Genomic DNA, 108549 nt, shown 5'->3' with positions numbered 1-108549 from the left:
GTCGTACTGCTCTAACTGTCAGGAAGTTTTTCCTGATATCCAGCCGGAATCTGGCTTCCTGTATCTTGAGCCCATTGTTCCGTGTCCTGCACTCTGGGATGATCGAGAAGAGATCCTGGCCCTCCTCTGTGACAACCTTTCAAGTATTTGAAGAGTGCTCTCATGTCTCCCCTCAATCTTCTCTTCTCCAGGCTAAACATGCCCAGTTCTTTCAGTCTCTCTTCATAGGGCTTTGTTTCCAGACCTCTTATCTTCTGAAGCGCTGTCCAGTCTAGATCCAGCTTAAAGATGAGGCACCGTCAGAAGGGAGAGAAAAGCAGGGGCCTTGTGGTTGACCATCAATACTTAAATTCTGGACCACAGACTAAGCTGGCACACAGGTCACAGTCTGCCCACTACAGGGAGATGTACTGCGTTTCTATTTGAACTATAGTACTTATTCCTAAATCTGCATCTCTACATGTAAATCAGCACGTGCATATGTTATTCTGACATATACACACCTCTTTTTTTGGTCCTCTTTTTTGGTGCTGCATTTCCTTTCCTTTGGCTGCTTTCTCCTGTCTCCTTCTCCTAGCTGCATCTCCTGTTGACCGCTTGTTCATTTGTTTGTTCACCTCTTCACCCCTGTTCTATTTTCTGCTTCCGCCTATTCTCCTCCCCTAAGCTCCCTTCACTCTAGCCCCAGTTATTAGTTCGCCCTGGTGCTCTTGACTGGCAGCAGCAGCATGAAGTGGCCGAGGGCAGCCATTTTAATTTCCTACAATGCCCTGGAGTGACATGACATCAAGGGCATTGTGGGAAATTAAAATGGCAGCAAGAGCCAGTGTGGTGTAGTGGCAAGAGTGTTGGACTGGGATTCGGAAGATCAGGGTTCTGTTCCTACTCGGCCATGGAAGCTGTCTGGGTGACTTCAGGCCAGTCACAGACTCTCAGCCCAACCTACCTCATAAGGTTGTTGTGAGGATAAAATGGAAAGGAGGAAGATTATGTACGCACTCTTGGGATCCTTGGAGGAAAACAGGTGGGATACAAATATAATAAATATATAAATAAAATCTCAGCCACCTGGCGCTGCTTAGAGCACCAGGCCAGCCAGGAGCTTTTTTTTTTTACGGGGTGGGGGCAGGACAATTATCAGCAGTAGGCCCTGCCAGAGTGCAGGGACCATGGCAGATGCCCAAAGAAGCCATGGGTTGATGTCAGCCCTGGATAGAAACCCTTCTGGCCAAAGCTCCTCTGGTGTTCTGCTCTCCAATTCACTTTTCTCCTTCTCTTCCCTTTCTTCTTTCTCTTTCTTCTTAAAAACAAGAGGATTGGAAGCAGAATAAATGTATGTAAAATGGGAAAATATTTCCTTATCCAACTGTTTGTGTTTCCTTGGTGCAAAATTAGGATTTTCAGTGCAGAATACTTTTTTGCTCAGGACCAAAACTTTAATATGTGTGAGTCTTACACTTGCTCTGTAACTGATGCTGTAAAACATGGACACCATGGATTGGGTTTGGACCACACACCTTCCCCCCTCCCTCCTCAGTGCTTTTTGAGTTTCAGAGAAACCTCTCCAGTCAGAAATCTCACAGACTATGTTGCCTAAAAAGATTAGAAACCAGAACCCTAGTTAGCTTTTGTTTAGCTGTTTTGCTGAGGGTGTTCTCCTGCAAGCATGCCAGCAATGAATGATCAGCGCTGAAAACCTTGACGACTCTTTAAAAGCCTTATTTTCATTTTTTTTAAATGTGACAGCAAGAATTAGTACTGGCTCTTCTGTTTCAATAATGGCAGAGATGTTGAAACGACAACAAACACCATTACATTCGCATGTACATTTCTGGAGACAAAAATTGTCATTACTAATTTGGGTGGAACATTTTATCATCTGCCCTCCAAACAAACAAAATCAGTATAAGCTGTTTTTAGCCGTCAGCTGCAAATCAACATGAGAAACTTATAGACAAACTTGCTGGCACTCATCAGAAAATATCCTGTTTCATTTTTTAAGCTGATTTTTTAAAAACACACACAACAACAACAACAACAACAACAGTATTTTAGTTTTTAACAATATAATGGAACTACTTGATTTTTGACAACACATAGATGTGGAAGCAAAATGAAAGCACTGTATTAAAAATATTTGTGTGAGAAACATACGTGTGAGAAATATACATGTGAACATATAAATGTGAGAAATATATATGTGAATATATAAATGTGAGAAATGTACGTGTGGAAATATACGTGTGAAAAATATATGTGTGAGAAATATATATGTGAACATATAAATGTGAGAAATGTACATGTGGAAATATACGTGTGGAAAATATATGTGTGAGAAATATACGTGTGGAAATATACGTGTGAGAAATATATGTGTGAGAAATATGTCACCACCTTACCTGGGCGCTGTCTATATGCAGGGAAACCCCACGGTAGTATCATGCAGCTTCCCAGCCACCATAGGGCTTTCTTGCAAAGCTGCACAGTTAAAAAGTCATGGACTTACCCAGACTTCTTCAATGGGAGTGACTTCAGGGCCAATCTGGGTCCAGTCCCTGGTGGAAGGTGACTGGCGATTGGTTGCCTTCCACCAGGAAGAAGGCAGGGCGGTGGCTCCTCTACCTGGATGGCTGCTGGAAACCCTGTGCTCCCTCCTTGGCCTTAGCTAGACCTACTGGTCTAGCGGGACGGAGGGGTGAAGAACTCGCGATATTTTTATCGCAAGATCTCCCCCTCTGTTCACATGTGGCGTGTGACGACCTCAGAGGGAGAGGCATCGCACCCGCCATTTTGGGTTTTTTTCTTAAAGAAGAAGATGCACGCGAGCACTCGGTAAGGGTTTTTTTTTTTAAAAAAAAAATAGTGACGCCCGCACACAAAAAGCAGGCCTAAAGTGTAGGGTGAGATCCCGGGGCAAGGGAGGGATCATCCCTCCCTGATCCCGGGATCCCCTGTGCGTCCCGGGATTTCCCTCCGGGATTTCGCCCCGTCTAGCTAAGGCCCTTGACGCTGGGATAACCTGATGCCGCCTCGGGAAAGGAAAACTGTGGGGTTTGGAGGAAGGCAGTGCCAACCTGGCACCGTGAAGACTTCCCCCCGGAGATGAAAAGGTCTGTACCTGCAACTTCTTTCATGCAAAGCATGTGCTCTATTACAACTGAGGTGCAAACCTTTCCGAGCTTCTTTATTTAAGATAGCAGGGTTGATTTGATTTAAATAAAATTGATTTTAAAATGATTTAAATCGCTTTTCTGAAGGACTAAATTTTAATGATTTAAATCACTAGTGAGGAAGATTCTTTTTAATCCTCGTTTTTAGTAGAAGCATATTATTGTTTAATGTAACCTTAATACATATTCAGAGATGTAGGTTCGTTAGAAGGTAAGTTACATACTAGGCAATTATTCTGAATTATTTTCAGATTAAATTTCATCAAAAAATGGGATGATAATTTGGTCATTTTTTTAGTACTAAAGCAGAATGAACTTCAGGAGATAAACCAGCTCCAACCGTTTAATTAATCATGATATTTTTGTCACTATGTGTCAGAATCACCACCACCAAACAGGCTTTTAAATTGTACTAATATTCTTCTGGTAACTTTTCTTCTTTAATGAACAACAACATTAACAACACACTAGGGTGACCACATGGAAAAGAGGACCGGGCTTCTATATATTTAACAGTTGTACAGAAAAGGGAATTTCAGCAGGTGTCATTTATATACATGCAGCACCTGGTGAAATTCCTTCTTCATCGCAACCGTTAAAGCTGCAGGAGGCCTGCCCTCTTTTGGATTTGGTCATGCTGGGCACATTGGCCGGAGGGGAAGTTTTCAATTACAAATAGAGTGACCATATGAAAAGGAAGACAGGGCTCCTGTACCTTTAACAGTTGCATAGAAAAGGGCATTTCAGCAGGTGTCATTTTTATGTATGCAGCACCTGGTGAAATTTCCTCTTCATTACAACAGTCAAAGCCGCAGAAGTCCTGCCCTCTTTTGTATTTGGTCAAGAGGGCAGAGTTCGTGTAGCTTTAACTGTTGGGATTAAGAGGGAATTTTACCAGATGCTGCATGCATATAAATTACACCTGCTGAAATTCCATTTTCTATGCAACTGTTAAATATACAGGAGCCCTGTCCTCCTTTTCATATGGTCACCCTACAAAACATGCACATGTATTTTTGAATGGTTTCAGGTTTTGGATAAATGTAAAGTTCTTTTTTTTAAAAAAATAAAAATTAGGCAATTAAAACCACAGCGAGTACAGAAACAAAGTATTCCCAAGTGGGGGTTTCTTTTACAGCTGTCTGCTGCTATGCTAGGTATTTCCCTTCTACAGTGGAGGATAGATACAGCAGAAGTTTCCTCAGGATTTAGGATTGTTCTTTTCACTTTTGGTTTCACTTTCTATTCCCCTCTGCAAAGGCAGCAACCTCATACAGAAGGCCTTGCCAAGCACACCCTTCTCAAGCCAAGTGCTACCTCTTGAAAAGCCTGAGGAAAAGGTAAAACCAACACAACCTCTCCCCTATATGTGAGGGAACAAGGTAAAGAGTTTTGGGAAATAGGTTCTACCACTGAGGTACTGAACTGCAGGTGTTTTGTTAGACGTTGTTACACTGCGTACTATAGCAGGTAATAAATCCGAGCTGACGCGTGGTTTGTGGTAACAGAACACAAAGTAAACTTTATTGAAATTTAACAAATCTTTAGTATTTCAATTTAGATCAAACCTGCATATTTTTGTATTCAGAACAACAATCCCAATTCCCTTAAAATTCTATCTCCTCACACCAAACACTCTCACGAAGCACAAGCCAGACTAAAAGTCCCAGACTAAAACCAAACCTCAAACTAACCTCACAATCCCCTCAGCCAACCTATTTATACTCCTCCCTCCCCCTCTCTCACTGCATCATCAGCCACACCCACTCAGTCAGACATTCTGCACTCACTAGACATACAAACTCAGACATACCTAAGGGACAGAAAGGTGGGTATCGCCACACCCTCCCTCTATTCCTTGCATTTATATCCAGACTCCACCTCCTTGTTCATATCTACTCCATCTCACCAAATTCTCTGATCCTTAAACTTTTCTATCTTTGCACTTAGAGAGAGAATGCACTTCTGTACACCACCTGAAGTGCAGAATAGAACTGATCAGGTTATCTCACATCTCCATAAACTGCTGTTAACCTATTCATATAATATAATTAGAAGTTGTATAATTAGTATGCATGATATCTTTGTTTTAAGAAAATATCAATATTCAATGTAATGATTTTTTTTAAAAAAATCATTTTTAAAAAAACAATTGCTTTAACAACAACGTATAGTAGTGGTTCTCTCATAGGTCCATACCAGTGTGTGCTAACACATAGTTTAGAAATTACTGAGCTGCCTGCACAATGGCATTTAAGTCAAAGATGTGAAAGAAAAGGTTTTGTCAACAAGTTTAACAAATTTAACAAGTGCACTGTTGTATCAGTAAGCTACTGTAAAGCCACTGTATGGAACAATGTCTCCAAGACTTAGGCCATAGCTAGACGTAAGGTTTATCCCAGGATCATCCTGGGTTCGTCCCTGTCTGAGCGCTGGATGCCCTGTGTGGCACTTAGATGAACAGGTTTGACCCCACGACAATCCTGGGATAAACCTTAGGTCTAGCTACGGCCATATACTTTACATTACATATGTAAGATGAAAACTGGTGTGTGCATGGGCAGGGTGGGGGGAGATTTAGGGATTGAATGTTTTTATCTATGTCCAGAGCAAAATGCACAAATATCTACTGTGCACTGAGTTATTGGCTCCTGTAACTTTGTTGTATTGAAAAGGGAATTTCAGCAGGACTCATTTCACAGCACCTGTGAAACTACCTCTTCATCACAACAGTTAAAGCTGCAGGAGCCTGCCCTCTTTTGCATCTGGCCACTCTAATCTAGTTCCTGCAGCTTTGACTATTGCGATGAAGAGGGAATTTCACCAGGTTCCCCATATATACAAATGACACCTGCTGAAATTTCTTTTTCTATGCAACTGTTAAAGATACAGGACCCCTGTCCTCTTTTTCATATGGTCACCCTATTTATCACATCTGATCAGTGTATAAGAATCCACTGAACAAGTCTACTCATCCTGACTTCAACTAGAACTGTAATGTAATAAAATTTTGCACTAAATTCAAATTGGACAGATAACTTTGAAAAACTTAAATCTCAGGTTTTCGGATTGTCATTGTTTTGCAACTTGTTTGCTGAAATTTCTGAACGTAGCAGTGATCTAATTTGAAATAGGTTGTGTGTGTGTGTTCAGGAAGGATTTTTTTCCAGTTCTCCCTGGAGACGCGGAGGATTGAACATGGGACCTTCTTTAAGCAAAGCATGTGTTCTACCAATGAGCACAGCTCCCTCATTTCGAAGAGACATGTTCCATCATTTCTTGTGCTGTTGGATGCCATTGCCAGTTTCAACCAGGTACTGCTGGATGTGTAACAAAAATCTACAGAACCAGTTTGGTCAGAGTCCATGGCAAGGCCAAAAGATTATGAGCTTGTGTCTTGCAGACATGTCCATCATGCCTTCAAGTCTCTGGAGACATAGTACCACAAGAAGACGGTGAGAGAAGCCAGCTTCGTATGATACCACTGGGGGTGGCTCATCACTTGGTATCGGATCATGGATCTCACATGCACCAGCTTCCTTTTGGGGTGGGGAGATGCCACTGTCCCACGTTCACTCTCCCCATCAAACAAACACAGAAATCTACAACGGTTCTCCCCATGCACTCCATTTTCTTCCAATCTGAGAGCCATTTGTGTGTATAATTGAAAATTAGCAGTGCAGCTGTTTGAAGAGAGTAATTTATCACGGTGCATTGTTCGCTGCTGACACTTTAGACCTGGCTCTAACAAGGCAGTGGTTGCCGGGGGTTGAGCTACAGAAAGTGATTCGGCTGTAATGCCGCGTTTCCCCTGCTTTGTTGCTAATTGTAGCCTCTTTTTCTCCATTGAATTGGGAGTTGAGTAAAAGAGCTTGTTTGCTCTGCGCAACGAGGCTTCCAGGACCGCTTGGGCTATTATCACAAGATACTCTTGATCTTTTGAAAAGCAGGAAATAGAATTTTTCTCCAACAGGGAAAGTAATTTGCGATGCGTCCATTAGTTCTTCATTAAAGCAAGATTAAATTGCACGGCAAATCACATCTGTGTTTGGATGATTAAAGGGTGGCATTTTAGAGGCCAAAACTAATTACTAGCCAAAATGAATGGGAGTGAAAAAACAGTCATGTTTTTACATTAGATAGTGTGGTTTGTAATTAGATTCAAGCTAATTCCACTATTTCTTCTCATTTAATGAGACGAGCCTGTCCTCATCTTTTTCTAGGCCATGCTAACAGCCCCAAATGTATAATTTTGATAATACCGAGAGTTTACTTTATTGAAATTTCTTTGCTACCTGCCACAAGTGATTCTTCGGTCTAGTAGTACTTCATTATGCAAAAAGACACCCAAGTGAACACATGAGCTGCCTCCATTTAAAAAAAAAAAGAAAGGGGGGGGGAGGGTAACAAAATATTCCATTTCCTATAGGAAAAGGGTACAAGCATTCATATCCATCTATGCACAAGTGACAAAGGGCAGGTCTTTACACACACACACACACACACAAACAACACTGGGGAAAATCTTTTTTCTAGACATGCGCAGAAGGGTGTTACAAAGAACTAAGGAGGGAAGGTTCAAAGACGGTTTCATGCACAGCTGCAATAAGTACAGCTGCTACTGGAGATTCAAGACTGATATTGTTTGCCTGATATTATGGCAGAATTTCCAAGAGGAAGCTCAAATTAGCTAATCAACTGAGCATCCTTTCAGAGCTTCAGAAAATCCTTCTGCTGGAGAGTTCATTCACAGATTTTTTTATTATTATTATTATTCCAGTTGAATTGATGAAGAATCAATATAATTCCTTGGTTTGTTTATTCAAAGGGTTGCATCCAACGTTAGTCCTACGTGGAGCAGACACATAGAAATGAATGGGACTTCAGTTAGACTAACATTGAATACAACCCATTGGATACGACCCACCCATCACTAACTGGCCCCGTTCAGACAATACGCTAAACCATGCTGCTTAACCACAAAACAGTTAACGGAATGTAGGGTGACCATATGAAAAGGAGGACAGGGCTCCTGTATCTTTAACAGTTGTATTAAAAAGGGAATTTCAGCAGGTGTCATTTGTATATATGGAGAACCCTCTTCATCACAACAGTTAAAGCTGCAGGTGCCCTGCCCACTTTTAAATCTGGTCACTCTAGTATAGCTCCTGCACTTTTAACTGTTGTGATGAAGAGGGAATTTCACCAGATTCTCCATATATATAAATGACACCTGCTGAAATTCCTTTTTCTATGCAACTGTTAAAGATACAGGAGCCCTGTCCTCCTTTTCATATGGTCACCCTACCGGGAATGCATTAACCTTAATGCATTCCATTTAACCATTTTGTGGTTAAGCAGGATGGTTTAGCGTGTTGTCTGAATGGGGCCAATATGGTTTACAGTCATGATGTGACACTGTTGTATTGCAAGAATCTTAAGACACTAGAAATAGTTTCTTAAATGCTACTTTATTCTCGGCCTACACTAAAACTGAAACTCCAACAAACACTAACTCCAATCTTCCTGACTCCACCCTTCACTTCCTCTTCTGCCCAGCTCCCCTCCATGCCTCTATTACAACTCCCAAGATGCAATTCACCTACCACAGTGGTTCCCAATTAGCTAGGTATTGCGGACCCCTTGTTTTTCAAATGCCAAGCCGTGGACCCCCTACTTTCGAAAAATTTGTTATCTCTATAGTAGTTACCTGTGCGAAGCAATTTTTTGGAGAAAATAAGGGGTAGCCCCTCATAAGCAAAGGATTTTAGGTATACTAAAAAACAGACCATAAAATTTGTGATTGTGATACTACCACGCAAAAATGACAATGATTTAGTTAGGAATATAAAGACAAATTTAATTTTACTAATGTCTAGTTTACAACTGAACAAATTATGACTTTTCTAGCAGCTACTTAACCTAAATGTGATGGGAGAAATCAATCCCTTCCACATTCAGTTCAATATTTCTTACTTTTAATCTCAAATCTGGATCAACATCAAGCCGATTTCTATGCTTGTTCTTCATATAACAAAATGTCGAAAATGTTTGTTCACAGAGATATGTGAACAAAAGGAAACTAGATGTTTCAAAGCTTTTTCACCTAACTTCTTATAATCAGGAAAAGCCTTCACCCAGAATTGGTCCAGTATATATTCTTTGAAAAATGATTGCAATGAACCATCACAAGTCACGTCAACAAGTGCATCTTGCTCTTCCGCAGATAGAGTTGTTAGTTGTACATCACCACATTCAAAAGGATTTCTTCTCCATGAGTTTTCAGGATTAGGTGCAGGGAAGAAATCTTTGAAACTAGTCGCTAAATCACGCAGGTGCTCAGGGATGTTATATTTTACTTCTGGTAGGAACTCATTGTTAGTGGACTCCAGAAATGAATGGTGAATATGTGAATGGTGCCACAGACGCCATGGGTGGGTTACCACCAATTGGGAACCACTGACCTACCACAATACCACAGACACTATCCTGCCCTTGTGCCCCCACACCAATTTCTAATAAGTAACAGCTTATTAGAATGTTCTGGAGGTAGAGGGCAATGAAGGAGAGGAGGCGGGCTTTCAGAAAAGCACCTGTGGCCAATTTATCTAATTATTTTGTCCAACTTGAGTGCAAAGTTAGGATAGATTTACAATCGTACACTACTTAAAGGAAGTTGTCACATTGTGAGTGTAAGCCACAGTTAGAGACTTTGAACATACAAGCCAGAGAATCATGGTGATTCTTGTTCAGTCATATAAATGGCACGGCTTCCTCCAAGGAGCCTGGGTAGTTGCAGCTTTGTGTAGTTGCTGAGATTTCTCTATTAGATTTCCACGGTTCCTTTCACTGAACTACAATTCCCAGAGTTCTTTAGGGGAAATGATAGCAATTAAATCATTTTAGATGTGCAGTCTGCCAACTACTCTGATGTCCTGGTTGATTAATTTGTGCAAGTCACTGCCATAAAGTGAATTAACAGATTCATGCAGAAATGGGACAGAACGGACTTATGAATAAATACATGTGTAAACTGATATGGACCAGAAATAGACAGACCCGTCTATTCTGGGGACAAACGACAAAGGAAGGCCATCACCTTCTTGCCAGTATTGGGCAAAAGGCGGGATACAAATAAAAATAATAATAATAATAATAATAATAATAATAATAATAATAATAATAATGAGATTCCCAGAGGTATCTCAAATCATCACTGCTGTGCTGGAAACACAGTGTTGGACAAGATGGACCATTAGTTTGAACTAGCAGGATTTTGTTCTTTTTTACCATTAACGCCTGAGATAATTTCTTGAATCATCATTTAGGAATTGATTCTGCCCTGATGACACCCTCTCATTTTGAAACATAATAAACCATTTATTGTAATAGCAGGTTAGTTGGGGAATATCAGGTGTTTTATGACATTTTTTTTTCTGTTTAAACATGCTGCTGCATCATCATCATCATCATCATCATCATTGTTATTGTTGTTGTTGTTGCATTTATATCCTGCCTTTTTTCCTTTTAAGGAACCCAAGGTGGCATACATAATCCTCCTCCTCTCCATTTTATCCTCACAACAACAACCCTGTGAAATAGGTTGGGCTGAGAGTCTGTGACTGGCCCAAAGTCTCCCAGTGGGTTTCCATGGCCATGGGGTCTAGAACCTGGACCTCCAGACTCCTGGTCCAACACTTTAGCCACTACACCACACTAAACATTCTCATAATACTTCTTTTTTTATATTTATTCTGTGGGACCAGTGGAACAAATATCTGGACTTTCTGAGGACATTAAATATATTACGAAATTATGCACAGGTTCAGCTTAAATCAGTATCACTTCTGGCTTCATCTTGTCTCTCTATAGATGCTAGGAAGGCCAAGACTACAATCAGGAAACATACTGAAAAAATTAAAGAGCTGCAATACACAATATTATGAATATTCATATACCACCTTATGTGCTAAGGTGTTGTCAAGGCAGTTTACAATCTTATTTGTAGGGTGACCATATGGAAAGGAGGACAGGGCTCCTACAGCTTTAACTGTTGCAATGAAGAGGGAATTTCACCAGGTGCTGCATGCATACAAACGACACCTGCTGAAATTCCCTTTTCTATGGAACTGTTGAAGATACAGGAGCCCTGTCTTCCTTTTCATATGGTCACCCTACACAATCCCATTCATGTCTTCTTAGAAGTAAGCCAAATTGAGTGTATATTGCAAAATTTGTCTAACCTCCATATCAGAGAGGTGCTTGGTTGTTTCTTAATGCTTTGCCTTCATTATACGAAGAAAAGGACAGCCTGTCCTATTTTGACCAGGGATGTTTGAGGATTTTGCTCAGCTCACATTTTAAAGGAAAACAACCTGATTTGCACTTCTTGGACTAATCAATGAATAGGAATGCATTTATCTTTCAATTTTATAACTTCCCCAAATTGTGTGATACATTTCTCAGTACATATTGTATAGGAAAATGTGTATTTTATTATCCGATGTATGCAAAATATAAATATATATATATATATATATATATATATATATATATATATATATATTGGGGTGGGGAGATGCATATTTTTGTACTTAAATGGTCATTTTCATGTAGTTTTTAAAAACAAATTCACAGATTGATGTGGAACTGGGACAGATATGATTTTTGACGGAACATGCAAAACTGACTTAAACTGAAAACAGGCTGAATTATCCATCCCTAATTTTGACTCTTTCACTGATAAAGTACAGAGGAGAAGGAGGAGGCCTCCTGAAAATGGCATTCTGAAGAATGTAAATAAAATTACATTCTGCTATAGATCTGCACAAATTGCATGACCGACCAAGCCAAACCCATCATGGCATTGTGATCACTTCTACACTGCCAAAGAAGAGGACATGCATCACCCAAAAAAGGACGAAAGAAGACACCAATTTGCATAACATTTACATATGATAATGTATATTACCGTATTTCTTCGATTCTAAGACGCCATCGATTGAAAGACGCACACAAATTTCAGTACCACCAACAGAAAAAAAAAGCTTTGATTCTAAGAAATAATAAACGCACCCGCGATTCTAAGACACACCCCGTTTTTAGAGATGTTTTTATGGGGGGGAAAGTGCGTCTTAGAATCGAAAAATACAGTATAAGTTAGGTGAATGTAGAAATAATTACTATAATTTAAAAAGAAATACATAACATCTCACCATAGTAGGAAAGACTGACGAGTAACCTGTGAGCCTGCGCAGATACCCTGCTTAGCATCGTCTAGGTGCTAAGTGCTGATGGCCAATTCCAAGGCCCCTGCCCTGCTTTCCCTCTTTATGAGTCTTTGACTTTAAACCAGACTTGGACTGAACAGACCATTAAATAGAAGACACCGTCAAATAGAGGACTGTCCTCTGACCATTCTTCAAATAGAGGACCGTCCTCTGTAAAGTAAGACAGCTGGCCACGCTATATTAGGGATTCTGTAAAACCCCTGCTTTTGCTACTTTCCCAAGACTGCAAAGGAGGGGTGTCAAGTATATGGTAGGACAAAATGCTGATGGACTGCTTTCAGCTTGGTGGGTCATGTTACGTAGGCCAGCCCTGCTTTTACTAGATCCACTCTGTATTTTTCAAGAAGGAAACTGCCATGCTTAGGGGTGGAGTCAAGGGGTAGGCATGATTGGGTACCTGCTGAGGTCCCACACCCCAATAGGGGCCCACTGACAAGAGCCCCCTGGATTGGCTCCTCCGCTTCACCATTGCTTGTTCACCTGCCTTTCACTCTGGCCCACACAACCATGGTGGTGAGAAGGAGAAGTGATAGAAGGCACTGCTTACTTGCTCACTGGCTTTCTCCCTGTCAAGCAAGCAGGTAGTAGCAATGATAAGGAAGAACAAGAGGAGCAAGAGGAGCTGGTTACAATGGTGGTGAGAAGGCAGACTTACTGAGGGAGCAGGCCTGTGGCTGGCATCTTGTCCAAGGGCCCTCACAAACCTGGAGCCAGCACTGACCATGTTGTCTTACAATAGTTAACACCAAGCTACAGCAGGTAAGATGTAGGGGCAGTTCCCTCTGTAGAAAACCAGTGGTAAACTGCTGGTATAAAACCATCTACAGAAATATGTACGGTGCCCTAGAGTGTTCTACCTCCCAGGTCACCAATGTGATACCAATTCTGTGTTCTTGGAGGAGAAGACTATCATTAGCTACTAGTCACAATGGCTATATATTACTTTTTATATCAGTGTGCCCACCTTCCCCAATCTGGTGCCCTCCAGATGGTTAGACTACCCCCCCATATCATCATTGGCTACACTGGCTGAGGCTGATGAGAGTTGTCCAAACATCTGGAGTGCACCAGGTTGGGGAAGGCTGCAGTATTCTTCTCAATACCAGTAGCTGGGGGACACAAGCAGGATGATTCTACTGCACTCATGTCCTGTTCCCAGAGACGTCTGGTTTGCCATTGCAGAACAGAATGCTGTACTAGATAAGCCGTCAGTTTGGCTCTTCTTACAGAACTGGGCATGTTTAGTCTGGAGAAGAGAAGATTGCAGGGAGACATGAGAGCACTCTTCAAATACTTGAAAGGTTGTCACACAGAGGAGGGCCAGGATCTCTTCTCAATCATCCCAGAGTGCAGGACACGGAATAATGGGCTCAAGTTAAAGGAAGCCAGATTCTGGCTGGACATCAGGAAAAACATCCTGACTGTTAGAGCAGTACGACAATGGAACCAATTACCTAAGGAGATTGTGGGCTCTCCCACACTAGAGGCATTCAAGAGGCAGCTGGACAGCCATCTGTCAGGGATGCTTCAAGGTGGATCCCTGCATTGAGCAGGGAGTTGGACTCGATGGCCTTGTAGGCCCCTTCCAACTCTACTATTCTATGATTTCCTTCAAATCCCTTCTCAAAACCCATCTTTTCCATGAAGTCTTTGGCAAAAGCCCTTAGTCCTTTACATTAATTAAACCTAAGTACAAGTAACTGAAACAAATGGCTATTTTCCCAATTACCCCTGCTTCCATTTCCTTCCTGTCTCTTTGTTGAATTTTAGATTGTAAGCCTCTTGGGGCAGGAACCTATCCTCATATACTTTGCAAAGTTGTGCTTCACCCTGACAGTGCTATATAAATATCATCATTACCGTCACTGCAATAGGCACCCCCTCCCATGGTGGCTGAGTGGTACCACAATTCCTCCTCACATGCCTTTTGGAAATACGATTACTCCAAAAGTAAGTCCCCCTGGGCTCACTCTCAAGTGCACAGGATTGCAGCCTTCAGGCAGGCGGCGTTATCTTCAGAACTGAGGGTATATACTGATTGCAACAACCAAAACGTTATGCCAGCATTTCTATCAGATTTTTTTTTAAGTTAAGGGGGGGCAAGAGTTTATTGAAGACATCTTCTCAAATCAGGCTGAAACAATATAATTAGTCAAACTGATGAGCTGTTCCTGTAGGAAACTCAAGACAGTCCTATGGGAAGAGAAATCCAGGTCAGATATCCCCTCTACTTTTGAAGTTTTAATGGCCACTCCAATTTTATGGCCGTCACTCACTGATGTTTGAAGCAAGCGAACGTTAAAGCCAGAATGATCTCCATTTGTCTCTGGCAACTTCAGAAGCTTCTGAGGACCCTGAGCTCATAAAACTGCGGGCTTCAAAGGAGCTCCAGGCATTTGATTCAGCCACTGCTGCCATTTTTCACTCCAGAACTGTTTTAAAATATCTCTGTAGGTCCTTTCTAATCCAATATTTGTACCTTTTAAAAACAGGCCCAATGATGAGCTAATGGAAGAGTTAAACTGGTCTCAATTTGGTGTGTGTGTGTGTTATATGATAGTTTCCACATTTCTGGAAACCACATGTTAGGAACCTGAGATCTCTGGGCAGCAACAGCAAACTTCAGCACCACCTGGCTTCAAGCAAATATCCCCATGGTGCCTGAAATTTTGGTCCTATCTTGCTCTTTGTCAAGGAGTATAGCCACCTCCTACTTGGGATATTGGCTCCCCTCCCTGCCACAAATCTCCCTAGGAATTGTATTATCGCAGGGGTGTTGAACCTTTCAGCCTGAGGGCTAAATTCAATTTTGGAGAAGCTCTCGGAAGGCACATTCCAGTGGTCAAAGGCCAAAGGGCTGGTGCCAATATACAAAAAAATACCAGCATATTTTAGCTTAAAGCAGTAACTGCCAGTAGCTAACCCTTAGGAGAGGCATTTCAACCTCTTTGACTTGTCCACATTTTGTGCTACAACCTGGAATTAAAAGGGAGTTAATTGGCGTGGTTACCATTTGATTTACACAAAATAGCTTATAATGTCAAAGTGGGGAAAGAATCAACATTTTGCAAAATGATTGACAAATACAAAACTGAGAGGTCTTGATTGTATAAGTATTCACCCCCCTGTGTTGTGACACCTCTAAATAAGCTCTAAATAGGCAAGGCACTGTACCTCTAGTATCAGAAGTGGTATGCCAGTTGCTGGGAACCCAAGTAGAAGGGTGTTGTTGGCCACTGTGTGAACAGAATGCTGGACTAGATGGACCTTTGGTCTGATCCAACATGGCTCTTCTTATGTTCTTATCCTTTTAGAAGGTGGAGGAAAATATGCAAAAGCTGGGAAATGATCAAATGATCAATGGTCTGGAAAAATGGGGTATGGCCATCTGAGGAACCCTGGAAGGCTGGATTGGGACCCCAGAAGGCCAGATTTCACAGGTGATCCTGATTCTTCATTCCGACACTATATGATGATGTAATGTCATACCAAGTGGGATTCTTGGGGCTAGCAGTAACTGCTAAATGTGCAAGCCCCTTCTCTGATTTTTCATTAGAAAGAAGCCTCTAGCACTTTTACATACACAAATCTAAGAGAAAATGAGCAAGTACTGTTTGAAGCAATTTCTTAAGACACCTTACTCAGTAATACACTCAAGGTCATGTCTGGATTGAGTTTCAGTTTTATTAATTCTCACCCAGTCTAGCACATCCGCAGCCTCGTGTAGTGCTGATGAAAAGGAGAAACAGGGTTGTGTGTCATCAGCATACTGATGACAACACACTCCCAAACTCTGGATGAACCCTCTCAACCTTTTCATGTATGTGTTAAATGGCATGGGGAACAAACTGCCCCTGCAAAACTCCATACTGGAGAATTCATGGGGCCAAGCCATATTCCCTTTCTGGAGCCATCCATCCGAATAGGAGCAAAAACATAGCAAACAGTTTCCAAGGGTCTTTTTTTGTGAACCGCCCAGAGAGCTTTGGCTATTGGGCAGTACAAAAATAATAATAATAAAAAATGCATACAGTGGAGGGTAGTGACTCTGATTTCCGTGGGGCTGTAAATCCATTCTAGTTTTCATTTAAAACCAGCCGGAACTCTAAAGGAGTTATCCAAGGTGCTGGACCCATTTGGGGGATGGAGTTCAACACCTTGAATAGCTCCTTTAGAGTTCTGACTGGTTCTGACTAAAACCCAGAATGGAAGCACAGCCCCCGCAAAATCGGAGCCACCAGCCTCCACTGGATGCATAACATGGGAGAACTTTGATTACAATGTCCTATAGTGTGTGTGTTGGTGTGTGTGTTTAATTCATAGCAGCTATAGGGAGATCTGACTCAGATCAGGGTTAAATTGAAGGGATGGGAGGCAGGGGCCATTGCTGGACTATGGGTGCGAGCCCCTGTGCGTCCAGATGACACACAGGGGATCCTGGGCTCAGGCAGGAGTAACTCTCCCTTGGCCCGGGATAACCAGCACTGCTTGTACAGGGCCGGTGCTACCATAAAGGCCACTCAGGCAGCCACCTAAAGCGCCAAGCTCAGAGGGGCGCCGGGCAGAGTGCAGCACTCATGCGCGTTGGCTGTGAGCCGGTCCGGCCCGAGGATTCAGCTGGGCCTGGGCGGGCGAGATGGCACCCCGCGCCCACCCAGTCGAAGCAAAGCCAGGGATGCTGGGGTGGGGGTGGGGCGGCTCCATGTTCGGACTTCTGGAATGCGCCTGGAAGAGAGAGAGAGAGAGAGAAAGAGAATGTATGGGTGAATGGGGTGCATCATGGGGTCTTTGAGTGAACGCATGTGTTCATGTGTGTGTTTGTTTGGCGTGAGTGATGCTGAGTTAAATTCCTATTAAATAATGCATTTTAGACCCATCGACATTCCTTTCCAATTTGTTTGCTATAATTGGTGTGGCGTATTTCTTGCACTTTAAAATAAATTTAGCAGTTTCAAGTTTTGTGCTTCTTATTTTTTCCAGGTAACATATGTTCTTAAAAATCAAAGTTGGAGTTTTGGGGGGTGGGGTGGGGGTGAAAGTAGCTCACATTGCCGGGCGCAAAATAGTCTGGCACCGGCCCTGCGCTTGTGGCCCGGTATTTCCCATGGTCTCTGGCTGAGCCCGAGACCATGGGCATGTAGACCGGTCTGCCGCTTTTCCTGGCTACCGCAATTACTCACAAGTAGCCAGGAAAAGCAGTGGACGGAGTGCAGCGCTCCACAGGAGCGCTGGGCCTATCGGGGCAGGGGGAGAGATCCAGGGGGGGGGAGATCGCTGGGGGGGGAATCGCGGCCAGGGAGGGCAATCAGATCCGGCGGGGAGAGCGGGGAACCCTTTTTTTAAAAAAGAAAAAAACACTTACCGGTCGATGATGCACTCCTGCGCACTCAGCCCTTTAAAAATAAAAAAAATGGTGGAGGCGACGGGTCCTTCCTGAAGCCCGTCATGTCTGACGTGTAGACTGGGGCAACAGCCCGCACTACTTGTAGCGTGGGCTGGCCCCCCCTCCCACACAGATTATCAAGTAGGTCTAGCAAGGCCCTGAGTCTCCCCCCTCCCCACGTTTTCCCAATTAAAATTATGTGTGCATTATTCTGATTGGTGCTTTCTCAACAGAATTATTGGTATAGTGTTTCTTTTTAATTGCTTTAGAACCCTGTTCTACAGGCCTTGCTTGGGGTTTGGAGAGCCACAAGCCCTTCAGGCCCCTGTCTTGATGGTGGTGCTTTGGTGCCGTGAGGTGTCTTGCTCCCACACTTGCGTTCCTTCCCAGCATCTGCATGGGAAGGAACGCAAGTGTGAACTTTCCAGCTCTTTAAAAGCACAAAAGAATAAAAATGGGGGGCGGGGAACGAGGCAGCCAGAGGAGGCCGTGAGGAGAGGGGGCAGAGACTCGGGGTGAACCACGTCTACTCCCTCTGACTGTGAGTTCCTCCCCCCCATTTCTTTTTCTTTTTATTATCTGTATCTGTGCAGCTGCAGAGATACAGGTAATAAAAATTTTAAAGGGGGGGAAGGAACGACCCCGTTCCTCTCCTCCCCTCCCCATTTTTATTTATTTTTTACTTTTACAGGCATGGGGCCGCCCGTGGCGACCAATCAGGGGGCGCCATGAACTCTGCTGCCAAAAAAGTCAGGGTAAGTGCCCGACTTTTTTGGAGTGGATTTTCCAAGGTTTGCCCCCGGAACGCTTCGCAATGGCAGCTGCATCATGTAGATGACGTGCCGCTACTGCAAAGCCACCCCGGGGCCAACCGTTCGTGTAGACTTGCCCCAGGTCTCAGTCACTCAACTTCTCCTCATACAAGTTTCCTGACCCTCTCCCTGATCAGAAGAAATCACAAAGCTCCTTCCTTCTCAGCCTTCTCTGTCTTGTGCTTTTTATACGTGGCTCTCCAGCTAGGCCCATTTCCCGTTTCCTTTGCCTCACACTCACAAATAGGCCTTTAATTATGAGCAAAGTGTAACACACAAGGAGGCCACACACACAAGGAGGCCACACACACAAGGAGGCCCCACTTTGAGTCATGGAAATAGTTTGGGACTATTTTTTGGCTACCCCTCTGTAAAGTAGGGCATATACCCACCTTCCCACTGGAGTTGGCTGGCCTTGGCAAGGTAGGGATGTCCCCTGAACCTCCACTTTTGGGAAGGGGAAGCAATAAGAACAAAGAAAGGAATGAGAAAATCTAAGCAATCCTGCTAAGCTATTACCCAGTGCTGACATTAACTCCTCCCTGCTAACAGAAAGCCTGATTCACAATCCAGTTGTGCGGAATAAGTAGACTTTTAATCAGTTCAGTTCTGTTGACATCAACTGGATTATGATGTTTTAAATTCAACAGTCAACTTACCTGGGTTGTTGAACCAGCAGCAAATTTTCTTGGAAACGTAACATACTGCTGAATATGCCCTAGATGGCAGCAGCAGAGCAAAATACTGGAGAGGAACAGGGTTGGGGGTGGGGTGGGGATCAAACTATCCCTTCTGATGAGGATTATGGTTTGTTCCTTGTTAATTTAAATGCCTATTAATAAAATCATTATCCCGACAACATTTTTATACCCTAGATGGCAGCAGTGGAACAAAATACCAAGAGAAAAATGATCTGCCAGCTATGATTATATTTGGTACATCTATGTTTATGAGGAAATATATATCCAGCCAAGATTAACTAGCTGTACATTTTTACAGCCCTTTTCCAAACTGGTGAGAATGCTTAATTCGGCAACCTTTACAACAATATTTTAAGGTAGGTTGCACGACAGTTGCTACCATTTATTATACCCATATTATGGAACGGCAAATGATTGAAGCTGGGAGATAGTGGCTTGCCTAAGGCCACCAATAAATTCATGTCTGAGGCAAAACTTAAACCAGGGACTTTCTAGCTTATGGTACACTAGCTCTCTAAGTGAATCATCTACAGCAGCCTTCTCCATTATGGTGCCCTGTAGATGGGTTGGATCCCAATCCCCATTATCCCCAGACAGCATGCCCAATGGTGAGGGATGATGGGAGTTGAATACATCTGGAGGACACCAGGTTGGGGAAGGCTGATCTACAGTACTGTGTCTGAGACAATAAGGATCATTAAACCAGGGATTTTTTTGAGTGGTTTAACCAATTAGGAGGTGTTACAGTGCCTGCCAGTCAGAGGAGTGGATGTTGAACACCCCTCTTGGGCCCTGCAAGGGCTGTCTTCAGATGTACTCTTCTTGGGAATAAGTCCCATTGAACCCACCACTTCCTAGAAGTCAACATGTATAGGAGGATTGGGCTGAGGCTCCAACCTCAGAAGATGAAGTTATCAGTTCAAGAGCATGATCATCCTTTGATACCAGATGAGTGTCATGTTTGGGAAAGTTTAGCCACTTCCTCTTCCAAGCCTTTCCTGTTCAGAGGAGTGTCTGGATAGAGAAGGCTGGCATGTCTGGATTTAAATCTTTGATTATCAGCTTTGCTTTCAGAAATTAACTTATGAGCAGCATCAGCTAGAGAAGATCAGAGGCTTGTAGGCAATGCATGCTGTCTATTAGAACCAGACGTATTACCTTGCTTGCTGCTGCTGGATTCCATAACGTAGAGCACAGTTTCAGAACCTCAGGCATGGGGCCAAATCCAGCCCTCTTGGGGATCCCAGTCTGGCCCTCCGGGGTGACTCATATGGCCATGCCCTTTCCCCTGACCACTGATCATTTCGTGATTTCCTGGCCTTTATGAAGTTTTTCACCCTTTCTAAAAGGTTGAAATGCTTCATCTAACACTTACTTACTGGCAGTAAGAGCTTTAAGACCAAATATGCTGGTATTTTTGGCTCTGCCTCTTTTGCCTTCAGCCCTCCCACCACTGGAATTTAGCCCCGAAATGGCTAAATTAGATCCTTTTAACCAGGGCCTCGTCTTGTCGACAGCATTGGCGCTCCTTCTGACCATCTACAGGGAAAGGAGAGCAGTGGCAGTCTTCCCAGTCGGCAGTGGCACTGTCGCGCGCACCCACCCGAGCACACATGCGGCCGTTCCGGGGTGCTTGGGAGCATCCATGCCCCCTCTTCCAGGTTAGGGAGGTTGTTGTTTTTAAGTTGGCCTAAATTTAGTTGTTTTTCTTTCTTTCTTTAAAGATGTAAATACAAAGGATCACATTTACAGCTGAATGGGGGGAACAAGGGCGGGAGGAACGGGGCGCTCCCTCCCTTGCAAAATATCCAACACCCCTCTTTAATTATTATTTTTTAACAAGGGTCCGCAGAGGCGCAGAGCCTCGCTCCAAGCTAAAAAAGTTGGGGGTAAGTGCCTGACTTTTTTAGAGTGGAGCTTAGGGGCTTTGCGCCTGGATCACTTCAGAGTGGCGGCTGCATCCTGTAGATCACCTGCCGCCACTCTGAAGCTACTCTGAAGCCCCAGGGCCTCATCTTCACAAACATAGGAAGGAGGAGCACACATTTCTGTTATTCTCAACAGTGTGCTGCAATCAGCTTCGCACCATCGTTGTTACACGGTGGAGCCAGCTGTCCCTAACACCCGAGTTTTTAGTTCCAGAATGAGGTGGTGGTGGAGTAGAACCAATGACATCTGGAGAGAGACTTGTTACTTGCTCTTCTCCAGGTTACCCCTGCCGCCACAGCTTAATGAATAGGAATCAGGAGTAACTAACCCATAATACTGGCTCCCCATGAGAGCACCTCACTGGCACAAATAAACCCCACTCCAAAAAAGTAGCACACCAGCAAATTATCACAGTCCCTTTGCAATTCAGAAGCTTCAGGAAGCATATGGGTACGCTAAGGAGTAAATGGGGCAAGGGCCAGCAGCCCACGTCAAAGCCAGGTCACAGGCATGCCCAGCATTTAATGCAGAGGCACATTGCAAATCAAGCACCTGGGAGCTGTTTTAACTAAAAAAGAACAGAATAAAAGGACTCTTGGGTACTGCAGCTTTTCCAGGCGGAAGCGGCTGGTTGGGATCAAACTGGCTACGATGTCATCATGTGCCACAAAGGATCTCACAACGCATGAGCCGAGCCGCAAGAATACCCCGTGAAGACAGCCCCCAGGGATGCTGGAGATTAAAGCCAGGCCCTTGTGTGTGCAAAATATGCACTCTGTGGCTAAACTCTGGGTCCTCTCCAAGGTATATAAGGAGAGATTTCTGCTGTGAAGTGAGATAGTGGAAGAAGAGTACGTGAGAGAAGCAAAGGCTGTGATGGGGTGTGGGGGAGGTTCCAGGGAAAGCAGCAGAGGCATTTTTGAGGTTTGTCCTCCACCTTCACAAGTGGGGGACTTGACTTGACTGAATGAATCAATGACAAATCTGCTTGTCAGCCCGTGGACTTAAACGTCCTACCATTTTTTTTGCAAGCCAGTTGAAATGGTTTTCATTCATTTTCTTGGACAGATGTCATTGGAAGCTTATGGTGATTTCTGATCCATAAATCAGAACTAGAGCCTAGTTCTCTCAATTAGCGGATAAGGTGATAAATCAGTGCTTGGACTGTACCGCTTCAACAATCATGTGATTGAATACTAACTGTCTTGTGGTAGGGGTCTGCTTATTCCCAAATAGCTCTTCTTGTTAGTTTGTACATAAACAAATATAATAAAAATACACTAAGGCCATAGATAGACAGGGCTTTATCCCAGGGCGATCCCCGGGATCGTCCCTATGCGTTCACATTACACACAGGGGATTCTGGGATCAGGGAGGGATGATCCCTCCCTTGCCCTGGGATCTGGCCCTACACTTTAGGCCTGCTTTTTGTGTGCGGGCGTCGCTGTTTGTCCCGATTCCTCGCGAAGAGCTGGGACCCACGCATGGGACACAGAGTGGGATGGGGGGAGCAGGGGAAATATATACACACACACATATATATACCTGACCGAGTGCTCGCGTGCATCTTCTTCTTTAAGAAAAAACCCAAAATAGCGGGTGTGATGCCTCTCCCTCTGAGGTCGTCACATGCCACATGTGAACAGAGGGGGAGATCTTGCGATAAAAATATCGCGAGTTCTTCACCCCTCCGTCCCGCTAGACCAGTAGGTCTAGCTAAGGCCAAGGAGGGAGCGCAGGGTTTCCAGCAGCCATCCAGGTAGAAGAGCCACCGCCCTGCCCTCTTCCTGGTGAAAGGCAACCAAGGGACTGGACCCAGATTGGCCCTGGAGCAATTTCAGATGGCGGAAGAGTCAGACTGAAGTCATTCCCATTGAAAAAGGGTAAGTCCATGACTTTTCAACTGCGCAGCTTTGCAAGAAAGCCCTACGGTGGCTGGGAAGCTGCATGATACCACCGTGGGGTTTCCCTGCATATAGACAGCCCCCAGGTAAGGTGGTGCATTAAAGGAGCTACATTTTCAAAAGTCTGCCCTGAATCTTTTATTTTAAAAGTGTAACCTTACTCCAAACTAATCCAATCCTAGAGAAACATGACAGAGGCCTTTATTATTATACTTCACTCTTCCTCTTAGATGCAACAGTTCTAAAGTGTCTGCATCCTTTATTGAAAATTTGAGCTGCTTATTCTATTCTGAGGAGATGTAGTTCTCCCTTTCCTGTTTACTTCCACTGTCTTTCATAGATCCTATTCTGCCTTCCTCAGTATTGTGACGTAGACGGAGAGGCACTCAGGGCTTTATACAAAGCTTAAAGACAGTAAAGCAAGAAAGAATGACAGGATTTTCATGCCACCGAAAGATTATCTTCTTTACATGTATAACTCTCATCGTGAGTAGATTGTTGGATTGTATGTTCCAGTTTTTTCAAGAGACATTGAGGACATCAAATGTTGCAACAAATTAATTTGCAGAAGAGAGACAATATTGAGGGATTCCATTTCAAGCCACTGACATGAAAGTTTCGGAAATCTTAAAAAAGGCAGTGTGAACTGGCAGTTATGACTTATGTATATGAGGGAATCTATTGAAGAAGGAGGAAAGATGCCAGGCCAATCCAACAGCAGTGGAAACTACATTTTTAAAATGCATAACTAAGAAAGCATGCTCAGATGCCACCCCTTTAAGAACATTCTACAAACGAAGGATCTTGGAATTGTTGTAGATCACAAGCTGAATATGAGCCAACAGTGTGATGTGGCTGCAAGAAAGGCCAATGCTATTTTGGGCTGCATTAATAGAAGTATAGCTTCCAAATCGCGTGAGGTACTGGCTCCTCTCTATTTGGCCCTGGCTAGGCCTCATCTTGAGTATTGTGTCCAGTTCTGGGCACCACACTTCAAGAAGGACGCAGATAAGCTGGAGCGTGTTCAGAGAAGGGCAACCAGGATGATCAGGGGTCTGGAAACAAAGCCCTATGAAGAGAGACTGAAGTAACTGGGCATGTTTAGCCTAGAGAAGAGAAGATTGAGGAGAAACATGATAGCACTCTTCAAATACTTAAAAGGTTGTCACACAGAGGAGGGCCAGGATCTCTTCTTGATCATCCCAGAGTGCAGGACACGGAATAATGGGCTCAAGTACAGGAAGCCAGATTCCGGCTAGACATCAGGAAAAAATTCCTGACTGTTAGAGCAGTACAACAATGGAACCAGTTACCTAAGGAGGTTGTGAGCTCTCCCACACTAGAGGCATTCAAGGGGCAGCTGGACAAGCATCTGTCAGGGATGCTTCAAGGTGGATTTCTGCATTGAGCAGGGGATTGGACTCAATGGTCTTATAGACCCCTCCCAATTCTACTATTCTATGATTCTAAGCAACAGCACACATTCTATAAACGTGCCACTGGACAAATAAAAGTTGGCAACTCAAAAACACTTGGGTTCTGAACAGTAACTTCTGGAAATATTTTTGCAGAGGAGTTGTGCAAAGTGCTTTTGATCTATTGTAGTTTTTTGAGCAAGGGCGTATTTAGCTTGCAATCCTATGCAAACGTATCTCTGAGTTAGAATTCCAACGTCAAAATATTAAAGGTAATCACCTCCCAATAGATGTAACATCCTGAGCTCAACATTTTGATCCTGGTGATCCACACTAACATCAGGGTGTGTGGCCCCACCCGTTGATGTCACTGGCATGGCTATGTCCCCTGATGTCATTTGCCCTGTGAATAGCTGGGTAGGGCAGCCATTCCCACTGTTTCAACAGGTTCCTGCTCAGGAATGGCTGGATTCTACATTCATTATTTCAGTAATGCTTATTAATCAGTGAATCAGTGATCAGAACCCCTAAAAAGACCAGTTTTATTATTTTGCCTTTAATGGACAAAGGGCTGAGGCCAAGAGAATAGTGGCTTTCCTATGATTTGAACCAGGGAATTCCTACATCAGCCTTCCCCAACCTGGGTTTTTCGGAGGTGTTGAAGACTATGCTGGCTAGGAATGATGGGAATAGAAGTCCAACACCCAGGCTGGGGAAGACTGTGCTAGCTGGGTCATTCCATGAAGCTGATTGGTGGGAGATTCAGAACACCAGTTGCTGGGAAACATGGGTGGGAGGGTGTTGTTGTACTCATGTCCTGCTTGTGGATTTCCTGTGGGCAGCTGGTTGGTCACTGTGAACAGGATGTTTGACTAGATGCACCCTTAGCTTGATCCAGCATCAGGGCTCTTCTTATTGGGTTAGATGCTGACCTGGTATGAGGCACCTTCTTATGATTTTTTTTGACTGAAAACCAGTCTCTGTAGGGAGATTGCACTCATGTCCTACTTGTGGGTATCCCACAGGCAGCTGGGTGGCCACGGTATGATCTGGCATGGCTCCTTTTATGTTCTTATGGGAAGGACAGTTTCAAACCCTTTCCCTACCAGCTGCTGCTGCTGCTCCTCCTCCTCCTCCTCCTCTTCTTCTTTTCTTTTCTTTTTCCTCAAAAGGGTAGTCATCGTCCTGGAATCCTGTAGAGTAGGGGAAAGAAGCAGTTTGGTGGGTGTTTTGATTTTGAAGGGGAAATGGCTGGCAGGGAAAGGATTAAGCACTCCTCCAACCCCACTCCTGTTCTCAGAATTTCAGCCTCCCAATGTTTCTTTTCATTTAAGGCGGGGGACGGGGGCGGGAAAAGCATTGGTGTGTATAACATATACTTTGCCCCCAAGTGTTAAGGCACACCTCTTTTGGAGAGTTAAAGAAATGCAGTTAGCAGATTCTTCTGCTCCAGTTACAAGTCGGGGAGGGGGGGGGGGAGAGCAGTGAAAGTCCACAAGACTTTATCCTAATTTTATCAGATTACTTCCTCCAAAACTCTTCTTTTGAAGTGCTCTTCAACAGAAGAACAAATGGGCAAAACTTCAATGCTTCATAAAGCTGAAAGCCTCTCCCCGGGGTAATTGAAATATTTCTTATCAAAGGATTGATAAGATCAGGTTGCAGCTGCAACAAAGAAGAAACAGATAAAGCCAAGTGGAAATTGGTAAGACAGCGTTGGTGGTACAGACGGATTGAAGATGGTCGAGCTAATTAGAATCTGTAGCTCAGGACATTCCATTACATGCTGGGCAAATGACCCTGTAAAGTTTCAAGTCTATCAGCTACATTTTTTTTTAAAAAAAGTTCAGATGTAAAAATAATAATGTGGCTGATGGATTCTGTATCCTTGAATGGGCATTACCAACCAGAGCTCTGGGTATCTGGCAAATTTCTTTTAAATCCAGGTCCTTTGAGTTCGATATATGCATCTATCTTCACCACTGTTTAAAACCCATCTTATAAAAATTTCACACAGAGCTTTCTGAGAAGCAATGTTCAAAAGATTGCGTGGAGGGGGGGGGAGCAATGGAACATAACAAAGTTTTACATTTTTTTTAAAAAAAATGCAGTTGGAGGAAAATTCCTATCGAAGAAATGAGGTAGTTTAAACTGGGGTTTCTTTATTGGCCAAAAAAATAGGAGTGAGTATTGATCAAATAAAAATTACGTGTTTTTTAAAAATAAAAGTAGAAAAGGACTCAGGAAAGGTTTAATTTTCAGCAGGGCACAGACCTTCCTACACCTGTAATTCAGATTGAGACATGTTTGGGGTTGCTGCTGCTCAATAGGGATATTTGTAGGTTACTAGAGACTTTTGCCAAGCCCAGATCTGGAAAGGAAGGGACCTTCCATGAGAGGGAAGCAAAGGTCCAATTTTGGGGATCCTCTGCCCACACCATATCTCACCCCATTCATTCAGCAGGGTCTCCTAATACTCTGGGTAACGTTTTCAGGGGTGCTGGTAGAGGGATTGTCATGGAGCTTGTAATCTTCCCAGAGAATGTTGGTTATTGGGAGGATTAAAAATATAACAAATAAATAAATGAGAAGGGGGGAGTCCACTTCTGCCAGGGCATTTTATCCAGTGTAAATCTGCATCCAACCCAAAATTATGTTTTCTGCTTTGCAGAGTAGTCCTTTATGCCCAATGTAAATAGCGTGGACAAGGACATCACATTATTGGAGGATGTAGGCCTAGGAGATTTGGATGCAAATCCCACCATTTTGCTAGACTTCCTTCCTGGGTGTCTTTGGCTAAGCCATTCACTCTCCCAGAATCAGCTCTCCAACAGCAAAATGTGAAGTAATAGTGACTCTTGGACTGTATCATTATTCACAGCCAGCTTGGCCAATGGGAGTTGTAGCCCAAAACATTTGGTGGGCACCAGGTTTTAAAGACTGATAAATAGGTACTTTTATAGAGGCTTCATCAGTTCAGGGAGCAGGAGAACTTTCATTATAGCATACTATGCTCCCAATAAAGTTCTTTTGCTCTCAACAAATGCAGGGATGGGAAAAAGCAAGGACCTAGATTAATGAGGGATTTCTCTCTCTCATGCAGTAAGGGCAGGTCACATCTTAAAATTCATGGTGAAATCATGGTCTACAAGGTTTGGTGAATTATAGTTATGGTTCTTTCTCTTCTAATGCCCCTAACATTTATTTTGCTTTTTGTTTCAAGCAGAGCCTAGTTCTTATTCATGCGATAAAGACAGTCCTATACTGTGCTACTTCAAACTGTAGGCAAAAGCTCACAGTACTGATGGCTCCTCAGTAGAAAAACCTCTTGGTACACAGAAGGCTAGCACATGAGGGAGAAGGCCAGTGTTCAAATTATTGGAATGTAGGGCATAGGGGATAGTGTGGCCCCTGTTACCCCTTTTATGAAGGACAGTCCTCTATTTGAAGGGCTGCCAGACAACTGTCTTCCATGTTGAAGACATCTTCTATTGGAAGGGCTGCCCAGTCCAAGACTGGTTTAAAGAACCACCAGAAGGAAGAGCTAAAGGGCCTTGAAGTTGCCCACCAACAGCACCTGGACAGCACACAAGTCACATGGCCATAGTCTTTACTCGCCAATGAAATGAACTGTATTACTATTTAAATTATTGTAGTAATGACTACATTGCACTATACATATAAGCATATGTAAATTGTATGCAAACCAGCACCTTCCTTTTTAGTGATGTGTTTCCTTTTTTTTTTTTTTTTTTGGTAATTCATAAGTGACCACCCATTTTATATTTATTTAAGAACATAAGAAGTGCCCTGATGCTGGATCAGACCAAGGGTCCATCTAGTCCAGCACTCTGTTCACAGAGTGGCCAACCAGCCATCAGCCAGGGATGGACATGGTGCAACAGCACCCTCTCACCCATGTTCTCCAGCAACTGGTGCACACAGGCTTACTGACTCAAATACTGGAGATAGCACACAACCATCAGGGCTAGTAGCCATGGATAGCCTTTGCTTCCAGGAATTTATCCACCCCCCCTTTAAAGCCATCCAAATTGGTGGTCATTACTACATCTTGTGGTAGTGGGTTCCATAACTTAATTATGCGCTGTGTGAAGAAGTACTTCCTTTTATTTGTCCTGGATCTCCCACCCATCAGCTTCATGGGATGACCCCGGGTTCTAGTATTTTGAGAGAGGGAGACAAATGTTATTTTAGGTATTTCTACCTTGCCTTTAAAAATCTTTTACACGTTAACAGGTAGGTGGGAATATCCTGATGCATGAGAATTGGTACTGAGCTGCTGTAAAACACATGGTGCAGACATGGCCTTAGAAAGTCTTGAACGGTCTTAAGTCCCTAAAATGTACTAAACTTGATATCTTTTGGTGCACACCATGTAGGGGCTGTGCTCTGCTCTTCCTCATCTCCAAAATACTTGATTTAGTCTTCTCCTCAAAAACATCAGTGTGACCCAGAGGTCAGAATACTTGATACAGGCCTAGGAAATTTAAGAAGCAAGTGACAGCATTGCTGTGATATTCCAGGATGTTTTTGGACAAGTCACTCACCTGCCTCAGCCCCCTAACTGCAAAATATTAAGTATAGTGGCTGACCTTACAGGGCTCTTGTGGAGATCAGCAATTCAAAGATTGCAAAGCACTTACTGCCTTAAATAGCATTATATATAATGATTCCTTTCTTTGCTTTTTCATTTTCTATCAGTTGAGCTCCTTTTCTTCCTTCAACTGGCCCATATTCCCTTTTGTCCTGCCTCTTCCCCATTGTCCATCTCATTTCTGCTTTCTCATGTGTCTCTTTTCTCCTATTCTCATTAGTCTCCTACCAGTCCAGCTTTATTGATAACGTTTTAATGTATTCAGCATGTAATGCTCGGCCATTTCTCTCCTACAGTCTTCACTAACATTTCCCAAGCTGGAAAGAGACTTTCGTTTGGAACTACCAATTCTTCACAGGCGGGGGAGTGGGTAATCCCAGTACTACAGATGGGCTGAAAACCCAATAAGCACGAACAATTATGGAATGTTGTATAAATTGCAGTGTAGAGCACACACAGGTTTTATTTATTTATTTATTACATTTCTATACCGCCCAATAGCCGGAGCTCTCTGGGCGGTTCACAAAAATTAAAAACGGCTCAGACATACCTTGTGGCAAATGAAAATCTTTTGGCAGATTACCTGGAACATTTGAAAGTGACACAAACTCTTATTAATTTCTAAAAAGAGTGGTACTAGCTTTGCCTGGAGCTACATCACCAGCCCTGGATGGTCCTTAATTCTGCTTGTGTGGGAGCAGGCTACGGGTGTTCAGGATGGACAGAAAGATAATCTGCACAAGCTCAGATTCAACTTTCTTTATTAGTGCTTCCTATTGCTGCCATTTATCAAATAAAAACAAAATAGATATACAAATATCTAATAGCGGCAAGTAAATATGATACCCATAGTTTAAGAATAGATTGGAATAGGGAATTGGAGTGTCCTATTTCGCCTAACCAATGGACGGTTGCTTTAGCATCTGTTTCTGAAGCTTCTATGGATCTTAGGCTATGTCTTATTCAGCAAAAAGTTTTGTTTTGGGTTTATTGGACTCCACAACGTCTTTTCAATAAAGGTTTGTCTAACTTGCATAATTGCTGGAGATGCAATACATCTAATGCTTCTTTAAGTCATATGCTTTGGTAATGCCCAGTAGTTGCCCCTCTTTTGGAGGAGGTTATAATAAGGATGAACTTTGTACTGAAACAATCTATAATATGGAAGAACGTGCAGGTCCTTCTAAATTATCTACTGGTTTCCTGGAAGTTGCATGGTCAATGCAGATGGATCTTCAGAGCGCTTATGACAGCCAAAAGACTTATATTATCACATTGGAAAGACAAATTTACACCTCCTATAATGCAATGGATCGAGGACCTAATAACATTATCAGCTTTTGAACGAGTGTTATGTAGACACAATTTGCAAGAGGATAAATATACAGATATTTGGTCTACTTTTCTTGAAACCTTTGTATAACTCTCTCCCCTTTTCCCCCCTCTTTCAGTTTATATGATGGAAATGATGATAACTCTATGTACACAATCTATGGTGTTTTTATTTCCCTGTTTTCCACAATGTGTTTCTGTTTTGTTTGTTGATATTCACAATATTTTTTTTTAAAAAAAATAAAAATAAAAACTAAAGATCAGAAATCAAGTGATACTCATGCATGTATGAACTAGGCGCAAGTATTTGGTGATGGGAAATCCAGAGATGAACACACATACATAGGCAAACAGATCCTTAATATTGGCCATTTTAAAAGAATGTAAACAAGAACATTAGTTAATACCATTATTAGGAACAATTTTTTTTAAAAAAAGCAAGAAGCTATCTTAATGTTAAAAAGCAGGGGAGGATGTATCGCTCATAGAGGGCATAATAAAGGCGCCATTTGCAATATGTCACAGTTTCCCCCCCCCCATATATTATCTCCCCATTTTATGTCTCAGCCTTGATGTGAATTGCTATTGATTGCTAACAATAATGCAGTCAAACCACCTTACTTGAATTTTAATCAACCTTATCACACCAAGTCCATTTTGTGGATTCCAGGTATAATCCAGATGCATGTTGCAATAATCTAGCAGAGTAATAGTCTATCTGAGCAATCTCTTAGGTTTAGGTCCTGCTGCCTATGGGCAGAACATGAGAGAAAGCTGGCACCCACTGAGAATCAGGCTGACAGTTGGCTTAAATCCTAATATTTTAGCTTAACAGCGTTATGCATCAGGCCATTTGAGTTATAGTTGTTTTACCCTAATGTAAATAGGATTTGGTATAATCAATATTACCAGGTTGGTTGTTTCTGTGCTGCTCTTTCCTTAGTCCACCCCCCTAAAAATGTGTGTGTGTGTGTGTAAATTTATATATTGCCAGCTGCAATAACTGGCCCCAATACCAGCCTGTGAATATACTTTGCCTTTTAAACACCACTGAGTGTATATTTCCAGCACAATTTTAATCAGGCAAATTCACATGCAGATTACAGCAGGCCAAGCCAAGCCTTGTTATCATTATTGACCAGAACTATGAATAATATTCCAAATATAGTCTTGCTGGTACTTCTCGTAGCTCTGCGTCAACTTCTTTGGAAATTAGCAGGATCTTAACAGAGTCAAATAACTTCTGGGTTTTATATTTTCAAAGGAAGAGCGGATATTACATTGGTATCATGAGTCTGCCTTGGTGCAACCTGTGATCTTTTGCACGGGGCACAATCTAACTTAACCAGCCTGCAAAGAACTTCCTGAATCACATGTTGTCAGTGGCACCTTTATTATGCCTTCTATGAGCAATATTCCCTCTTTTGCTTTTTAACATTAAATTAGCTTCTTGCTTTGTTTTTTTAATTGTTCCTAACAATGGTATTAACTAATGTTATTGTTTAGATTTGTTTAAAATGTTTAGTTTCATTTTTAAGACACTTCAAAAATATATTGTGTTCAATATTTAAAGGTTAGGCTTTTTAATATTCTGTGAAACCATTTAGTGCCATTTCTTGAAAAGAAAGAAAGAATCCCTTCTGAAACAATTAACTGTTCTCTTGGAATTAGAATATTTGAAAATGTTTTATTAACATGATTAAATAATGCAATAGATCTATAGTAAGTTGGAACATCAGGATACAAATATTTGGTGTTATAAAAATTAGTGCAAGTGTTCAGTTTCTTAAAAAAATATCTATTTTTCATAATTTTTCTGTAACATGTCATGGATGATTTTTGCCATTTTTGCATACTGTCAGTTTCTCGGCTAACCCGACTCCCGAAAGATCTCTTCAGTGGAAGAGGGCTGGAATTCTGCAGAAAACCCTGCTCCCATAGAGGGCCTTGATGAACCTACAGTACATCAAAAGTAGCCTAAGATGCTTCACCAGGACCTCCAAATAACCCCTTTACCCCTATCCTGAGCCCTGCCACAGTCCTGGACTTTCCTCTCTCATCCGCTATGTGGGGAATATAATTGCCTGAAGTATGCCTGCCAGAATGGTCTGTCACCAGCAGGAGGGAAAAGACCCATCTGCAAGCTATGAGCCAGCAGAGGACCAGGAAGAAGAAGAGCTGACAGTCATGGTGTAGTGGAGCGCTGGCTATTTTTTGATTAGCAGGGGCAATGACATCATCTGCCATCACCTTCCTCAGACTTATCTGTTTCCTCTGAGTTCACTTGCAATCCTCACAGTAGCCTATTGTTGTGAGCTACGCCTGTTGCAATGCTAAGTATTTTGGGGAGGCTTGGACTTAAATGGGAAATTAAGACCCATGAGCTTTACAAAAGATCTGCTCCTGATGGAGATAGAAACTGCTAGAACTGGTTTGTTGACTTGGAGATAAATGGATTTTCTCCCTGGTACTAAGAAAACAAACTCTTGGAAAATCTTGAGCTTGTGATCATGTGCTGTTTGGGGACATGTTGTATTCCTCTCTTTCCCTTTCACATGCAATCTCAGGTCTCTTCAGCCAAAGGCCAATAATATGCTAACCACTATGCTGCCTTTTCCCAGCTCATTATTCTGATTTTCAGCTGATCCTAATAAATTGCCTGTTATGCTGTGTACTGCTGCTCTTTTGTGTGTGTGTGTGTGTGTGTGTATACATGCATACCCAGATATGGTAGCCTGCATTTTGGGATTTTCCTCGGGAGCATGGCTATGGGGGCTGTCATGATGAGCACTTGCACTTCAAAATTTTCCACTGTACCACTAAGCTTTCATTTTCCTTTAGAACTTTGCTGCGTTAAAATTCCCTTTGAGCTCCTTGCTCCAGTGCTCCCCAGTCTGGCTCCAGCTCCAGTTCTAATTCCCATTCCAACTTTCACACCAGGTGTGGGTCATGGACACATACTCCCACATTTCACCAGACATGTTCACCTATCTGGATATACAATTCTTGCAGATATAAATCTATAAATACTCGTTATTTGTCTATACTTGGAGTACTGTCAGTGGTTGTGTGTGTGTGTGTGTTTAAAAACTTGTTCATAAATTATCTGGAAGTAGGGGTGAACAGTGTGGTGTCCAAGTTTGCTAATGGCACAAAATTATTCAGGGTGGTAAAAACAAACATGAATTACGAAGACCTCCAAAGGAATCTCCCCAAACCTGCTGAATGCATGGGCAATAAATAGTCCAATGTAAGCAAATATAAAATGATACAACTGAGCAAAACCCAACTCTCACATTTATGTGACTAATCAGGAAAAAAATCTAGGGTCATGTTTTTTCACTCAGTGAAAAACAGTGAAGAACATTTTCACTCAGTGAAAATATTGAACAAGTACGCAACAACATTGACAAATGCAAAGTCCATGCTAGGGATCACCAGGAAAGGGATTGAAAAGAAAAGTGCCAATATCAGAATGACACTACAGAAACGTATGGAGCGATTACACTTGGAATACTGTGTGTAGTTCTATTCACCACATTTCAAAAAGGATATTGTAGAACTAAAGAAAAGGGCAACTAAATTATCAGGGGTCTAGAGTTAGTTCATTAAAATAAAAGGTTCCAATGTTGGGGCTTTGTAGTTTACAAAAAAGGAGAGAGAAGAACATGAGTAAGCTTAATAAAATTATGCATGGTGTGGAGAAAGTTAAGAGAATTTATTTCTCTCTTTGTCACACACACACACGCTAGAACCTGGGGGTCATCCAACGAAGCTGAATCTTAGGAGATTCAGCACAGATAAAAGGAAGCACGTCTTCACAAAAGGCATCGTTTAGGGCGGAATCCTTTGCATGTTTAGGCAGAAAAGAAGTTATACAACTCCCAGCATTCCTCCAGCCACCTATGGGGGACTGGCTGGCTGGGGGGATGCTGGGAGCTTTTTTCCTGCCTAAACATGCATAGGTTTGCGCCCTTCCATGGCTTTAAAAAAGACGAATATATGGGAGGACGGGAGACAATATGCTTCTGAATACCAATTGCTGGGATAAAGTGGGAGAGGGCTGTTTCCCACATGCTCAGCTTGTGGTCTTCCCAGGAGGCTTCTGGTTAGTCACTGTGGGAACGAGGATTAGAGTGTGATTATGCGTGCAGGGAAACGAAGTGAGGATGTCACGAAAATGTTACATTGGACTGAACACCAACTGACCCCTCCTTTCCTGCGGTGAACAACAGCTCTCGCCACCCTCTGCCCCCATACGCACGGCGGCTTAGACCTTGCGTGCGCGTGTGAACACAGCCGATCTCCGTCTCTCGGAAGGGGCAGTGCCCTACCGAGGTTGCGTGTTCACGGAAGATGACACGCGTTTCTGCGCTTTTCCCTCAGTGGCAAACAGTATTGATTAAAACACATTTAATGTCGCACGGCGACTCCGTCCCGCTTCTTGAATGGTTTGCCTAAGCGTCCGTTAGCGTTAAGTGGGAACCGTCGCAGAGGTGTGTTTCGGTGGGGGAAAGCCGTGAGAAAGAATCCCCGCTTAGCGGAGCTGCAAAGGCCGCCACCTGCCTTTCCCCTTCCTGCCTTGTGTCTCTCAAACCGGGAGGGGACGACGAGTCACTCTCCATAGTGCTCCCCGCCACCCCTCACCTAAGCCCCACTGAGGCGACAGAAGGGGAAAGAGGAAGGCAGAGGGAGGAACAGCCGTCGCCCGCCTTTGAGGCGCGCGCGAGGCAGCGAGGCGCGGAAGGGGAAGGCCAGAGTGGGGCGAGATCCTTCCGCCTGTGTGAGTCGCCGGCGGCGAAGACTGAGGGCGGCGCCGCCCCCTGCCTGCTCCTCCTCCTCCTCCTCCTCCCTCGCCCCTGGGCCTGCGTCGGGTGTGAGGAGGGGGCAAGCCCTGAGGGCGCCCCGTCCCCCCCCCCAAATCCTCCTTCTCCACCCCCCTCCTCAGGTGGAGATAGTTTCTAGAAGCCCGTCCCAGCGTCCTTTGCGGCCCCAACATGGAGGAGCTGACGGTGGAAGTGCGCGGCTCTAACGGGGCCTTCTACAAGGTACTCTTCGCCCCGCTCCGCCGAGCCCCGACTTGAGTGGGGGTGGGAGGAGAGGAGGGTCGGTTAACTACGATTTCGAGGTGGGGGGTTGGGCAAAGGTTGGCCTTCAGCCGCCTCTCGTGAAAGGAGGCTTCGGAAGGTTTGTGCCCAGGCCGAAGTGGGGAGGCGAAGGAAGGTTGAGCATTGGGGCTCAAGGTGTGTGAGGTGAGGTGAGATGGGAGGGAAGCGAAGGGCCGGGGTGGGGGGGCACCCTCTGCGGACGAAATTGGGTGCGAGAGGGAGTTGGAGGTTAGGTCGCGGGGGGGGGACCCATTTGGGGGAGGAGGCGGTAGAGCCCAGTTTCTATGGCCCTGATATCTGTTAAGTGAGGTAAGGCGTGTCGGAATCTTTTGACCGCTATTAGAAGTCCCGTAGAAACTATGATGAACGAAGGGCTTCCCTTGCTCCACGGGATAGGGTGGGGCTGTCTGCTTGAGACGTTTAGGAACTCCTCTTAAACCCTTGAGAAAACTCTTCAGCCATTTCTTTTAAAGTTTGTTCGTTTGTTTGATACCTTGAAGCAGTGGATAAATAGGCGAGGTGGAGAAGGGGGGTGGGGCGTATTCTATTTTACTTTAGGCTGTATTTTGAGCTGCTAAGCAGGACACAAGATAGGCAGAAAAGGTTGTGTTTTGAGTCACTCATAAGGGGTGTTGGGGATCCTCTCCGTTAGTCATAACACTTTTTCTGTCTCATTAGTAACGTTTGGTTCAAGTCGGGATGTGTGGAATCACCTTTCTAACAATAAAAAGACCCGTTGTGTGGTATGGGGTTTAGAGAGTATTCATACGGTTTGGGGTGAGGTAGATGGTAAGGTAAACGTGCAGACTTCTGTGAAATGTTTAAAATAACCAATTTGCCAATGTTTAAAATAACCAATGTTTAAAATAACCCAAATAGTATGTTTAAAATAACCAATTTGCTTATAAAATTAGGAATGTGTGGCAACCTTAATACTTTTAGGGGCTTGGAGTTTATTTATGTCACCAGAAAGCTTCCTTCACTGCCACCCTCTCTGGCATGCCAGGATGTTACAGGATCAATACAGGATACTCTCAGCTGTTGCCTGTCAGTCTTCGTTCCTAAGCCAGGCCTTGGATGCTTGAAAATCCTAGATCTTTTTATGGTGTGAGGCCTCTGTTTTCCTTTACAGGAGTGCTGATAGCATTGTGAATGCTAGTTTTATCTTTGTACTGTATTTTTTACTATACTTAATCATTTAGGTATGGTAACTGCAAAAATGCTATTAACAGTTTGTACTGTATGTTTGTGTGTGTTTGGATGACATGTGGTAAGTACAGAGAATGTAAATGTGGGAATTTAAAAGATCGTTATTAGCTGATTTTCCAGGCAATTGTATTTGTCAATTTGATAAAATTAATGTGAGGGACTCCTTTATAACATTTTTTTAAATTCACACTCAGAACAATACTGTTCAGCTGTGGAGTAAAATTTCATTTTTTATATAGCAGCCTTTAAGGCTCTAAAAAGCGCCCAAGTTGAGAACATAGCAAAACCTTTAATCCTGAAATGTATATTCTTTCTGAACAGGAAAGGCCTTTGTAAATGATTTCTAGGAACTATTTTATTTGCCATTTTCTTGCTTTATGACATTGAATCACATTCTAAAGCTGTGCTTTAGTTTTGTGACTCTTGGAGTATCTTCAGATATTTTTAAATACCAAGACACAATAATTAGATAATTTGAAAATCTGGAGTCATGACATCTTGTGATATGGGAGTGAATGTACAAAGCCACCACCTGGAGGTGGTGAGGTATAAGATTTGACAACAATCAATTTATACAAAAGGAGGTTGGAATATTTACACTGGTTTCCATGTTGTGTTAAGGCTTTACTCACTGTTTAGTTCACTTACTTTGGAAATTCTGTTCAGTGTCAGAATAAAAATGTGATGATACATTATATGCTATTTGCTGATAACAGCAGATGTTTGCTCTACTTGGCCTTGAAGCTGTTGCACTCAACAAGTGCAACTGCATTTGCAGAAGTTTCATTCTCTTTATTTTGTTTTTGTGTGTGCACATGGAGGAAGGGAAGAGGGAAAGTATTGCTTTCAGAATGTAAGTGATTAGGCAGGGGTGTGTAAAATTGGGAAACAAACCTAAATAACACCATCCCACTGGCAGTAACAAGTGAAACTTCCTGTTGATCTTGGACACGCAGTCACCTAGAAAAATATAGTTTTTTGATTTGTAAGATTTCTTTCCAGGTGTGATTCTGTACAAGAAAAGTTTTTAGGGGCTTTTAGAAGATTTTTTTTTTTTTGTATCCAGTATTAGTAAATTGTCACGGTGGATCTGATTTTTTTCATAACCTATTATAATCATGAATAAATGGCAATCATAAATACAATTCTTGGGCATGGAAGAGACCAACAGTTTGTTTTCAGTTCTTATTGGCAATCAGTAGATCTCTAATGCAACGCTGGTCTTTAGTTATTAAGCAACTTTCTATGGCATGTTTTGCAGTTGATTTATGTACTTCCACTTGATGCTAGCTCAGCAGCTGCCATAGTTATAATTTTCATTAGTACTTTCAAGAATTGACAGAGTTGGCAGCAGAGAACAATGTAGGTGGGCATCTTCAGCTGGTCAGAGCTGGGAGCTATCTGAAGGGAGAGTAAGAAGCCTGGACCTAACAGGTTTCTGGGAGAACATGCATCCGTGTTAACATCATCCAAATCTAATTCCCCCTCCAAAGAACCCTTTAAACTCCAAGGGGGGACTTCTTGGTTGAATTTTAAAGGATCACGGGAGAGAAGGATCAGGCTTGAGGTCAGTTCTCTCTCCCCGCTTCTTGCTTCACCAAAGACCTTTTAATGGATTTCCCACTTTTCAAATTATGGGTCTCAATAATCATGATGTCATAGTCCATTGCACTATTATCTACACTTAAGTCATATTGAAATCAGTGGGCTTAATCATGTCTAACTGATGAATGGTGGCTATTTTAGTTAACATTGCCTAAATTGGTCTTATTCACCTCTTATATTTTGTTTCTACTTCTTGCGTAGTCTTTTGAAGAATTAGGTTATAGTATTTGTTTATTTATTTATTACATTTTTATACCGCTCTCTGGGCGGTTCACAAAAATTAAAACCATAATAAAACAACCAACAGGTTAAAAGCACAAATACAAAATACAGTATAAAAAGCACAACCAGGATAAAAACCAAGCAGCAAAATTGATATAAAATTAAAATACAGAGTTAAAACAGTAAAATTTAAATTTAAGTTAAAATGAAGTATTAAAATACTGAGAGAATAAAAAGGTCTTCAGCTGGCGACGAAAGGAGTATAGTGTAGGTGCCAGGTGGACCTCTCTGGGGAGCTCATTCCACAACCGGGGTGCCACAGTGGAGAAAGCCCTCCTCCTAGTAGCCACCTGCCTCACTTCCTTTGGCAGGGGCTCACGGAGAAGGGCCCCCTGTAGATGATCTTAAGGTCCGGGCAGGTACATATGGGAGGAGGCGTTCCTTCAAATAACCTGGCCCCAAACCGTTTAGGGCTTTAAATGTCAATACCATCACTTTGAATCGGGCCCGAACCTGGACTGGTAGCCATTGAAGTTGTAAAAGGACTGGCGTAATGTGATCTCGTAGAGATCTAGTAGAGATGGGCAACATGCAAGCCAAAATGTTTGGAGGACCACAGTTCCCATCAGTTCTAGCAAGCATAGCCAAAGTTGAGGGTTGCTGGGAATAGGAAGGCCCAAACTTCTGGAGGATAACAATATGCCCACCCCAGAGTTACAGTAAACTTTTATTCATGGCTAAATGTAAACTATTGTTTCAATGTTCATCATCAGATGTGAGCATATAAATACAATGCAGATAAGATGATAGTGTTGGAACAACCCTCAACAGAAGTTTGTTGGGGGAAGGTAGCATTAAAAGGAGTCACAGCTTCGCTGTTCTGAAGCTAACATGGAACCAACCCTATACCAAGTTACATTTATTGGAGGAATTCCAAGGTAATAACTGAGATACACACCTTCTCTGTCCCAGGGCACTGATAAAAGAGTACAAGATATTACTGGGGAATGGTTTCTTCCAAGTGGGTTGGATTTGCTGGCATGTCCTGAATTAAGGCAAATTCAGTTGCTGGGGGACACCTTACCTAAAATGCAGGAAGCAGCTGATATGGAAAATTGGTTTGGTAAATGGGGCATTGTTTGCGTATGTGTGTCTACTCTGTTTATATGCTTGTAGCTATACTATTTTTATATTATGCATAATACTGTATTTTAAGATTTTTATTCTTTGTAAGCCCCCCCAGAAAGCTTTGGCTATTGGGCAGTATAGAAATGTAAGAAATTAAATGAATGAAATATAGGATGGTAGCTCATACTGGTGCAGGCCGTACAGTACTGAAGGCCATGTAAGCAATACATTAAGATTTGGAAGTTTGCTATGTATATGTATATTTTAGTTGCATATGATTGATATAGGTTGCTTATCACTGATTTACATTGTGGATGCCATACTACAATTTGTAAATAAGTTGCAGTTATTCTTCAGTATTTTTCTTTTTCTGGAATTAGTACTTCTAGATATAAAAAACTTGAGTCAGTATCAGGGCGGATTTGATTTAAATAAATTTGATTTAAATCATGATTTAAATCACAATTTAAATCACTACTCAGAAAGACTCGATTTAATCATGTGACTCCCCCCTCCCACAAAAGTGCACTCTTCCTCGCTATATTTTACACAACTCAGAGTTACCAAAAACTTATTCTTGCTGGAATAATCTTAATATTTGCAACCAGATGAAGGTTTCATTTATTAGCAACTTTTCAGATTAGTTTTACAGTTACATCAAAAAAATACTGATTTGGTGATACTATTTAGAAACACATTATTATTATTATTATTATTATTATTTATTTATTTATTTATTTATATAGCACAATCAATGTACATGGTGCTGTACAGAGTAAAATCATAGATAGATAATTATGAAATTATTGCGAGGTGAACTATCTCCAGTTTATTTTATTTATTTATTTATTACTTTTCTATACCGCCCAATAGTGGTTCACAAAAACCGCTGGGCGGTTCACAAAAATAGGTTAATAGGTTAATCATTAATATTTGGACAACTTTTCTGCTGTACTTTATTGGAAGGAGAAAAATAATCTTACAGAAACCTCTGGAAGAGCATGACATTTTGAATGGATTAATGGAATTCATTTACCAAAAATTTTAAACAGTCTCATGCTACATAATTAAAAGCTAATCCTTAATTCATGATGAATAACCTTTAGACTATAATGTATCTTAAATAGAAAACTATCTTTAGATAGATTTTTCCTCAAAAAGCATTTTATTAAAAAAATCAATTTAAATAAAAAAATCTGATTTTTTAAAAATTTATTTTTTAAAAAAAATCATTGATTTTTATCCACCCTGGTCAGTAGGTTAAATCCCAAACTGATGAACATACTTCGGCAAGGTGCTGCTTTTTTTGGTTCTTGGAGCAATCTTTTGGCATCAACATTTCATACAGTTCTACAAACATGAAGGCTGAAATGAATTAAGGGTTAAGACTTCATGAATTCAGAATTTAAAACAATTTCATGTATTTGATAACCAAATCTTGTTTAGATGAGTATTAAAGTGTTTTACTTGAATGGTATTGTGAGTTTTGTTCCAGCTGCACCTTGTCTCTGTAGTGTAGGAATGGGGAACCCTGCAAAGGTTTCACATCTAGCCTGCGGAACCTCCATGTGTTCCTTCGGGGGGTGGGGTTTGCAATCCTTTTTATTTTTTCAGTATTTTAACACTTAATTTAACTTAAATGTAAACTTTGCTGTTTTAATTCTATATTTTAATCTATATCAATTTCTGCTGTGTGGTTTTATCCTGGTTGTGCTTTTTATTTTGTATTTGTGTTTTTAGACTGTTGGTTGTTGTATTATGCTTTTCATGGTTTTAATTTTTGTGAACCGCCCAGAGAGCTTCAGCTATTGGGGGGTATAAAAATATAATAAATAAATAAATCCCTGCTGTAATCGGAAATAACAGTGGGTGTCCGTGAAGCTGGGAGCATGGCCAGCTCTGGGTGTCAGGCAAGTCTTCATTTGCATGCCTTTTGTTCAGCTGACAACTTTTTCCTGTATATTTTAGATGTATGAACCTGGCTGAGATGTGTGAAGATATAACTGCTTCATGAATTTCTTTGCCTATAGCAAAACATGATGGGGGGGAGTTACAATTGTATTGACCATTGCCCTGTCAGAACTAGTTTTGTTGAGGAAAATGTGGAAATTTGTGATTTATGGAACAAAATTTTACAGAGAATCTTACTTATGAGAAATCCAGTGCACATAGTGGTGAATCATAATTCCAGAAGATCTTGGAAATGTGCATTCAAATTGTTTGCATTGCTCCAGTCAATGTTAAACTGCTGCAAGTTTTGAGTAATTGTCAGTGTGCAGTTTCTAAAGGAATGCTTCCAAACTTTTGTCAAGTTCAAAGCATAGATATATTTTTGCAGTATTGGAAGTAAGCTTTAATACCTGCTTCAAATTGTTGCTTTGGCCCATGTTTGATCTCTGCACTACCTTTGCTTTCTGCTGCCCATGAGTCATATGTCTCTTTTGGTTTGAGCTTTACTCAACTATCTCACGTTCACTGTCAAGTTGCATGGCTGCAAGGTTATTTTAGGCTATCTGATTTTGATAGTAGAGGCTGTGAAGAGATACTAGAAATTATTCCCCCCCCCCCATTATTCGGTGTTCTGACACTTTAATATTCTAATCTTTTTTCCTTGTTTGGAAAATGATTGTACTATGATTTTGAAAATTAATCTTTGTGATTCTAATTTGCTTTTAAAGAAGCACAACGATAATTTCTGGACAGTTAACATTCAGACAGATGTAGAAGCTTTCAAAAGAACTGTTTCAATATTGATATGATTTTTCAAAGGACTTCGATGGGATGGGATTGATTATTTTCATCGTAAGTTGGCATCTATAAATGAAATGTCAAAAGTTCTCTGTTTTCGAATCCTAAAGATTTTAGTAGTTGAGCTCCTGCTGAAGACAGAGTATGGTGAGTTTCAGACACCCTTGATGTTTAAGATACTTGGTGTGTTTCAAGATTGATTGTAAAGTGATTAAAACATGTGTAAGTGAGAAAATGTAGTACTTACATGGGAGTGGTCACATCTTGACATCACATGAGAAATCTGTTACAATGCCTTTTCGCATGAATAGATCCTTCTGTGTGATATGCGAAGTTCTAATATGGGATGCAGTTTGCAGGTTCAAACTACTCCTCGGGTGAAACGTTAGGAACAGTGCTTGTGTAAAGACTGTACCACTTCAAACATTTATGTTTAAAATGGTTCTGTGTCTTAAAGCATATTTTTTCCGGAAAAAAATGTTTGTGCATATTGCATTAAAATATCAATGCTACAAACAAATTGTTCAGAATAGTTGTCGGATCTTGTGCAAGGACAAGGACTTATAGATTCTAATAGAATTTACTGATGCATTGACATCCAAACCATAGAATCAAAATAGTTGAAAGGTATTCTACAAGTAATTTAGTCCAACTCCTATTTCTAGTCTAAACTAATCTTGTTTTAATAGAGTGGCAAAGCAAAAAAAAAGTCAGCACAGGCACCACTAGGGGTTTAGGTCTTGAAGTGATAGAAAAATATCAAGGTGTAGTGTGGTAAGATGAGGAAATTTTCAAATCTCAGTGCTGACTATCATGACAAAATCATAGTGTGCTTGATCTGCTCACAATAAGGTCTTGTTGAATCCTCACACTCCACCAGAGCAGTGCCAAGTCTAATTGTATATGCTTAAGCCATATTGAAATTCAACAGTGTTCATACCAAGCATATATAAATGAACCCACAATGAATATGGTTGTATCCAATATTGGTCTAAGTAGTCTCCTGAGTTTGAGCCATTGTAGTGAGTGGAACTGAAGTTAGATTAACATGGGATGCAACTCAATGGGTGTACAATTCAAAATGGTAGCACCATCGTTCAGACAATAAACACAATCTCATAAAAAGCTACCATGATATATTAGAAGCTCAGGTGATGGTGTTGCTTGGCCATATGATACATGCCTTATACCTAGGCGTAGTCCATTGCTGTATTACGCCCAGCACTCTTATCTCCGACTGGTAGTGGCTCCCCAGGGTCTCAGGCTGTGGCTTTTTCCAGTCCTTGTAGTGGGGTTCTATAATATATTGGATTCGGTACCACTGCTTGAAGATGTCCCATGTCCCCAAGCAGTGGTGTTCAACCTCCCCCGTCCTGCTGGCCTTTCCTTCTAAGATGTGCAGACTTTATTCTCGTTGGCTTGGGCAAACAGGTCACCAGAAACTGAAAGCAGATTTAGTCCCCATCCCAGTGGTATCTTCAAGTGTACCATTTTACTTGCAGTTCACTCCAGTGAAGAGAAGAACTACCTAATTATTGTAGGTAGGGCAACATGGCATCCAGTGTTGCCTCTATGTAACTTAAGATTGCTGTGACACAGCTCCCATAATGGGGTATAGTGTGTATATCTGCACAGTAGACCGAGACTTCATCACTGAGGCTCTTTGCAGTATACAAGCCCTCTTTATGCGCGCACACACACACACAGAGACCACACTTATATTGATGCATATTTTTAGGAGTGTACGCAGAAAAAAGTTTCCGTTCAGAAGCCACTTAGAAGCCTCTAACCGCTTCTGCTCAGAGCCTTGGATAGGCATTGTGGTTTGGTTTGGATCCAAAGCAGAGCTGAGCTTTGCTTTCACTGTTAACTGTATTGGGGAAATGAACAAAAGGCTATACTCTTGATGAAGTGACACAGCTTATTGAAATATGAAAGTGTACATTGTAGTGCTTGTATGTAATATATATCATTTGCACACATATAACTATGTGAGTCAAACACATATTTGGTGGGGGAAGAAGAAGCGAGGGAGACAGGAGCAGGCACAGACCATCAGAGCCTGCTTCAGTTGGACATGCCCCCCCCCCAGGGCTAATGGTCATCATGACCCTGTGGGGAAGAAGAAGCAGAAGCAGCTGCTGGTCTACCCCTCCATTGGGAGATGAGAGGGGGGAGCAGGGCCTTCCCACCATCCTGAACGGTCTCCTTAATTTCTTTTTATTTTCTCCCTCTTTCCTCCCCATATCCTTTTCCTTGTGTTTCATGTCTTTTTTAGAATGTAAGCCTGAGGGCAGGGACTGTCTTATTTACTGATCAATTGTAAGCCGCTCCGGGAGCCTTTTTGGCTGAGGTGCGGGATAAAAATACTCAAAATAAATAAATAATCATACTATAAAGAACACAGACACATTATGGTTCACATAATCACCATGGTGGCTTGTTTAAGATGCAGCATGTGTCAGCTGCCATTCGCCTAATCACCCACCTGGGCACATGGTTTCTTGGAGGGGGAAACAACCCCAAATAACCCATTGACTGTTGTTTGGTTATTTGAAGATTGTCTCTTCCCCTTCCTTGCCAACAAGCCGTGCCACCCAGGTTCGGACAACACAGCAAGGCCATGCCAACATGGTGTCTGACACATGCCACGTTTTAAACAAGCCATCATGGCACATTTAATCTATGGTGATCATGTGAACCAGCTGAAAGTCAGACAGTTACTATATTCGCAGACCTACAAATAACACTGACACAAAATCAAATATTGCTTATCCTGAAATTTGGGGGTGGGGTGAGAAGTGATTTACTCATAGGTAAGTGTGCACAGGACTTCAGCCTAAGGCTTCAGTCATATACTCACGAGTAACCCTATGACGTTACCCACATTTCTAGTCCCTTGAGTATGTTTAGAGAGTATGGAATGTTGGACTGAGTAGGTGTGGCTGGTGATGCTGTGGAAAGGCGGGAGGAGTATATATATGGGGGAGCTGAGTGGTCTGAGGTGTTCGGTTGGTGATTGGGTTTGGAGGGTAGATGTGTTTAGCTGTGTGATTCCTTGTCAGGAGTTGTGTGAGGAGTGAGTGAAAATAAGATCGTAGGGACTATGGGTTGTTATTATTAGATTTATTTCTACCAGTATTCTTAAGAATAGGCAGGAGTTGAATAGAATTTGAAGGAACTAAGAACTGTAAACAACAATAAATATTTTCTTTAGTTTGCTACTATAAAACCACATGTCAGTTTGGCTGTGTCTCCTGCTATATTAGTTCATAAATAAACGGATTACATTAAACCTTTGGCCTGCTATATTCACAGAAAAGCCTTTTCCAAATCTTACCTGCTATAAGGGAAAGGTTATACTTTTCTTTTTACCCCTTACTCAGGTATTTAAGTGGTGGTGCTTAGCCTGAGGGAGGTGTGCACGTCAAAGCCTTGTGTGTGAGGTGGTGGCGTTGCAACCCCCCACTGAACTTTTTGGGACTTCTGTGAAGATATATATTGTGCTATAAGCTTATTCTACTGATTTAGTGGTAGTAATGTTGCTGCTCAAGTCAGGATATATAGGTAGTGCCTTGAAACTAAGAGAATTTACTTTATACATTAGGAGAAATACTTATTTTTAAAAAATTTGGGTACCCTTCAATAAAACTATCTCAGTGGCGTACAGCAAGAATAAAAAAATATAAAACCACAATTAAAACTAAACAGAGGACATAACATTCAGCATTACAGTTCAACAGAGTGGATAAAACCAACATTCACCAGTTCACACTAGGTTCTGGAATGCTTGGGTGAATAAAAATATCTCCACCTGGTAGTGGAATGACATCAGAGTTGGTGCCTGGAGAGGGCATTCCGTACACTGGATACCATGACTGAAAAGGCCCTCACTCCAGTTACCACCTTTGATTAACCAGTACTATAAAGCAGTAGTAATACAAATTCTTGTGTTCTTTATTTAAATACAAATTTCATTTAGTTAATGAACAGAATGGAGAGTTTTGTCAACAAAATGTTGCCATAGAAACAGATCTGTGAAATTTGATAGTATAACCTTAGTAATTCTAATGTATCACAGTTTTGTGACACAAATGTTTACAGAATGTGCTTTTGTTTAGTGATGAAACTATGAAAATTGATTTTATAACTACCTGTTCTGCCCATCTAAACCTTTGTGTATGCGGTGGGAATGAGTCCAATTAGCTTTCACTTTTCTTATACTATGAATTTATTTTGGATATTTTTAATTAGTTCATGCTAAACTGTATTAGTCAACTGTCAAAATGAAGTGGTGTCTGAATTGAGAAATCTTTATGTTTAGCAATCTATGAGGGAAAAGAACTTGATTCTCATGTGCTTATGAGTCAGGTTGGCTTCACCTCTCAGTAAGGCTGGCTGAGTGACAGTTTGTGCTAAACAATTCAAATTCCAAATTCTAGAGTCAATATATTGTTGACTAAATTTAACTAATTTCGATTTTTCAGCAGGGGTCTACAAATGTTGATTTGGTTTATGCCAGTCATTATTTGTGGCTGCCTCATCACCAGGAAGAAATAAGGTTGCAAGGCAGGTGAGCGTCCAAGATGAACACAAAAAGGGATAACAGTCTCAGGATGCTATAAATAAATTTATTGGGGGGAAAGACCGATGCGTTTCGGCTCTTGTTTTTTATTAGGCCTTCTTCAAGGGTTGTAACAATGTCTGCAGAAATTATTTACAACAGATTGTCTTGCTATAAACACAGTCACCATTGTTTATGGCAAGATAATTTGTTGAAGAAGGGCTAATAAAAAGCAAGAGGCTGAAACGTGTTGGGCTTTCCCTCCAATAAATTTATTTATAGCATCCTGAGACTGTTCTCCCTTTTTGTGTGCCTTATTCTCCAGTCATCTAGTATGTGCTGTTAGGTACTTAAGACCACCCTGGACTTGGTGGTCTTATGGGATGGTGGCATAGATGATGATAATTTGTATTACTTCACTCGCTACAAAATGTGGTAAGATATCCTTGCTAAGTTTGGCTGCCCTCATGCTCAATTTGTTTAGTGGGGTCTTGGATTTCTGCTCAAATTCCTGTCTCGATGGGACTTTGCACATTATACAAAGGGCTTGGGGGGTATCTTACTTGTGCTGAAATATGGAGAAGATAAATAGTAGGAGCCTCTTTAGCAATTCCTGTTTGTTAATGTTTCTAAATTGCGGCACATTTTTTTTCTCTGGATTTTCTGAGATCTTCCTGTGTCTTTGCATCTCTACCAAGGCCACCTCTTATTGATTGCAGTTGCTTGGAAGAGATTTAGGATTTTGATAAGGCCCTTGGAGTAGTTTGCTCTATCATAGTCTTCCTCAACCTTTTAACCTCCACATGTTTTGATCTACAACTTCCAGTATTCCTGACCACTGGCCATGCTGGTACAAGCTGATGGAAGTTAAAGTACAAAAAATCAAGGTCACCAGGTTTTGGAATGCTTTTCTGATACACTTTCTCTGGAACCTTGAGCTATCTGGTTAATTTCTGCTTGCTTGGAAAAGCTGGCAAGTCTATTAAGTGGTCTATACTAAATGCTGCCTCAACAGAGGGAATGGTTCATGGAGGAGGTTTTGGTTAGACTGCTTCTGAAAAGGTATCCCTGGGATCAGCAGAAGCAGGGAATGAATGTGGCTAGTTACAAAGTTGCCATACTTTGGTGACATATAGAACATGTGGTGATGGGTCATCATCTCTGGATATGAAACGAATTATTGTAGTGCGTTACTACAAAATAATAGCAACCATATTTCTTCCTCTCTGTAAATTTGTACTTTGGCTGAAATTATTTAGTTTTTGATTATTCTAGCTGAAGATGAAGTTACTAATAAACTCAACAAACTCTCTGTTAACGACTTCTGATCTATGCTCCTCTTTACCTAGAAGTAAATATTAGAATAGGCATTTTGAATACTTCTGTAATAGCTTTGATCAACATTCAACCCTAACAAAAGTGAAGGCAGATTGGCAGTAACATTGCCTATATCCAATTTTTCTCCATTAACTACGTATCTCGGCAGAAACCTGCAGTCCTTTGTATCTTTTAACCATATTTTCATTTCCCATAAAGAATAGAAATTCTTAAATATCCTTCATTAAAAATTGTTTATAATGTAAGATGTCGCTGTGCAATAATAATAGTGCTACCATGCATGAGTTTATCTAACAATATTTGTATTTTATTCTAGGGATTCATCAAAGATATTCATGAGGATTCCCTCACAGTTGTTTTTGAAAACAAGTACGTCCCGTGTTGAAAACACTTATACAGAATATGAATTCTTTTTTCTACTGTTAAGTTACAGAATGGACAATCTTTCCCCAAACACATGACAGTTTGCTCACTATGGAGGAAAGAGTCTTTATAATGTACATAGAAACCATAGTTCCTATTGTGTTCCTGATTAACACAGTCAAATTTCCTTATCTCTTATTCTGCAGTTCACATTCCAAGCAAGCCCCTGATTTCAGTTTCTTTAGAACTGTCACCCTGAGGTCCTTGTTGGTTTATCCAGGGCTATTAAACTGTTCACTGATGGGCTTATTGATGTCCTTAGTGATGCCCAGTATACAACATTCATTTCAAATATATAACGTTTAATAATCTTCTTCATCAAGTGTCCAAAAGCCACTTACATTGCCCAAATAGGGCTATCTTTAAGACAAAGATCAAATGGGCGCAAATCAGAAATCAGGTACAAGGTGATAGGGAAAATTGATTGTGTTAATCAGGGGCTCAATAGGGACTATAGTTTTAATGTACATTATAAAGACTCTTAATGCACTTGTTGTTTGTAACTGTCACTTTAAGAGAATGGAATGCCCGCTGCAGCCTGTTTTTAACAGTCTTTTCAGACTCAAAGCCTCCATTTCCATTTAAAGCATTTAATGAAGTAGGTTATAACCTTCAGAAGCTCATTTATTAAAATACCTGAACAACGGAAACAGTCTCTATGCGTGTGTGACACATTACCCTTCAAATCCTATTTTGTTAATGAAATTTGGTTAGAACAACCAAACCTGTCTATGTCATATTATCTTCAACTGAGGTTCTTCTTGGGATTACTTTGCCGGGGGAGCTTGTTGTGTAGAAACTACTTCTCTGTTGTGACATGACATTCCTGGAGTGCCTTTTCCCATTGAAGCTTGATAGATGCTGCTATAACATCAGCACCAGATTACAACTTATTTCCCAGGCATTTTAAAGTATTACGCTGATTTCTTTAGTTTGCTCTGCTGTTTTTATGCTTTTGCTTTTATTATGATATTTTATTTTTGTCTTGCATTGTGGCTTACTTTGGGTTTTATGCCTCCCATATAACTGCCCAGATATCCTTTGATGAGGGGTACATTAAAAATAACTTTTAATACCCCAAGTTCATACATATTATGCAGCTGAGTTTATTCTAAAGTGAAAGGAGAAGCTTCATCTCATGTACAATAGGTGAGAGGAAGGGAGAGTGCGTGCTCCCAAGGCTCACCACAGTTCATTTCCAAACACTTTGCCATGGTTATCGGGATAAACTGAACTAGGCTGCTGATTCAAAAAGTTTAACATAACTGTGTAGGGAGTCAATCTTGGAAAAATGTTATGGGCTACTAATATTTTTGGATTTACTTGCATAATTGATAATGGGGTTCTATGTTTGATGTTAAAGTTGACAGTATTCCATTTGTGTTCACAATATTCATATTTAAATATGGTTGTAACAGTGAATTACTGTTACCTTTTCTTATTGATGCTGACAATTTTAAATACCTATTCAACTTTCAGTTGGCAACCAGAACGCCAGGTTCCCTTCAATGAAGTAAGATTACCACCACCACCTGAAATTAAGAAGGAAATTGGTGAAGGAGATGAAGTGGAGGTGAGTTCATCCAAATATTTATTTTACTTGCTTATGTGTCTTCTGGAAGTTTCATAAGATGTCACTTGCTTTTAGTAGTGCTATTAACCAAAGTGTTACCTTAATAAACCATATTGAAATGAGTAGGAAGTTTTTCAGAGGAGCAGTGCCATGAATATTTATTAAATAGAGATAGTCCCTTTTCCAGTAACATGGTCAAAGTATATTCAGAGCCAATCTACTTATTATGATTACTAAGTGGACAATGCTCTCCATGTAAACTGTTGATCCCCACCATGGCTCTAATGTGTGGAGCTGCTCATCAGATAAGTGTCTCAGATTGTGTAAAGAATTTCTGCCCTCCCTGTTCTCCATGGATGACACTAATGGAAACTCCGCACCATTGGAGAGATGGCGTCCTTCAGTTCTTGTTAATTGCCATATTTTAGTTATCAATTATTAAAATGCAGTGTTAATGTTTCTGATACGTACTGTGGATTTCTAGCATTTAAGATTTTGATGTTGAAACTTAAAGTGAGTAACTTGAATTAACTTTATTCAAGTGCACATGTTGGACATTCTTATGCTAACTTGAATTTGGGACATAGAATCATAGAGCTGGAAGTGAACTTGACAGTCATCTAGTCCAGCCCCCCTGCTCAATACAGAATCTGCAAGGTATAATGTAACTACAGCATCCCTGACAAATGGCTGCCCAGTTCTGCTTAAACATCTTCAATGGAAGACAGCCCACTACCTCCCAAGGCAGTATGTTTCACTGTCAAACAGCTCATGTCAGAACATTTCTTTTAATGTTTAGTCAAAATTTGCTTCCTTGCAATTTCCACCCATTAGCTCTAGTTCTGCACTTTGGAGCAGCAGAAAACAAAACTGCTTTACCTTCATCATAGCACATCATAGCATTTGAAGACACCTAACATGTCTCCTTAATCTTCTCTTCTCCAGGCTAAACACACCCAGCTCTGTTACTCACAGGCTTTGGTTTTCAGACCCCTCATCATGCTAGCTTGTCTTTTTTTTTTTAATTGTATTTATTAAACTCCATTTAACAAAGCAGTTTTTTAAAAAGTTAAAAAAATATATAAAAACTTACAAGTCAGACAGCGTTTCTAATAAATACACAAACACGATTTCTGTAGTTGCCGAACCGAGCTTGTTTCCTTCAATTTACTGTGGTCAGAGGAAGATCTGTTAAACCAGAGTTGGATGCCACATCTATACCATTGATGTAATTGAGAAAAGGAGACCATATTTCATTGAATGGGTCATAGCTAAGTTGGCCCGACGAGACTCTGCGGTGGTAGGTTAATTTTTCAGAGCAGGCTATATCCCACACTTTCCCTTTCCATCCAGTGAGTGTAGGGCCCTTCGGATCCTTCCAGTGTTTGGCTATTTCTAAACGAGCTGCCGTAAGGAGGATAAATACCAATTCTTTATGGGTAAGGGAGGGGTTTAGAGCGTTGGGCAGGGACAGCAGCGCCAGGCTTGGTTCTGGGAAGATTATCTGATCAGTGGCCTTAGAAATTATATTGAAGATAGTTTCCCAGAACTGCTTCAGGGCCTTACACTCCCACCACATATGTAAGTAAAAGCCCTTTTCATCGCATCCTCTCCAACACAGTGGGGAGATTGAAGTCGTTGCATGCGAGAGTTGAATTGGAGTTATATACCATCTTAATATAACCTTGAGGGCTGACTCCTGTATGTGGGACGATATTGTTCGGAGGGGGGGATTTATCCAAATTTGTTTCCATTTTATATCTTCAATCTGTATATGTAGATCAGTTTCCCATATGCTCCTCAGAGCCAGGGAGAAGCCACGGCCCTTCTCAAGCAATAGGTCATAAATTGCTGAGGTCACGCCTTTATCTTTCCCTTTGGATCTCACACATAGATGCTCAAAGGGGGAGAGAGGGCAAAAATCCATCTCGCTACTGAATCTTTTGTTTAAGAATGTTCTGACTTGTGTCAGTTGGAGCCAAGAGGGATTGATCCCTTTTAGCTTGTCTTTTAGTTGACTATCGTTAATTATTTGGTCTTTGATTAAAAAGTCCCTCAAACGATAGATCCCCTTACTATCCCACCCAGCAAACTGGGCATATTTATCTTCATGTCTAAAAGATGGATGATCTAAAAAAGGTAGCATTGGAGACTCTGGGGGAGAGAGATAGGTTGACCATTTTTTCCATATTGCTAGGGTAAGGCGTGTGAATGGATTGGAGATTTGTTTGACGATGGTCCAGGAAGTTTTAAGGAAGGGTGCTAGCTTGTCTTCTGTGCTAATATTTAAATTTGATAAATCTGTTTTCAAAGGTCTTATTTTCTTATAGTAAAAAACAGAATTACCAGATTTATTTATTACATGCATACTGTTCTTCCTTTGGGAAATTCAGAGTAGCTTAGTTGGGGCTGCCAGTGAGTCTCCTCTCCAGTTATTAACCATTTTAGGCCTGATTAATTTTAAGAGTGCATCATAATCATAGGACCATTTTCTGAAGCCTCTATGGAGTCAGTGCAGAAATACATTTGAAACCGTAAACACCAGTGGAAAACAAGCAGTAGAAAAGAATGCTGTAAATAAAGTGAACAGGGTGTTTGGTAATGGTGAACAGCAAATAGTACTTCAGATTTGTACTATTGTTTAAATTATTCACGTTGACAGAGTAAGCTGCTTATTTCTACTATGTCCATAGTATTTATTTATTTATTTATTTATTTAGTACCCTGCCTTTTTACCCAAAATTGGCACTTAAGGCAGCTGTAAGGTAGAAAATAAACCTACATTATAAAAATCTGATTGAAATAGATTGGAAAATAGAATATGTGTTATTAATAACTGGTGTGGATCTGGATTAGCATGCCTTAGTTACTTCTTAGTAATGTTACTTGAAAATAAGTCTGGTGTGTATGACTTCCATGATATGTCCACTTGTCTGCTGTAGCTCTGTATATGTAGACGTGCTTACATGGTGGAAGAGACTAAATAGTACGATTCCAGTTTTCTTTGAGGTTGATCACAGTTAAGATTTATTTAACAATACATTTTAACAATAGCTTTCGAAAATGTAACAGTTGAATCTTCTCCAGTTTTCTTATAGCAATAGAAACTGTTTAATGACTATAGATGGGTAAATCCTAATTCAAAAGAGTACTGACTCATGAACAGTAACATCATTGACCTAGAATGTGCCCTGTTCTCTTACCCAAAAGGGAATATCTAAACTACTTAATAAAAAACAGTCAGTAAAACACATTTGACCATTGTACTGCTACAGAAGATAAACATATACCCTTGAGAAACAACCATTTGTTTTTGTACAATAATATGTACTGCAGAATTGATATTTGTATTAAGTTAAAAGGTAGTCCTCCATATATCTAAATGTGATTGCTTATTAAAAGGAGAACTCCATATATTTAGCCATATTTGTTCTGTATAAATTTAAATAACTGCCATATTGTCATTTTATTTGTATACCTCTTTCAATAATGTAATATTATAATAGTTGCTTTTTAACATTTCTTGCATATAGCCTATTAATTCAATATTAGAATAATATTGCAGTGGTCCGGACTGGACAATCAATACATGTCCTGATGGAGCCCATATGGGTGGTGGGGCCAAGAGCACGTACAGTATGCTCTTTCTTCAACATCCTCAGACGTCCATGCAGGGCTATATTGTTGAGTGTGCACAGGACCAAATTATATGGTTAATATCTCCGATAAAATCTGGTAATTGGCCAGGCAATGAGACGTGTAGACCCTATTTGAATGTTAAACTCCTGAGTCCAGGGTTATTGGAGGCAGGATAGGCACATTGGGTGGGAAGGCAGGTGTGCTCTCGATATCCAGATGTTGTCTGTTCCAGCCTATACCCTTTGTAGCTATTCTTTCATGCTAAGAATTTTGCTTTTGTTTCCAGTCAGAAGTCAGAGAGGTAGTTATGACATATCAAGCCCTATACAGCTTGGGATCTGGCCACCTGAAACACTGCCTTCTTACGTATGAACCTGCCCAGGTTTTTAAGATTGCCAGGGGAGACCCTTCTCTTGGCGTAACCACCATCAGAGGCATGTTTGTTGGGGATGTGAGAAAGGGCCTTCTCTGTGGCTAATTCCAGGCTTTGGAATTCCCTTCTGAAGGACGCTAGCTTGGCCCCTTCTCTGTTGACCTTTCGCTACCAGTCAAATGCATTTTTACACAGGCAGGCCTTTGGCATATAAGCTAGTCTATTGCAGAAAGGGCTTTTATCTGGTTGGTAATATTTTGTTTGTTGTGTTTTTACATTTATTTGTCTTTATTGCAACATTTCAATTAAGGTTCCCCCCCCCCCAAAAAAAAGTCTGAGTTTCATTGTTTGCTATTTTGAGTGCCACTTTTTGGGTGGAAAGATGGGACAGAAAAATAAAAAAATATTCTGAGAACAGACCAGTAGCCAGTTAAACTGCTGAAATAAGGGAGTCATGTGCTCCCTGTAGCTTACCCTGGCTCAACAGTCTGGCCACAGCATTCTGGACCAGCTGAAGTTTCCAAATACATTTTCAAAGACAACCCCTCATAGAACATGTTACAGTAGTCAAAAAAGACGTAATGAAGGCATGCTTGACCGTGGCCAGATCAGATATTTCTAAGAATAGTTGCAGTTGGTGCACTAGTCTCAGCTGTGCAAACACATCCCTGGTTACCACCAAAACCTGGGCATCCAGGCTCAGAGCTGAATCCGAGAGTTAACCCAAATTGGAAGCCTGAGTCTTCAGGGGGAGTGTTACCCCATCCAGAACAGGTTGAATTCCTGTTCTCTAACCTGCCTTTTGACTAGTCATGTAGTCAATTTGTTCGCCTTTGTCCGGTCCATTATCAGAATAGACATTGATTTAGAATTAGAACTGCTTCCTTTGAGAGAGTTGAGCTTCATCAACATAATGCAGGCACTGAATCCCAAAATTTTGGACGACCTCTTCCTGCAGCTTCATATATATGTTAAATAACATGTGGGACAAAGTGGAACCCTGAGGGACACCGGTTGCCATGACGTCGAACAGGATTCAGTCAGCACCACTTTCTGAAATTGCCCTCCAGAAAGGACTGAAACTACATTAGTTCCATCTCAAGCACCTCAGAAAGACACCATGCTTGATGGTATAGAAAGCCTCTGTGAGGTCCAGCAGAACCAACTGGGATACACACACATTTTCCTTCTGGTTTGTCCACCAATGTGACCAAAGCAGTCTCTCTCCCATAACCTGGCCTGAAGCCAGGTTGAAATGTATCTAAGAAACCTTCCTCATCCAGAATCTGGAGCTGAGAAGCCACCACATACTCCAGCACCTTGCTCAAGAATGGAATATTGGCGATTGGCAAAAGGTTAAACAATATGGTGGGGTTCAAGGAGGTTTTTTTTATTATAAACAAAGGTCTTACCACTGCTTCTTTTAGGTAGGACAGAATTACACTTCGCCATAAAGAGGTGTTCACCGCTACCCTTACCTGTTCGGCCAGTCCACCCCCACGGGCTGCTTTTCTCAGGCTATACAAATGGAAAGGTATCCAGTAATTTGAATATACATTCCTAATGAATGGATCATATTGAATACTACCACTGCAATCCCATACACATTTAAGATCTGTTTACATTGGTTTGGCCGCATTCACTGATATTTCCATATGCTCTTACAGAGAGGCACTTGCCTCAGTCCAGAAAAAGTAATCCATAGAAGATACCCTAACTTGGATCTGCTATAGCAAAAGCCTTTTCCATGGAGGATAATTGTCAGTGTGATTAATGCAGTAATTCATCCTTACCTGCTTGCACTGCTCCATGATATTCACCATGCAGCAAGTTGCACACAAGCATGTGCTAAAGCACCCAGGTGTAGTCCTAGATTGCGCTCTGCCTGTAGTTTGTTAGCAAGCCTGGAAATACTTTATCCTAAGTTTTCTATCTCTTATCTTTGCTAAATAGCTTTCAGTTCTTAAAATGTATAAAATAAACCCAAATTGTCATTGTCATTTTTTTATTCAAATTGATGTTTTTCTCCACAAAAACTTAAATAAGCACCCTTGTTAAGATGCATACAGTACTATGCAAAAGTCTTAGTCACCTCTGAAAAATGCAAATTAAAGCCATTTATCTGAGCTGTAAGTATTTGTTTGAAAAACACGCTATGAAACATTGAAGTAAACACAAAGAAACATTAATACAATGAAAAGTAACAAAAACTTCTTGTGTTTTTAAAACAAGTCATTATTTTTGTGGCCTCCCTTAGAATTCAAAACTGATGCAGTCTGCTTTGGTAGTCTGTTGTGTAATTTTTTCAAGTAGTCCTGTGGTAAATTCTTCCAAGCTTTTTGCAGGATTTGCCATTACTCTTTTAACTTTGGCTGCTTTTTGTTTTTTTCTCTGTCCAAGTGATTCCACATAGCTTCAATTATGTTGAGGTCAAGGCTCTGAGGTGGCCAGTCTAATATTGTGAGTGTTCCATCTCCAGACTTAATTAAGTACGTCATAATCGTGTTTGCTGAGTGTTTGGGGTCATTATTGTGCTGAAAGATAAATCCCCCCCCCAGTCAGTTGTTTTCCTGAAGGTATAGCAGTATGAATCAAGATCTGTTTACATTTCTCAGCATTCATAATTCCATCGATTTTGACCAGGGCCAGATCTTCACCTTGTGCAAGTTATTATGATCCCATCATGGTAACTCTAAATCTCTCTTGCGCATTTCGATTTCCTAAGACACACAATGACATTTGTTGCAGTATTTCGGATAATGTGGAATAAAAAGCAGGAAATAAGACTATGAAAACACTATGGAGTGTGTAATGTGTCCCAACAGTTTATAAAGCAGTTGTGTAGATCTTCAGATCCCCTAACTGTTGGCTGAAATGCACCATCATACCATGACAAAGCTGTCATGTTTCACAGGCGGCTGCAGACAGGCATCAGTGTACTTCTCTTCTCAATGTACCAACTCTTCTTTGAGGTACTGGCATCTTTGTGAACCAGAGATTTTAAATTTGGACTCATCGCTCCATAAGACTTTCTGCCACAGCTTGTTGCTCCATGCTTCATAGTCTTTCGCATACTGCAATCTCTTCTGCTTGTTGTCTTTCTGCAAAAATGATTTCTTAGCTGCAACACACCGTGCAAGACCATTTCTTGTAAGACTTCTTCTCACAGTCGAAGTATGTATTTTGGTGCCACATGACTCGCCAGTTGTTGAGCAAGCACTTCATTAGATTTCCTTAAGTACTGTTCATCAGACGCAGACAGCTTTTTTGGGTCGTCTTCTGTGCTTTCTATCTTCAATTTGCCCAGTTTCTTCAAATTTCTGTATGGCAGCTTGAACACCGCACCTTGAAAATCAAATTAGGCAGGCTATTGTTTGCTTAGAATTACCTTGTTGATGCAAAACTATGATTTTATGTCTGTCAACTGTGTTAGCGTAGCCATTTCTAAACCTCCTCAAGGCATCCTAGCCATTCCATGTACTGTATTTGTTGAAATTCACCACCAGCAAACCTGTTTCAGCTAATCAATACCTTATTAAGCTGAATCAGGTGTGCTGGTGGTAGAATTTAACAAATACAGTACATGGAATGAAACTGTACATGGAATGGCTGGGGTGCCACAGGAAACAAACCTGTGTTCTTCTAGCCATCTCAGAAGGTATCAGTAACTTTTGGAAACACAAGGACTTCTTGTTACTTTTTAATTGCATTAATGTTTATTTGTATTTATTCTAAAGTTATATAGTATTTTTCTGAGCAAATAAGCACTTACTGCCCAGATAAATAACTTAAAACATAATTTTCTTGGGTGGCCTAAGACTTCTGCACAGTACTGTAAATTGTCTGAAGTATGGGTAAATATGGATAAGACAGCAAATTATAATTCCTTTATTGTGTAGTCTTAAATTTTGAATATGGTGTTGTATTTGCTAAATTCCTTTTTTCTTTTAAACATACCATTTGGAAATATTTCTTTTACATGTCAGGTAGCTTTTTTCTATTAATAATATGTATTGGCAGTTCTTTAAATAGTCTTGTGTTGTCTTTACAGTCACTGATCATTGTATCTTAAATAGTTTACAATAAACCAGTTATGATGTACATCAATGTGTGGTCTGCTATACATTTACTCAAGGAGTGAAGAAGTGCTCTGTTGAAAGGCTTGTTCATACCTCTGCTTATTGGGCTGAGATAGGATCATCTGAATTCTCCCATAGAGAATTCACATGTCATTAGGCATAATTTTATAGGTATTTCTGCACCAAAACATCATTAGAATGAAAGGGAGTTGTACTAGAGTATGTTGGTGTTCAAATCGAGATGATTTAAATATGTTATACTTACAGGTTTACTCACGAGCAAATGACCAAGAGCCTTGTGGCTGGTGGCTGGCAAAAGTTCGAATGATGAAAGGGGAGGTAAGTAAGGAATAAATGTGGGAATTGTAGGCACGGTCAAGATGAAGCTGCATCTAAAGAAAGCATTAAACCTGTGTACAACGTCTTGTAGTACAGAAGGAGCATTAAACGGCAGAAGTCTTGTAACCTTCTCTCCCACCCTAAGAAAAGATGGAACAGGCTGGAGACTCTTATATAATAACCCACTCCTTAATGTGATACGATCTAATTGTGTTGTTCCTTTTTTTTCACTGTAGTGTATTATTTAGGGAAATAAACTTTGTATATTCTGTTTCTTTGTATGTAGGGCTTCAAAAATCCCACTGAAAACATGTTCCTATCTCCCATGTAGTCTAACAAGAACCATTATGGTATAGTAGTTAGTGTTAGTAGGTAGACCTGGGCTCAGATCCTCACTGTGCCATAAATCCCACTGAGTGACGTTGGGCTAACCACTCTTTCTCAGTCTGACTTGCCTCTCATGTCTTTTGTGAGGATAAAAGGGGTGTATCATAGCCTGGACTCTGTGGAAGAGGGGTGTGATGAAATGTAATAAGGAAACAACAATGGTGCTCAGACAGATGTGTTGAGGGGGAGTGAAATGTATGTGCTGTTGTATTTCTGCATGTTCTTGGTAAAATAAATTATTGGTCTTTAAAAACAACTTATCACTTACAATTTTGAAAAAAATTAAAAAAGAAACCCTTATCTCTCCTCAGTTCTATGTCATTGAGTATGCTGCCTGTGATGCTACTTATAATGAAATTGTCACATTTGAACGACTTCGGCCTGTGAATCAAAATAAATCTGTTAACAAGAACACATTCTTCAAATGTGCAGTAGATGTTCCTGAAGACCTGAGAGAAGCGTGAGTAAACTGTCCTGAAACTTTTGTCACTATCTTGTATCTAAAAATATTTTCCTTTGCTTTTTAAAATGAAATCATCTGAAACCTCTGGCAGATGAAAGGTTGACTCTGCAATCCTATACACACTTACCTGGGAGTAAGTCCTGTCGAATACTGTCGAATACAGTGGTGCTCATTTCTGAATAGACATACATAATACGTTGTCTTTTATTGAGTCATCATAGTAAGACAGAAAGGGTCAGACAGGACACAGGGTTTTCTCAACAGTTGGAAGGAGTGGATGAAGATCCAGAAGGCCACAGGACCAGCTTTGGGTTGTGGCAGAGTGCAGGCAGATATTAAAAAGAGGCATGAAGGGGAAGATGTGAGTTGGGAGTCCCAGCAGCAGGTGGCTGTTTTTGATGTGGATGAGTTTCATTGGCTCTGGTTCAGTGGGAAAAGATGTGTCACCATATTCATGAAGGGGGAAAAGCATAACTCATTTTTTCACAATGGCATCAAGATTCCTGCGACTGGCTTCACATATTGGCCCAAAAGAATAAGAAATTCAATACTGCCAGGTGATATTTTCAATGGTATAAAAGTAGTTGGGCTTTCAACAGAATTATCGCTTTGTATACATCTGAAGCAAGTAAAAACATGTATTCGTAAAAGTTAGTTACCAGTGTTACTTGATTTGTTTTGTTACATTCTTTAAAACATCTTGACCTCTTCTCATGGGTAGAGTTCTGTGTAGCTTGTGAGTTCCCATGCTTTTTTATCAGTAAACATAGGTCTAGTAAATTGCATCACCTTATTTATGTCCAGCACTTACTTGTGCAAAAATCCTGTCTTGAGAATGTTCTGACTCAAGAATGCTCTGCCTTTAGATATTTAAATATTGTTAGTTTTGTACAACAGCATGTCTTAACACTGTGACCTGAATATAACTTATACATTGATTTTTCTAGGTGTGCTAATGAAAGTGCCCATAAGGAGTTTAAGAAAGCTGTAGGAGCCTGCAGAATTTTTTACCAGGCCGAAACAACTCAGTTAATAGTACTGGTAAGATATTTTCTTTTTTGTCTTGCTTTTCTGTTAATGTTATGCTTTTCACTTGATTTTGTATGAGTGTTAGATACAGCCCCAATTTGCATGTAATGATGAACTATAATTTACCCTTGGTTGGGGCCACGTAGGAGAGCCTCCCACTTTCTCACTGAGTTTTAAATCATGAGTTAACTTTCTGGGTGGTTCCCCTATCAACAACTCAGCTCCAGGTCCACATGTCACACTGAATAGCCCAGGAATGGGGTGTTTCTGGGTCATTTTCTAAAGTGTATGCAAAGCGGAAATGGCAAGCAGGTGTAAGGCAGCGTGCCCTCTCTCTCCCTCATGTGGCCCCGACAACCCATGGGTTTTCATTATATAGAAATATATAATGTATATATACATGATATAATATACATTATATAACAAAAATACCTTCTTACTTGGGTATATTGAGCTAATGTCTGCTTGTGAATGACAAAGTTGCTTTAGGGTACACTGAAGGGTAGAGAGTTCCAGGCAAAGGATCTCATTTATACAAATTTGGCCTTGGTGCTTGTTCTATGCATAGTGGAGAGTTAGACAACGGGCTCATGAAGTGAAGTGCTAAGTGAGGACTTATAATAGTGCTTTGCATTACTTGGTATGTACAGTCCCTATGCCACAGCTGTTGCTTCTGACTGAGTATGGCTTTGTGCCAAAAATAGGTCAAGCTGCACCAAGTAAAGTAGTCGTACATGCTTGTTTTCTGTCCAGTAAACATGAAATATGCTAAACTTCTTGGCATTGAAGCAATGTGGATCTCACTTTCCTGATACAATGACAAGAATAAATCTGTTTCTTTTCTTCTGACCTCGCAGTGGCTCAGTTCAGACTGTGGGATGGGGTTTTCCCTCCACACAACACATTTCTCAACGGTGGTGTAAAAACTCCACTGGGGAGTTCTAAAACCACCATTGAGAAATGTGTTGTCTGGAGGGAAAACCCCATCCCACAATGGAGGTTTTTTTAAAAAAGAAAACACTCCACACTGAATATCCAAGCTCTGCAGTGGAGAGTTCCTGCACAACCGTTGTGTTGTGTGGAGGGTTTTGTGGAGTTTTCATTGTGTTGAGTTGACTTTTCCCACTGGCTACAGAGTTCTCCGGCAAGAGCGGCAAAAGGAACGAGTGCCGCTCTAGGAAAGCCGCCAGGATTGGTGTTTTTTTTTCAGCAATGGCTGATGGGATTTTTGTAAACCGCCCAGAGAGCTTCTGCTATGGGGCAGTATAAAAATGCAATAAATAAATAAACACCATCAGGAGGACTGGGGCAGGAGAGAGGGTGGAGAAACTGTCAATTAAACTTTGCGTTGCCTTTTACTCATCTCCATGGGAGCCCACAGTCACACAGCAGTGGAGTTAGAACATGTTGTGTGGTGAGTACCTCCTAAATACTCAAGCGTTGAGTGGAGTTTTCCCACTGAGTAGAAAAACATGTTGTCTGAACTGAGCCAGTTTATCTTCAGAAAACTAAACAAACTAAAAAACAAATATCCCTTAGTTTTGTTCTCTTAATAACATTAAGAGACTAACATTTTTCGAAAGCTTGAAATAAATTGTAACAAATCTGACATTAAATAGAATGATTAGTCTCTTGGCATAATTTCCCTTGTAAAATGAAAATGCTGTTTTTACCACTTTTTTGCAGTCTGCCACAGAGGCAACAGTGAAAAGAGTGAGTATACTGAGTGACATGCATTTGCGCAGCATTCGAACCAAGTTAATGCTCATGTCAAGAAATGAAGAAGCCACAAAACATCTAGAAGTGAGTTGTCTTCATTTTTGCTTCCCCCCCCCCCCCACCAGCTACAGTGTTGTTGTAGTCTCTTAACTGGGCTCATATTTGAAGACCTTGCTGTAGTAAACAAATTCTTTTACCTTCTCCCTAGTGCACAAAACAGCTTGCAGCAGCATTTCATGAGGAATTTGTTGTCAGAGAAGATTTAATGGGGCTTGCAATCGGAACACATGGTAGTAACATACAGCAAGCAAGGAAAGTTCCAGGAGTTACTGCAATTGAGCTTGAGGAAGATACTGGAACTTTCAGAATCTATGGCGAGGTAAAATGAAACAGGAGGCTTCTTATTTTTAGAAAACATATGGTATTCTACTTCTTGATTTGTTGCCTAGAAGCCTGAACCTGGAATGAGGTGAACTCACAAATTCCAATAATCATTGTGGAGATATCATTTGCGGCAGTGGAGTGCTGTCTGTATAGAATGCTGTTGCTACCTCTTCATCAGTTTCTCCTTTTACTAGTTCTTTTGTACAGAAATCCATATGGTGAAACTCTTAATCACTGATTTATTTTCACTTGTATTATTTACTTAGATGGAATTAACTACTGTGCTGGATTATGGCGCATATGTTCTTCCCAGGGCTTAATTGCCACCAGTAGCTGGTAGGACAACCAGTTCACATCAGAATGAAGGAGAAGAAATCATGATGGCCTTTCTGGGCAATGGAGTAATGTCTCCCACTTTAGAATTGAAAAGGGATCTAATGGGCTTGCCTCCATAAACTGGAGACTACAAGTATCCTAACCCTTTACTGTTGTTGGAGAAGGAGAATGCTTGCAGTAATATGGGGGTACTTTCCCTAAATCTCCACTTGTGAATTTTAATGCTAGAGCAGTATTCTCCTATCTTGCACTTGTTAATATGAAAGGCCTATTTCAGATACTATTTTTAAATGCTTTGGAGCCAGGTATTGACTTCAACTCTGAAGTTTTGTTCATGCAATTAACATATTTCTATATTTAAACTTTTCCTATAGGAAACTGCTTTCATATAAATGTTTTCTCTGCTATCCAGATTGGCTTTTAGTGAGAAACAACAACCCATAGAGGTGTCTGGTTTTTTTTGCCAGTGTGGCAAAAAGACTTACAAATGAAGTATGTAATAATATGATACTTCCATCCAAGCAAGATCTACTAATGCATCTGTTCTGTAATGATTGCATCTTCAGTATAATGCAGGGGCCTCTAAACTATGACCTGGTTTGTTGTTGAATTAACCATTGGGTTGCTTAGCCTCTAAATAAGCCTGTGGTCCAGGTTCGCACATCATGCTACACAACCTAAGAAAGGGATGGTTGTGTTGTAAAAGTGGAACAGGAATCCTGGTGAGCTGCAGCCAGCGCGCCCACACATCCCCAACGACCCATTGGTTTTACTTGCAAACAGCCCCAGTGGCTCAGAGCCACATATACAGACCACGATCAGTTATTGTATCCCCTGCCCCAGGGAAATTCAAAATGAGACTGGCCCTCATCCATTCTTCTACCACTCTTGCAATCACATTTTTGGACTGAAAGAGTTGGTGATGACTGTCTGATAAGCATACTCGTTTCTAGGAGTACTAGGGAATGGGGGCTCATTAAAGGAGCAGCAAGCTAAGAGGAAGATGGTTGGGTGACAAAAATGGTTGTTGTCATGGTGGTGTGGATGGGACAAGTATTGAGGAAAAAATTGAAATGATGGGCTGTGGCTCTTCGACATTTAAATAACTTTTTCGATGTTCTTTGACTTGTGAAGTTTTCTTGCCTGTTTACAAATACTCCTGCTTATATAGGAACATACACTATTCTATGCATTCTCATGTGAACAACAGGTGGTAATCTTATTTCAACATTGTGGCAATATTCCAGCCCATATATTTAAGCAATAGCCTGGTAGTCATAGGTCTCCAGGAATGGCTTCTTGTATTTTAAAGTTGCAAATGATGTATAGCACTCTCACATTCTACCTTTCGGGAGAGGTTTTAATTTTTAATGTATTGCATTCACAAATGGTTTCTGTTCGTTTCCAGAGTGCTGAGGCAGTAAAGAAGGCTAGAAGCTATTTGGAATTTGTGGAAGACTTTATTCAGGTTCCTAGGAGTCTTGTGGGTATGTAGTACTGATAAAATTTAACATAATTGTATAGCTATGGGGAAAGAGGTCATTCAGTATGAAAACACTTAAGTCTCCCCCCAGTCCCCACTTTATTATCATATATGAATTTATTTATTATTACATTTATATACCACCCCATAGCCGAAGCTCTCTGGGTGGTTTACAAAAGTTAAAAACAATGAACATTAAAAACAAATATACAAAAATTTAAAAGCATAAAAACAGCAATATGAAGCTGGTGTATATTGGCAGTTGAAGGAATAGAATGTATAGAGAATGCTGTTTCTGTAATGAGTTGTTTTTTCTGGATATGTGCAGAGAAATGTTTTGGAAGTGGGGAAGCCTCTGACACTCGGAGGTAGGGAAATGAAGCAGATCTCACACCAGCCCAAACTGGCAAAAGTCACTCCTGGCCATAGCTACCACCTAGGTATGCTGAAGCCGTGCTGGATACAGGAATACCCCAAGAAGTGTGACTGCTCTTCCATGGGTTTGGGGGAAGGTTTGGGGTTCATTGTCCCTTCTGTCTTTTTGTTACTTTGCTATTAAATGTTCTGTGTTCCAAGCTGTTGCTTTTATTAGATTAAGGGAAAGGAAACTTCTTCTTCTGGGTAAGGTCTACTTCCTGCCTTTTGGTCCTGAGGAAGTAACTTCCCACTTTCAAAATTTTCCTCAGCTCACACCCAGAAAGGAGTTACATTATGGTAGACAAAGTCGCCCTTTTCTTCCTTATTCTTATATGGTATATTGTATTCCACACTCAGTCCCTGGGAGAGTTTGTTGTAATGTGTTTATATTAATGGAAGTCTCTGAAAGTCCCTTAGAAGTAAATACAGAGAAATTCATTGTTAGCAACTTTGTGTTATGAATGTTATGAACTTCAGTTCATTTTATAAAGAAAAGTGGGATGTACATTTTTAAATAACTGTTCGCTTTTGGCGATCTTTGGTCCTTTCCCAAGTTATCAACTGTATATGTTGGTGGATTTCCTTGAAATGTTCAAATCTCAAGTGAGGTTCTGAAGTAAATAAATAACTGTAAAACATTTGTACACTTAAAACTATTGCAGTGATTGCTATTTATTTATTGGCATCTGTGTATATTAATTGTTCTAAGATTATAAAAGGAAATATTAGTTCTTAATCTTTTAGCTATTTTTCTTGTTGATGGTTTGAGAAAATATCCACAATGATAGTTCAAAATTTAATCATCTTTGTTTGTTAAAGGAAAAGTTATTGGCAAAAATGGAAAAGTTATTCAGGAGATCGTGGACAAGTCTGGAGTTGTGAGAGTGAGAATTGAAGGAGACAACGAGAACAAACTTCCCCGAGAAGATGTATGATTTAACCCTTGCTTAAGTTTTAACTCTGATTTTTTTTTGACAGTGACGGTGCCACTTCTATCAATATTAAGCTTAACATGTAGTTTCAGGATTAGCAGTACAGCATAACTGTAAAAATGAGGTGCAGAACTTAATGCGTTACTAGATGATCTGAAAGAACTAATAGAGAATTGCTACTTTAGGTAACATATAAGAACAAAAGAAAAGCCCTACTGGATAAGACCAAAGACCTATCGAGTTCAGCATCCTCTACCCAATAATGGCCACCCAAGTGCCTATGGAAGCCCAAAAGCAGGACAAGGGGGCATTTGGTCCTGCAAAAATAGAGTTTAACTTCAAAAGAAATTGCTTTTTGAGAGAACATATTAGCATAAGAAATATACTAAAAGTTGCTCAGTGCAAAATCATAGAAGTTGGCAGAAGCCACATTTTCAAATGGCACCACTCAATTATTGCCAATGTAAAGGCAGCGGCAGCATTCATAGAAGTGTGTCCATCATATATGGGACTGAGAATAACCTAATTCAGTGGTTATCCACACCAACTTATCCACTGAAGAATCCTTTGCATGTCTGCCAAAGATCTGAATGCAGCCTAGAGCACAAAATGTTCTCCTATGGCTGCACACTGCAGGTGAAGTTCAGTCCAAGATCTTTCTAAGGAACCATGCAGTCCCCCAAAATACAGGATCGAAAGCAGCATGCCTCTGAATAGCAGTTGCTGGGGGACAGCAGCAAGAGAGGGCAATTTATTGCAGTAGAGATAGTGAATAATGCATGTACATGTTAAAATTATTGCAAAAGAAATTACTTTTTGAGACCACAATTAGACAAGCATAAGAAACAAAATACTAAAAGTTGTAATGTTTAGTGTGATGCAAACTGGGTTTTTTTCATGCCCTGTTGTCAGGCTTGCCTCACTACAGGGCAGAGAGGGGCAACAACTCTGGGCACTCCTGTGTGGGCTTCAAAACCACCATGTGGTTGCTGTGGCTTCTTTGCAGGCACTGAGAAGGGTAGGGGACATTCTCCAACCAAAGTGACACATTGACAGTCCAAAACCATGTCAAGCATGATGCCCCCATGCCAATAACAGCCAATGTATATAGAATTAATAAAGAATGTTGGCTATTATTAATATGGGGGCCTGATGCTTGACTGTGTCTCATGCCTAAAGCACTGGGATGTGTGATTGTACCAGATTATGACTTTGACTGTTAACATCAACAGGTGTTAATGCTGATATAGCAAAAGAAATCTATAATATTAGTTTTTGAATTATGAGAGGTTTTTAATAAGACAAATGACCTATAAATGTTTGAATATTCAAATGTTTGAAAATTTCATTTATGGGAGGTGGGGGAGGACTCATTTGATCCTATAGAAAATGATTTTCAGTCATTTCCAACAACTGGTGATGACAAAAAACATTCCAAGCTAAGATTGCCTAAGCCTCAACTTGGGATCTGAAAATTTAGGTTATAACTGACTGCTATTCATTTTAGTTATTCGAAAAATATGCACAGACAGGTGGGAAACTGTCATAATTTGCTGCATTTATAGATGGATTCTCCGTACACTTATCCACCTACTCGCCATGGGTAGGCATGTAGATACACAAGAGTCCACAAATAGCATAAAGAGCTGTGCTTGGGGATTGCTTGAAGGGTGGTGTAAGCTATCCCATGAATAAAGAGGCTGCAGTCCAGCACACGATTACACTCGGGTCCTGCTAAAATGGGCGTGTGTATAACTGAACCCTGGATTGTAGGCATAATTTGCTTAAGGCTTCGTTTATGTATATTTGAAAATTATATATTTTATCTTTGTAGGGGATGGTTCCATTTGTCTTTGTGGGTACTAAAGAAAGCATTGGGAATGTCCAAGTACTTCTTGAATACCATATTGCCTATTTGAAGGTAAGCATTGTTTGTGGTAAAGTCAGGACGTCCTTGATTAACTGCCCCCTTTTTAGGTTTTGCAGAAATTCTTGCCTTAGATAGTTGCAGATACTTTGTTAATTTTGTGCCTAGTACTAAACTATTTTTGCTTGTTTACAATCTGGCCAGCAAAGCTTCTCTAGATTCGTCCAGGGGGGCAAGGCTTTGCCTCCAAGCACTCCACCTTGGAGGAATCCCTCATTGTTGAGGGAGTGGTGCACAGGGGAATCTGTCCTAATATCTCCGATCATAGATCGGAGATCAAGTGGCAATGTGGGCATATGTGAAGCCAGGGGCTTGGCAAGAGTGGCTCCTCCCAGTGCTGACAGGAGTAGCTCCTCCCAGGGACTTGGCAGGAGTGGGAGGATATTCATTTTCTTGTGGCTTATTTGCATCACACTCCTGTGTAGCAAGTCATTGTCTTAAATGATTGGAAATTAAATGGGGCATTGATGTGCAGCTGCTGCACAGCTGGGAATCCTTGTAGTTTCTGATGAAAATCATCTCAGGTTGAATAGGGACAAGATTATATTGCTTTAGTGTTTACAGGTCTTCCAAATGCATCTGCGTAGAAATCTCCAGTTAACTCTGGTAGATACCAGCATGGTTGTCACCATGGGTTGTCTTTATTTATTTATTTATTTATTTATTTATTTATTTATTTATTTCATTTACGCCCCTCACTGATGATGCTGTCTCTGTGCGTGCACACACACACCCATTTCCTGCAAAAAAAGACTGGCTCTCATCTGATTTGAGGCTCTTACAACCAGATTGCTGCTTTTTCATCTTTTTCATTTTGTAATTACACAAATGTTCAAATATTCAAGAATTCACAGTAGTATGACTCCTGGAGGATGTTTTTCATTATTACTCTTAACAAAGTTGACCCAAACAAATCTGACTAATGCACAACTGAATAACACTCTTGATATCTGCTGCATACAGGCAAAGGATCAATGGAAATCTATATTAGTTCTGCACACACAGATAGGAGCAAACAACACATGCAAATGTCCTGAAAGCAATGAGAACCAGAGTGTTCCAAAACATAATCCAGATGCAATACATCTTATGTTGGCTTTCAGTGGGATTTGCAGTCCAGTCATCAAAAGCACTATTGTTCTTGGAGCACCATGCACGTATATGGGTCTTAAGGTGAATACAATTTAGCTGCTTTGATTTTTTTTTAAAAGGATAGAAATGTTTTTTAAATAATTGGCAGTCTGTGGGGAGGAAAGCATCACAGTGGACTTGCTTATATTTTATTTAACAATGCAGGAAGTAGAACAGCTACGGATGGAGAGGCTCCAAATTGATGAGCAGCTACGTCAAATTGGCATGGGTTTCAGACCTTCATCTACCAGAGGTCCAGAAAAGGAAAAGGGTTATACCACTGATGAGAGCAATCCTTCTTCTGTACAAGGCTCCAGGTCATATAGTGGAAGAGGTAGAGGACGGAGAGGCCCCAATTACACCTCTGGTTACGGTAAGCATTATAAAAATCAGTGATGAAGGCCATTTTCCCAGCAAATTTAGCTTTGTCGCAGTAGTATAGCTTGTTTGTTTGGGTCCTGCTAGTAGCAGAGGCCAAGCTACAAATGATGAATGTGCTGTGTGCTTTGATATAATTTGAAAACCTATTACCAATGTGTGTCAGCTCCTGAAATGTCTTGATGCTTAGCTTAGAAATCCAGAGTATCAAAGATCTTGGTGAATGTGGGCTTCAGTAATAACTTCCTTGTTTCTAACTGTTTAGAGCCTGGCCAGTATGCTTTCACAGTTAACTTTGCTATTGTTAACATAAACGGGTCTTTCTCAGGAACGGTATAGGTCCAGAATGTGCAGCCAGGTATTTTGTTCATCCTGGTGTAGAGAAACATTGGACTGATTTTTTTTCAACTATCATTCGTTATGGTAGTTACAGGAAACCAATGATCTTCTAAGAAAAAAAGTAGGTTATCTAATATAGGTATAGAGCTGTTGCAGTAGGAGCTGTTGCTTATATTACTTCAAGGCAGTATAACCATGATATATTAATTCATATGTGTTTGAAGGGATGTTTCCCTGAAGAGCCTCATGTACATGTTTACACCTCTTGTGAATAGACATGGTATGCTGGGAATCTTGGTCCTCTGCGTGCACTATGGGCTGTCAATGAGCTGACTTTTCATTTCTCCACTTAGTGGATCGCTTTATGGTTTCTGCAGTAATAAACTTGTTAGGATCCAGAAGCTTCCACTTTTCCTTTAAAAATAAATCCTGTTATGGAGGTGCTTTTTTATTTTTCCTACCTTAGCTATAAATGCTTCAGGGAAAAGTAACTCAAAGGTTGAAAGAAAAGCAGCATGTATACGGCATTTTAGCGTGTTCAGTATTTCATTATCTTAGTGTGTATTGTGTATTACAGAGAACCAAACTTGGACAACTCCACAGATTAGGTTGTATCCAATGGTGGCTCTGTCTTAGTGGAAAGTGTTTCTGGTCATGCTCTTTTCAGGTCACTTCCCCACCGATCCATTCCCCCCTCCCCCATTTCAGGCACTTACACCATATCCCCATCTATTCTGGAGTATCCCCTCTTAGGATCAGCTTTTGGGAGAGGATTAGAGGCATAAGTGGGGAGGATAGAATTGATAAAAAAGTGGATGCCACAATTTTCATGAGCAGAAACATGTTTTGCTATGGGAAAGCTACCACTGGATACAGCCATTACTTTGGGTCCTCATGAGAAAATCTTGGCTGCTTTCTTTATTTAACACATCACTGAGAGGTATGATTTTTTTTTATAGGAGTAGGGTTTTTTAGGCATTAGAAGTGCATATATATGATTAAAAGCAGCTATTTAGGTGTTCTTAAAGACATCTGTGTCTTGTGGCATTTTCTTAAAATCGTAAGAACCTGTGGTCTATAGATGGTATTGAACTGCTAAAGATAGTATGAAACAGAAGTATCCACAGTGTCATGGATAAGAAAACACATTCCCCTTCAGATCCACTCCCATGTATTTCATACTAGTGAGCTTTTCTGCTGATTATCACTTTCAGACTGCTTCGCTGCACCTCACTTGATGTGAGTGGGATCTTCCTTGGCATCTGGCTGTACCTTCTGGGTTTATATTCAGCATTTTTCACCTGCTTTTTGAACTAAGTTCTGTTACCTGTTTTATACTGGCCTGATACTGGCTGTGTGCATTCTGTTGGGAGCTGTATTGTAATTTCCTCCTTGTGGAGCAAATCTTTTTGTGCCAAGGAGAGCAATACTTAATTCTTCCCTTTTTTTTTTTTTTTTTTTATAAAGGAACGAATTCTGAGCTGTCTAATCCTTCTGAAACAGAATCAGAAAGGAAAGATGAATTGAGTGATTGGTCGTTAGCAGGAGATGATGACCGAGATAGCAGACAGCAGCGTGACAGCAGGAGGCGTCCACCAGGGGGAAGAGGACGTAGTGTTTCTGGGGGCCGTGGACGAGGTGGCCCACGAGGCGGAAAGTCATCTATCAGTTCTGGTACATCCTTGAGAAGCATGTTTGAAATTCTTATGCTGCAACTTTCAAATTGATTGCCTTGATTGCAATCAAGGAAGGGCATGTCTACACCATGCAGTTATCCTGGGGTTGTCTATAGGTTGTTCCTGTGTGTCCAGATGATGCACAGGCGATCCCAGGGTCAACTAGGGATAACAAAGACTTTCCTCGGGATAACTGAAACTGGGGATGTCCCAGTTTTTCCGCAGTCCTGGGACAACCCCAAGGACTGTGGCTGGTGCGGTGCGGCCTCCCAGGTCCTCAAACAGGCACAGAGTTGCGTGGGGTGGCTCTGTGCCCATGTGGGGGGGGGGGGGGGGCAGCATGGAAAAATGGCACCTGCAATGTCCTTCTTCCCTTCTGCAATGTCATGAAGCCATATAGACACTGGGGGAGGATCGCAGAAGCAGGTACAGCCACGATCCTCTCCCTCCCACAGAGCCCCAAGTGTGAAGACTAGCGGTTCAAAGGCCTTTTACTCTTTCTAAATTTGGAACTTTGAACTCACCTGATCCCTCATATACACAAGAATTACAGCATAAAGTTCTTCTCTTATGATATATCTTAATTTGAAGGCTACCAGAAAGTCATACTTAAGTTTGGATTTCAGATTTTGCACAGGGATAATTGTCACTAAGTTCTGCTGAATTTTCTGGAGCACAGGACTTTGATTTCACCCAAAGCTGTCTGAACACCTTGAATCTGGGTGATCAGGTCTATGACATTCTCCCCTTCCATCATGGTTCATTCAGGAGCTATGATAACTCTTCCTTTCCCTTCAGAGAACAACTTCTCTCAGATTTTAACTTAGTGGCTTGGCATCCTTTCTGGACCTATTTCTTATTGAGCTCAAGAATGAATGGTCCATACGATGTGTGTCCTGGATTAGATTACCATTTCTCCGTAACATTTCTAGATAAAATGTTAGATATAAATACAATAAAACGAACATGTACCATGACTGATTTTTATGTGAACCTTGTTTTTTTGTCATTTACTTTAGTGCTGAAAGACCCAGACAGCAACCCTTATAGTTTACTTGATAACACAGAGTCTGACCAGACTGCAGACACAGACGCGAGTGAATCGCACCACAGCACTAACCGGCGTAGGCGATCCCGCAGACGAAGGACTGATGAAGATGCCGTCTTAATGGATGGGATGACAGAATCTGACACAGCTTCAGTTAATGAAAATGGCTTAGGTATGTAAATAGCTTATGGCAGAACTGAATGTACATTGCCTCCCCACAAAATCATACCAATCTGGTTAATTTTCTTAACTAGCACTTTATTCTGTCTGTTTCTTTATGCTTCAAGATACTGTCCTTATCCTTTACATTTTTAGATTTCAGCTCTATATTGGAACAAGAATACTTTAGAGGAAATGGAATCCAGAAGGGCCATGTAAAGCTGATGTTCATTTGACTGTATTCTTAGAGATAACTTCTAGTACCCATGTGGTAGAGCTGCATAAAGTCCAGTCTCCTGAATGGGTTAGATATGTGCAGCCCTATCACCATCTAGAATACCCAGCCAGTCCAGGTTTGGCTCATAGAGATAGAATAACAGGGCATTTGTTGAGCTCATTTAGAAGGCAAGCTTCCATGTAGACATATACCATGAAGTGCAATTTGAGTTGGGAAAGTCAGATGATCTAGACTTTCATCCTTAGGAGCTTGGGCTTCTGTTTTAGTGAAGTAAACACATGTGAAATTAATGTCCCTTTTGCCTTTTCTAGGACTTGAGTTGTTGTGTTGCTGAAATTTGCTATTTGAACTTTGGAAAGAAGGAAGTTGAGGTCAGGACTCAGGAGAACCCAGATTTCTTGCTCCTCTAACGTTGTGATCCCAAACACACTAAAAATCAGTAGGACTTTTATATATGTGGTTTCAGGACTAAGGTGTATGCTCTGCATCCAACAATAGCCATTTTGTGATAGCATAGCATTTATGCAAATCACACCAAGGAAAAATCTTTATTATGAGATGGAGAATTAATTCCTCAAGGCCATGTTTAGCTTTTGGTATCAGCCTAAATTCATACCAACTTAAACATAGATTTATGTTGTTGCTATTTCAGTCCCCAGATGTATACAACTGCAGTGCTTTTAACCATTCAGAAAACGTTTTCTTTTGAATGTGATTTGAGTTGTGCACTAAACTGCCAACAAAACAATTTATTACTGAGATGGTTCATGGTAAAACTTTGCAATTGCAGATGATAGAGACAAAAAACCCCAGCGACGCAATCGTAGTCGAAGGCGTCGCTTCAGGGGTCAGGCAGAAGATAGACAACCAGGTAACTTGAGTGGAGAGGTGGACCACCTTAGGTCACAAGCATGAAGGAATGCTCTGTGTCTGCTGTTTGTGTACCTCCTAAACATATATAAAGCTGCATATTTGGAAATGATTGCTTAATAACATTTATAACATGTATGAAATGTTGTGCCTTTTACCTGGTGTTATTCCAGTGGAACCCATTGAAATTAGAGGATAAAATATCCATGGATGTCAGAGATGGAAGGTTATGTCATTTTGGAGTAACATTTCAAGATAGTCTCTCTTTCTTGGGCCTTCTGGCATCTGTTCTTCTTAGTAACATAGATGCTAGTCAGGCTACTAGTACTTCAGCACACCAGTATGGGCGAATTTGCATGACACCTGCCTGTCTTGTACTTTGAATCAATCTGAGGACCTCCAGTCCCTTGATTTTAAGGACACTGGGAATCACAGCTGAATTAAAACAAAAATAGTTGCATGTTGTTTTGTATTGTGGTTTGATGCATTTCTTTAATGTGTACTAACACCTTATATATTTTAAAGTATAACAGCTCTTTCAGTATCACTAGTCCAAGTTTGTTGTACCTGTAAATACCTCAGCTAAGTAACTTAAGAAGTATTTTAATGTATCCACTAAAATCTTTCTGTACTTTACTGAAGTAATGATTTGTAATGTTGTTATCTCTTTGTGCCCTTCAATAGCTCTTGAACAATTAAAAATACGTTATGATTTTAAAATTTAAAAACTGGATTTCCGATCAGCTTTGCAAAATATTGCATGGAACACATCTTGATTCTGGGCTAATGTTTGGTCATCTTAGTGCTGTGAAACACCTTCAGAAACCTGGCAGACTTTTTAGTGCTGCATGACAATTGTGTCTCCTTTCATAATGAATAGCTCATTCCAGATCAGACTCTGTTGTGACATTCACCTCCAGTCCAGGGCAGTTGCACTGTACTCTGATCCTGTCTCCCTCTCAAACATCCTAAGTTATGTATGCAGTCAAAAGGGGAAAGCAAGCCACAATACTTCCCACCTATGGATATATTTTAAAGGAAAACAGAATTGCTTGAAATACAGCTTTGAAGCACCATAACTGATGGTTACATTAACCTCCTCAAGCAATAGCAGAGAATTGAGCCTTAGAACTCAACTCTGAAGGATCTCAGTGTGGGCTGTCACTCAGACCCTGAGATATGTATCTGGATAATGACCAGCCCACTCCCTTCCTCCTGGCCAGGTCCAAGACATTTTTTTTATTGTTTTCCAAACTTCTTTTCAAAATCCAACTAATTTTAAGTCTTCAGCCTTTTCAATCTCTCTGAAGAATATAGTTGAGACAGTGTTATACTATCATAGCTATCCAGCCCTTTTCCGTTAATAAAAGCTATAAACAGAACCCTGTTCTATTAAAGGAAAACTGCTAAAATATGTTGAAATTAATAAATAAAAATAAACTACTTTAAAACAAGTAATTATGGACATAATTGGAATTATCTCTTGAGTAAGAAGCTTCAGGATAAGGCATGACATCTTCTTTAGATTGCCTCAAACTACAATAGAATATGAGTAACTTGAGAAATGATTGTTTGAGAGTCCTTCAAAGATCAGCCATATATAATATTAAATGTTGAAATACCTAAATCAGAGGGCCATGTTTTGAGTTCTGTGCGCACAATGGGTATTCAAATCGTGTTTGCTCCACTCCTGAAAGTTGGAGTTGGTGTTGATAGACAAGGATACAGACATCTTGGAAAGCATCCACCTAATTGACTTTTTTCGACTGCAACCAGTGATCACTCAGTTTTTAAACATGAATTTTAAAAACATTTTTTCTCTTCACAGTAACAGTTGCTGATTATATATCAAGAGCAGAATCTCAGAGTAGACAAAGAAACCTCCCAAGGGAAAACCTGGCCAAAAACAAGAAAGAAATGGTAAGGAACAAAGTATATAGTGGTATACTTATAGAAATGCTTGGTGATTTTTTTTCCTGTATAGTTTTTTCCCCCCAAATATTGCAAAAGATGGCTATTGATTTATACCGACACCAAGGGAATGTGACTATAATACTGAAAATAGACCTATCAGTCTGGTGTTCAGATCTGTGCTGGCACAATAGAGGAATTCTTGTGTTGTACAGCTATATCTTGTAGTGTCAGCATAAGTCCTTGTATTGATCTGCATAGGGGTTAACTCCTAGGACCATATTACTAAATCCATCCCTATGTGTTGACAAAGTTTTGCCAGTCTATTACCTCTCGAGGGCGTGTTTGAGGAATAATAATGGTATGTCACATACTTGTGAATTTTGGCAGAAGTATTTTGGTTAAATGTATACAGTGTATCCTGATGACATATTTCCATCTACATTGTGTAAGGATGGCGATCTAGGGGTTTCATGAAAACTAGTTACAACCTTGCTCCCTCATACATACAGTGGTGAGAAAGTTTGTGAATCCCAATGATAGTTATGGAAATTCCATAGTTTTAGCATGATAGCCACTGTGAATCAAACCCAGTCATTTTCTAAATGTCCAATAGGGTTAATGTTAACCAATTCCATATCTTGTTAAATAAAATGATGTATAAATTAGGCAAACAGCGAGTACTTAATTATCAGGAAATATGCAAAAGGAAGTGAACCCCTGGTTGCATCAGCTCAATTAAAGGGAATAATTAGAATAATTAGGATAAGTTTCAGAGGCCTCACCCTATAAAAGGATCAGAAACTTTTGAGTTTGATCTTCAACATACAGTTGTGTGGAAACATGTCATGCCATGATCAAAAGACATTTGAGGACCTCAGAAAAGCAGTTATTGCTGCTCTTCAGTCTAGAAGTGTTACAAAGTCTAGAAGTGTTACAAACCATTTATAAGGATTTGGGGCTCCAACAATCCACTGCCAGACAGAGTCAACAAATAGAAAACGTTCAAGACTACAGTCACTCTACCCAGGAGCAGTAGTCCTACCAAAATCTCTCCCAAGAACAAACCGGCAAATCATGCAGGAAGTCAGAAAGAACCCCAGAGTGGCAGCCTAGGATCTTCAGGCCACTCCTGCCTTGGCTAATATGAGTGTTCATGACTCAATGATCAGAAAAAGACTAAACAAGAATGGTGTTCATGGGAGGATAGCCAGGAGGAAACCACTGTTCTCTGAAAAGAACATTACTGCCTGTCTGAAGTCCGCTAAAGATCACATAGATCATTTCCAAGACTTCTGGAAAAATGTACTCTGAACAGACAAGTCAAAGGTCGAATTTTTTGGCCTCAATGAGAAATATTACGTTTGTTGAAAAACAAACATTGAGTTCAAACAGAAGAACCTCATCCCAGCCATCAGGCGTGGTGGTGGGATTGTGATGGATTGGGCCTGTTTTAGTGCCTCAGGACCTGGATGGCTTGCCATAATCGACACAACTATGAATTCTGCAATGTATCAGAAGATTCTAGAGAAGAATGTCAGGCCATCCCTCTGTGAGCTGAAGGTGAACCAAAAATGGGTTTTGCAACAAGACAACGACCCTAAACAAATAAGCAGATCTACAAAAGAATAGCTGTGGAAGAAATTCTGTTTTTGAATGACCTAGTCAACGTCTGGACCTAAGCCCCATCGAAATGTTGTGCTAGTACCTAAAGCGAGCTGTTTATGCAATGAAGCCCTCAAATGTCACTGAGTTAAAGCAGTTATGTAAGGAGGAATGGGCTAAAATTCCTTCAAACCGATGTGAGAGACTGACAAGTTGCAGGAAACAGTTACGTGAAGTCACTGCTACTCAAAGGGGTGCCACCAGGTACTGCATCTGAAGGTTCACATACTTTTTCACACATAGAATTGTTGAGTTAGAAGGTACCACAAGGATCATCTAGTCCAACCCTCTGCAGTGCGCAGGAAAGCCAATTAAATCATCCATGAGAAGTGGCTGTCCGGCCTATTCTTAAAAACCTCCAGAGATGAAGAACCCACGACCGCCATAGGTAGACTGTTCCACTGTTGTACAGATCTTACATTCAGGAAGTTTTTCCTTATATTTAATTGGAATCTAGGTGGCTGTAACTTATAACCATTATTTCGGGTTCTAATTTCTGTGGCCATGGAAAATAGTTCTTAACCATCTTCCCTGTGGCATCTGTTTATGAACACTGCTAACGTGTCTCCCTTCAGTCTTCTTTTCTCCAGACTGAACATCCCAAGTTCCTTCAGCCTATCATCATAGAGCATGTCTTCAAGTCTCTGTATCATCTTTGTTGCCCTCCTCCAAATCTGTTGATGTCCTTCTGGAAATATGGTGCCGAGAATCGTACACAATGACTTTACACGTCTTTGATACTTCTACTGCGTTAGCCCTTTTAGCAGCTATCTCACACTATCAACATGTTCAGATTGCTGTCAACGACCACACCAAAATCCTTCTCTGATATAGTGCTTCCAAGCCATGAATCCCTCATCTTGTTTTTGCACCCTACAATTTTCCTCCCTTACATTTTTCCCTGTTAAAGGTCATCTTACTCATCTCAGACCAATCTTCCAACCTGTCCAAATCAGATTGCAGTCTCCTGGTCATTAATAAAAATGTTGAATAATAGTAGCCCCAAGACAGAACCCTGTGGGACCCCACTGGTTACTGTGGTCCAACTCGATATAGAGCCATTAATTCTGACTCCTGAGTGCGGTTAGACAACCTGTTCTGATCCCACCTTACTGTACTGCCATCCATGGCCAACTTTAGCAGTTTGTCTATGAGAATGTCATGTGGAACCTTGTCAGATTTGCTGAAATCGAGGTAGATTATGTTCACAGCATTCCCTTTGTCCACTAGAGTAGTTACTCTGTCAAAGGAGGCAAGATTTGTCCCACATGACCTACTTTTGACAAAGCCACGCTGACTCTTAGCAATCACAGCATTGTCTTCAAGATGCTTACAAATGGCCTGCTTTATTACCTGCTCTTTTGAATGTTGAATCAGTTGTAGATAAATAAATGTTGAAAAAGCATCATGTTTGTATATCATTTGTTTAATCAGATTATCTGGTAGTCTTTATCTAGGATTATGGAGTTAGATTAAGATCTAATATGTTGTATGTAACAATAATTTTAATTGGATTTTAAAAGGAGTACTTAAATTTTTTAAAGATAAATGTATTGATGCAGACTTTTGTAGGACAAGCATAAGATGACTGGTTGTAAAAAAAAAAGTTTTTAAAACGTGTTTTTAACATAACTACCCCCCTGGGAATTGATACTATCTGTATTAGCTTCCAATGCCTGAATTTGGAGAAGGTATTATTAGCTTAATCTGTAATAATTTGCAAGTGGCTCTGTCACTAAATATTGCCCTTTTTTTCTTTAAAAGGCAAAAGATGTAATTGAAGAAGTTGGCCTTCCTGAAAAGGCCATAAATGGCCCTGCAGTTGTTTCTGGGACTGAGCCTTTAATGCTGCAGCATGGTCCTGAAGAAAGGCCTATAACTGTACAAGAAGATGGAAATAAACAGGAAGAAGCTGTGTTGAATGGTGTTTCATAAACAGAGTTCCTAGTTTACAGTTCTTTTACATTACATTTTACAATAGTGCTTGTATAAGCTTGCCAAAGATAGAATATGGATCGCGAGTCTTGACACCGCACTTTCAGTTCCTCCATTTTGGAAAACAGAACGGGGAGGGATCCTGAAGAAATCCAATATTGAACATACCTTGACACCTACTGTGTTATAAATATCATCAGATGTGCCTTGAGAATAGTAAATGTAACATTTAAATAAACAAATTGCTGGCTATAGGAAATGTTATTTTGTTTTCAAAATATGGCAGAGATGTGGGGGGATCCCTAACGTAACCTTCTTTATGAAAGCATTAGCTGCTTTTGTTACATTTTTAATAATATGCAACCACTTCTTCACCTGAGGAAAACTAGAAAAAATGCAGTCTAAAATATTTTGCACTGAATTGTAATTTCTCCATTAGTTTAGTCTGGAAACTGGTCTGTTTTAATACATGTTTTTTAAATGCTGTATGTAGTGGGGAAAAACTGCAGACCACTGGAATACATTTATTAAATTCTCAATCTGCAGGGATATTGGGTGACATTGGCAGTGACTGTTCTACATTGAGGCTTTGTTTGATTTATTTATTAAACTGTACAGTATTTAAAAATCAAACATAGCTTTAGTCAAAACACTTAAGCTGAATTTGTCATGTCCACTAAGACATAACCAGAACTACTGAAAAGATCAATTTCCAGAAAGTTTATTCTGTATAAACTACATATGTTAGTCCTTAGAGTATTTTTATTTTTGTTTTGGTTGTTTGATGTGCAATATGTTTTTGTATGCTGGTAGAAAAATAAATAAACTTTGATCTTCCAATGGTTGATCCTTATGTACTTGCCACAGTCATTACTTTTGGCTATTTGAAAAGGCTACTACTGCTATGGGGTCAAATGAGATGGGATAGCAAATCTGTGATTGGATTGCCTTTGTTTTTTCTTAAAACATTCAGTGCATCTTAGAGGAATTCTTTCCCTGTGCCAATTTCCAGATCTAAATGCTTCCTGTTTCCCCACAGCAGCCATAGGAATTGATTTAGATTAGGAAGAAATAGTTAAACCTCCTTCCCCATCAGTATAGTCCCAAGCAGGTTCCCTCCTTGATTTGAAATTACTATTTAAAAAACTGGAGATACGGTCACAGATATCCTGCTATGTTGTGTAGTTGATCCTAAAAGCAAACTGGAAAAAGATTTTCACCTATAATTAAGGTGATCAAGCTTAAGTGAGTTACTTATATGCTTGTTTGTGCACAGGAAACAGGAGCATGCTACATGGGGATTTCACATCTGAATGAATTAACAGATTCAGTTCTTTGTGTTATCCTATCAATGTGGATATGTTTCCCATTCCTTCTCTCCTATGATTAAAAATCTTTTCCCATCCACAATAGCTAAATTAGAGCAAATGAGTGGAGTCAGCATGCCTCCTTGCCTTTGCTGTTCAGATTTTTTCACTTCACCCCCTTCTGCAGGTGGCAAGAGCACCTAATAGGTAATCTTGGGTGGTTGTAGGATTAAGGTAATGTTTAAGCAGAAGTGAAACGAAAGGCAGCCCCCACAATAACCAATGTTAAATGGTGTGGATGTTCAAGCTTGTCTAGCTGAGAGCCTACATCTTTCCAGGAGAGGAAAGCAGCAGTGAGGTATCTTTTTATCATGTCTGGATTCTGCTCCAGCTACAAATTGCCATCACTGAGGCTACCAGAGAGAAGAAGAAGCCTTTCCATTGTACTTAGATCCAGGTCCATGACCTGCTGAACTTCATAACTAAACATCTAGTACATGTGCTTTTTTCTGCCTTCCACTTCCTTTTCTCTTGAGTTTTTTAGATTGTAAGCCTGCAGTAGGGACTATCCTATTTCTGATATTTCAAAGTTGCTCTGGGAGTCTTTTCAGATAAAGGTGAGGGTGGGTGGGTAACAGTAATACAATCATGAAAAATCTTTCCCTGTGATACCACAAGTACTTTTCAGGACCAGTCCAATAACTGCTGCCTTCACAACACAATACTAGGGGAATTGTTTGCTGTATTCAGGATTGAGCTATGCAGTCTAGTTGTATGAGCTTGAATTTGTGGTGTATATGAAAACAAGGATTGAAAACTACTTGCCATAACAATAGGATAAGCATCTATACAAGAGCTAAATGCTCAGTTGTATTTCTCTGCAGAAATTGTACTACTATAGAATGTGGTAGATACAGAAGTGGTGACCTGAATTTAAAAGTAAACATGGGGGAGGGGGGATGAGATTCTCAGTAAGTTGTAGCACTTCACTCTGTCTATGGCTGCTTTATTCCTGCTCCTTTCCATTAAAGTATCACGTTCAGCAATATGGATCAGAAGAGCACAGGACATCAGATTATAAAGCTTTTCTTACTTCAAAGAATACACAGTACCTTAAATCAACTGAATGCTTTAATGCAAATAGGCCATATTGCCCTTGACATTGCTTCCACCCATTTTGCCTTTTCACTTGCTGAAAACGGCCAGCACTGGGAGGAGCTAGTGCGGTCCCAATTCCCCTGCTGCCCTCCCAAATGGGAGTGGGAGAGGCATGCAGAGGAATCCTCAGTTTCCCCATCAGGGATTTGCAAACTGCCCAGAGAGCTTTGGTTATGGGGCAGTATAGAAATTTAATAATAACAGCAGGGATTCCTTCATGGGCCAACCCTAGAGAAATCCAAGAAAGCTCCCTGGACCAAGCATTCTCCATCAGGCTACACATGAATGTTGGAAGTTTACCAACTTAGTCCTCGGTGCTGCTTGGAAGACCAAAAGTGAAGAATATCTTGTCACAAGTCTGGTTTTGGCTAATCTAGGTGTTCTGTCAATCTGAACTAGTTTTATAGAGGTGAGATTACTTAAAACAATTTTATTGCTCAGAAACCATGACAATTATAAAAATGCTTAGGGTGTCAAATTAGGTATATACTAGATAGAAGGTCCAAATAAGTTACTTCATACAACTGCATTTTACCTGATGAGGAAAACTCCACATAATAAAACTCAAAAGTAGTTTTTTCAACCTTGTCATGGATGTTGGTATTATCTTATTACCACTGACAACCTAAATCATGGCAGCATGAACCTCAGACACCAGCATCTGATTAATCAAACTGGCCAATACTTTAGAAAGCTTTCACATATCTAGACAAGAATCCACCCACTGCTCCCCAGCTCGTTTACTGAAAGTTGCAGTTAAGATTCAATTCTGAAAATAATCAAAAAGGCATATGACCTACACTGGAACAAGAAATTCCTCATGATACAAATCATAGCTTCATCTTTTGTTGACATCATTGGGTTATTTATAAAAAATATATTCTTAAGTCATTGATCAGGTGATGTATTTTCACTTCTTAGCTTGACCTTCCAGTAAGTCTTTAGCTTCATTGATTTTGGCTGCGACATATGGAGACCCACCTAGCAAAGAGAAAAAAATTGTCATATTCCACAAAAAGGATTATTTGTCCCATCCCTTTGGACTTGCACCATACATCTATGTATGACTATTCAAATAAAAGCTATTTTAGAGTGTTAGAATGACAAAACTCCTTCCTTCTGTAAGAAGACATTATATCATGCAAAAATAACTAACTGAGTAGTATCCAATGTGAAACTACCACTAACGTAAATTATATTGTGATAACATAAATGACCTCTGATGCAACACCAACAGCATTTCCTGGTGCGATAGATTTTCTGGGAAACCCGTCATGCCAGGGAATGCTGTGCTAGAGGTCATATAGTTAGCGCAATATAATTTAACTTAGTGGAAGTATTGTACTGGATAATGCTCACTACCCAAAGTACTTGATCGCATATCAATGGTATTGAAAATAAGAGGGCCTTTCCAGACTTAGTAAAAACAACAACCAAACTTCCCTCTTAGCCCTACACTTGCACAGCCTTCAAAAGAACTATGAACTCAGGGCCAAAGCAAGTCACTAAAGACTTCCCATCTGGCCCCACAACATAGCCCCATTCTAGATGATCAGGGGGAACGTTATTACTACATTTGTGTCAATAAGAACATGCTTGTTGGGATATGATTTACCTTTATCAGGATGATTCAGAAGCATGATTCGTCTGTGAGCTTCTCTGATTTTTCCTTTATTAGCTGTAGGGCTAAGAGTTAAAAAGAACATCAATTCCATCTTCAAAAGCTATGAAAAAACAGCAATTTTATCTGTTTCAGGGCTGGGCTGCTTCTTTAGATGATAGAGATAGGTTTCGCTTCCCCACTGGGATTACCTAAACCCACTCACATCAGACATTGCAACATGATTATTAATGGGAGAAGTTATACAGCATTCTCGCAGTCTACAGCCAAGTATTTGCAAGCTGCACAAGAAATACTGTATTTCTTCAATTGTAAGATGCCATCGATTGTAAGATGCACACTAATTTTAGTACCACCAACAGAAAAAAAGCTTTGATTCTAAGAATAATCGCACCCACGATTCTAAGACGCACCCCATTTTTAGAGATGTTTATATGGGGAAAAAAGTGCATCTTAGAATCGAAGAAATATGGTATTTAGAAAATTCTAGCAGCAGATACAAATAAATAGCCAATTCTATTTTATAGTTCTGCAACAATATGAAGAGATAAAGATGTTGATGCTCTGTTGCTGGTGTAATGCACAGTGAAAGGCCAATTCCAAGAAATATGGTATTTAGAAAATTCTAGCAGCAGATACAAATAAATAGCCAATTCTATTTTATAGTTCTGCAACAATATGAAGAGATAAAGATGTTGATGCTCTGTTGCTGGTGTAATGCACAGTGAAAGGCCAATTCTTTACAATCACCCACACCTCTCCCTCGCTCATTTGCCTGAGAACTCTGTAGACAGCAGAATTCAAACGATCAAGCTGAGGGAGTTTGAAGATTTACCACCCACCTTGGACTCAGTCAAAATACTAACTCAGGGACCCTTGTCATTAGCAGTACTGATACTAAGGCTGGCTGTGGTGGTCTGATCCAAATTAACCCACTTACTTCAGAGTGAGTGAAGTACAGAAAAAGCACATGATAATCTTCTAAAGCTATAAAGTTATGCAGATTGCAACGTTGCCAGCTCTTCAGCTATACAAGTCCTAAATTTAATATACCAAAGCCTGACTGGAGCGTCCCTCTCCTATGAGGGAAGGTTACAACAGCTGGGATTGTTTAGCTTGGAAAAAGGAGGCTAGGGGGAGACCTGACAGAGGTGTACACAATTATGCATGGTGTGGAGAATGCGGATAGGGAAACATTTTTCTCCCTCTCTCAGACTACTAGAACTCAAAGGGGTCATTCCATGAAGCTGATTGGTTGGAGATTCAGGACAGAGAAAGGAAGTACTTCACACAGTGCATAGTTAAACTATGGAATTCACTACCACAAGGCTTTAAAAGGGGATTGGATAAATTAATGGAGAAGGCTATTAATGGCTACTAGTCCTGATGGCTATGTACTACCTCCAGTATCAGCAGCAGTAAGCCTATATACACCAGTTGCTGGGAAACAGGAGTGGCAGCGTGCAGTTTCACCGTGTCCTGCTTGTGGGTACCTGGTTTGACAGCTGGTTGGCCACTGTGTGAACAGTGCTGGACTAGATGGACCCTTGATCTGATCCATGACTCTTATGTTCTTAACATCCAGGAAGGTGACTAGGATTTGTTGGGCCTAGGCATATTTGGAAAACAGGCTCCTGTCATTAAACTTGAAATTATTATTACTATTTTACCTCACTCCTAATATTAAAGCAGCTTCTCGTTTGCTCATTTTGGCTTCGAATCCTCCCTTGTAATAACCATTGAAGGTCTGTAATAAGATAAATTAGTATTAAAAAAAGTGTTAAGCAAAGTCACCACTATTTTAAGCAAGAGGACTTAAAATCCAGATTACTCTACTTGTGCCTAAGGGCACTCCACAGTGCTGGGTAAATCAGCCTTCCATTCCTAATGGAGTAGAATTAGCAGCCTTGAGTACCATTTTCTTGGCAGAAGGGTATAAATAAATAAAGCCATCCCCTTCACCTCAGATTGTGACACCCAACCCTTCTTTCTCAGTCTGAGACTAAAAACATTTCTTAAAATCGAGCAACCAAATGCACATATGCCCGATTTTTATAACTTCTAAATGCCAAGTGTAACTTTTGTGATGGACAAATTTGGGATTTTGGTGAAGCATAGAATCCTACAATCCTTCCTTGGTGAGCTGTTTTGGTTTACTGACACATAATGGGCTATGGTAGGCAAAGAAAAAAAGTAATATTACTGTAAAAGAAAACTGAGTAAAACAAACTCACAGCTTTTGGCAGAGACTGAAGAGCTTGCTTTATTTGTGGTTCCATTTGCTTCATTGCTTGCAGTGCATAACGACCTCGAGGAAAGGGAAGAATTCCAATTCAGCTACTTAGAGACTGATCTGCAGGTTCTTCTGGAGCAGCTGGCTACCACTGCATGCCCAGGAGAGATTGGATGAGACGCAGTGCCTCCAGAGAGGCTTCCTACTGGTGCAGACATAGGTATAGTAGTTCTTCCCTAATCCCAGCCTATAATTTGTTGCTTCTTCCAAGAAACTTTATAGGAACGCTGATGGCAACCATAGCACGAGGAGCAATCCAAATGCTCTTCCTGAAGCCCTTGCACAGATACATGTGTACCTCTTCAATATATTTATTATTACATTAATATCCTGCCTTTTCTCCTTATGCAAGGAGCCCAAGATGGCTTAAATGGTTCTTTGTCTGCCAATTTTATCCTCTCAACAACCCTGTGAGGTAGGTTAGGCTCAAAGTCAGTGACTGGACCCAACTTCATGGCCAAGTGGGAACTAGAACTCGGATTTCCTGAGTCCCAGTCCAACATCCTAACTACTAAAAGATGGGGGCTATCCAGAAATTTAATACACACATTACTTTTGAAGGTTCTAATATTTCTCAATGAAACGATAAGCGCACCGGGTTCTTTTACAACTTCCAGGGCTAATCTATCTCTCTAATTTCCTCCCATTCCTAGAGGCTCCTGATCATTAACATCAAAGATGGGCTAAATGCAACTGTTGGGCCATATATAGTTCCAAACCAATTTTTCAATTCAGGCCTTTAAGAATCCAAGTCTTGTTTTTGTTTACATTCTAGTACTCCTGATGGCCGAGATAAACTTGAGAAGGCAATAGCAACGTATTGTAAAACTTCACAAAATTAGCAAAGAGAAGACCAAACACAGAAAAACATAATGATTTTGAGATATATGGAAACCAAACCATTTAGGATTGTTTCACAAATAAGTGCAATATATCCTTGCGCAAAATAATGCACATATACCTATACTTGAGAGATTGCTTCTTCCCATATGCTTATAATTTATATAATACAAGGCAGAGAGCATGCTTCTGAAAATATGTTCTATGCTCTATATTTCAACAATACAGGGAAAACAAAGGTAGCTTCTCTTCAGCTACAAAATTCCCTTCTCCTTGGAAGGTCACCAAAGCACCAGCAGCTTCAAGAAAAAAAATGCACCATGTACATTGATGGTGCTATATAATAAAAAATTAAAACCTCAGGCACTGTAATATCAGAAGAAAGCAAGGATGATAGGATTTAAAGCCAAGATTCTCAAACTGTGGGTCAGGAACCCTTGGAGTGATTACAAATGCTAGGAGACTGGGAGTTTCCCCACTGCTATCAGAAGTGGTAAATGGATGATCCATTCTCCTTTGTCTCTCCAAGAACCTAAGCAGAAACTCTGCATGTAATAGTTAGAGAAGTGGATTGCTCAATTCCTTTCCCAATAGGCCTGCTATCAGGGAAGAAAGAAAGGGTGACAAGTTGATGAAAAGGCATAATTCACGTGCTAATATGAGATTTGGGGCAAGATGTCACCAGTATCCAGATGACACCCAGTTTTATTTCTCTGACACCTGAATCAGGAGAGGCCAAACACGTTATGAATGCAGTTATGACTTGGATGAGGGGTAATAAACTGAAGTTGAATCCCAAAAAGAAAGAGACCCTTTGGGTTGGCAGTTCCCAGGTTTAGCAGTTGGGCTTTTTGCCTGTTTTGGATGGAACTGCACTCTCTCTGAAGGAGAAGGTATATTGTCTGGGGGTGCTCCTGGATCCTTCTTTGTCACTGGAGACCCAGGTGACTTCAGTTGGTACGCCAACTACGTCCATTCCTGAATAGTGAGCTACGCACTGGTAACTTCACGATTAGACTACTGCAAGGTGCTCTATGCAGGGCTGCCCTTGTGCATGGTTCAGAAGCCACATCCAGCTAGGGTGTGCACAGGGACACCCAGCTATGCTTACATAACTTCTGTGTTAAAAGAATTGCACTAGCCGCCTACTAGCTACTGAGCCACATACAAACTTATGTTATTGACATACAAGGTCCTAAACAATTTGGGACTAGAATATCTAGCAGACTGCTTTCCCACTCCCAGCCGACCTTGAAGAATGTAAGGTGGCCTTGCTGGTCATTCTAAAATTAATAGAATGTTGCCTCGAGATATCTCAATGGCAGGCCTTCTTGGTAGTAGTGCCACGCTTTGGAAAACCCTCCCGCATGCAGCTTGGGAGGCAGAAAATGTGGCATTTTTCAAATACCTCCTGAAAACACACTTGTTCACACAGGCTTTCCCCTAGGTTGTAATCTTACTGCTCCTTGTATTGTTTTTATTATAATGTGAATTATTTTTAATGTGATATTTTAAATATATTTTAAATGTGATTTTAATATTTGGATGTGAACTGTTTAGGGATTTTATTATACTTAACATTATATAAATTTCACAAATAAAGTAACAATGTAATTTTTAATATCAATTTGCCTCAAGCCACAATTTTTATTATACATAAGCCACATGCATTCCATTGTATGCGAGAATCTCCACACACTCACCTTTTTGTGCCAGAACACAGATTAAATTTAGAAGGAAGCCCAGCTTCAAAGAGTTTCAGACACATTGTTTTAGGGCCAACGTAGTTTAGATTTAGTAAAATACATTTCTTATTCTTAAATAATGAGGTTACGAACCTGAGCACGCAATAAAGAATGTGATAGAAAATTAAACGTATAAAATAATTTGGTACTTGTAAGATTTGTCAAAAAAAGTAGAGAAGAATTTAGCAAGATACTACAGAAAATATATAGGTTACCCACTGTTACGAAAACTATCCAGTGTAGCCCTTGAAGACTAACGTGCTACCCAACACTGGACCATAGTGATACTATCAATTTACACCATAACACTATTCAAAGCAGTCAGAAACAAAGAATGCAATCCTAATACAAACCTGCGTATCCAGCAGCAGCAATTGCCAGACCAGCGGCTATCAGAGAACTAACCTAAAAAAAAAGAAGTGGGGGTGGGGAAGCAATACCAAAAAATGGGGCGGGGAGAAACAATCACTTCAGTAGATTGAATATGGGTATTATTGGACACAGATGGTTTGGAATATATAAAGAAAAACAACAACCTAAACTAAAATGGATGGGATGCAGATTGAGCACACATTAATGAGAGCCTTAATTGGAAGCTTTCAACCCTGTCTTGCATTTGAAACCATACACAGCATACTATCAACAGGTATTTTAAGGCTAGAAAAGAAATCATGCAGCATAGATACGTGCAATTATTGAAATATGAATGCATTTTTCAATTTACAAGGACACATAATGTTTTTGCATTCATTTGAATTTCAGTTCTCTTTCCATTCTGACTGGTGGATTCTATATAATTCAGAAGCTTGCACTTATCATTAGCCCAGCTTCTGTCTGATCTTATAAAGATAATAGGAAACTTGTGCTCATGCAACAGATTGTTCCATGGCAAGGGTTAATTTCAGTTCAACCCATCACCTAGCACAATTGCCCATTCCTGCTCACAAGCAGCTCTCTGAATCAATGGAAAAGATATTGGGCTTGTAAAGATCTCTGTTCATCCTTGGCCACAGATTCACTAAGCGGCCTTGGGCAAATCAGTCTTAACACTTCTATTCCTATATCAAAAATAGGAATTGTGTTAACCTTCTTTCTAGGATAGTAACAAAATGAACAGCTACTTCAGCGAGATCCGCCTTGCCTTTCTCAACACAATCATACTAAGTGATGAATCAAAACCACTAGATTTTGTTGGCCTTTAATCATATGTTTTGCACATGTAGGTATCCTTTATATGTACTTGCAGCTGTGTGGGAACTGCTTTTCCATGATGCTCTCACATGCAGCTGAATGACTGCAAGTACCAGTACTGTGGGAAAGACCTATCTGATAATGGTTGCATCATTCAGACGCAGCTCAGGCAATGGGAGTGTATCATGGAAATGCAGCTCTGGTGCAGCTGCAGGAACATATAAAATGCAATATTTGTGTCTTAATGGCGGTGGGATGGGTTTCTTCCCTGCTCCCATTATTTCAGCTCACATTGTATACATGACGCTTCTGTTTTTATTTAACACTGTCAGTAGCTGATAGCCAGAGTAAAATGACTTCAAGGGAATTTTCAAACACTGCCATTTTAGGTTTTGGGTTTTTCCACCAGTCTTAAACATTTTGCCCACATCTTGAACCTGACCAAACCACTGAAGTGTCAAGCAGATGATGTGCCTGAATTCAACAAATCAGTAACTAGAGAGGTAGTAGTTCTATCAAGTTAAATCTGAATGAATATTTAACAACATAGTAAAAACCAAGATAAATCAGACCATAGGCTTTAGTCCAGCATTCTGTATCTGCCCTGGCCAACTAGATGCCTATGGGAAGCCCACAAGCAGGACAAGAGCACGACAACACTTTCTTGCATGTGTTCTCCAGCAACTTGTATTGAAAGGCAAACTGCCTATGATACGGGAGGTAATACCAGTATTACCTCTGTTGTGGCACTCTGGCTGTGGAATGCTCCCCCCACCTTGGAGGCCCAACTGGTGCCAGCACTGGTTTCATTCCGGCGCCAATTTAAGACATGGCTTTTTAACAAAGTCTTTGATGGCTAAATCACCAAGCCTGTACATAGTTCTAATTGGTTTTACTGTCTTTAAATTCTATACTGGTTTTAGCTTATCAATGGTTTAATTTGTTTTTAGCTGTGTATATTTATTGTTTTATATTGGTTGTATGATTTTATCTGTATGCTGCCCTGAGATCCTTGTGATACAGGGCGGAATACAAATATAATAATAATAATAATAATAGGCGATCATTGACAGTGTTATACTTCATGAATTTGTCTAATCCCCTTTTAAAGTCAACCAGATCAGTGGCCATCACTATATTTTGTGAAAGTGAATTCCATAGTTTAATTACGCACTATTTGAAGAAGTACTTACTTTTACTTTTCCTGAATCTCCCACCATTCAGCTTCACTTTTCAGGAGAACTCTGAATTTTCCCCTCCTATCCACCTTCTTCAAATCGTGCATAATTTTATACAGCTCTATCAGGCCCTTTACATGCCTTTTTTCTAAGATAAAGTACCCCAATAGTTGTAACGTTTCCTCAGAGAGGAATTGCTCCAGCCCCTTTGATCACTTAAGTTGCTGTTTTCTGTACCTTTTCCCGCTCCTTAAGAAAATAACAATTGCTTTTACAGATCAGGAAAACATTTAATCTAAACTGTGTCAAACCAGATACTTTAAGATGTTCACAAACAGGTCATATGGACAAAACGTGTGGATAAAAGTGAACAAAATGTATGTTAAATTATCTTGAATATATGCCCATAGTATAACCACATTGAAAAAGGCATGTCCAGAGCTGTCCACCTCAAAATCTGGCACTCAAAGAGACAATGACTGTGAATAAGGAAATTGCATTTAGCTAGCATGACTAACAGCCAATTACAATCTTTAATCATATCTAGACAGAATATTTCCCCATTCTTTCTTTACAGAGTGAATGCTCATGACATTGTTTTATTTATTTTATTAATTATGATTTTAATTGAACAATAAATATTATAAAGGTGGGAAACACTAACCCTCTCTTCTTCACAGAGGAAGTAGAGGCATATTTAAGAAAGACGGGTGACGCGTCCAAACTAAACAGCTAGCGTGTTATCAATTCAGTTCATACTACTCCAGATTAAAGCTGCAATCCTGTGCACACTTACTTGGCAGTAAGTCTCACTGGCCTTAATGGAGATTTGCCTCGGAATAAACATGCACATGGCACTGAGCTGTAAGGCTGCAAAGTTATTTAGGAGTAAGCCGCGCTGCACACCGTGTGGTTTACTTCCGTATAATATTGTGCGCATAAGACCGGGCATGATCTCTACTCCCACCTCCTCAAACTAAAGGAGTTAGTTATACACGCGCGCACACGTTCAGATAACGCAGCCATCACTCTTCTCCTCACCAAGGCAGGAAGGGTTTTTCAAGGGAAAGGTGAATTGCGAGGGAGAAAGGACAAGTTGCTGCACGCTTACGAGCCTGCCTTTGACCCACCGCCGGGCAGGGGCTGGCTGCCCTCCACAAAGAGGACCGGGGGTGGGTGGGCAGCAGTTCTCTCACACACTCACCATGGCTCCCGTGCTGCTCCGCCGCCGCCGCCGCGCGTGAGGAGAGTGGGGCGGGGGAAAGAATCTGGTCGAGCCGAGACGGGCCTCGGAGCGCACAACCCCGTCGGCCCTTCTCTTTCTCCTCAGAAGCCCTGCCGTAAAGCAAACAGAGAACTCGCGCTTGTCGTAAAACAGCAAAGCCTCTCCCACACGCCGCCGAGGCGAGAAGTGGAAGAGGCGCGAGTGCGCGCGCTTCAGGCCGGGCGACGCTTCTGTCAGGGGGCGGGAAAGCGAAATTCTCCTCAGCGGCGTAAGAGAGCGGGGTGGTGGGGTGGTATTTTCTGCGAACATTTTTTCGGAAAATAACAACAACAACAAAAGGTAGAAATCTAGTCAGCTGGGCAAGTTCTGAATTTACTTAGTGGCTTCAAGTTGTATACATACAATCCACACAGTATTTTGACAATACGCACAGTATTTTGTTTATTAATTTATTCAAAGTTATTTTTAGGCCACCTTGTAGGATAAAACCAGTATATCTATAAGAACATAAGTGCCATCCATGGTGGATCAGAACAAGGGAAGTCCAGCACTGTGTTCACATAGTGGCCAACCAGACATTGTCCAGGGATGAACAAGCAGGACATGGTGTGTCTGTGTATTTCAGACCCACACACACCACTCACATATATACACACACATTTCACACATTCTTATATAGACGTGTACACACACATAGCTGATATAGATATACACACACACTCCTGGTTTTATATGTGGGTGTGTGTATATTTCACATACGTAGACAACACACAGCTGATATAGATATACACCAGATATAGATATACACACACATTCCTGGTATTATAGTGTCAAAGGGTTAAATTTCCGGCTTACTGCCAGTCTTGAACACAAGCACTTTCTTTCTTGGAGAATGGGGGGCAGGTTATGGAGAGAGTAGAAATGGGGAAAAGTGTAATTTTTCTTGTCTCTTGAAGCCTTTTCATATAGTTCAAAGAAGGGAGGTTTTCAACTTCACTATATGCATCTTCTCAACCTTAATACCCACCTTTGTGATACTATAAGCCAGTGGGCAACTTTTTGGCTCCAAAGGGGTGCATGTAGTAGCAGCTGACAGTTTGAGGGTTGCATGTCCATTGTGGGCATGGCTGGAACCGGTGGTGGGTGAGGTGTGGGTTCCTCTCGCCCTATCTTCCCCCCACCCTAAACCTACAGACTGCACAAGTTGGCTATCTGCTGCCTATCTGTACTATAAGCTGTCAGGGATTCAGTAGGCCAATTCCCTCCCTCCCCCACTTCAACATCCCATAAGTAGAATCATAGAATAGCAGAGTTGGAAGGGGCCTACAAGGCCATCGAGTCCAACCCCCTGCTCAATGCAGGAATCCACCCGAAAGCATCCCTGACAGATGGTATTGGAAACCACCCAGAGAGCTTCAGCTATGAGCGGTATATAAATGCAATAAATAAATAAACCACTGAGCATAGGTCGTTATTGGGCTGTTTTTAAATTAATTTCTTTTTTCTTTTAATTTACAAATTAATATACTTTTGCATACCTAGAGAGTGGCCTAATTATATAGAAACCACTGACTATCCTATTTTTTTTGTAGGACTGTTTTATATCCAACTGGTAAATCCAGCTTTCATGCTTCCCCTACATATCTGGGTAGCTGCCATGGGAACAGCATACTGGACCAGATAGGCCTTTGGTCTGATCCAGAAGACCTCTTTTATGTTCTTTCCAACCACTGCTGATATTAGAAGGAACAATAAATTATACAGATTAAATTATTGCCATGTACCACAGTCCCTAACAGAAGCGCTTCTGTACACAAACTTGTAGTGTTGTTTGGGGCTAAATGAAGAATACTTTTCTTTTTCTTTCCCACTCTCCTGCTGTCCTCCCCTGCTGTGATATGTTGTACTGAAGAACTCAAGATCAGGGTTGTTCTGATGGTCCTAAACCTGAAGCCATTTTTCCTATTTACTTCGATTGGGGAGTATAACATGGAGAGCACTACCCACAGCCCCAAAGGGGTGAATTCTCTCCCAGCAGTGGTTTTCTTTTAACATGTACGTTGATGGTGCTATATAAATAAATAAATGATAATAATAATAATAATAACAACAACATTCCATGTCTTGGCTGCCCCCTCCCCCAAGCATAGAATTAGGGAGCAAACCTATGAATGCTTAGACAGAAAAATGTCTGCAACTACTGGGAGTTGTAGGACATTTTTCTGTTTAATAGTGCATAGGTTTGTGTCCTTGATTTCTTGACTCACACAATCTGCCTGTTCAATTACACCCCTTTTCCTGGGTCAGAAGTAAGAGTTGCCCATAGGAAACAATGGAGAACTTAAGGATTTCCGTGTTGCTTGACTGGGAAACAGTGTATGCCCTCCACAAAAGATAGCAGCAGAGAGAGGAGTCCCTGGCTTTAATGTAAAACAGGGAATTCTCTTTCTGGACATTGAGATGAATTACTCTACAACAGAGGCCCCCAATCTTTTGGGGTCAATGCGCACATTTGGAATATTGGGAGAGTGTTAAGTGTATTTTCTCAAAATGGCTGCCATGGGAGGACTTCCCATTCATGTAGTACCAGGGTAAGCACAAAACATTAATTTCCCAGAAGGCTGTCCTGCTTGGGCTGTAGGATGCGCTAGTTGCAGACCTGGGCAGGATCTACACTACTGCTTTAAAGCACTTTATAACAATTTTGACAACCGTTGGGGCCCAGAACACACTCCATATACAATTTTCAAAACGTTTTCAAAGTGCTTTAAAGCGCTTTAAAGCAGCAATGTAGACCGCCACCCCCCAGGTCTGTACAGAGGGATGATCAATCCAAACTAAGATCAGAGCACACACAGTCAATCAGTCAAGAGGGTCAGGCTGTAACAGGAGTAGTCACAATAACAGGCAAAGGCCAAAACACCATGAACAGTCAGTACTTTACACAGTCTGGAGGCAGAGTCGGTAGGCAGTCCAAAAAGTCAATAAACAGGGTATCAGGCAAAGGCAGGATGGACCAAAGTTGTTCCAATACTGGCTGATTCCAAATTCAGGCTTTTAAGCCCAAGGCCTGTTGGACCCCACCCAGAGCTCAGCTGCAGTAATCAAAGCTCTCCTTTCAGAGCCCTACTCCTGAGGAGACCCTTTCTCCCCGAGGAGACCTTTTCTGCAGGCGAGCGCTCCGTCACACAGGAGCCTTACTCGCTTGTTGCTTGAGGTGACGTCACTCCCTGAGGTCAGGGGGGTGCTCAGCCTCTGCCCCAGAGGCAGAATCCCTTTCTCCTGGCAAGGATGGTCCTGCAACTACCTCCCCTGAGGGCTCCGGCTCCTGTGGGTCTGATGGTGGTCTTTGGTCTGGGGCTTCAGCTTCTAGGGCACCCTGGGCTTCTGGGGCCTCTAGCTCCTCCTCTGAGGAGGACTCCTCAAGTAGCAGCATGACAAAGGCAAACTGAGGAGACTAAGGTTGCAATTCTATGTATGTTTAGACAGATAAAAGTCTTACAACTTCTAGTACTCCCCAGCCAGCCATATCCAGCGATAAATTTAAATAGTGCAATATCTCCGAACATTTAAAAAGTGAGATTACCATGGGAAAGTGTGGGAGATGTCCTGGAGGTTGATGGAGTCATGCAAAGGACCTGCAAACTTCCGTAAGTGGCCAATCATGAGAATGCAATAAATCACCCATGTAGAGAAGCTCTCAGAGGCAAGTATCTTGGCCAAGAATTGAGCACAAGGCAGAGGTGGGGTCTGAGCACTAAATGCCAAATCACATATTTTCCTCAACAAAGCACAACAAAATATCCATTTTACAGGAGGCAAATACTACTCATCCACTCCCAGCAACCTCCCCGGCTTGCCCAGAAACACACACACACACACACACAGGCAAAACACATACTATGCAGCAAACAAAAAAACTAATACACTCCTACCCTGCATACACAAAGCTAAAACATGCACAGCACAGGCAAAACACCCACCTTCCTCCTAGGATATGCCATCCTACCACCCCTTTAATGTACTTTTTTCCGGGTAGCTGGGCATGTTTCATGAAGATGTTCTGGGCTGGATCCACTCATCATTCTTATTTTCTAAGAATGCCTTGGAGACTCACATGAGCTTCAGAGGCATATTTAGAAATAAAGATGGCACTAGAGGCTGGCAATTCACTTTGCAGGATGCGTCTCCCAGTTTAAAATAATTAAAATCTAAAAATGAAATAATTATTTTAGAGAGACTGGTGGGCACCAAGGGAGGTGGCCGTGGGCATGTTAGTGCCCATGTGCATTATGTTGGGGATTCCAGCTATAGAAACATAATTATCTCTTCGTCCCCAACATCCCATAGGTCCTGGGAAAGTCACTGATTATTTATGCATTTTGTTTTTATACATCTGTTTCCTTTAAATTGACAAATTTATAAGTACCCAAGAAGTTCTTATGTAGGAATCGCTATCTTATTTGAAACTGATAGGCATTTGAGCACCCAAATATTAGAGAGGGAGGAGGAAGAGGAAGAAACTTCACCATTCTATGCAAAGGAAGCTGACCCTATAAAGCCGCCCTGAAACTTCCTACTGGGCCAGAAAATGTGGAATATGAAACCCTAAACAGTTACATAGAAACAAATCATGCTAACTTTAGTATAGCATATTTCTATGTAAGAATCATTTGTCTTACACAGCAATATGCTATACTAAACTATAACCTTATGCATACATATTTTTGAATAAGGGCCTCGGAATACACTGGGCCTTACTTCTGAGTAAATGTGTAAAAATCGTGCTATTAATGCAGTAAGATTGAGAAAGGATATAAAATTGTTAGGTATATGTTTGATGCCACCTGTTCTGGGCATGTCTGAATTCCCAATCACAGGAAGTCTAAGCAAATGCTACCGTAAGATAGCCCTTAACTTAAAAATATCAGTATATACATATTCATAGTGATTGTGCCTTCTTGAAAATAAACATTTATTTTTATTGTTTTAGGTTTTGTTGCAGCCGGAAGAGTACTGGGACCCATCTCATGAATGTGCAACATAATGATCGTACAGCCATACATGTAAGCCTTACCTCTTGAACTGGGAGAGTAAATAGGGAAGATAACAAACTTCGGCTAATGGGCGGTATAAAAACGTAATAAACAAACAAACAAACAAACTATGCAAGGTGGAGAGGGAGGTGGAAAGCTAGCCAAGAAGCAGGGAAGCATGCTTCTGTACAGTATTTGTTCTAGTGGGTCAGACTCAAAGTTCAATTAGTCGTATCCCTGTGAAACCTCCACTGCCACAAAGCAACTCATTTCCATTCTAAAGTGCATACAGTCAAGAGAAAGGATGCTGTAATGGAAACTTAAAAAACTGGGCACAATCACGTGACAAAATTTGAAATAAGCAAAAGATATTTTGTTTAGCATTTGCATCATGAATGGGTTTGTCTTGACCAGAAGTGGGAGTGGACTTGATGTGTGTGTGTCTCTGCACTGCATATGGGGACTTGGGGTGGGTCTTGCTCTCATTGGCCACATCTATGAAATTATATGCAGGTGAAAGACATTGTAGATTGTTGTGGTGAGTCATATTTAGAAGTCTGTCCTCTACTGAAAAGTGGGCAAAAGATTCAGACAAAAAAAGGGATATCCCCCACCAGCATGCTTTTCAGAGACTTTGGAAGGTAACAAGCCTACAACCATGCTTGCAGGGGGTTGGCATACTGATTGACCAGTCGTGTGGGATGTGGAACAGGATTCCATTTCTCACAATTTCATAGATGAGGCTTGCAGAATAGTACGACCCAGGGCTTGTCTATACAGCTTGTTTATCCCGACCTAGCTGTGCATATTCTCATTTTAGGACACATGAGTCAGCCATTTGTTCACAGTAACATCACGTTTTAACCACAATAATGTGCATATTCGCATCAGCGATTTACCACAACTTTTTGATCATGTCCGAGTTTGCTCCGCGTTATGGTTTGTGTCACTTGGGGAGTTCAACCGCATTTTGACAGGTGGGCGGAGCTTTGAGGGTAGGAGAATGTGGTTGGCTGGTTTCCTGTTTTCCCACCTATCGGCTGGCTCATTTTTTCAGGCCGTTTTTAGGTTGAGCGATCTGAACCTATGGAGCTCTGCATCAACGAGGAGGCAGAAACGCACTGCTATCCTCTACAGCCTCATTCCTTTCCCCCGCTCCAGTTTTGCTGTTATATCTATATGCGGAGCTCCACACAGAAACTATATCACTTCACTCACCTCCATAGCATTGTATATCCCATAATGTGACAATGCGCATGTATAACTGCACTACAAAAAATAATAATACAGGAGATAAATCGCTGTTGCTGCTGCAGTGTGACGCTATTTACCTACATTCGAATCAATGAAAAATCGGGTTTATATTTAATGAGGAGCAATCCTGCTGTTGTATAGACAAGCGCCCTGTCTATTTAGGGCTATCCAGGCAAATTCCAAATACTCAGTGTCTGTGCCTCATTCATACATCTCTGTGGGAACATGTAAAGTCCAGACAAGTCTATGAAATGTGGGACTGTTGATGGGAGAATGGCCATATTACACCTGAACTGCCAATCCTCTTCCTGGATTCATAGATGCATAAAGAAGTTGGTACAAGATTTTCTAGACTTTTGCAGCCAACCAGCCACACTGCACACAGGCAATGCAGCATGAGACTCTTTCATTGGTGTGACTTGCTGGGAGAGGGGAAAGCATTGTATGCTTTTCTACCAAACTTGCCATGGAGAATTAGATAAGGCAAAGGGTGGAGAGGGGGACGGAAACAATAAAAATAGAATTGGATGAAGTAAAAAAGGAACAGACAGAAGTGGAGAGAAAACCGCCCAGAGAGCTTCGGCTATTGGACAGTATAACAATGTAGCTTGGGGGTTCTTTTAGACCCGTCATTGTGACTTGAGGCTCAGGTGACCTCAGTGGCACAGAGTGCCTTCTACAAACTCCGGTTGGTGGCCCAGCTACGCCCCTATCTAGACAGGGATAACCTGGCTTCAGTTGTCCATGCTCTGGTAACCTCCAAGTTAGATTACTGCAATGCGCTCTACGTAGGGCTGCCTTTGAAGACGGTTCGGAAGCTGCAGCTCATGCAAAATGCAGCGGCCAGATTGATTTCAGGAACCAGAAGGTTTGACCATATAACACCTGCTCTGGTCCGCTTGCACTGGCTGCCTGTATGTTTCTGAGCCCAATTCAGGGTGCTGGTTTTGACCTATAAAACCTTACACGGCTTGGGACCACAATACCTGACGGAACGCCTCTCCCGACGTAAATATACCCGGTCACTACGTTCAACATCTAAGGTCCTCCTCCGGGTGCCTACTCCAAGAGAGGCTCGGAGTGTGGCAACAAGGGATAGGGCCTTTTCGGTGGTGGCCCCCAAACTGTGGAATGATCTCCCTGATGAGGCTCGCCTGGCGCCAACGCTGCTATCTTTCCGGCACCAGGTTAAGACTTTCCTCTTTGCCCAGGCATATGGCGGCACATCCTAATTACCCACATGTTTAGTTTTTAATCGGTTTTTAATGCTTTATGTGTGTATGTTCTGTGTTTTAAAGTTTTAAATTTTGTATACTTGTTTTTACCTCAATTTTAGAATTTCTGTAAACCTCCCAGAGAGCCCTGGCTATGGGAGCGGTATATAAGTGTAATAAATAAATAATAAATAAATAAATAAATAAATAAATAAATAAAAGTTAAAAAAGAGTGAACCGCCCAGAGAGCTTCAGGTATTGAGCAGTATAAAAATGTAATAAATAAATAAATAAATAAATAAGAGTGCAATGGGGTACAGAGAGGACAAGGAAGATAAGGTGAGAAATGGAGAAGTAGACAGTTCTGTCAGTGGAGAAACAGAAAAAGAGGGGGTGGCTGAGAGGTAGAAGTACGGAGATCTGTGAAGTGTGGAAAGAACCAAGTGGAGCGAAAGAATTGGTGGTGCAAGGAAAGTGCTCTGGGGTGTAACTCAAAAGAGTAATTCAAATGGGACTGCAGAGATCTGTGCACAGGGAAAAGAAAAAAGAGGTGGTAATAGATGTAGGTGTAGACCTGTGATGGTGCAGAGAGAGAGCAAGAGACAGAGCATGAGTGTTAGCGTGTGATGATGTACCTTGTGGTTTTAAGTTTTGTAAGCCATCAGAGAGCTTTGGCTATTGGGTGGTATAGAAATGTAATAAATAAATAAATTATGAAGAGGAGAGAAAGAAGGAGGGAGGTTAGCAGTGAGAAGGGTTCTGATGTGTCTGTAGTAGTGCAGATACATAATGTGTAGAGAAAAATGTGGGGATGAGAATGGGTTAAAAAAAATAACACAGTTTAAAATTGTAACAAAAATCTTTTGCTTTTGAATAAGTAAAATATAAAGGAGACTCTCAGAATTATTTGTGTACCCTTGCCATCACTCCTCAGCCCACACCCATACAAACACCATTCCATGTTAGTTGTTTTGTTTTGAGGAACAGGATACACAGACAGATCATATTCCCCCAGCCCTGTTGAAAGGCCTCCCTCATGAAGCCTCCTCCCTCAGCTGTCATCACCAGCAGGCATTCCAGCAGGCTACACAGAGGAAGATGAGAGGGAAAGCAGGGCCATTCCACACTTCACAGCAAATTAACCACAATTCCCAAGCTATAAGTTGAAAAAGTGATTTTAGAGTATAGGATATGCCATGACATTTCGGGCTCCATCACACCAACGTTTTATCACACTCTCATCTTGCCTGGTTTGCGGTTTTGCAGCATAGCACTCGGATGACGTTGTGCCTGTCCTGCAGATACTCTGCCTCTTCCTCTCCCTTTTTTGTATTTTCCTAGAGCAGGGAAAGCCTGGATTATTTCCCCCAAATGGAATTAAAGCTCCCTTCGGCTCCCGTGTAGTGTCATACTCTCACTATTTCCTTTGTTGGGGGGGGTGCTTTGAAGGGAGAGCTTGCTGATGGAAGGGGAGGGTGGGGCGCTTCTCTTCCTGCACCTTGTCGGTAAATCACTAGACAACAAAGCCAGAGCGAGGGGGGAAGGACCCCAAGCCGATTACAATGCTACAACCAATGAACTGGAGGTGGAAGGAGAAGGGCGGGGCAGGGTGGAGTGGAAGAGCAAACAAGTGAAAGGGAGGTTTCATCGGTATAGCATAATACCACAAACCCATGTGAAAGAGGCCATTAGCTTGAGGCGCTAATGAAATGGAACTAGAAATTGCAGAGGAAAGCTAGGGGAAGAAAGTAGGTGTGATGGAGCTCTTAATTTCACTGAATTTTCTGTAAGAATAACACACTGTAGGAATTCCAGTTCACTCCTATTTCAATTTCATTCTTCCCATGTTACCCTGCAAAGTTTAGGCTGCACATCACAAACATGGTAGTGCATGTGCTGGTGACTTCGAGGCTCGACTTCTGCAATGCGCTCTACCTAGGGCTACCTTTGTGCCTAGTCCAGAAACTTCAACTAGTTCAAAATATGGCAGCCAGGTTGGTCACCGGTACATCTAGGGATGACCATATTACACCAGCTTTAAAATCGTTACACTGGCTGCCAATTAGTTTCTGGGCAAAGTATAAAGTGTTGGTTATTGCCTTTAAAGTCCTATATGGTTTAGGTCCAGGTTACCTGTGGGATTGCCTTCTCCTGTACAATCCGCCCTGCACACTCAGGTCCTCTGGGAAAAATTTACTTCTGCTCGCAAAAACTAGATTAACAACTGTTACCCAGAGGATCTTCTCTGCTGCCGCTCCCAGACTGTGGAATGGCCTGCCAGGAGAGATCCACCAACTCAATAGTTTTTCTGAATATAAAAAAGCAATAAAGACTGGTCTCTTCTGGCAGGCCTACCCAGTTGAATTTTGTCTGGCTGTTATTTTAATAATGTATTAGTTTTTATATGTTTTAATCAGTTTTATGTATTTTATAATATTTTGTATTCTTTGTTGTTCCCCGCCTCGATCCAGGGGGAGAGGCTGGAATTAAATAAAATTATTATTATTATTATTATTATTATTATTATTATTATTATTATTCAAGGTGGTTTTTTTGCAAAGATTATGTAGATGCAGCAGGTTGTTAAACTGAGATTCTGTACATATTTATTCTGGGAAATGTCCTGCTGTGTTCAGTGGGGCTTACTCCCAAATAGGTTAACACTGTATTGCAGCTTTACTTTATTTAATCCATCCCATATATATAATCCATCCCATATATATCCATCCCATTGTGAACTGAGGTATGATGTAACTTTAAGGAACAGCCCATGTGCATCATCACAATATACTGTGCTACAAGTTCTGTGCGTGCACTACAGCAACCGAACTACAAATCCCAAGGAGCAATGTGAGTCACCACCAGAATGCATGAACCAATATGGGAAACCAGGGGAGGACTCCCATTGCTCTTTTTCAAGAGAAGGAGCTTGTTAAGCATGGGCCAAAAATGAATAAGACTGGGGGGAATCCACCCATGACTAAAGCAAGCTTGTTATTCACATTCCCAGTGTGTAGTCCAGTGTCAATATAACCCTAAATAAACAGCATGTCAAGATAGTTCCCACTGATTCTATGTGTAGAATCTGAGCATGAGAGCTGGAAGTTGCCCTGTCCTATTACTTATATTCTGAGCCATGCACAAATGACTTCATAATGGAGCCACAGATGTACCTTCAGCTATTGCTTTTGTTATGTGCGAGACACTGTTATTAATACATGACACTGTATTATTAAGAATACTCACAAACAAGTACCAGAGCTATAATTCACCCTCATTTTGTGATAATCTCAGCAATCAAACAACTCAGCTTGTCCATCTGGAACCAGCACGTGATATTAAGTTTACACAGATTGCTCCAGTGGTCAGTCGTATTTGTTCAGAGCCCAGCAGGAGAAACACCATTAGAGTGCACATTCTCTAAAAAACCAGTGGTAATGTATCTGGAACAAAAAGAGAAATGCAAGAGAAAAGTGGTCATGGGTGGTAGAGGGGAAATGGTAGGTCACAAACAAAGGGAAGAGAATTAACATAAATACAAGAAGGGGCCAGAAATGATAAATATAGATCTGTGGGGACAAAGAAATTATATATATATATATATATATATATATATATATATATATTTATGAATGAAAGAGTCACAAAGAGGGGAAAATGTTAACCAGGATATTTATCTGGTTTTCATGACAAATGAATTTGCTGTTTGAGAAAAACAGCAGTCTGTTTGCTTTAGAGGGGATTATAACTTCTTGTTGTGATCAGATAGAGAGACAGTAGTGTAATTTTGGTCATACCACAAACCATAGGACCAGAATCTGAAGTTTGGATTTGTGAAATAAACCTAAATTGTTTATTTTCCTGACATTGTCAAATGCCAGTAAAACATGATGTACAGATTCCACACACATTGATATAGTATCTTGAGGAAGTAGTTGTAGCCTTGAAAACCTTAATAAGCGTATTTTGTTAGAATTGTGGAATATTTAGCTATCATGTTGGTCTTTGACTTTTTTTTTTAAAAAAAACCTTCCTTTCTTGTTTCTTCTTTTGTATTTTTTCCACTCCATTTTCAAAAGTATATCTTTGATTACAGGGACTATCAATTTTCTTTTTAAAATGAAAGTAGGAGATGGAATGCCCAAGGGATCAACAGTTGTTACAGAACTACACAAATTTTTCTTGGGAATGATATGTTTACTGAAATCCACATGTTTCCCAAGGTTTGTTCCATGGGACATATGAGCAATCTCTAATATCTGGAAGTATTTTACTTTGACAATGGTATATAGCAAAGGTTTTGATCATATTTGAACAATGATTTCCAAAATTAAATAACTAAGGGAGCAGTCCTGCGGCCCTAGACAGCATCGGAGGGGCCATAGGATATTTGGATTCCCCAATCTGAGATTGGAGATAGTGCTCTCACCTTGTGGGGGGGGGGAGGAATAGCAGTTCCAACGCCCTCCCCTTCGCCCTCACAGCTGCTGTAGAAAGAACCACACCAGCTCCGAACTAAACCTCAGAGAAGGGAGAAAGTCAGTTACCAAATATGAAACTGAAAGAAAAGAATGCAGCTTTCTCACCAGATACCACTGCTGAAAAGTTCACAAACACCACTGGAATCTAGAAATAGAGTTAAATACATGCCTGTCATTTGCATTGTAGAAAATCTACCATATGACTGCTAGGCACTTAGGGGTGCAGTGCTATGATTTGCGCTCTCGATGACTGTAAGCCCATGAACTCAGAGGCTTATCATCATCCTATACAGGGCGGGAAGAGCAGTGGAGGTGATCAACAACTCCCTATCCATCCGCCCTGCATTTTTTTTTTTGCTAGATTGGCTCTTTTGCCCATCTAGCTGAAGCACTTTGGAGAGGGAAGGAGGCTGGAGGGGCCTCAGGATAGCTCATATCCTGGCCTCTCCAGTATCCTCCCTAACCCACCCACCTAAATGCCCCCTTTTATTTGGGTCATGCCATTTTGAGACATAGTTAAATCTATAATGCCCATGTCTTAATGCAGAAGAGTAGTCAGTAGCTTATTGCACCAGTACTCCAAGGGCTGCACCAGTGCTGCAGTAAAAAGTGCACAAGGTAGAAATTGGATGCATTTCACAATTTGACATAGCAGAATTTCAATCCGGACACTTGCAACTAGTCTTGAATCAAGTGAAACTGGTCTCTGTAGCAAAATCAGGTTTCATGACCAAAACAAAACCAAAACCTTTTTGTTCTTTCACATCTGCACTGTACAAAATTCAACTGCAATTTTATTCCATATGTGGACATACATATTGTCTTCAATACTTTAGTTAAGATTTGTCTTCAACAGCTTTGGCTTTACCTATCTTTTTATTTATTTAAAATGCTTTTCCATAGCAATATTGAAAGTAACTTACAAATGAAATAGTATAACTAATCAAATAATCCAAACTTTATTAGTAAGTCTAATTGTGATTTAAAATAATAGAGTTACAAAATTAAAACCAAAGGCATGATAAAGTACAAACATCTTCACCTGGTGTCTAAATGATAATGTAGGATCCCGGCAAACATCTCTAGAGAGGATGATCAAAAGATATGGTGCCAAAACTGAGAAGGTCCTACCTCCAGTCACCACTCATATGACTTCTAATAAGAAGGGATAGTGGGGAAACCGGGGAAGGGCCTCTGATAAGGCATATTAATAATACCATAAGTAGTTCATTTTGACAAGTCCCTGTTAACAACAACCATTTGAAGTTTCCACGCTGCCATGTACAGTACACTACAGTATTCTAACTAGGACATGACCAGAGCATGGATATGTGGTGAAGTAACAACTCCCTCCCCCTCCCAGAACGGATGCAGCTGAACTTCATAAAGATGTTTTGACCCACGGATGCCACTTGGACATCCATAACAATGTAAGATAGCTCCTGACAAAGGAGCTCTTAGTTCTGAAACGCACCGAGTTTATTTTAAAAAATGCTTGGTATCTTTGAGAACATGTTCTCTTTTTGCATTCCGTCTTTTGTGTGTGTTCTCTTCCTGGATTTTGTGTATTATCTACATATTGTTGGCAGTTCACTCTGAATCCTCAGACAACCTCAGCCAGTTGTTTCATGTAGATGATAAATAGCTTGGGTGAAAGTATAAAGCTCTGCAGAACTTCATAACATAAATGCCCTGATCAGGGGTAAGATAACGTAGAACAACTTTTATAATCTCCCTTCTGCCCTCAGATAGGAATGAAAGCACAGGATGCAGTATACCCAACCAGCCAGGTGGTCCAGAAGGATATTATGACTGATGTTAATCAAAACCTGCTAAGAGATGTTGGAGAATTTTATTTGTTAGTTTCTTCATTTTAAGAAATGTATATCCCATATATATATATATATATATATATATATATATATATATTTCAGATGGGTTTCAACAGTTAAAACCAACAATATAGATAAAAGCATTACTCAGGAGAAAGTATTACTGGTGCTAATTGGGGAAGCTCAGGCAGCCATTATTTATTTATTTATTTATTTATTTAGAATATTTATATACTGCTCCCCATTGAAAAATTTCGGAGCGGTGTACAAGGTAAAAATGAAAATAAAAACAGAATAAAACTGCATGTTAAAGAAAGGCTTCTTGGAATAAAGATGTTTTCAGGAGGTGCCGAAAGGAGTACAAGGTTGGAGCCTGCCTGACCTCCAGAGGCAGGGAATTCCACAGGAGGGGCACCACCACGCTGAAGGCTCTTCCCCTGGTGGATTCCAATCGGAGGATGGATCTAGGTGGAACCACCAGGAGTATTATTATTCCAGTTTAGGGTGGGACAGCAAGTATCGCCCTATCTGGAGAATGAGGAGATTGCCTCAGTTATTCATGCTCTGGTAACTTTCAGGCTGGACTGTTGTAACATAATGTATGTGGAGCTGCCTTTGAAGATGGTTCAGAAACTTCAGTTGGTGCAGAATGGAGCTTCCCAAATAACGGTGGATGCCAGACAACTTGGGACCAGGATACCTGAGAGAGCGCCTTCTCCCTTGACATCGGGTGCATATAAGTTAAAATCCAGGGAAAGCCTGTGTGAAAAGGTATGTTTCCAGGAGATGTTTAAAAGATGTAACATGTTCCACCTCCTGAACCACATGAGGTAGGGTTTTCCAGAGGGTGAGTGCCACTACAGAGAAGGCCCACCACCAAGGTTCTTCATGGCGACATTCTGTTCATTTTGGAATGGCCAGCAGGACATTATCTGTCATCTGGGTGCGTATAAGAGAAGGTGGTCTACTAGTATTCTGGTCCCAAGTTGTTTGGGCCTTTGTAGGATAACAGCATAACCTTGTATGCGGCTCAGTAGCTAACAGGCAGCCAGTGCAGTTCTTTTAACACAGGTGTTATATGGGCAGAGCTAGGTGTACCCCTGAGCACCTTAGCTGCAGTGTTCTACACTAGCTGCAGCTTCCAAAGCACACATATGGGTAGCCCCACATAGAGCGCATTACAGTAGTCTAATCACGAAGTTCCCAATGCATGAGTGACTGTGGCTAGGCTATCCCTATCCAGGAATGGGTGTAGTTGGGAGTACCAGCTGAAGTTGATAATGGGTGCTCTGGGCCACTGAGGTTACCTGGGCCTCCAGTGACAAAGATGGATCCAGGAGCAACCACAAACTATGGACCTGCTCCTTCAGAAGGAGTGCAACCCTATCCAGAACAGGCAAACACCCCAATTCCTGGACCTGGGAACTGTCTTATTCTCTCTGTCTTATCAGGATTCAGCTTCAGTGCAAGATGAGGTGTGGCTCTATTACTGGTCTTCACTAGTTTCCAATGAGTCGAAATCAGTAGAACCGCCCCCCCCCCCCCGAGAATGGAAATGTTCATATTCAAAGGACAGGAAAATAATCAATGGGTTGTTGGAGGAGACAATCCACAATGGGTAGGTGATTAAGGAAAGAATGTGGTTTGAATTCCCCTGGGAATGCAAGGGAAAGAGTCACTGGCCCGGTTTAGACGACATGCTAAACCATGCTGTTTAACCACAAACTGGTTAAGGGAATCCTTAGCCATAGTTTAGTGTGTCGTCTGACACACGTTTTGGCTAAAATTTTGGTCCGTTAACCACATTGGGGTTAGGCTCACTCACCACGTTCTGCAACATGGTTAGCGGCACTAACCATAGCTAAAAGTGTCGTCTGACACGTGTCTGTGGTTAACGGGCCAAAATAATAGAGCCCGAAGTATAGAGCGGCCAAAATTGTCGCGGCTGCTCTATACTTCAGGCTCCATGCCCATTGGGGGTGTGCTGGGGGGAGGGCGCAGGGTTTTAATTAAAATTGCCCATTAGGGGTGGTGGCTGGGCTGGGGGGAGGGCAGGGTATTTTTTTTAAGTGCCCATCGGTGTGTGTGTGGCTGGGCTGGGGGGAGGGTGTGAGCTTTTTTTATTTAAGGAGGAGTGCTCCTGTGCTGCGTCCAGCCCCAAAAAATACATTCAAAATGGCGGCTGCGATGTGCTCCACCCTCCAGGCACATTGTGTGCTGTGTGCGTATAGAATGAGGGGGTGCGCACTGTATCCTTCTGTGGCCTATTCTGAGGTAATGGAGCTTACCAGATGGCAAGTGATCTGAAGGGCAGTCTGGGGTGATAGTGAGAACTAGGATCAATGATGAGAGTCCAATATGATGTGTGCAGGTAGAGACAGAAAACGAAGCCCTCATCTTAATGGCCTTGGGTCTACACCCCGAGGCCCCAGGCTCCCAAATTGGTGCTCCTTCCCAGCATCTGCATGAGAAGGAGTGCCAATTCGGAGTTGCCGCTGCCACCGCTGGCAGAACCGAGGAGAGGGGAGGAACAGGGCAGCTGGCTCTCTTCCCTCTGAGCTCACTCTGGCTGCCCCATTTCTCTCCCCCCCTTTTTATTTTTAATCTGTAGATGCAAAGATTAAAAATTAAAAAAATGCGGGGGGGGGAGGAACAGGGCAGCCAGAGCAAGCTCAGAGGGAGGAGAGCTGGCTGCCCCATTTCTCCCCCCTCCCCGGTGCTTGTCCCGGCAGCGGCGGCAGACTCCCAGCTGCCCCATTCCTCTCCTCCCACCCCCGTTTCTTTAAAATGTATTTATTTATTTACATTGTGGAGCCTGGAGCTCCCTGTCCACCCCCTTCCAACACCC

The 108549-nt window shown here is 41.0% G+C and overlaps 2 protein-coding genes across 7 annotated transcripts; one reads left to right on the top strand and one right to left on the bottom strand.

Annotated features, from left to right (window-relative positions):
• Positions 1 to 35477: 35477 nt before the first annotated feature.
• Positions 35478 to 80179, top strand: FXR1 (FMR1 autosomal homolog 1). 2 transcript variants are annotated; one of them, XM_063131930.1, is made up of 17 exons: positions 35479 to 35599; positions 48790 to 48842; positions 50376 to 50469; positions 58828 to 58899; positions 59598 to 59746; positions 60697 to 60790; positions 62465 to 62581; positions 62706 to 62876; positions 64626 to 64704; positions 65937 to 66046; positions 67884 to 67970; positions 69273 to 69480; positions 71292 to 71498; positions 72520 to 72720; positions 73736 to 73816; positions 75644 to 75735; positions 79156 to 80179. In XM_063131930.1, exons 1-17 carry the CDS (start codon positions 35549 to 35551, stop codon positions 79324 to 79326), a joined length of 2037 nt encoding a protein of 678 aa, XP_062988000.1. In that variant the 5' UTR covers positions 35479 to 35548; the 3' UTR covers positions 79327 to 80179. The 2 variants fall into 2 exon arrangements, with proteins under 2 accessions (XP_062988001.1, XP_062988000.1); XM_063131931.1 differs by lacking the exon at positions 73736 to 73816 and having other exon boundaries at positions 35478 to 35599.
• A 2027-nt stretch (positions 80180 to 82206) lies between these two features.
• DNAJC19 (DnaJ heat shock protein family (Hsp40) member C19) lies at positions 82207 to 91991 on the bottom strand. Of its 5 annotated transcripts, none has more exons than XM_063131933.1 (6): positions 91864 to 91990; positions 88644 to 88695; positions 85647 to 85796; positions 85083 to 85159; positions 83407 to 83477; positions 82207 to 82772 (listed from the first exon to the last, which is right to left on the bottom strand). In XM_063131933.1, the coding sequence occupies exons 3-6, from the start codon at positions 85698 to 85700 to the stop codon at positions 82702 to 82704; spliced, it is 273 nt and encodes a 90-aa protein (XP_062988003.1). In that variant the 5' UTR covers positions 85701 to 85796; positions 88644 to 88695; positions 91864 to 91990; the 3' UTR covers positions 82207 to 82701. The 5 variants fall into 5 exon arrangements, with proteins under 5 accessions (XP_062988003.1, XP_062988002.1, XP_062988006.1 ...); XM_063131932.1 differs by having other exon boundaries at positions 85647 to 85720; XM_063131936.1 differs by lacking the exon at positions 88644 to 88695 and having other exon boundaries at positions 85647 to 85720; positions 91864 to 91991.
• Between the last annotated feature and the right edge of the window lie 16558 nt (positions 91992 to 108549).

Source organism: Elgaria multicarinata, chromosome 8 (genome assembly GCF_023053635.1).
Source record: "Elgaria multicarinata webbii isolate HBS135686 ecotype San Diego chromosome 8, rElgMul1.1.pri, whole genome shotgun sequence".
NCBI classification, from domain to species: domain Eukaryota; kingdom Metazoa; phylum Chordata; class Lepidosauria; order Squamata; family Anguidae; genus Elgaria; species Elgaria multicarinata.
This window is presented reverse-complemented; position numbering and strand designations above follow the sequence as displayed.

What these genes read in the sequence shown, in the direction of transcription:
- FXR1 (XM_063131930.1), top strand. Translation starts at nt 35,549, where the DNA reads ATGGAGGAGCTGACGGTGGAAGTGCGCGGCTCTAACGGGGCCTTCTAC. An exon ending in GTGAAGGAGATGAAGTGGAG is followed by an intron (nt 50,470 to 58,827) that starts GTGAGTTCATCC and finishes TTATACTTACAG; the next exon opens with GTTTACTCACGAGCAAATGA. An exon ending in GGTTCCTAGGAGTCTTGTGG is followed by an intron (nt 64,705 to 65,936) that starts GTATGTAGTACT and finishes TGTTTGTTAAAG; the next exon opens with GAAAAGTTATTGGCAAAAAT.
- DNAJC19 (XM_063131932.1), bottom strand. An exon ending in TGCTGCTGCTGGATACGCAG is followed by an intron (nt 85,721 to 88,643) that starts GTTTGTATTAGG and finishes CCTTTCCTCGAG; the next exon opens with GTCGTTATGCACTGCAAGCA. An exon ending in TCTGAATCATCCTGATAAAG is followed by an intron (nt 82,773 to 83,406) that starts GTAAATCATATC and finishes TCTCTTTGCTAG; the next exon opens with GTGGGTCTCCATATGTCGCA.